The following is a 144,179-nucleotide window of genomic DNA, read 5'->3' on the forward strand; positions in this document are numbered from 1 at the left end:
GCCTTGTGATTGTCTGGACAATGCCAGATATCATTCAAGATTTACCTGGATCAAACCTCTTGGAAGTGAACTGTTGCCATATAGCCCATTGTCTCTCAACATCCCTCATATTACTTGACCATCATGGACCCTCCACACTTCCCTTTTTTAAGATTTACAGAAGCTGTCTCAGTTTCTGATTTAATCCCAGAATGTCCCACTTTTTCTTAGGATGTACCTATTTTCACTGGCGAAATATTGGGGGTATGGAGTTAGGCAACCCCCGAGCCAATTAGATAAGTAACTGTAGAGCCTGTAGAAGATATCTGAAGGTTGCCCTGTATAGGGAAGTTTTTATTCATTTTTTATATATTTTTACATTTTATTCAGGTTTTATATATGTTGGAAGCTACCCAGAGTGGCTGGGGCAACCCAGTCATATGGGCAGCGGATGTATAATGATAGCAGCAGCAGCAGCAACCACAACAAGAAAGACCAACACTAAGAAATAATAATAGAAGATGTCCCTCTTTCATTGGATAGATATTGGAGGGTCTGTAATGAATTCTGCAACTTTGCACAGAATGAGACCCAAAGGCTGATTGTGAATAGCTGCAGTAAGATAGGTACTACAGGAGGTTGAACCAGTTAATCCTCAGTGTCCCTTCCAACTCTACGATTCTATAATACTATGATAGCCAGGCATGGGATAACTTGTGGGTGGATTTTTTATTCTTTAATCTTGTTGAAGCAACTTTCTGTCTTCCATTTGCCCTCTTACTTTCCGCTTAGCTCTTAATAAACTTCATCCAAATAACTGTCTGGATTACCGTGTGTATTGTTGCCAGACCCAAATGGAATTTTTCACTTATGTGCCTACAACATTTTAGAGTCATGCTACATGTGATAAGATTGGAGTCTGCCAAAGAGGAGAAAGCTACATTGGGGTCAGAGAAGATCCAGGAAGGCTAGGTGCTCTCTGTGTCTACCCTTCTCATTACCTGCCTTGGATCCTCTGAAATCACCCATTTTGGGGCAGAGCATGTTAAGGAGGTGGAGCGGGAGGAGATTACTTGCTAGTTCTGGCTTAACTGGCCTACACCCAGACTGACAGCGGTGAAAAGAAAGGGACAAAGATTCTCCCCAATCCTACCACTGTACTTTGTATGCCACATGCTGCCAATTACAACTTTTATTGGTGAAACCAAGCCTAGTCTCAGTCATTCATGAAAATCACCCCTGTAGCCCTTTCAAAGGCCAATGTAGAATATCTTTCTTCTTTCTTTTTTCTTTCTTCCTTTCTCTCTCTCTCTCTCATCTTTCTATCATCTATCATCTATCTGTCTATAATTATCTATCATCAAGCACATCTCATCCTTGGGGGAAAAAATAATTTTAGTGGTCCAGCTTGCTAGTAAAGTCATTTCTAAATTACCTGTTTATTGAGATTTCTTTGTACAGTTTGTGGCAAGGTAAAGCATCATCCACACTTACCTTTTCTCCACACTTTCCAGACATTGTCTGCAATTTAAAGCTTCTTTTCTGAATGCATCCACACCACCACCTCCAGAGCTTTCTCGTAAAAACACACTCTATAAAATTGAATTGGAGCAAATGTCAAACCTCAGAAAACCCAAATTTACATTTGCTCTGATTCTGCCTGGAAGAGTGGGTTTTCATGGAGAAAACTCTGGCATGCTGGGTGGGGGGTGGGGGGGAGAGACCAAGGACACAATCTCGGATTTGTGACTGGAAAATGATGGGGAACTGAGCACGAATTCTTGTTTGTTTGCAGCAGGTTATACAATAGGGTCAAGAAAGTGTTTACCCATTACAGTATATTTGTTGGCATCATTTTGTCTCAGAGAACAATTAAACCACTGAACTGGCAAAAATGAATGGAAGTTCTGGGCTGCCCCCCCCCCCCTTCTCAACCTCACTGATGTGGTTGAGAGTAAAACAGCAATACATTTGGCACCAGCTTAACTGTAGGAGTTGTCCCAGAAGACAGCTTCTGACAGCCACAGGTGACAGCTGATTGGTGGGTGGGGACCAAAGGGGAAGAAACTACCCCAGAAGAATCATGTCTGTACCAACAGAGGTACTACCTCTCCCCAAACACCCCATACAGCCCATGCAGGGGTTGGACTTGATGACCCTTACGTCCCTTCCAACTCTACAATTCTATAATTCTATGTCTGCACAGCCATATGCCCCATAGAACAAAGAATGAAGGGCTTTAAAGTTATTTTAAAAGAAATATCACAATGGATAACTGAACAGCTACATTAATGCATCTGCCTGCTCAGTGAATAATTCATTGTGAGCACAGCTCCCAGAGGGAAGAATCTGGCAGAATAAAACATGGTGAAGAGGCAAATACACTGAAAGTAGTGTATACCTTCTATAACTGTGCCTGAGAAATCTCTAGTGCAACTAGGGTGTCAGGAACAGAGATCTGGCTGTGACCTTCAGGGCTTCAGTAAGTACCAGATTATTTTCTTTTGAAGACTTTGACATGTTTCACTCTGAAGGAACACACTTTGTACATTCCTTCTCATGAATGATACTAAATTATTTCTTGGACAATGATTATTTTTCAGGCTTGATGCCTATTAATAATGTTAGCTAGGAACAATCCTACCAAAGGTTAGCACTTGTTTAATAAAGGTTAGCTATGTTTAATAAAGAAAATGATGATTATATAGATGGAAAGTTCGGCAAAATCTCTTTAATGATTATTAAAACTATACCTCCCCATAAGAACAAGGCACAGAAGCTATAATTTAGGTATAATTTAGAATTTTTATTATAATATCACCTCTAAATCCTATTGATTCCAATGAAGTTAAACACTGCAGTATGTGCCTTTGGATCGTTCCCTTATCAGCCTGGCAGTCCTTGAACAAATAATCCCACATATAATCTATATAAAAAGATTGTGTACAGCCAAGCAATAATATCCTAAATTTATCAGTTCTGAATGTTCTTTTTCCAGGATGCAGAACAGAAAAGAATACATTCTACAAAACACTACAGCACCAGCTAAATTCATCCTCCTGGGTTTTTCTGGTGATCCAAACCTGCAAAGTGCATTATTCTCCACTTTCCTGACACTCTATATCATCACTCTCATAGGAAACCTTCTCATCATTCTTCTGACGTTGGCTGACCCTGCCCTCCACACCCCAATGTATTTCTTCCTAAGAAACCTGTCTTTTCTGGAGATCTGCTACACATCAGTCAATGTCCCTAAGATGCTGTCAAACCTCCTTTCTGGAAATAAATCCATCTCCTTCATCGGATGTGCTGTGCAGACCTACTTTATATTCTTCCTTGGTGGGTCAGAATGTTTCCTTTTGGCCTCAATGGCCTATGATCGATATGTTGCCATTTGTAAGCCCTTACACTACCACGTCCTGATGAGCCAAAAAGTTTATACTACTTTAGCTGTGGTGTGTTGGTTAAGTGGGTTTCTGATGTCCTTTGGTCACACTAGCATGTTATTTACTGTCTCCTACTGTGGCTCCAATGTGATCAACCACTTCTTTTGTGACATCCCTCCTTTGCTGAAATTGGCTTGTGGGGACACTTCTAGGGTTGAAATTGGAGTCTTTGTGGGGGCTATGATTTTTGGGACTTTGCCTTTTATCCTGATCTTGATGTCTTACGCTTTCATTATAACCACTATTTTGAAGATCTCATCCTCTGAAGGTCGGAAGAAGACCTTCTCCACCTGCTCTTCACACCTGATTGTGGTGACCTTGTTCTATGGTTCTGCTTGTATTACTTATTTGAAGCCCAATTCCACTTACTCACCAAACACTGGCAAATATCTCTCCCTTTTCTATACTGTTATAGGTCCCATTTTGAACCCCCTCATATACAGCTTGAGGAATAAAGAGGTAAAACGTGCCTTTAAAAGAATCTGGAATAGAAAGCCTTTTGGGTGATAAAAATGAACTAACACATTATGGGAGATCCAAAATCGGTAGGAACTTGTAACTTCTAACTTCTGAAAACATTAGCTTGGATCCAGAATGATTTAGTTGAACTGTTTTCCCTTTAAAATTAATGGGATTAGATTAATTATGCTTTAATCTAAATCCCATTGATTTAAAAGGGAAACTAATTCATCTAACCTTGCCTGGATCTCACCTAACAACCCAGTCAGAGGAATTTGTACTAATAATAATAATAATAATTAGAGAGTAGAAAAGTTTTTATTGAAAAAAATTGTTTGAGGGAGGATTATGTGAGGTCCTCTACTGCTGTAACCACCAGAAATCCCACAAAGTTCTCTCTGACTTAGAAATCTTCCTACGCAATATGCATTCTGGAATGGATGGAAAACAATGTAAAAGGTCCCATGTTCAGTCCAGGAAAGGCTGGAATAGATTCTTGCCTGAAACCCTGGAGATCTACTGCTAGCCTGCATTCAAAAGTGGGGTTTATTGCATGAGTTTTTGTTGTTTTGTCCCACTTTCTAGCATCCCTTTCATACAGCTATAACTGTTACATTCCAGAACTGTGTCTTTTTGATTACTATCCCACCATGTTGCACTATATTTTAAATGGCCGGGGGGGGGGGGGCAGAATACTGTCCCAGATTTTGTCATATGAAATTGCAATGCAAAGCTGTCATTATTTTCTGAGTCAATGCCAGTGTGGTGTAGTGGTTAAGAGCAGTGGACTCGTAATCTGGTGAACCGGGTTCATGTCCCCGCTCCTCCGCATGCAGCTGCTGGGTAACCTTGGGCTAGTCACACTTCTCTGAAGTCTCTCAGCCTCACTCACCTCACAGAGTGTTTGTTGTGGGGGAGGAAGGGAAAGGAGATTGTTAGCCACTTTGGGACTCCTTAGGGTAGTGATAAAGCTTGATATCAAATCCAAACTACTACTTCTCCTTCTCCTCCCCTCACCTTCTTCTTCTTCTTCTTCTTCTTCTTCTTCTTCTTCTTCTTCTTCGGGGCTACAAGCATTCCCCCCGGAAACAATTAACAAGGAAGTGTGCACTAACATTTCACTAGATTTCCAGAAGTGCTTCTCGTGTTGTGTGAAATATATAACGTGAAAATTAAAAAGTCAGTAAAGGTGCAATAAAGTGGCATCTGAATACAGCTCTTGTACAGCTCTAGACCACACTGAGATAGATGGACCAATATCAGAATCAGTTTCTAGACCCCTGCCCACCATCCTGCATTGTTAAGGACAGCCCCATGACCTTCCAAATAAGGTGTTTAATGTGTCACATGTGGCTACTGCAGTAAGGAAGGAATCAGAAGCATCCCTTCCAAGGACTTTCTTAAGGGAACCTAACTTAAATTCCGAGCTTAAAAAAAAAATAATCTATTGACAACAGAAAATTGACCCAATTGCCTCAACAAGTGTGCCTGTTCTGAATTTTGCAATAATATACTTAATCTCTTCCATAGAGGAAGTTGATGGTTTCACAATATAACAAGAGATGCATTGTGTATGTTTCCTGATATATATTGTTAATACTGCATTTTGTTTAATGGCCCTGGTAACACAAATTGGGTGTTGAAGAATAAATTTTGTAAATAGAAACATGTATTCATAGCATGTTGTTGTTATCAGCTTGAAGCTGATTCTGTACTTTGCATGTTCATCACTGTAGTGTCAGTCTGTATACTACAAAATACTGTGTGCAATCTATTGAGCTTGCATGGCAAATGACACTCTAGAAGGAAGAACCAGATAGTTATCTGGACCGTATGTAACTAGCTTAGCCTAGTTATTGAACATCTGCATTCTGGGTTAACTTGAAAGTGCCAAGCCTTAGAGTCTTGTTCTCTCAGAGATAAGTTGGTCACCTATACCAATGCAAGGCATTATGATGCCTGTGGTTCAAATGGCATCCCCTGGTTCCACACTGTACAAATTCTTTTTGGCTCATTCAAACTGCTGATCCATCTCCATCCATTTCTCTCTCTCTCTCTCTCTCTCTCTCTCTCTCTCTCTCTCTCTCTCTCTTTCTCTCTCCCCCCCCCCCCTGTTTTCACCTGCTCTGTAGTGACCTGAGAGTTGGCAAAATCATATAGTGGTAGGAGTTATATAAATAGGTCAATGTGATGTGGAATAATTTACCAAGTAGGTTAACGTTAGGTCAGCACCCTTAGGCACCTTGGAGTTCTGAGACCTGCTATAGAAACCCTCTCAGGCCAATTACAATATTTCAACCACCCACCCAAAAAAACCATGAAAATGTTTGGGTTAGGGGGGTAGTTTTGTGAAATCCCCCACCTACCAGCTTGATTTGCTGATTCATCAGTGCATTAACATGGGAGTAAGAACCATTAAACTCAGTGTGATTTACTTCTGAGAACAAATCAGAACTGCATTATTAATATCAGATTTGCCCCCTCTTAAAAAAAAAACCAAAAGCAAAATACACCACAGTGGGACACCTTTTAAAGCTTTGGGTCTACTTTCAGATTTGGACTTCCTCTCAGTGTTCCCCTGGAACATTCTTATTTTAAATGTGGGGTTTTTTCCAGTTCAGACTTTCCTAGGATTGAAAACTTCTGCATTTCAAGGGGGAAAGGTCCAGGTCAACTCTGGGATGGGGAAGATGTCATGTGAACACCTGCCCACTAACAGGGGCACAGGCCAGTGTATGTCCAGTTTTTGTTCCACCGTGTACAAGTGGGTCCTGGAGGACCTGTTCCCTATCCTGAAGGCCTTTGTCCACCAGGCCTGGGAGGGCAGGGCCCTGACTGACTCCAACTACAAAAGCTGAGGCTGCTGAACAGAATCTTGGACAGGGGTTTTGTTCAGGGGTGGGGGTGCTGTTACTGATATTAATGTTTTGTATCTTTATATAAGATCTTATTACTATTTATGTGGATATTGTTCAAATTGGTTGTGTATTTTTTGATGTTTTGATTTATTGTCAATGACTACTGTTGTTATGTTGTGATTATGTATTTTTTTTCATGCTGTAAGCCACCTTCAGCATAGTTTAAACTATGGAAAGGCAGCATACAAATAAATTATGTATGTTCTTTATGTATATATATATTATGTATATATTTCCCTGAGTGGGAAAGAAAGCAGCTATTTTTAATGCAACAACCATTTTGCATTCTTCGGATTTCAAAAAAGCGCCTCAGAACAATGTTTTCTGGGTTGGGGGTACATTGCGGTTGCCCCAATTCACTTTCCCTTTGAAAGAATGTTACCTCAATCCCAAAATCCAGACGGGTGCATAGAGAAAGGGGAGCATGAGCACTGCTTAAAATAATGTAATATGGGCCCTGCTGGGACAGACCAAATACTTCCTGCTCTCACAGTGGCCAACAGTGATGGGCAACTATGTCTATTTCAGTTTCTCTGAGTTTCTCATTTTACCTGTCTTAAGTACAGTTCACCATGTTTCCACTTCAGTTTCTGGTGTGTGTGTGTGTGTGTGTGTGTGCGCGCGCGTGTGTATTTATGAAACTTTGTCACCATTTTAGTGCATGTTTATCCTACAATACACATATTCATATGCAATTTTGCCTGATATACACAGCCCAGCAAGCAAAGTCTTAGAATATAATTCCTTTTGTGTGTGTTTTTTTCACTAATATATACCTTTAAAACTTTATATATTTTATTAGATTTATACCCATTTTTCTTTCATCTGGGAAACTAAGGTAACATGCATGTAGCTCTCAACCAGTTAGCCATCCAGAAATTGACCAGACACAGACCTATTCAGGTTCAGCAATGCAATGGCAATGTGGCCCTTTATAGCACAGTTTGAGACTATGGACACCTTCCCCTAATATACATTTTTTTGTATACACTTTTTTTGGGGAGGGAGGAAGTTGGATAAGTGCAGATTTCAAGGATTGGCTGTGTTATGGTTTGCATAATGTTATGAGCAGAGCAAATGAGGACAACTTGCATCAGACTGAAAATCCTCCCCAACCCTTTGGGTACCCCATTTCTTACATTCCTCCATTGTGAGAATTTCACATTTATTTCTATTTTCTCTTTTCTGTTCGTTAACCAATTACACAAGAGGACCTCTTCTCATATCTCAGGACAAACAAACGTATTCAGGAGCTTGTGCTGAAGGACATTGTTGAAAAGTTTTTGAAGTACACATTGTCTCTTCAGTCACTCCAACCCACGGAGTGGGTACCTATGTTCTATGGACAGGCTCAAACAGAGGGCAAGTCTTCTTCAACAAGACATTCTTATACATGTTTAAATCATTTGATCTTTACTTTCCACCACTTCTCCTGGAATAAATGTTCATCAGCCTGTAATTTCCTGGATTCCCCCAGGATACATTTAAAAATGGTGCTACATTAGCCACTTCCTTTGGGTTTCGAGGGGTGGGTTACATAGAGGAAGGTCACATATTGAATTGGAAGAAGGGGTGGGCCGGGTTTAAAACTGTGCCAGAGATCATGGAGAGTAAAAAAATGGGATAATGGAATAGATGGAATTATAGTTAGAACTGCATAATTTAAAGTCACTTTGACATCCACCCTATTTCTAACCTCCCTTTGTCTTTTACTTGACTATTCTCTTCAGCATTCCTTAAAATAAAAATTAAAAAATTATTTTACTTCAGATTCTGGATTAATCAAATATTTGCACTTTTTCACAGTTTAATACCTGAGCATTATGTATGTGACAAATCTTCAAGACTCTGCACTCAATAAGCATGAAATTTCTTCCAGTAGCGCAGGGGTCAGCACCTTTTTCAGCCGTGGGCCGGTCCACCATCCCTCATACCTTGTGGGGGGCCAGACTATATTTTTTTTGGGGGGGGGGGGAATGAACAAATTCCTATGCCCCACAAATAACCCAGAGATGCATTTTAAATAAAAGGACACATTCTATTCATGTAAAAACACGCTGATTCCTGGACCGTCCACGGGCCAGATTGAGAAGACGATTGGGCTGCATCCGGTCCCCAGGCCTTAGGTTGTATACCTCAGTAGTGTATACCTCACAGCAGAGAATAAGATTTGTAACAAATACAAGATCCATCCATCCTAGAGATGTGCAGAGCCTCTACCAGCATCCTTCCCATCCACCTGATTTGTTAATCTCTCTGTTTTTATGCATCAATTTCTTCAGGGCTTGCACCACATCTTTATTTCTCAGACTGTATATGAAGGGGTTGAGTGCAGGGGTGATGACTATGTAAAACACAGATGCTATTTTGACATGCTCCTTGGATGCACTGGATTTTGGTCTCAGGTATATTGAAAGGACGGATCCAAAAAAGAGTGTGACCACAGTCAAGTGTGAGGAGCAAGTGGAGATGGCCTTTCGCATCCCCATACCAAAATGACTACCAAGGATGGTGTAGAGTATGCGAGTATAAGACACAAGTATTAACAAAAGAGGTAATATCAAGGTGAACACACAGGAAATAAACATGCACATCTTGGCTTGGTGTGTCCCCCCATAAGCTATACTGACTAAGGCTGGCATTTCACAGAGAAAATGGTCTATCTTGTTATGGTCTCCAAATGATTGTTTCAAAGTGAATGCAGTGTTGATGGCAGAAAAGAAGAAACCACCCACCCAAGAAGTAGTAGCCATTGCAATACAGGTCCGCTTGGTCATCATGAGGCTATAGTGCAGTGGAAAGCAAATGGCAACATGACGGTCATATGACATGACGGTGAGAAGAAAACATTCTGTAATGCCAAATGAAAGGAAGAAATACAGTTGCACAGCACACTGGATCAGTGGGATGCTCTTTTTCTCAGCCAGAAGGTGAGATAGCATCTGGGGCACCACTGTTGAAGTGTAACAAACCTCCAAGATGGAGAAGTTAGATAAGAAGAAATACATCGGTGTGTGGAGGCGAGAATCTGCTTTGACCAAGACGACTATGAGCAGGTTGCCAATCACAGCTGTTATGTAAATCACATTGAACACAGCAAAAAGTGCAACTTTGATTGTAGCGTTGTCTGTAAGCCCCATTAAGATAAATTCCTTCGGCAAAGTGGTCTGATTGCTTTCTTTCATTATATCTAAAAGAAAGATTATCATGGTCGCAATTAGCTATGGTCCAACACAGGTTTAGAGATACCATGAGGCTGCCATCTCCTGTAGCAGCCTACTTGAGAGTAAGCCCCATTTAACTCAGTGGAACACGCTTCTGAGTAGACCTGCTCCAGTTTGCTCTATAAATGCCCATTATTTTCTGTTGGACTGTGGCCACCATCTTCATACTGACATATAATACCAACAGTATAATGATTTACTATCTCCTGAACAATTTCCACCCCCAGTTCAAAGTGCTATGCATTTAAATATTTATTATTTAAACATTTAAAGCTCTGGATGCTTTGGGAGCTGGATAGCTAAAGGACCCACCTTTATTCACAGGTAATTCTCTGTGTGCTTCAGTCTTCAGAGGACTCTCTGCTCTAAGTTTCACCTCCATATGAGATGCTGCTGTTGACCATGAGGAAGGGGGCCATCTTGTTGATGATGTCCAGGCTTTGGAATGGCCTCTTATCTTTAGATGTCAGCCAAAAATTATATTGCTGAGACATACTTTTCACAGACCCTCCAAGTGTCCCTATTTTCCAGGGACAGTCCTGGATTTACAGTAGCCGTCCCGGTTTCTGCTTTGATCCCGGAATATCCCACTTTTCCTTAGGATGTCCCTATTTGCATTGGAGAAATATTGGAGGGTATGGAGTTATCTGACCTGCAAGCCATCTGAAGGCTAAACTGTATAAGAAAGTTGTTTAATGCTTAATGTTTAATTGTGTGTTTGTATATGTTGGAAGCTACCCAGGGGCAACCCAATCAGTTGGGTGGGGTATAAATAGTTAATAATAATAATAATAAGAAGAAGAAGAAGAAGAAGAAGAAGAAGAAGTATTATTATTATTATTATTATTATTATTATTATTATTATTATTGAATAGGGTGTCCCTATTTTCATCAGAGAAATGTTGAAGGGTATGCGTTCAGTAGGCCACTTTTGGACAATCTGATTTTTGCAATGTTGTTTTAGATGCAGCTTCTTTTACTTCTGTTTTTCATTGTTTTTAAAAATTGATTGTTGTTTTAAATTATTGTTAGGAGCATAGGAAGCTGTGTTACACCAGGCAGACCAAAATCCTACACCAATACGTCCATCCAGTCCTGACTTTTCTGTTGTCCTGCTTTGCCCTCAACATCAACCAGATAAGATGCAGCCATGTCAGTGCACCTTGGGTTACAAAGGAATGATTAACAATGCAATCCTAAGCATGTCTACTCAGAAGTTAACCTCTTTTAGTTCAGTGGGACTTGCTCTCCCATGTAAGTATCCAGGATTTAAGTGTAAACATAGCAATAAAGGGGTGCTGCTGTGGACATAGCCTGGATGTGATTGTTTAGCCAAAGCTGTACTAATCTTTGTATTCCCTCTGACCAATACAAATGCAATTCATTCAAATGCAAAGGAAATACAATGCAAATGTGAGGGTGTCATTAATTGCATATCACTTGAGGATTGAAAACAAGAATAGCAAATACTGAATGTATTCTCTAACCTGATTTCTCTTCCAGTCATCAGATAATTAAATGAACATCAGAAACTTTCAATTATTATTTTTAATCAGAATTTTCCAAAAGCCATAGTTCTCACTGACATTCTGAGACCCAATGATAAGTAATCTATGGCTAATTAGCCATTACTTGCCATTCTTCTCCTTAAAGCATCAAGTGTCTTAGAAATGCAGCAACTGGTACCTGCAACCCATAAACATTCCTGATTCCATACATGGAAATTGGTACACTTTAGACTATGTAGTTCTCAATTTTTAGCACAGTATTTTAACTCTAATATTCATCTAGCCTCAAGTTGTGCGTTTGTTTAAAATGGATTACTATGGGTCTTATTTCTTTCCCTCTTCCCTCCACTTTCCATTGCTGTATTGAATATTAGAGAGTATAAATTACTGTTAATCCATGCTCTTAGAAGATAGTGTCCCTGCCAAACAGCAATGTTTTTTGATGCATGTGAAACAGAGAAAGCAAATGCTTTATATAAAACAATGTCTCTCGCTTGGGATTTGTTTAACACATGAATAATACACACAGGGATAACTTGTAAGGATTTGCTGGGAGGAGATTCACATGAGACATACAACTCTGTCCTGAATTTCTTTGGAAATCACAGTACAATTATTTTGGTGTGTCCTGAGGATTTAAGGTTACTTGTGATTCAAGACGATATCTGCACATCCATCCATTTATGTATGCTGAAGTAGCAATCAATACTGGGTCTCTCCCAATTATTACCTGCATGTTAACAATTTTGCATGGAGTTCTCTTAGGTGTCCTAAGGAACACTTGTAGGTTTCGGTGTTGTCAGGGACTGGGCAGAGGAGGAATGGTGGAGACTGCCTCCCCAGCCTGACCCTTCCAGAGAAGAAGACAGTTCAGAATTACAACCACTTTGAACATTCATAGCTTCCCTCAAAAAATTCCTGGAAACTGTACTTTGTCAAAGATGCTGGAAGTTACTAGGAAACTCCCTTTCTCCCACAGAGCTGTAATCGTTGAGGGATTTATTTTTAAATCATTCTGCCATTCTGCTTCATGGAGCCTTGGAAACAATTTCCAGGCCCTCGTGAAGCACTGGAAGTCACGTCCCAAGGTCTCGTGGGACCTCGGAGGTGGCGTCTGTGGTCTTGCGGGGCCTCCAATGTGACTTTCAGGACCTTATGAACCACTGGAAGTTGCATCTGACATCTTGTGGGGCCTTGGGGGTGGTGCCCAAGGCCTCAGAGGTTGAGTCCAAGACTTTGTGGGGCCTCAGACATGACTTCCGGTGCTCCCAGGCACTGATGTGGCATGCATGCCGTAACATGATGTCATTACATCACATTATGTTGTGCGCGCCGCTGAGCACCCACAACCTAGGGCCCAAGTCGGTGCCCCTGCTCAGTACTCTTAACAAATTATAGTTGCCATAATTCTTTCAGTGAAACCATGCCTACTTAAAGTGCTTTACATGTATAGTGCTGATGGGACCTAAGAGTGCTTTAAATTTATGGTGTGAATGTGATATTAAAATACATGCATTCATATCCACAATTCAATGTGGAGCTAAACTGCAAAAAGCCACCACAATTAACTAGTTGTTTATACTGTAAATCCTAGGAGAATTACACTTAGAATTCCTCTGGTGCAACTGTAGGAGATTTAGGTTGAATCTTTATGGTGGAGCAGAACAAAAGCAGTGTTATGCTTTTAGCTGGTGTTATCTGAGTACTCTAAGGACAGCTTAGAAAGGTAAAGTTATCCTCAAAAAAGCAAAAGTTGGGTTTATTAAAGATGGATCAGAGCCATCTTATGAACCGTGTTCTGCAAGGTAAAACTGTAACGCATTGGTGTATTTTCTTTTAAGAATTCCAGTGGAATAATATTCTTGCACATACTCAGCAGAGTTGAAGCATGGAACAACCACCATTAGGGGCTGTGAGCCTATAGTGAGAAAGGGGTATTATTTTACTCAGAGCAAGCCCTGAAATTCCTTGAAGCGGGGCTTCTAAATTTCATTTTTGTTGTGGAGTTATTGGCACTGGCAACCATTTTAAGAAGACTGCTGAGGAACTAAGGTGAGTGAATAGACAATTTCCCCCTTTGTGGCCAGTAAGACAAAGCTTCCAAAAAGAGGTTTTGGTACTGAGAGTAGCAGCCTAAGATAGAATACTGTTATTGTTAGATGTTTGAGAGTTATAAGCTATGTATCTCTGTATCATTCCTTTCTTTCCAGTCCCTCCAGAGACCCTGGGGGAGGAAGGGACTTGGCAAATCCACACTGTGATCAACTCCCGCCTGGAAACCAATGTCCCCACTGTTGAAGGATGTGTGGGTCCAGAATTGGCCTCCACAGTCACTTACGGACTCATCGTTAAAACCATGTTTATGGAAGACAAACTTACTCGGCTATGAGTGATTGCCAAAGAAAGAAAAAGAGCAGTGGCTTCAGGCAGTGTTACAGACAGGGATCATTCCTGGCCCTTGCTGGAGATGCTGGGAAAAAGAAATAACTGAGGAGCACATCTAAAGAAGTGAGATTTGGTTCTGGAATTTCAAAGCACATTTTAAAGTGTAAGAAAGAAGATAAGGGGGATAGGTTTAGTTATAGAGTGAAGGCATAGGCTGACCTGAAAAACATTTGCACAAGGTAGGAAATGGGAGAGTTGTCAAAGATCAATCTACTTAATTAAAATGTGTTTGTGTGTGCGTCAGAGAGAACGGGAGACAGAGAAGCATCCAGTACCCTTATGATATTTTTTAAAGTGTGCATTTAAAAACAAACTTGTGGTTGTTGTTTCATTTTGACTTAGTACCCACCCCTCACTCCAAGGTCATAGGACCAAATCACAACAGTTAAAGATTAAAAAACAGTCGCTCACTTGAGTTTTCTTTTTTAGTATGTTTTGTATGTGTACTGTGTGCATGCAATTATTTGTGTGCAGAACTGATGGACAAATGGACAAAGAACAAATGGACAAAGGTGGCTGAACAGGCCTACAGACTTAAGCCCCAGTAAAATGTCACTGATGTAATTAATCTTCAATTCCTTCATTTTCTTACTATTGTTTTACATAATGCAGAGCCCCTCCTTACAGGGACAGAAATGTCAAGAATTGTTGTTGTTGTTGTTGTTGTTGTTGTTGTTGTTGTTGTTGTTGTTGTTTTCTCTTCAGATGAGAGCACTCTGGTGATACCGTAAGAATGAATGCAACTTCCACCAGCTATTTCATGTTCCTTGGATTTCCCAGCCATCTGGAGGTGCAGATTCCCATGCTTCTTCTACTTTCTGCTGTCTACGTGGTCACTGTAACTGGGAACTCTTTCATCATTGCCATCACTTGTGCAGACACAAACCTTCATTCCCCAATGTATTTTTTTCTGAGAGTGCTATCGCTCCTGGAGATTTGCTACACCACTGTCACCCTCCCCAAGATGCTGCATGACCTTGTTTCAAGAGACAAGTCCATCTCGTTCAGCGGCTGTGCTCTCCAGATGTATTTTCTTTTATTCCTAGGAACAGTAGAGTGCTTCCTCTTGGCTGTGATGTCTTACGATCGGTACCTTGCAATATGCCTCCCCTTGCACTATATGGTTTTGATGTCCAAAGGTGTTTGTGTCCGCCTAACTTTGGCTTCATGGCTGTGTGGCATTCTCCTTCCACTGGTGAATACAAGCTGGGCATTCAGTTTGCCGTACTGTGGCTCTAATGAGATCAACCATTTCTTCTGTGACTTCCCACCAGTTTTGAAGCTAGCCTGTGCTGATACATCTCTGAATGAAGCAGTGATGCTAGTGAGCAGTTTGATCATCACTCTGATACCTTTCATCTTCATACTCATATCCTATGCCTGCATCCTTGGCACCATATTAAGGGTGCCTTCAGCTACAGGTAGGCAGAAGTTGTTCTCCACCTGTTCTTCACACCTCATCATGGTGACACTTTTCTATGGCACAGCCAGCTTTATGTACTTGCAGCCCAAATCCAGTTACTCTTTAGAACGAGATAAATTCCTCTCCCTTTTTTACACTGTTATAACACCAATGCTAAACCCCATCATTTACACCTTGAGGAACACAGAGGTGAAAAAGGCAATAAAGAGAATGACAAAGAGGAAAATATTGTTCTAATTTTTATTTTTTATTTTTAGTGGCTGCTGTGTACTTATTAATCACCCTAAATTTGGGATCTTCTTAAAGTTGTGAGCTTTGTTGTATATACTACATTGGTATATCATGCAATGAAAATCATAAATGCATAGAATTGTAGTTTTGGAAGGGAACATGGTGGGCATCTAGTCTGACCCCTCCCGCAGTGCAGGAATCTCAACACATAGTCCTCATCCAGCCGGAAACCATACCAGACCCTAGGGAAAGGGGTGGTACACACAGCTACTTTGTATTCAGTGAGCTTAACCAGGGGTGGCAGCACCCTAGATTGTGACTGTGAGCACAAGGATACACCCAAAGAAAGCAAAGCCTTCCTAATAAAATACGGTAATGAGAAACTTCAAAGAACAAAGCTCTACTATTTGTGTTGGCTAAGAGCAATGGATACTGGATTTTATAATGATTGTATTTTTCTTGAACTTATTACCCATCCTTTACCCAAAGGTCTCAGGAGAGAGAGATATTTTTTACTATGGTCTGTCTTACACACCTAAAACGTTGACTGGCTTTAAATTAACTTCAAAGTAAAAATAATTCTGCATTTTTTTCTCCTCAACTCTGTCACTGACAGAAAACTTGATTCTGTGTATGAATATATGGAGCTGCCTTGTACTAAGTCAGGTGATTTGCCCATTTTGTCTAGTGTAGTCTAATACAGGAGTACCTAATGTGGAATCCTCTTAATGATGTTTGACTAAAATTCCCATCATCCTGGACCACTAGCATCATGAGCTGAGGTTGATGAAGCAAAATACCTAGGGGGTTGGTTACCCCTGGTCTTATCTGACTAGCAGTGGGTTTGTGAGTTTTCAGGGAGAAACCCTTTCTATCATCTGCTCCATGATCCTTCTGACTGCAGAAGTGAGGGATTGAACCAGGGACTGTTTTCATGCAACTTACTTAGTTACTTAGCATATTGTTATATAACACCCACAATCTCTACAGCAGTGTGATATTCCAGGGAACTCCCTGTAATCTCACATTGTTGTAGAGATTGGGGATGACTTGTAACACAGGGTCTGTGTTTCTTTTGGAAATGCTGCCTTGAGAAAGGCAAGGAGTGATGCCCAGTGGGTGTGTCAATAACTATTGGCTGAAGTTGTGTCAACTCGTTCAACTTGCTGCTGACAGCAGCAACATTTGAAAAATGTATGAAGGCACGAAGACAGCATTGGAAGAGCTGGACGTCCACAAGATGATCATGTCCTTCCACAAAAATATGTCTGGCACATCCAGTGTGATGCTTTCCCTATAAAGAGTGGTGAAACAGGGCTGTGTTCTTGTCCCAACTCTCTTTGGCATATTCTTCTCCTTGTTGTTCTCATATGCTTTCAGCTTCACTGAAGACAGTCTGTATTTCCATTCCATCCCATTTAAGGAGCGATGGGGTCTGTTCAACCTGGCATGTCTCTGCGCCAAGACCGGCAAACTCTAAAGAAGCTCTACAGAGACTCATTGACCATTTTGCCCAAACCTGCAGGAGTTTGTCCTCTCTATCAACCTGACAAAGAACAACACCCTAGGTCAGGACATCGTCACCAGTACTCCAGGCAGATGGTAGGCGATTTTGTCTACTTGGCCTCCAGAATAACCACCAACTTTTCTATTGATGCTGTGTATTGGCAAGTGTATTGGCAATACAGCAATAGCTCGCCTCTCCAAAAGGGTATGGGAGAATATGATGCTAACGTCCAATACAAAGGTGAAATACAAAGGTGAAATACAAAGGCCTGCATGTTGAGCACACTGCTTTATGGAAGTGAATCATAGGCAACTTCAACCAGCAGTGGCACCTCAATATACATGGTGTCAGTAAGATTTTGGACATCACATGGCAGGAGTGAGTCTTAAACAAAGATATGCTCTCCCCACCCAGCATTCCCAGCATGTTTGCACTTCTGTCTCAGTGACATTTGCACTATTGGTCATGTCCACAGAATGGAAGATGGCATGATCCCCAAGGACATGCTCTACAGGGAGCTTGCTTCAGATACTAGACCTGTTGGAAGACCAATTGTGCATTACAAAGATGTCTGCAAAAATGACATGAATGCTGACAGCATTAATCCTGCCATGTGGGAATCCCTTGCAGATGGTCACAGTGCCTGGAAACAGTCAGGTCATGGATCCACAGAAATGACCAAAGGAGGAATGAAGGCTGGGAGGGGCACAGAAAGAAAAAGTGGCATGGTGCACTTGCAGCAGCAAAACCAGAAGCCTTAATTTGTTCCATCTGCAATAAAACATGTCTCCCTCATATTGGTCAATGATCTCTACAGTCATAGTATGCACTGTAACTCTCCAATGGTTTAACTTTAGTCAACACTGGCTATTTAATGAGCAGTGATTCTGATTTGTTTGCAGAGAGCGTAGCTGATGTTGCATCAAAACGTCTGCTATCTCACACAATTCTCGATCACTTCCATTATTGCAAAAACTCTAATCTTTTATGGGCATTTTTTTTTTTGCACAAAACTTCCAAAACAATTATAATGAGCACTCACACTTCATAATGTCGGTGCCCTTTGCGGGATCGCGCACGGGACTACAGTTCCCAGGGAGCTTAGTGGTAAAAGGGGGCTGGCTTGCTCCTCAATGTTATTATTCAGAGGCTTATGCCCAGCCTCAGTAATCAAGTTTCTTGGTGGGAAGTGGGGCCAACCCCATTTATAAATAGGGGGTGGAGCCGACAATAGGCAGGCAATCGGCTCTCGAGATTCACCCTCTCTACCATATCTTTGTTTAATGTTTCTTGTTTGCAGGTTAACTTTTTCTTCCTGTCTAGCAGGCGCTGCTACGGTCTATGGCTGGTTGCTGTTGAAGGACAGGAATAAATTTTCCTGCATTGGCAGGTTTTGTCTTCCCCGTAGCAATTTGTCACAACTTTGGCAGTTATGGCCTTGGGTGGCATCCTATAGTCTTTTCTTCCCTATATGGGGGTGTGTGAAGTGGTGACTCACCCCCCTGCATCAGTGATTCCAGTGTCCCCCTCTTAAAGGGGTTATATAATGGGTGTCACTGGCCATACACTGAAAGGTCATCAGTGAACTACCTTGCATGTGGGGATATGGGCTGGGCTGCCTGCTACACTTACATCTCGCAGAATACCCCCATATCCCATTTACCCTGATGTGCCCCAGTTCTCCCCAGCTGGGGGGTGGGAGGGATACATGCCCAAGGCCTAAGCCAAGGTCTTCCTACATTTGGAAATTTAATAAAGTTGTGGCCTAACTTCAATGCCATATAAAGTTTTCAGAGTCTTTATTCCTTCCTTATTATCCCTGGGGGCTGGGGCTGTCGCCGCCTGGTCACACAATGATGTCCATTCAATAACTGGCTTTGTTTGCTCCCTTTTATTTTCATCCCATTGTCTCCAATGAGAAGGAGACTTCCTTTAAAATCCTCCACTAAATATCAGGAAAGGTGCTTTCATTTTCATCTTTGCAGCAAGAGTCCAGAAGAATATTGGATAAGGTAGACAGGCTCCACCCTTTCCCTCATACTTGGATTGCAACCTAAGAAAGTCAACATTTTCAGAAGAGTTTGCTGCTAATGTTTTGTTTCATCCCACACAAATCATTGTAGAATGTCAAGCCCGCTAATCGTATTTGGTGAAATGCTCCCCACCCCCTTCGCTACTCACAAATAGTAGGAATAACTTCAAGATACCCTTTTTCCTCAACCCTACTTTGATGATCAGAGATGGAATTTTTGCAGGACCTCAAACACAATACTTTCTAAAGAAGTTATTTTACTGCGAGCCATGGTTTGTTGCATAATGGTGTGTTATCGAGTGATGTGTACAGGTGCACATCTTGCTTTATGTTTGAGAATCATTACGTTAGGGCACGCATCCCAAATATTGTTGTGCTGTCATTGTTCTTTTGGAAGATATTGAAGATCCAGAATTCCTCAGATTTTGTATCTGAATGTAAAGTGTGCATGTGTGTTCAACTTTCAGTCAACCCTTAGGTTGGTTTGCTTAATGTGTGCCAGTTGCTGTGGCTTTCAACAGTGAAGGGAGTGCTTGCAGGTTTCAGCCAAGGGAGCTTCATGTATTTTTTAATGAAAAGACAAAACATTTATTTATTTAGACTGAAATCCTATTTTTAAAAAATAAATGGGAATAAGTCATAGACTCCAAGAACTACAGAGTTGGAAAGGACAATGAGAGTCATCCAGTTCAACCCCTTGCAATGTAGGAATCTTTTGCCTGATGTGGGACTTGAACCTGCCAATCCTGAGATTAAGAGTCTCATGCTCTACCAACATAACTATGCACAGGACTCTAAAGTCTGCTGACTCTAATGAGTTCTACTTCTAAGCAGATATGCTTTGTATGGTAAAATTGCAAAGGATTACAGCTGAAGAATGGCTGCATGGAAAACACTCCATTACTGTTTTACAGTGACACTGAAAGTTTAAGCACATTGAACTTAATACATTATAATTTGACTCATCTTAGAGGTGGGAATCGCTTTCTCTGTCAAGAGTGACATTTCTTCAGGGGTAATCTGTCATAGCCCCCCCCATATGTTGGAGCCCCCACTTGTTTTTGGAATCTTCTCCTTCAATATCTGTAATCTCTCCTTGCCATTGAAATGTATTTGGTGTAAGAAGGCAATGCTACTATTTTGTAGTATCACATTTTTCTACCCAGCAATTTTCTCAGGGACACTTTCACTTCCCTGTTTCTCAGGCTATATATGATTGGGTTACACATAGGAACTAAAATGGTATAGAACAAGGAAAGCAACTTATTAATGTCTTCTGTCTCCTTTGACCCAGGACTCAAATATACAACAGTTGCTGAGCCATAAAAGAGAGATACGACAATAAGGTGTGAGGAGCAAGTGGAGAACACTTTCTTCCGACTGTCTGCTGAAGGCATCTTCAGAATAGCAGAAATTATTTTCACATAAGAAGCAAAGATAAGGGAAAAAGGGATGATCAAGAAAACTACGGCAGCTGCAAACACAATTAACTGGTTAACATTGGTGTCACCGCAGGCCAGATCAAGCAGTGGGGGTACATCACAGAATAAGTTATTAATTTCATGAGAGTGACAAAAGGGCAAGGTGAACACTAGATATATTTCTCCTGCATGTATGGGCATGTTGACAACCAATGATCCAATGATGAGTACCAAGCAGAATTGCTTGTTCATGATGAGCTTATAATACAAGGGGTTACATATGGCTACATATCGGTCATAAGCCATGGCAGTCAATAGGAAGCACTCTGTGCCTCCTAGTATATGTAGGAAGTAGATCTGGGAAGCACAGCCAATGAAAGAAATGTTGCTCTTTTCTGTCACTAAATTGGCCGCCATATTCGGCACAGTGACTGATGTATAGCAGATCTCCAAGAAAGACAGGTTCCTCAAGAAGAAATACATAGGAGTGTGAAGGGCAGGGTCGGATATTGTAACATAAATGATTAGTCCATTTCCAATTAGAATGCCTGAATATGTGATCAGGAACACAGAAAAGAGCAAACCTTGGAGATCTGGGAGATTTGAGTATCCAAGGAGAATGAAGTCAGAAAATGCAGTGTGATTATCTCGTGCCATATTTGGATCCCTTTAGTCTGAAGAGATGATAATGACAGAAAAAAGAATCAGTCAACCCAAACAAAATTGTTTTACAGTTCCCCTTATCAAAACCTCAGCTACTACAAAGTCCATATTTATCAATCATTGTGTCATGTAAGCCCAGAAACAAAATTCATGCCCACACTCAAGTATTTGCTGAAGTGCCCAATCTCTGCATCCTGACATAGGTGCATGGTAAAAATGCTTCTTTCTGTAATCCCCAGTTGTTCATTCCATCTTCCCTATTTTTAGCTCTCATCCCCATGCCACGTGAAAATAATTTTGTTCCTGGTGGCTTTCCATTAAGTTTAGGACATTCGGCTGATTGTGTTTTAGTTACCTGCCATGCTTTTGTGGCTGTTGGTATGGTTGTATGTATTTAACTGCTTTACTGTTGATTGTTTTACTGTGTCTTGAATGTTATTAGTTCATCTGAGGATTGTGTTGTTAAGTAGAAAGTTTAGATCTAAAGCATCTGAATAAATAATCCTGTACTAAAAATTCTGACATATCATGCTTTATCTGATTATTTGATCACAAAACTGGGGATTTTTTTATGCTGAGGTCTTGTAAGCTTCATGGGTTGTGCAGATTCAATCTTTCTATGTGCACATTCTGTACATTGGCTTCCACACAATCCCATTTTATCAGTCTTGGGAATCCATATTCTAACACAGAAAAAAGTTCCATTCTCCAGAACAGAACAAAATTTCACATAGACAGAGCTAAGATAAATTGCTCAATTATGAATTTACAAAATGAACATTATTAATATTGCATTCCTCTTTATATAATTAAATATTTCAAATATTTATTTTAATTGGCATTTGACCTAAGAATAGAATATATGCCTTAGATTATTCATTGCTATTTTGTCACTTGCCATCCAAAACAGTGTCTGGAGGTCTGTAGATGCTGTACAGATTTATTCATTTTTCTGTTGTTCCTACTGTCACTCCTACACTACTTTCCAATTTCTTCTTCTCTTGTGCATGAAAGTATTTCCTGCACCCTTAAAAATAAAAGGGGCAACATGCAACAATAAATGTTACAAGACCAGCCTTAGGTCACAATCCAAACTTCAGATGCTTCTTGGTTGGGCTTTACATGATGGCAGGAATTAATGGAGCCACAGCTGCATCTGCAGCCCTGACAAGAGTTGCTGCAGGAGTTGGATCCAAACTGGGCCTGTGTCAGGGGCTGGTCTGAATCAGAAGATGGGGGAACGCAATCACAGGAAGATCAGCTTCTAACAGAAGAGGAGCGGAAATATTCACTTCCACTGCTTATGCTGTCCACCACATTGGTATGGCATTGTTACATATATTTCCTAAGGAAGTATGGTTTCGAAATATCTAAATAACTGAAGTGGCATCCTAGATGGAGGTAGCTAAAAATTCGAAATTAGAGAAAGTGTAAACAGTTGATGCTTGGTCAAATAGATAAAACAATAGCAAAGAAATTGATTTTTATACTGAAACTAGTCAAAGGAAAATCTAAGCTACTGGACTTTCATGTGGTCTGGCATCCAGTTAGGGCTTGTATCTCAATGTGTGAACAACAGTTGAATATGTCAAAAGCTTTCCTTCAACAATGGAATGAACCATGATGTTTCCTTGCTTGCATTGCTATATAAAAGACTCATTTTTCTATCCATATCCAGATCGGTAAAATAGACAAGTGAAGTATAATTACACTAAGTGATTCATTTAGAATGAGGGAACAGCGGTGGGGTGTTTCTTATCCCTGTTTGTATTATTCTGCTGTTCTTTCTACCCCAATCTGTGTATTTTAGAAATAATTTTTATAATAAAATCAAAATAAATAAACCATCATGACAACTAGTTTTTGAATCAACTGCTTCAATCTGCTGAACTGGCATTGTTACAGGTGCTACAAAACACAAATTGTTTTAACTACTTTTAAAAAGGGAATATCATGCTTTTGGCTATGTTCGGTCTTAATTATAGTTCTGGTTTAATTCTGAACTGGATGTTTCTTTCTTTTAATATTTGCTGGAAGACTGTTTTATTAATTTGTTTCTGATTGTGTGGCATATTGGTGTTCTATGGAAGATGCCTTAAGAGAGTCTTTTCACTTAAGGGCAGCATATAAATGTTTTGAATAGATAGATGATAGATAGATAGATGATAGATAGATGATAGATAGATAGAGATAGAGAGATAGAGAGATAGAGAGATAGAGAGATAGAGATAGATGATAGATAGATGATAGATGATAGATAGATAGATAGATAGATAGATAAATGATAGATATTTAGTTCTGTGAGCTCTATGCCCAGAGAAATGTGCATAGGTTTGGAAACTTGAAGAACACAACAGGAGGAATCTACTTGTCTATAAGGTATGTGAAATGGAAAAGAAAAGAAAAAGACTCAGAGTGATTGAAAACACTTCTGAAATCCTGGTGCAAATATACAGTTAAGCAGAACAAAAGTATCATCTTACCTGTGTTGTGAGTAAAGAGTTTCATTTCAACATTTTATTTCCTTGAGGGTCCATAAGAATGCATCATTTTGCTCAAAGAGAAAAGCAACTCATTCTGAATGTACATGTTACAAACCAACCATTTAGATATTTTAAATACATTTGACAGTTATGTTAATCCAAAGGGATAAGTTTGAGAAAGACACTTAAAAATGATATGCAATTATATATTTGTATACATGCACATATGTAGAAATGCAATTGTGGGTGTTATCTAGGGAAATTGTCTCAACTGTGATGGACTTTCATTAGAAAACATCTAATTAAATTTTGGCAATAGGAAGCGGTTTCTTTAGGCAACTTTTCCTGAAAAATCTAACTCTGATGTGAGAAATCTAGGAGCCTTGATATAGGTTACCCAGAAGTAAGGGTACACATTAGTTTGTAATCATGTCAATTTTCAAAGCAAATTAAATAGCCTTAAAAGAAATGTGCTTCACCTATTCAAACACCCTCCCATCAACTTCCCATGGGAATAATTCCAGGAGAAAGAGAGAGGCAGACAATGACCACCTCAGAGCTTCTTCCAGCTAAACTGCCCTCCCTCAACAACACACAGGACCATGTACCATCAACTGTCCAGTGAGAATTATTCCAGGAGGCAAAAGGCCACCCCAGAGATTGCTTCAGTGGAACTTCCTTCTCCCCCCCCCCACAGTCTATTTCTATAAAATGTTGATTTCCTTGAGTCAAAATGAGAGTACCCCTAAACATTTTTTTAATATACAGTGGTATCTCAGGTTACATACTCTTCAGGTTACAGACTCCGCTAACCCAGAAGTAGTGCTTCAGGTTAAGAACTTTGCTTCAGGATAAGAATAGAAATCGTGCTCTGGCGGCGCAGCGGCAGCAGGAGGCCCCATTAGCTAAAGTGGTGCTTCAGTTTAAGAACAGTTTCAGGTTAAGAACAGACCTCCAGAACGAATTAAGTACTTAACCCGCGGTACCACTGTATAGAAAAAAAGCACTGAGTAAATCCATCCATCAATCTCCCCCAAATGTCTCCATGAAGGAGGTATTTGGTGAACCATCACAGGAGGTGAATGATAAAACTGAAAGGGCCCTTTCGGTCCACATCAAACTCTGTTTTATTGCAATTCCTCTTTATCTTTTAATCAGCAACAATTTTATTTCTTATTGTTCTTTGCTGCCTTAGGAACCCTTGGTGGAAAGACAAGCCATTGAGTTGTGTAGCTTACTGAGAAACAATGGGTATGGAAAGGTCACAAATCATATTGCCAGAAGCAGGGAAGTGGTAGAGGCATTGCAAGGGATAGGGGAGTGAAAAACAGTTGCTAAAGTGCCCAACAAGTTTAATTGTTGGCTGTCACTTTTTGGGGGAAGGGAGGGAAGAAGAAGTATAAATTTCAGGTAGGATTGCCATATTTTGAGGAGCAAAAAAGAGGACACATTTGCCGACTTCAACTTTTAACTATGAATCGCTATGACGACTCTACCCATGAAAAAGAGGATGTGGCCTGGAAAAAAGAGGACATATGGCAAGCCTAATCTTCCTCATTATCATTCTGAAAAAAATATACCATTATGGCTTTCTAAAATTTAGGATGCTATTATACCGCCCCAGATGATGAAAAAATTATTTTCTGAAACTGTTTTGGCGACAACAAAATATTTTTAGTACATTCAAAACATTGTATCACATTTTTTTTCTCAGCAATTTCACCAGGGAAGCCTTCACTTCCCTGTTTCTCAGGCTATATATGATTGGGTTAAACATAGGAACTAAAATGGTATACAACAAGGAAAGCGACTTATTAATGTCTTCTGTCTCCTTTGACCTAGGACTCAAATATACAATAGTTGCTGAGCCATAAAAGAGAGATACCACAATGATGTGTGAGGAACAAGTAGAAAACACTTTCTTCCGACTTTCCGCTGAAGGCATCTTCAGAATAGCAGAGATTATTTTGACATAAGAGGCAAGGATAAGGAAAAAGGGCATGATTATCAAAAGCATGGCAGCTACAAACACACTTGTTTTATTAATGTTGGTATCAGCACAGGCCAACTCAAGCAATGGGGGGATATCGCAGAATAAACTGTTGATTTCACGAGAGTCACAAAAGGGCAGAATGAACACTAGATAGGTCTGTCCTACGTGTATTGGCATATTGACAGCCAATGCTCCAGCAATGAGACCTAAACAGAATTGCTTGCTCATGATGAGTTTATAATGTAAAGGGTTACAGATGGCCACATATCGGTCGTAAGCCATGGCAGCCAGAAGCAAGCACTCAGTGCCTCCTAGTAAAAGCAAGAAATAGATCTGGGCAGCACAGCCATAGAATGAAATGCCCTTGTTTTCCACAATGAAATTGACCAGCATCTTTGGAAGGGTGACTGAGGTGTAGCAGATCTCCAGAAAAGACAGGTTCTTCAAGAAGAAATACATAGGGGTGTGAAGGGCAAGGTCAGTTTCAGTAATGCAGATGATTAGTCCATTTCCTATCAGAATTTCTGTATAGATGAATAGGAACACCAGAAAGAGCAAACCTTGGAGATCTGGGAGATCTGAGTATCCAAGGAGAATGAAGTCAGAAAATGCAGTGTGATTTTCTTGTGCCATATTTGGTTTAAAGAGATAATCATGACAGAGAAGACACATTAACCAGTGCAAGCAAAATTTCTATACTTCCCCTACTCACAAATTGTCTTCTTCAAAGCTGCTAGCATAGGGATGCAGAACCTGTGGCTCTTCAGATGTTGTTGTACTCCAGGTCCTATCAGCATGAACCGCTATGAGCAAATGTCAAGGAAGATGGGAACTGGAGTCCAACAGCATCAAGAGTGTGTGTGTGCAGCTTTCCCATTCCTTTGCTAGAGTGTGCAGACTTATTTATTATTTTATGATGTAGGCCTATATAGAAAATCCATGCCCACATCCTAAAATCTGGTGAAGAGGCTCTTCTCCCCATCCTAATGTAAGTGGGTGCTGGATTGTTTTGGAGCCACGAGAAGAACTTTTCTGTAGCTACTCCCTGGTTTTTCAGCTCTTCCTCGCCGCTGCCCTATCTATATTTTTACCTTCTACTACCCAGCTAAGTGAAGAGAATGCAGTTCAGGTTGGCTTTTCATTAAGTTTGGAATTTTATGCTGATTCTGTTTTAGTTATCTGCTTGGCTGTTTATGTTTTGGGGAATTTAACTGATCCGTTTATAATTGTTTTACTGTATGTCTGAATTTTGTTACCCACCTTGATCACCATGGTGGTAAGGGGCTTTTCTGTAGCCCAATAATGTATGTTGGAAACATTATGCTTTTATCTGTTAGTGGTCATACCTAGGGGTTGGCTAGACTGGCCACTGCCAAGGGTGCAGGCCTGGTGTGTGTGCCAAAATCAAAGTATCACAGAACTATAGAATTATCACAGTCAGGAGTGACCTTGGAAGGTCATTTGTTTCAACCTTCTGCTCAGTGCAGGAGGTACAATGTAGAATGCACAATGAAGGATACAAGTGCAGAATCCCTGAGAGATGGTTGTCCAGCCTCTGCTTAAAATGATGACAAAGCTAGGTGAAAATGAAATACATGAGCAAAGACCCAAGAATGCAGTCTGGGAGATGAGGTGCACCAGGACCCACATCCCAGTTCTTAAACCGGAGAGTCTGGAGAAGCAAAGTCCAATCAAGTATTGGAAATGGAGCAGGGAAGGAAATGTTGTTGTAGATACGAGAACAGCTTTGACCCTTTTAGAAATATTCCAGACCCTCTCCCTGAATGTTTAGCTTTAATTTGTAAAATCATGTCTCTGGCCCTTTTACTTTTGGAGATTTAAGGGAAAGCATGTGGACAGGCAATTACTCGTTAAGAAATTAACTTATTCCTCCCTTCAGGTGTACTGGCCAACGCATGCAAAATGTTCAGGTTGCCACTCACAAAGTTGCTGGCCAGACCTGCCTTGCTTCAGCAAGGTGGTGGACTCATGTGGCTTCACATCATATCCCAAGAGCATAAGCACTTACATATATACTTTGTAAAAAGCTATTTTCCTCCCCCCAAAAGTGATCTAGTGAAATTACTTTAAACGTCTTAAACTACATGGATGTTTTGTTCAAAGCTTACTTGTTCCGTCTCTCTTGAGTCTCCAATCTCCACTGACCCGTCTCACCACAAGCATTTCCTGTTACAGACTACCCAGGAAGGATCAAAAGTAGCTCTGCTCAAATTGAAGGGAGCAGAAAGTTAGTCAGAGTCGGGGCTTTCCTACTCTGGAGTGGAAGGGAGGCAAGAGAGCAAACAGAGAATCAATTTATCTTTGTTCTCATTATATTCATGTTTACTTGATCAAATGGGAGGTGCCAATTAGAAGGAGAAGGGAGTATATCTCTGTTGGTTACGTCACCTCTTTCTGTGCTGTGCAATCACCACATCATGCACCAATGTCTACCTAGTCAAAAACTCAATGACATTCCTTCTAGAATGCTAGTTACCATATGATTCACTCACATAGGAACATATGAAGCTGCATCACACCACGTTGGAACATTGGGCCCTTTAGCTCACTACAGCCTACACAGACTACGCAGGGTCTCAGATAGGAGTCTTTCCCCAGCCCTACCTGGAGATGCTGTGGTTTGAACCTAGGAGCTCTTGCCTGCATAGCATGGGCACTGAGAAACAGTCCTTAACTAGCATAGTCTAATATTGCAGACTAGGTTCTACTGTGGGAACATAGCCAATCCTACTCACTCTCTCACACACATGCGCGCGCACACACATGAGGGAGAGGTAGGGGGCATACATGGACATAGTCTCTGCTTCACAAGATGATCCATGCAAATCAACTGAGAAGGAAGATCTATTGCCTGCACTCTACTAATCAAATTATTTTACTACCACCACCACCACCAAATTGGTGGAGTCTTGTGAGACATTTAACAAAATAATGTTTGAGCACCCCAAATGTGCATTACAACCTCTGGACTATAAAATCATAGTAAAGGAAGTGATCCCCAAGTGTTCTTGTTTACAAAGAATTGTGTGGTATGGCACTCTAAGGTCTTACCTGGTCTTCATTCTCACAATCAACCACTGTATCATTAAGAACAGCTCTGTGAACACCTGAAAGTGGTCATAATGTGCCGTGACCTCCTGGGGATTTGTATGGGGGGCAGTGGCAATGGCTGCTGACATGTACCCAGGCATCTCCCCCCCCCCACATACAATGACACTATATACACAGTGATGCGTCCATCCCAAACTGTAATATCCCATCCCCTCATGTAATCAAAGAAAACGACTCTTTCTTTTTTATTATACATATTTATTCACATTGTAATTTAAAATTATTGCAAGCTGCCCTTGTATAGAAACAAAATGGTTGGGCTAGTAACCTGCATGTAAAACAGGTAAGGCTATCCCATGGCCCATATTTGGCCACCAGGAGGTTTTCATGACCCACAGAGACTAAACTCCCCCCCCCCCCATTCTGCATACTTTACAGCAGCCACTAAAGCAGCAGTGGCGTATTTAGGGAAGTGGGACCAGTTCTACTGCACTGTGCGCCAAGCCTAGGGGGCACCACAGACTGTTGTAACTATGTTGAAGTGAAGTGAGCAGAACAGAAGGCGAGATGTGCAAGAGGGGCGGGACCAAATTTTAACTTCACACAGAGTGCCACTGAATTTGAAAGACCAAAGTCCGCCCTTGACAGCAGCAGGTTCAAGCAGTTTTTGCAAAACAAGCCTTGCCGTTTTTAACTTCCACATTGTTTCCGAGAACCCTTGAGTGTCTTGCTGCTATTTGGGGGTGATTTCCCCCAAGATCCTTTGGGTTATTTCCCTCCAAAATCAGTGTGCATGACCCTTAATGGCACTGTTTATTTTCATGTTCAAAGGCCTCCCATTGCCCTTTGTGAACTGCCATTGTTTGTCTTCAGCCACTAACAAAGCTCCATAGTTAGGTGTGGTGCTTCAGCTGTCAAAGAGAGGTGCACTTAAACATGAGATACCAAATGCATCACTGGGGTGTTCTTGGGACAAAGCAAAATATTGTATCCTGCAGGTGGCGCCAACTGAAACGCACTTAGTAGTGAGCAAAGTGCTCTGTGATATAATTGAGGATCAGTGTTAGAGGAAATGAATGCAGAGGGGAAATGAGAGTTATTAAGGATTTGGAAAGGCAATGTAAATGGACTGAGTTGACTTCCACTGAGTGGGCTTCTGGATTTCTCAGGAATGCTCCTTGCTTTTAAGTAAGAGTAGCTGAAACATAAATTATTGTCTTTTTTTCTCACCCCCCCCCCTTTGAGTGCTTGTCTTTTCTATAGCTGCGTGTCCCTGCATGTCCATTTGTGTGTGAGAGAGGGCTCTTGCTTTTCCTGCACTCCCCCCTTGGAAATTGTTCCAATCTTTGACATTCCTCCATTTCAAGAAAGCCCAGGCCCTATGCAGGTGGAAAGGGCAGGCAAGACAGTGATGGCAAAGAGCAACCCCACTAGACACTTACAGCAAGCAATTAATTCCAGCTAGTCATAGGTTTGAGTTTTGTTTGTGTCTGAATGCAATTTCTGTTCTCCTTAATTGATGGAGAATAGTAAAAGGGTGGATTTTTTTGTTACACCACTGCAAACCCCTCAAAAACACTACTTGCTTACCACAAGATTTGTAGGGCTGACTGTGCTAATCAGAACTGTGCTAATGATTGACAGGCCATTCCCTCTTCCAGAGGACCATGGAGATTTCTAGTTCAGTGAGAAGAAATGAAATTTCTAGTAGAAAAGTTCTCTGTGGCTTTCTCACCAAACTGCAGTTCCTGTGATTCTTTATGGAAGTCATGACAGAAATTACTTTTTTATTTTGTCTAGTCATTCATCCACCTCTTCCACTCAGCCTCAATCAGCATAGCTAATGGTCATGGATGGTGGCAGTTATTCGTCATCTGAAGGGTCGTAGTTTCTTAACCAATGTCTAAGGAAATGATAGAAACCATTAAAACAAATATTGCATTTACAATGTTTAACTGTTAGAAGGAACAAAATTGCAAACCACCTCATCAATGTCCATGCTTGATATGCAATATATGTCTTAGCCTGCCTATTATTGTTTTAAGGGCTCCTTTCACTTCCTTATTTCTCAGGGTATAGATAATAGGGTTTAACACTGGGGTCACCACTGGATAGAAAAGGATGATTAATTTATTATTCCTACTTCCCATTTCTGATGAGGAAGAAGTGTTCCCTAAATACATTGCACCATGTTTATAGTTCAAAGCATTATCATCAAGATCTTTTCCCTCATTCAGAAAAACTCTTTTTTCCCCCACAGCAGGTTGCATCTAATTAAAATAAGAAAAAAATGTAAATATATGGTACCCAAATGCATGTTGATAGTGAATAATGACAGTAAATATTGTGCCTGCAGCAGCACTTGGGAGGGGGCTGAAAAATGAAGCAAAGTTAGGTGTTTGAGGGCACTTTACTCCTCTTCAAATTGAAGTCTGATGCCAATAAAGTCAGATCAGGTCTCCCACAAAGTTTCACATCACTTTGCTTTTTTTTGGTTTTCTTTCTGTTTTATTTTGCTCCTTTTAGCTCTTTCCCCCTATGTCCATGGGCTTTGGCAAAGGCAATATTCTGTGTAAGCTCTCCTTACCACTTCTAATGGAAGAATTTCCTTCACTCCAGACACAGACAAGCACAAGAAAGCTAACCTGGTCATGTGAAGCAGCTAATGTTTTAGAAATGTGCAAGCAAGAATACATACCACTTGGTGCTTCCTAATTATTTTAAGCTAAGAAGAACAAGATACAAACCCCTGCTCCCCATTTAGAAAATATGAAAGTAATGTGATTTTTGGAGTTTCAATTGAATCATCATTATTTACATTCTTAGTTGCTTTTTGCCATGACAACTCAAAGGAATTTACAATATTTTAGGCAACCCCCCCCCAATGCATACTGTCACATGCTACCCCAATCTCTGAAAGGCGCAAGATTCCAGGAGTTTGAGGCACTTACCCAGGGTTCGGTTTCATTGGAATGAGGGACAGCGGAGACAGTGGTGGCTGCATGATATATGGTTTACACATATATAAAACCTGAGCCTAAGCAGCCCAAAAGGTCATGCTTCTCCCATATTCACAGCCTTTTGATCAAACAGGAAACAAACATGGCTCTCACTCTCTGGCTTTTGTCTGCTTCTAGTCCAGCTCATACATACTCAACTGCCCTGGTCTTTGTTTTTCCTCACTACCAGCAAGGTACTTTCTAGCACAAAGCCACTTCGTTTGTTATAGTAATGACCATACTTGTGGCCATTAACTCAACAAGAATATTGCCTGGCTGATTCAACCGTGCAATTCTCCATTGGATTTTTAACACTTGCAGGTCCCAGGACCCCAGAAATTAGAAGGGACTCAGGCACCATGCAGGCTAACCCTCCAAGTTCACAACAATACATACATTTAAACTAGCATGTGTCATGTGTCTCATGTCCATAGCTCTCCCAGGAAGACTCACCTGGCTATTTAAATAATCTATGGCATTTTAAATGGGGGATATTTTTTGTTTGATGCTATGGTATATATTTTGTGTTCTTATATTGTAAATTATATTTCTTAGTGCAACCTAAGAAAGTCAACATTTTCAGAAGAGTTTGCTGCTAATGTTTTGTTTCATCCCACACAAATCATTGTAGAATGTCAAGCCCGCTAATCGTATTTGGTGAAATGCTCCCCACCCCCTTCGCTACTCACAAATAGTAGGAATAACTTCAAGATACCCTTTTTCCTCAACCCTACTTTGATGATCAGAGATGGAATTTTTGCAGGACCTCAAACACAATACTTTCTAAAGAAGTTATTTTACTGCGAGCCATGGTTTGTTGCATAATGGTGTGTTATCGAGTGATGTGTACAGGTGCACATCTTGCTTTATGTTTGAGAATCATTACGTTAGGACACGCATCCCAAATATTGTTGTGCTGTCATTGTTCTTTTGGAAGATATTGAAGATCCAGAATTCCTCAGATTTTGTATCTGAATGTAAAGTGTGCATGTGTGTTCAACTTTCAGTCAACCCTTAGGTTGGTTTGCTTAATGTGTGCCAGTTGCTGTGGCTTTCAACAGTGAAGGGAGTGCTTGCAGGTTCCAGCCAAGGGAGCTTCATGTATTTTTTAATGAAAAGACAAAACATTTATTTATTTAGACTGAAATCCTATTTTTAAAAAATAAATGGGAATAAGTCATAGACTCCAAGAACTACAGAGTTGGAAAGGACCATGAGAGTCATCCAGTTCAACCCCTTGCAATGTAGGAATCTTTTGCCTGATGTGGGACTTGAACCTGCCACAATCCTGAGATTAAGAGTCTCATGCTCTACCAACGTAACTATGCACAGGACTCTAAAGTCTGCTGACTCTAATGAGTTCTACTTCTAAGCAGATATGCTTTGTATGGTAAAATTGCAAAGGATTACAGCTGAAGAATGGCTGCATGGAAAACACAACATTACTGTTTTACAGTGACACTGAAAGTTTAAGCACATTGAACTTAATACATTATAATTTGACTCATCTTAGAGGTGGGAATCGCTTTCTCTGTCAAGAGTGACATTTCTTCAGGGGTAATCTGTCATAGCCCCCCCCCCATATGTTGGAGCCCCCACTTGTTTTTGGAATCTTCTCCTTCAATATCTGTAATCTCTCCTTGCCATTGAAATGTATTTGGTGTAAGAAGGCAATGCTACTATTTTGTAGTATCACATTTTTCTACCCAGCAATTTTCTCAGGGACACTTTCACTTCCCTGTTTCTCAGGCTATATATGATTGGGTTACACATAGGAACTAAAATGGTATAGAACAAGGAAAGCAACTTATTAATGTCTTCTGTCTCCTTTGACCTAGGACTCAAATATACAATAGTTGCTGAGCCATAAAAGAGAGATACGACAATAAGGTGTGAGGAGCAAGTGGAGAACACTTTCTTCCGACCGTCTGTTGAAGGCATCTTCAGAATAGAAGAAATTATTTTTACATAAGAAGCAAAGATAAGGGAAAAAGGGATGATCAAGAAAACTACGGCAGCTGCAAACACAATTAACTGGTTAACATTGGTGTCAGTGCAGGCCAGATCAAGCAGTGGGGGTACATCACAGAATAAGTTATTAATTTCATGAGAGTCACAAAAGGGCAAGGTGAACACTAGATATATTTGCCCTGCATGTATGGACATGTTGACAACCAATGATCCAGTGATGAGTACCAAACAGAATTGCTTGTTCATGATGAGCTTATAATACAAGGGGTTACATATGGCTACATATCGGTCATAAGCCATGGCAGTCAATAGGAAGCACTCTGTGCCTCCTAGTATAAGTAGGAAGTAGATCTGGGCAGCACAGCCAATGAAAGAAATGTTGCTCTTTTCTGTCACTAAATTGGCCGCCATATTCGGCACAGTGACTGATGTATAGCAGATCTCCAAGAAAGACAGGTTCCTCAAAAAGAAATACATAGGAGTGTGAAGGGCAGGGTCGGATATTGTAACATAAATGATTAGTCCATTTCCAATTAGAATGCCTGAATATGTGATCAGGAACACAGAAAAGAGCAAACCTTGGAGATCTGGGAGATTTGAGTATCCAAGGAGAATGAAGTCAGAAAACGCAGTGTGATTATCTCGTGCCATATTTGGATCCCTTTAGTCTGAAGAGATGATAATGACAGAAAAAAGAATCAGTCAACCCAAACAAAATTGTTTTACAGTTCCCCTTATCAAAACCTCAGCTACTACAAAGTCCATATTTATCAATCATTGTGTCATGTAAGCCCAGAAACAAAATTCATGCCCACACTCAAGTATTTGCTGAAGTGCCCAATCTCTGCATCCTGACATAGGTGCATGGTAAAAATGCTTCTTTCTGTAATCCCCAGTTGTTCATTCCATCTTCCCTATTTTTAGCTCTCATCCGCATGCCACATGAAAATAATTTTGTTCCTGGTGGCTTTCCATTAAGTTTAGGACATTCGGCTGATTGTGTTTTAGTTACCTGCCATGCTTTTGTGGCTGTTGGTATGGTTGTATGTATTTAACTGCTTTACTGTTGATTGTTTTACTGTGTCTTGAATGTTATTAGTTCATCTGAGGATTGTGTTGTTAAGTAGAAAGTTTAGATCTAAAGCATCTGAATAAATAATCCTGTACTAAAAATTCTGACATATCATGCTTTATCTGATTATTTGATCACAAAACTGGGGATTTTTTTATGCTGAGGTCTTGTAAGCTTCATGGGTTGTGCAGATTCAATCTTTCTATGTGCACATTCTGTACATTGGCTTCCACACAATCCCATTTTATCAGTCTTGGGAATCCATATTCTAACACAGAAAAAAGTTCCATTCTCCAGAACAGAACAAAATTTCACATAGACAGAGCTAAGATAAATTGCTCAATTATGAATTTACAAAATGAACATTATTAATATTGCATTCCTCTTTATATAATTAAATATTTCAAATATTTATTTTAATTGGCATTTGACCTAAGAATAGAATATATGCCTTAGATTATTCATTGCTATTCTGTCACTTGCCATCCAAAACAGTGTCTGGAGGTCTGTAGATGCTGTACAGATTTATTCATTTTTCTGTTGTTCCCACTGTCACTCCTACACTACTTTCCAATTTCTTCTTCTCTTGTGCATGAAAGTATTTCCTGCACCCTTAAAAATAAAAGGGGCAACATGCAACAATAAATGTTACAAGACCAGCCTTAGGTCACAATCCAAACTTCAGATGCTTCTTGGTTGGGCTTTACATGATGGCAGGAATTAATGGAGCCACAGCTGCATCTGCAGCCCTGACAAGAGTTGCTGCAGGAGTTGGATCCAAACTGGGCCTGTGTCAGGGGCTGGTCTGAATCAGAAGATGGGGGAACGCAATCACAGGAAGATCAGCTTCTAACAGAAGAGGAGCGGAAATATTCACTTCCACTGCTTATGCTGTCCACCACATTGGTATGGCATTGTTACATATATTTCCTAAGGAAGTATGGTTTAGAAATATCTAAATAACTGAAGTGGCATCCTAGATGGAGGTAGCTAAAAATTCGAAATTAGAGAAAGTGTAAACAGTTGATGCTTGGTCAAATAGATAAAACAATAGCAAAGAAATTGTTTTTTACATTGAAACTAGTCAAAGGAAAATCTAAGCTACTGGACTTTCATGTGGTCTGGCGTCCACTTAGGGCTTATATCCCAATGTGTGAACAACAGCTGAATATGTCACAAGCTTTCCTTCAACTATGGAATGAACCATGATGTTTCCTTGCTTGCTTTGACATATAAAAGACTCATTTTTCTACCCATATCCAGATTGGTAAAATAGACAAGTGAAGTATAATTACACTAAGTGATTCATTTAGAATGAGGGAACAGTGGCAGGGTGTTTCTTATCCCTGTTTGTATTATTCTGCTGTTCTTTCTACCCCAATCTATGTATTTTAGAAATATTTTTTATAATAAAGTCAAAATAAATAAACCATCATGACAACTAGCTTTTGAATCAACTGCTTCAATCTGCTGAACTGGCATTGTTACAGGTGTTACAAAATACAAATTGTTTTAACTACTTTTAAAAAGGGAATATCATGCTTTTGGCTATGTTCGGTCTTAGTTATAGTTCTGGTTTAATTCTGAACTGGATGTTTCTTTCTTTTAATATTTGCTGGAAGACTGTATTATTAATTTGTTTCTGATTGTGTGGCATATTGGCATTCTATGGAAGATGCCTTAAGAGAGCCTTTTCACTTAAGGGAAGCATATAAATGTTTTAAATAGATAGATAAATAAATATTTAGTTCTATGAGCTCTATGCCCAGAGAAATGTGCATACGTTTGGAAGCTTGAAGAACACAACAGAAGGAATCTACTTGTCTATAAGGTATGTGAAATGGAAAAGAAAAGAAAAAGACTCAGAGTGATTGAAAACACTTCTGAAAACCCTGATGCAAATATACAGTTAAGCAGAACAAAAGTATCATCTTACCTGTGTTGTGAATAAAGAGTTTCATTTCAACATTTTATTTCCTTGAGAGTCCATACGAATGCATCATTTTGCTCAAAGAGAAAAGCAACTCATTCTGAATGTACATTTTACAAACCAACCATTTAGATATTTTAAATACATTTGACAGTTATGTTAATCCAAAGTTTAAATTTAAGAAAGACACTTAACAATGATATGCAATTATATATTTGTATACATACACATATTTAGAAATGCAATTGTGGGTGTTATCTAGGGAAATTGTCTCAACTGTAATGGACTTTCATTAGAAAATGTCTAATTAAATTTTGGCAATAGGAAGCGGTTTCTATAGGTGACTTTTCCTGAAAAATCTAACTCTGATGTGAGAAATCTAGGAGCATTGATATAGGTTACCCAGAAGTAAGGGTACACATACGTTTGTAATCATGTCAATTTTCAAAGCAAATTAAATAGCCTTAAAAGAAATGTGCTTCACCTATTCAAACACCCTCCCATCAACTTCCCATGGGAATAATTCCTGGAGGAAAAGAGAGGCAGACAATGACCACCTCAGAGCTTCTTCCAGCTAAACTGCCCTACCTCAACAACACACAGGACCATGTACCATCAACTGTCCAGTGAGAATTATTCCAGGAGGCAAAAGGCCACCCTAGAGACTGCTTCAGTGGAACTTCCTTCTTTCCCCCCACAGGTCTATTTCTATAAAATGTTGATTTCCTTGAGTCAAAATGAAAGTAACCCTAAACATTTATATATATATATATATAGAAAAAGAGCACTGAGTAAATCCATCCATTAATCTCCCCCAAATGTCTCCATGAAGGAGGTGTTTGGTGAACCATCACAGGGTGGCGCTTGGGGGGAAACTGTCATTGTGCCACTCCTTAGTGTGTGGAGTGCTGCAGGGTGTGATATTCTCCCCAATGATTTCAACATCTTTATGCGTCCCCTCGCCCAGCTTGTCTGGAGTTTTGGGCTGGGCTGCGATCAGTATGTTGATGGCAACCAACTCTATCTGTTGATGGATGGCCATCCTGGCTCGGCCCCAGACACACTGATCAGATGTTTGGAAGCTGTGGGAGCCGGTTGAACTTAAATCCTTCAAAGACAGAGGTCCTTTGGCTGGGTCGGGACGATATGGGATTGGGGGGGACTCCCATCTCTTGCAGGGGTGCAATTAGTGCCAGCACCATCCGTTAAGAGTTTGGGTGTAATCTTCGACACCTCCCTTTCCAAGGAGGCGCAGATTGCAGCTATAACAAAGGCGGAATTTTTTCATCTCCGCCAAGCTAAACAGTTGGCTCCTTACCTCTCTCGCCCTGACCTAGCCACTGTGATCCACGCAACGGTCACCTCCAGGCCGGATTATTGTAACTCGCTCTATGTGGGGCTGCCCTTGAGACTGACCCAGAAACTCCAGCAGCTGCAGAATGCCGTGGCGAGACTCCTTACGGGGTCCTCGCTGCGGGATCACATTCACCCAGTGCTATACCAGCTGCACTGGCTCCTGGTGGAGTACAGGATCAGGTTTAAGGTGCTGGTTTTAACCTTTAAAGCCCTATATGGCTTAGGACCCTCATACCTACAGGACCGCCTCTCCTGGTATGTCCCACAGAGGACCTTATGGTCTTCAAACAAAAACATCTTGGAGGTCCCAGGCCACAGAGAGGTTAGGCTGGCCTCAACCAGAGCCAGGGCTTTTTCGGCTGTGGCTCCGATCTGGTGGAACGCTCTGTCACAAGAGACTAGGGCTCTGCGGGACTTGATATCTTTCCGCAGGATCTGCAAGACAGAGCTGTTCCACCAGGCCTTTGGCCAGGGCACAGCCTGACCCCCCTCCTTTGGCAATCCTCACAGAACTCTAGCCCAATGGTTGCCATTAATCTGATTTGAACTGATTTTATAATGAAATGATTTTAGAATGTTGTATCATTTTACTGTTGTTAGCCACTCTGAGCCCGGCTTTGGCTGGGGAGGGCGGGATATAAATTAAATTTTATTATTATTTTTATTATGAATTATAAAACTGAAAGGGCCCTTTCTGTCCACATCAAACTCTGTTTTATTGCAATTCCTCTTTATATTTTAATCAGCAACAATTTTATTTGTTATTGTTCTTTGCTGCCTTAGGAACCCTTGGTGGAAAGACAAGCCATTGAGTTGTGTAGCTTACTGAGAAACAATGGGTATGGAAAGGTCACAAATCATATTGCCAGAAGCAGGGAAGTGGTAGAGGCATTGAATGCAAGGGATAGGGGAGTGAAAAACAGTTGCTAAAGTCCCCAACAAGTTTAATTGTTGCCTGCCACTTTTGGGGGGGAGGGGGGAAGCAGAAGTATAAATTTCAGGTAGGGTTGCCATATTTTTAAGAGCAAAAAAGAGGACACATTTGCCGACTTCTACTTTTAACTATGGATCGCTATGAAGACTCTACCCATGAAAAAGAGGATGTGGCCTGGAAAAAAAGAGGACATGGCAACTCTAATCTTCCTAATTATCATTCTGAAAAAAATATACCATTATGGCTTTCTAAAATTTGGGATACTATTATACTGCCCCAGATGATGAAAATTTTATTTTCTGAAACTGTTTTGGTGACAACAAAATATTTTGAGTACATTCAAAACATTGTATCACATTTTTTTGCTCAGCAATTTCACCAGGGAAGCCTTCACTTCCCTGTTTCTCAGGCTATATATGATTGGGTTAAACATAGGAACTAAAATGGCATACAGCAAGGAAAGCAACTTATTAATGTCTTCTGTCTCCTTTGACCTAGGACTCAAATATACAATAGTTGCTGAGCCATAAAAGAGAGATACCACAATGATGTGTGAGGAACAAGTAGAAAACACTTTCTTCCGACTTTCCGCTGAAGGCATCTTCAGAATAGCAGAGATTATTTTGACATAAGAGGCAAGGATAAGGAAAAAGGGCATGATTATCAAAAGCATGGCAGCTACAAACACACTTGTTTTATTAATGTTGGTATCAGCACAGGCCAACTCAAGCAATGGGGGGATATCGCAGAATAAACTGTTGATTTCACGAGAGTCACAAAAGGGCAGAATGAACACTAGATAGGTCTGTCCTACGTGTATTGGCATATTGACAGCCAATGCTCCAGCAATGAGACCTAAACAGAATTGCTTGCTCATGATGAGTTTATAATGTAAAGGGTTACAGATGGCCACATATCGGTCGTAAGCCATGGCAGCCAGAAGCAAGCACTCAGTGCCTCCTAGTAAAAGCAAGAAATAGATCTGGGCAGCACAGCCATGGAATGAAATTCTCTTATTTTCCACAATGAAATTGACCAGCATCTTTGGAAGGGTGACTGAGGTGTAGCAGATCTCCAGAAAAGACAGGTTCTTCAAGAAGAAATACATAGGGGTGTGAAGGGCAAGGTCAGTTTCAGTAATGCAGATGATTAGTCCATTTCCTATCAGAATTTCTGTATAGCTGAATAGGAACACCAGAAAGAGCAAACCTTGGAGATCTGGGAGATCTGAGTATCCAAGGAGAATGAAGTCAGAAAATGCAGTGTGATTTTCTTGTGCCATATTTGGTCTAAAGAGATAGTCATGACAGAGAAGACACATTAACCAGTGCAAGCAAAATTTCTATATACTTCCCCTACTCACAAATTGTCTTCTTCAAAGCTGCTAGCATAGGGATGCAGAACCTGTGGCTCTTCAGATGTTGTTGTACTCCAGGTCCTATCAGCATGAACCGCTATGAGCAAATGTCAAGGAAGATGGGAACTAGAGTCCAACAGCATCAAGAGTGTGTGTGTGCAGCTTTCCCATTCCTTTGCTAGAGTGTGCAGACTTATTTATTATTTTATGATGTAGGCCTATATAGAAAATCCATGCCCACATCCTAAAATCTGGTGAAGAGGCTCTTCTCCCCATCCTAATGTAAGTGGGTGCTGGATTGTTTTGAAGCCACGAGAAGAACTTTTCTGTAGCTACTCCCTGGTTTTTCAGCTCTTCCTCGCCGCTGCCCTATCTATATTTTTACCTTCTACTACCCAGCTAAGTGAAGAGAATGCAGTTCAGGTTGGCTTTTCATTAAGTTTGGTATTTTATGCTGATTCTGTTTTAGTTATCTGCTTGGCTGTTTATGTTTTGGGGAATTTAACTGATCCGTTTATAATTGTTTTACTGTATGTCTGAATTTTGTTACCCACCTTGATCACCATGGTGGTAAGAGGCTTTTCCGTAGCCCAATAATGAATGTTGGAAACATTATGCTTTTATCTGTTAGTGGTCATACCTAGGGGGTGGCTAGACTGGCCACTGCCAAGGGTGCAGGCCTGGTGTGTGTGCCAAAATCAAAGTATCACAGAACTATAGAATTATCACAGTCAGGAGTGACCTTGGAAGGTCATTTGTTTCAACCTTCTACTCAGTGCAGGAGGTACAATGTAGAATGCACAATGAAGGATACAAGTGCAGAATCCCTGAGAGATGGTTGTCCAGCCTCTGCTTAAAATGATGACAAAGCTAGGTGAAAATGAAATACATGAGCAAAGACCCAAGAATGCAGTCTGGGAGATGAGGTGCACCAGGACCCACATCCCAGTTCTTAAACCGGAAAGTCTGGAGAAGCAAAGTCCAATCAAGTATTGGAAATGGAGCAGGGAAGGAAATGTTGTTGTAGATACGAGAACAGCTTTGACCCTTTTAGAAATATTCCAGACCCTCTCCCTGAATGTTTAGCTTTAATTTGTAAAATCACGTCTCTGGCCCTTTTACTTTTGGAGATTTAAGGGAAAGCATGTGGACAGGCAATTACTCGTTAAGAAATTAACTTATTCCTCCCTTCAGGTGTACTGGCCAACGCATGCAAAATGTTCAGGTGGCCACTCACACAGTTGCTGGCCAGACCTGCCTTGCTTCAGCAAGGTGGTGGACTCATGTGGCTTCACATCATATCCCAAGAGCATAAGCACTTACATATATACTTTGTAAAAAGCTATTTTCCTCCCCCCAAAAGTGATCTAGTGAAATTACTTTAAACTTCTTAAACTACATGGATGTTTTGTTCAAAGCTTACTTGTTCCGTCTCTCTTGAGTCTCCAATCTCCACTGACCCGTCTCACCACAAGCATTTCCTGTTACAGACTACCCAGGAAGGATCAAAAGTAGCTCTGCTCAAATTGAAGGGAGCAGAAAGTTAGTCAGAGTAGGGGCTTTCCTACTCTGGAGTGGAAGGGAGGCAAGAGAGCAAACAGAGAATCAATTTATCTTTGTTCTCATTATATTCATGTTTACTTGATCAAATGGGAGGTGCCAATTAGAAGGAGAAGGGAGTATATCTCTGTTGGTTACGTCACCTCTTTCTGTGCTGTGCAATCACCACATCATGCACCAATGTCTACCTAGTCAAAAACTCAATGACATTCCTTCTAGAATGCTAGTTACTATATGATTCACTCACATAGGAACATATGAAGCTGCATCACACCACGTTGGAACATTGGGCCCTTTAGCTCACTACAGCCTACACAGACTACGCAGGGTCTCAGATAGGAGTCTTTCCCCAGCCCTACCTGGAGATGCTGTGGTTTGAACCTAGGAGCTCTTGCCTGCATAGCATGGGCACTGAGAAACAGTCCTTAACTAGCATAGTCTAATATTGCAGACTAGGTTCTACTGTGGGAACATAGCCAATCCTACTCACTCTCTCACACACATGTGCGCACACACACATGAGGGAGAGGTAGGGGGCATACATGGACATAGTCTCTGCTTCACAAGATGATCCATGCAAATCAACTGAGAAGGAAGATCTATTGCCTGCACTCCACTAATCAAATTATTTTACTACCACCACCACCACCAAATTGGTGGAGTCTTGTGAGACATTTAACAAAATAATGTTTGAGCACCCCAAATGTGCATTACAGATGCAAATGTGCATCTGGACTATAAAATCATAGTAAAGGAAGTGATCCCCAAGTGTTGTTGTTTACAAAGAATTGTGTGGTATGGCACTCTAAGGTCTTACCTGGTCTTCATTCTCACAATCAACCACTGTATCATTAAGAACAGCTCTGTGACCACCTGAAAGTGGTCATAATGTGCCGTGACTTCCTCGGGATTTGTATGGGGGGCAGTGGCAATGGCTGCTGACATGTACCCAGGCATCTCCCCCCCCACATACAATGACACTATATACACAGTGATGCGTCCATCCCAAACTGTAATATCCCATCCCCTCATGTAATCAAAGAAAACGACTCTTTCTTTTTTATTATACATATTTATTCACATTGTAATTTAAAATTATTGCAAGCTGCCCTTGTATAGAAACAAAATGGTTGGGCTAGTAATCTGCATGTAAAACAGGTAAGGCTATCCCATGGCCCATATTTGGCCACCAGGAGGTTTTCATGACCCACAGAGACTAAACTCCCCCCCCCCCATTCTGCATACTTTACAGCAGCCACTAAAGCAGCAGTGGCGTATTTAGGGAAGTGGGACCAGTTCTACTGCACTGTGCGCCAAGCCTAGGAGGCACCACAGACTGTTGTAACTATGTTGAAGTGAAGTGAGCAGAACAGAAGGCGAGAGGTGCAAGAGGGGCGGGACCAAATTTTAACTTCACACAGAGTGCCACTGAATTTGAAAGACCAAAGTCCGCCCTTGACAGCAGCAGGTTCAAGCAGTTTTTGCAAAACAAGCCTTGCCGTTTTTAACTTCCACATTGTTTCCGAGAACCCTTGAGTGTCTTGCTGCTATTTGGGGGTGATTTTCCCCAAGATCCTTTGGGTTATTTCCCTCCAAAATCAGTGTGCATGACCCTTAATGGCACTGTTTATTTTCATGTTCAAAGGCCTCCCATTGCCCTTTGTGAACTGTCATTGTTTGTCTTCAGCCACTAACAAAGCTCCATAGTTAGGTGTGGTGCTTCAGCTGTCAAAGAGAGGTGCACTTAAACATGAGATACCAAATGCATCACTGGGGTGTTCTTGGGACAAAGCAAAATATTGTATCCTGCAGGTGACGCCAACTGAAACGCACTTAGTAGTGAGCAAAGTGCTCTGTGATATAATTGAGGATCAGTGTTAGAGGAAATGAATGCAGAGGGGAAATGAGAGTTATTAAGAATTTGGAAAGGCAATGTAAATGGACTGAGTTGACTTCCACTGAGTGGGCTTCTGGATTTCTCAGGAATGCTCCTTGCTTTTAAGTAAGAGTAGCTGAAACATAAATTATTGTCTTTTTTTCCCACCCCCACCCCCTTTGAGTGCTTGTCTTTTCTATAGCTGCGTGTCCCTGCATGTCCATTTGTGTGTGAGAGAGGGCTCTTGCTTTTCCTGCACTCCCCCCTTGGAAATTGTTCCAATCTTTGACATTCCTCCATTTCAAGAAAGCCCAGGCCCTATGCAGGTGGAAAGGGCAGGCAAGACAGTGATGGCAAAGAGCAACCCCACTAGACACTTACAGCAAGCAATTAATTCCAGCTAGTCATAGGTTTGAGTTTTGTTTGTGTCTGAATGCAATTTCTGTTCTCCTTAATTGATGGAGAATGGTAAAAGGGTGGATTTTTTTGTTACACCACTGCAAACCCCTCAAAAACACTACTTGCTTACCACAAGATTTGTAGGGCTGACTGTGCTAATCAGAACTGTGCTAATGATTGACAGGCCATTCCCTCTTCCAGAGGACCATGGGGATTTCTAGTTCAGTGAGAAGAAATGAAATTTCTAGTAGAAAAGTTCTCTGTGGCTTTCTCACCAAACTGCAGTTCCTGTGATTCTTTATGGAAGTCATGACAGAAATTACTTTTTTATTTTGTCTAGTCATTCATCCACCTCTTCCACTCAGCCTCAATCAGCATAGCTAATGGTCATGGATGGTGGCAGTTATTTGTCATCTGAAGGGTCGTAGTTTCTTAACCAATGTCTAAGGAAATGATAGAAACCATTAAAACAAATATTGCATTTACAATGTTTAACTGTTAGAAGGAACAAAATTGCAAACCACCTCATCAATGTCCATGCTTGATATGCAATATATGTCTTAGCCTGCCTATTATTGTTTTAAGGGCTCCTTTCACTTCCTTATTTCTCAGGGTATAGACAATAGGGTTTAACACTGGGGTCACCACTGGATAGAAAAGGATGATTAATTTATTATTCCTACTTCCCATTTCTGATGAGGAAGAAGTGTTCCCTAAATACATTGCACCATGTTTATAGTTCAAAGCATTATCATCAAGATCTTTTCCCTCATTCAGAAAAACTCTTTTTTCCCCCACAGCAGGTTGCATCTAATTAAAATAAGAAAAAAATGTAAATATATGGTACCCAAATGCATGTTGATAGTGAATAATGACAGTAAATATTGTGCCTGCAGCAGCACTTGGGAGGGGGCTGAAAAATGAAGCAAAGTTAGGTGTTTGAGGGCACTTTACTCCTCTTCAAATTGAAGTCTGATGCCAATAAAGTCAGATCAGGTCTCCCACAAAGTTTCACATCACTTTGCTTTTTTTTGGTTTTCTTTCTGTTTTATTTTGCTCCTTTTAGCTCTTTCCCCCTATGTCCATGGGCTTTGGCAAAGGCAATATTCTGTGTAAGCTCTCCTTACCACTTCTAATGGAAGAATTTCCTTCACTCCAGACACAGACAAGCACAAGAAAGCTAACCTGGTCATGTGAAGCAGCTAATGTTTTAGAAATGTGCAAGCAAGAATACATACCACTTGGTGCTTCCTAATTATTTTAAGCTAAGAAGAACAAGATACAAACCCCTGCTCCCCATTTAGAAAATATGAAAGTAATGTGATTTTTGGAGTTTCAATTGAATCATCATTATTTACATTCTTAGTTGCTTTTTGCCATGACAACTCAAAGGAATTTACAATATTTTAGGCAACCCCCCCCCATGCATACTGTCACATGCTACCCCAATCTCTGAAAGGCGCAAGATTCCAGGAGTTTGAGGCACTTACCCAGGGTTCGGTTTCATTGGAATGAGGGACAGCGGAGACAGTGGTGGCTGCATGATATATGGTTTACACATATATAAAACCTGAGCCTAAGCAGCCCAAAAGGTCATGCTTCTCCCATATTCACAGCCTTTTGATCAAACAGGAAACAAACATGGCTCTCACTCTCTGGCTTTTGTCTGCTTCTAGTCCAGCTCATACATACTCAACTGCCCTGGTCTTTGTTTTTCCTCACTACCAGCAAGGTACTTTCTAGCACAAAGCCACTTCGTTTGTTATAGTAATGACCATACTTGTGGCCATTAACTCAACAAGAATATTGCCTGGCTGATTCAACCGTGCAATTCTCCATTGGATTTTTAACACTTGCAGGTCCCAGGACCCCAGAAATTAGAAGGGACTCAGGCACCATGCAGGCTAACCCTCCAAGTTCACAACAATACATACATTTAAACTAGCATGTGTCATGTGTCTCATGTCCATAGCTCTCCCAGGAAGACTCACCTGGCTATTTAAATAATCTATGGCATTTTAAATGGGGGATATTTTTTGTTTGATGCTATGGTATATATTTTGTGTTCTTATATTGTAAATTATATTTCTTAGTGCAACCTAAGAAAGTCAACATTTTCAGAAGAGTTTGCTGCTAATGTTTTGTTTCATCCCACACAAATCATTGTAGAATGTCAAGCCCGCTAATCGTATTTGGTGAAATGCTCCCCACCCCCTTCGCTACTCACAAATAGTAGGAATAACTTCAAGATACCCTTTTTCCTCAACCCTACTTTGATGATCAGAGATGGAATTTTTGCAGGACCTCAAACACAATACTTTCTAAAGAAGTTATTTTACTGCGAGCCATGGTTTGTTGCATAATGGTGTGTTATCGAGTGATGTGTACAGGTGCACATCTTGCTTTATGTTTGAGAATCATTACGTTAGGGCACGCATCCCAAATACTGTTGTGCTGTCATTGTTCTTTCGGAAGATATTGAAGATCCAGAATTCCTCAGATTTTGTATCTGAATGTAAAGTGTGCATGTGTGTTCATCTTTCAGTCAACCCTTAGGTTGGTTTGCTTAATGTGTGCCAGTTGCTGTGGCTTTCAACACTGAAGGGAGTGCTTGCAGGTTTCAGCCAAGGGAGCTTCATGTATTTTTTAATGAAAAGACAAAACATTTATTTATTTAGACTGAAATCCTATTTTTAAAAAATAAATGGGAATAAGTCATAGACTCCAAGAACTACAGAGTTGGAAAGGACCATGAGAGTCATCCAGTTCAACCCCTTGCAATGTAGGAATCTTTTGCCTGATGTGGGACTTGAACCTGCCACAATCCTGAGATTAAGTCTCATGCTCTACCAACATAACTATGCACAGGACTCTAAAGTCTGCTGACTCTAATGAGTTCTACTTCTAAGCAGATATGCTTTGTATGGTAAAATTGCAAAGGATTACAGCTGAAGAATGGCTGCATGGAAAACACAACATTACTGTTTTACAGTGACACTGAAAGTTTAAGCACATTGAACTTAATACATTATAATTTGACTCATCTTAGAGGTGGGAATCGCTTTCTCTGTCAAGAGTGACATTTCTTCAGGGGTAATCTGTCATAGCCCCCCCCCCCATATGTTGGAGCCCCCACTTGTTTTTGGAATCTTCTCCTTCAATATCTGTAATCTCTCCTTGCCATTGAAATGTATTTGGTGTAAGAAGGCAATGCTACTATTTTGTAGTATCACATTTTTCTACCCAGCAATTTTCTCAGGGACACTTTCACTTCCCTGTTTCTCAGGCTATATATGATTGGGTTACACATAGGAACTAAAATGGTATAGAACAAGGAAAGCAACTTATTAATGTCTTCTGTCTCCTTTGACCTAGGACTCAAATATACAATAGTTGCTGAGCCATAAAAGAGAGATACGACAATAAGGTGTGAGGAGCAAGTGGAGAACACTTTCTTCCGACCGTCTGTTGAAGGCATCTTCAGAATAGCAGAAATTATTTTTACATAAGAAGCAAAGATAAGGGAAAAAGGGATGATCAAGAAAACTACGGAAGCTGCAAACACAATTAACTGGTTAACATTGGTGTCACCGCAGGCCAGATCAAGCAGTGGGGGTACATCACAGAATAAGTTATTAATTTCATGAGAGTCACAAAAGGGCAAGGTGAACACTAGATATATTTGCCCTGCATGTATGGACATGTTGACAACCAATGATCCAGTGATGAGTACCAAGCAGAATTGCTTGTTCATGATGAGCTTATAATACAAGGGGTTACATATGGCTACATATCGGTCATAAGCCATGGCAGTCAATAGGAAGCACTCTGTGCCTCCTAGTATAAGTAGGAAGTAGATCTGGGCAGCACAGCCAATGAAAGAAATGTTGCTCTTTTCTGTCACTAAATTGGCCGCCATATTCGGCACAGTGACTGATGTATAGCAGATCTCCAAGAAAGACAGGTTCCTCAAAAAGAAATACATAGGAGTGTGAAGGGCAGGGTCGGATATTGTAACATAAATGATTAGTCCATTTCCAATTAGAATGCCTGAATATGTGATCAGGAACACAGAAAAGAGCAAACCTTGGAGATCTGGGAGATTTGAGTATCCAAGGAGAATGAAGTCAGAAAACGCAGTGTGATTATCTCGTGCCATATTTGGATCCCTTTAGTCTGAAGAGATGATAATGACAGAAAAAAGAATCAGTCAACCCAAACAAAATTGTTTTACAGTTCCCCTTATCAAAACCTCAGCTACTACAAAGTCCATATTTATCAATCATTGTGTCATGTAAGCCCAGAAACAAAATTCATGCCCACACTCAAGTATTTGCTGAAGTGCCCAATCTCTGCATCCTGACATAGGTGCATGGTAAAAATGCTTCTTTCTGTAATCCCCAGTTGTTCATTCCATCTTCCCTATTTTTAGCTCTCATCCGCATGCCACATGAAAATAATTTTGTTCCTGGTGGCTTTCCATTAAGTTTAGGACATTCGGCTGATTGTGTTTTAGTTACCTGCCATGCTTTTGTGGCTGTTGGTATGGTTGTATGTATTTAACTGCTTTACTGTTGATTGTTTTACTGTGTCTTGAATGTTATTAGTTCATCTGAGGATTGTGTTGTTAAGTAGAAAGTTTAGATCTAAAGCATCTGAATAAATAATCCTGTACTAAAAATTCTGACATATCATGCTTTATCTGATTATTTGATCACAAAACTGGGGATTTTTTTATGCTGAGGTCTTGTAAGCTTCATGGGTTGTGCAGATTCAATCTTTCTATGTGCACATTCTGTACATTGGCTTCCACACAATCCCATTTTATCAGTCTTGGGAATCCATATTCTAACACAGAAAAAAGTTCCATTCTCCAGAACAGAACAAAATTTCACATAGACAGAGCTAAGATAAATTGCTCAATTATGAATTTACAAAATGAACATTATTAATATTGCATTCCTCTTTATATAATTAAATATTTCAAATATTTATTTTAATTGGCATTTGACCTAAGAATAGAATATATGCCTTAGATTATTCATTGCTATTTTGTCACTTGCCATCCAAAACAGTGTCTGGAGGTCTGTAGATGCTGTACAGATTTATTCATTTTTCTGTTGTTCCTACTGTCACTCCTACACTACTTTCCAATTTCTTCTTCTCTTGTGCATGAAAGTATTTCCTGCACCCTTAAAAATAAAAGGGGCAACATGCAACAATAAATGTTACAAGACCAGCCTTAGGTCACAATCCAAACTTCAGATGCTTCTTGGTTGGGCTTTACATGATGGCAGGAATTAATGGAGCCACAGCTGCATCTGCAGCCCTGACAAGAGTTGCTGCAGGAGTTGGATCCAAACTGGGCCTGTGTCAGGGGCTGGTCTGAATCAGAAGATGGGGGAACGCAATCACAGGAAGATCAGCTTCTAACAGAAGAGGAGCGGAAATATTCACTTCCACTGCTTATGCTGTCCACCACATTGGTATGGCATTGTTACATATATTTCCTAAGGAAGTATGGTTTCGAAATATCTAAAAAAGTGGCAGCCTAGATGGAGGTAGCTAAAAATTCGAAATTAGAGAAAGTGTAAACAGTTGATGCTTGGTCAAATAGATAAAACAATAGCAAAGAAATTGATTTTTATACTGAAACTAGTCAAAGGAAAATCTAAGCTACTGGACTTTCATGTGGTCTGGCATCCAGTTAGGGCTTGTATCTCAATGTGTGAACAACAGTTGAATATGTCACAAGCTTTCCTTCAACAACGGAATGAACCATGATGTTTCCTTGCTTGCATTGCTATATAAAAGACTCATTTTTCTATCCATATCCAGATCAGTAAAATAGACAAGTGAAGTATAATTACACTAAGTGATTCATTTAGAATGAGGGAACAGCGGTGGGGTGTTTCTTATCCCTGTTTGTATTATTCTGCTGTTCTTTCTACCCCAATCTGTGTATTTTAGAAATAATTTTTATAATAAAATCAAAATAAATAAACCATCATGACAACTAGTTTTTGAATCAACTGCTTCAATCTGCTGAACTGGCATTGTTACAGGTGCTACAAAACACAAATTGTTTTAACTACTTTTAAAAAAGGGAATATCATGCTTTTGGCTATGTTTGGTCTTAATTATAGTTCTGGTTTAATTCTGAACTGGATGTTTCTTTCTTTTAATATTTGCTGGAAGACTGTTTTATTAATTTGTTTCTGATTGTGTGGCATATTGGTGTTCTATGGAAGATGCCTTAAGAGAGTCTTTTCACTTAAGGGCAGCATATAAATGTTTTGAATAGATAGATGATAGATAGATAGATGATAGATAGATGATAGATAGATAGAGAGATAGAGAGATAGAGAGATAGAGAGATAGAGAGATAGAGAGATAGAGATAGATAGATGATAGATAGATGATAGATGATAGATAGATAGATAGATGATAGATATTTAGTTCTGTGAGCTCTATGCCCAGAGAAATGTGCATAGGTTTGGAAACTTGAAGAACACAACAGGAGGAATCTACTTGTCTATAAGGTATGTGAAATGGAAAAGAAAAGAAAAAGACTCAGAGTGATTGAAAACACTTCTGAAATCCTGGTGCAAATATACAGTTAAGCAGAACAAAAGTATCATCTTACCTGTGTTGTGAGTAAAGAGTTTCATTTCAACATTTTATTTCCTTGAGGGTCCATAAGAATGCATCATTTTGCTCAAAGAGAAAATCAACTCATTCTGAATGTACATGTTACAAACCAACCATTTAGATATTTTAAATACATTTGACAGTTATGTTAATCCAAAGGGATAAGTTTGAGAAAGACACTTAAAAATGATATGCAATTATATATTTGTATACATACACATATGTAGAAATGCAATTGTGGGTGTTATCTAGGGAAATTGTCTCAACTGTGATGGACTTTCATTAGAAAACGTCTAATTAAATTTTGGCAATAGGAAGCGGTTTCTTTAGGCAACTTTTCCTGAAAAATCTAACTCTGATGTGAGAAATCTAGGAGCCTTGATATAGGTTACCCAGAAGTAAGGGTACACATTAGTTTGTAATCATGTCAATTTTCAAAGCAAATTAAATAGCCTTAAAAGAAATGTGCTTCACCTATTCAAACACCCTCCCATCAACTTCCCATGGGAATAATTCCAGGAGAAAGAGAGAGGCAGACAATGACCACCTCAGAGCTTCTTCCAGCTAAACTGCCCTCCCTCAACAACACACAGGACCATGTACCATCAACTGTCCAGTGAGAATTATTCCAGGAGGCAAAAGGCCACCCCAGAGATTGCTTCAGTGGAACTTCCTTCTCCCCCCCCCCACAGTCTATTTCTATAAAATGTTGATTTCCTTGAGTCAAAATGAGAGTACACCTAAACATTTTTTTTAATATACAGTGGTATCTCGGGTTACATACGCTTCAGGTTACAGACTCCGCTAACCCAGAAATAGTGTTTCAGGTTAAGAACTTTGCTTCAGGATAAGAATAGAAATCGTGCTCTGGCAGCGCAGCGGCAGCAGGAGGCCCCGTTAGCTAAAGTGGTGCTTCAGTTTAAGAACAGTTTCAGGTTAAGAACAGACCTCCAGAACGAATTAAGTACTTAACCCGCGGTACCAATGTATGGAAAAAAAGCACTGAGTAAATCCATCCATCAATCTCCCCCAAATGTCTCCATGAAGGAGGTATTTGGTGAACCATCACAGGAGATGAATGATAAAACTGAAAGGGCCCTTTCTGTCCACATCAAACTCTGTTTTATTGCAATTCCTCTTTATATTTTAATCAGCAACAATTTTATTTCTTATTGTTCTTTGCTGCCTTAGGAACCCTTGGTGGAAAGACAAGCCATTGAGTTGTGTAGCTTACTGAGAAACAATGGGTATGGAAAGGTCACAAATCATATTGCCAGAAGCAGGGAAGTGGTAGAGGCATTGCAAGGGATAGGGGAGTGAAAAACAGTTGCTAAAGTGCCCAACAAGTTTAATTGTTGGCTGTCACTTTTTGGGGGAAGGGAGGGAAGAAGAAGTATAAATTTCAGGTAGGATTGCCATATTTTGAGGAGCAAAAAAGAGGACACATTTGCCGACTTCAACTTTTAACTATGGATCGCTATGACGACTCTACCCATGAAAAAGAGGATGTGGCCTGGAAAAAAGAGGACATATGGCAACCCTAATCTTCCTTATTATCATTCTGAAAAAAATATACCATTATGGCTTTCTAAAATTTAGGATGCTATTATACCGCCCCGGATGATGAAAAAATTATTTTCTGAAACTGTTTTGGTGACAACAAAATATTTTTAGTACATTCAAAACATTGTATCACATTTTTTTTCTCAGCAATTTCACCAGGGAAGCCTTCACTTCCCTGTTTCTCAGGCTATATATGATTGGGTTAAACATAGGAACTAGAATGGTATACAACAAGGAAAGCGACTTATTAATGTCTTCTGTCTCCTTTGACCTAGGACTCAAATATACAATAGTTGCGGAGCCATAAAAGAGAGATACCACAGTGATGTGTGAGGAACAAGTAGAAAACACTTTCTTCCGACTTTCCGCTGAAGGCATCTTCAGAATAGCAGAGATTATTTTGACATAAGAGGCAAGGATAAGGAAAAAGGGCATGATTACCAAAAGCATGGCAGCTACAAACACACTTGTTTTATTAATGTTGGTATCAGCACAGGCCAACTCAAGCAATGGGGGGATATCGCAGAATAAACTGTTGATTTCACGAGAGTCACAAAAGGGCAGAATGAACACTAGATAGGTCTGTCCTACGTGTATTGGCATATTGACAGCCAATGCTCCAGCAATGAGACCTAAACAGACTTGCTTGCTCATGATGAGTTCATAATGTAAAGGGTTACAGATGGCCACATATCGGTCATAAGCCATGGCAGCCAGAAGCAAGCACTCAGTGCCTCCTAGTAAAAGCAAGAAATAGATCTGGGCAGCACAGCCATAGAATGAAATGCCCTTGTTTTCCACAATGAAATTGACCAGCATCTTTGGAAGGGTGACTGAGGTGTAGCAGATCTCCAGAAAAGACAGGTTCTTCAAGAAGAAATACATAGGCGTGTGAAGGGCAAGGTCAGTTTCAGTAATGCAGATGATTAGTCCATTTCCTATCAGAATTTCTGTATAGATGAATAGGAACACCAGAAAGAGCAAACCTTGGAGATCTGGGAGATCTGAGTATCCAAGGAGAATGAAGTCAGAAAATGCAGTGTGATTTTCTTGTGCCATATTTGGTCTAAAGAGATAATCATGACAGAGAAGATACATTAACCAGTGCAAGCAAAATTTCTATATACTTCCCCTACTCACAAATTGTCTTCCTCAAAGATGCTAGCATAGGGATGCAGAACCTGTGGCTCTTCAGATGTTGTTGTACTCCAGGTCCTATCAGCATGAACCACTATGAGCAAATGTCAAGGAAGATGGGAACTAGAGTCCAACAGCATCAAGAGTGTGTGTGTGTGCAGCTTTCCCATTCCTTTGCTAGAGTGTGCAGACTTATTTATTATTTTATGATGTAGGCCTATATAGAAAATCCATGCCCACATCCTAAAATCTGGTGAAGAGGCTCTTCTCCCCATCCTAATGTAAGTGGGTGCTGGATTGTTTTGGAGCCACGAGAAGAACTTTTCTGTAGCTACTCCCTGGTTTTTCAACTCCTCCTTGCCGCTGCCCTAGATATTTTTTACCTTCTACTACCCGGCTAAGTGAAGAGTTGGCTTTTCGTTAAGTTTGGTATTTTATGCTGATTCTGTTTTAGTTATCTGCTTGGCTGTTTATGTTTTGGGGAATTTAACTGATCCGTTTATAATTGTTTTACTGTATGTCTGAATTTTGTTACCCACCTTGATCACCATGGTGGTAAGAGGCTTTTCTGTAGCCCAATAATGAATGTTGGAAACATTATGCTTTTATCTGTTAGTGGTCATACCTAGGGGTTGGCTAGGCTGGCCACTGCCAAGGGTGCAGGCCTGGTGTGTGTGCCAAAATCAAAGTATCACAGAACTATAGAATTATCACAGTCAGGAGTGACCTTGGAAAGTCATTTGTTTCAACCTTCTGCTCAGTGCAGGAGGTACAATGTAGAATGCACAATGAAGGATACAAGTGCAGAATCCCTGAGAGATGGTTGTCCAGCCTCTGCTTAAGATGATGACAAAGCTAGGTGAAAATGAAATACATGAGCAAAGACCCAAGAATGCAGTCTGGGAGATGAGGTGCACCAGGACCCACATCCCAGTTCTTAAACCGGAGAGTCTGGAGAAGCAAAGTCCAATCAAGTATTGGAAATGGAGCAGGGAAGGAAATGTTGTTGTAGATACGAGAACAGCTTTGACCCTTTTAGAAATATTCCAGACCCTCTCCCTGAATGTTTAGCTTTAATTTGTAAAATCATGTCTCTGGCCCTTTTACTTTTGGAGATTTAAGGGAAAGCATGTGGACAGGCAATTACTCGTTAAGAAATTAACTTATTCCTCCCTTCAGGTGTACTGGCCAACGCATGCAAAATGTTCAGGTTGCCACTCACAAAGTTGCTGGCCAGACCTGCCTTGCTTCAGCAAGGTGGTGGACTCATGTGGCTTCACATCATATCCCAAGAGCATAAGCACTTACATATATACTTTGTAAAAAGCTATTTTCCTCCCCCCAAAAGTGATCTAGTGAAATTACTTTAAACTTCTTAAACTACATGGATGTTTTGTTCAAAGCTTACTTGTTCCGTCTCTCTTGAGTCTCCAATCTCCACTGACCCGTCTCACCACAAGCATTTCCTGTTACAGACTACCCAGGAAGGATCAAAAGTAGCTCTGCTCAAATTGAAGGGAGCAGAAAGTTAGTCAGAGTCGGGGCTTTCCTACTCTGGAGTGGAAGGGAGGCAAGAGAGCAAACAGAGAATCAGTTTATCTTTGTTCTCATTATATTCATGTTTACTTGATCAAATGGGAGGTGCCAATTAGAAGGAGAAGGGAGTATATCTCTGTTGGTTACGTCACCTCTTTCTGTGCTGTGCAATCACCACATCATGCACCAATGTCTACCTAGTCAAAAACTCAATGACATTCCTTCTAGAATGCTAGTTACTATATGATTCACTTACATAGGAACATATGAAGCTGCATCACACCACGTTGGAACATTGGGCCCTTTAGCTCACCACAGCCTACACAGACTACACAGGGTCTCAGATAGGAGTCTTTCCCCAGCCCTACCTGGAGATGCTGTGGTTTGAACCTAGGAGCTCTTGCCTGCATAGCATGGGCACTGAGAAACAGTCCTTAACTAGCATAGTCTAATATTGCAGACTAGGTTCTACTGTGGGAACATAGCCAATCCTACTCACTCTCTCACACACATGTGCGCACACACACATGAGGGAGAGGTAGGGGGCATACATGGACATAGTCTCTGCTTCACAAGATGATCCATGCAAATCAACTGAGAAGGAAGATCTATTGCCTGCACTCCACTAATCAAATTATTTTACTACCACCACCACCACCAAATTGGTGGAGTCTTGTGAGACATTTAACAAAATAATGTTTGAGCACCCCAAATGTGCATTACAACCTCTGGACTATAAAATCATAGTAAAGGAAGTGATCCCCAAGTGTTCTTGTTTACAAAGAATTGTGTGGTATGGCACTCTAAGGTCTTCCCTGGTCTTCATTCTCACAATCAACCACTGTATCATTAAGAACAGCTCTGTGACCACCTGAAAGTGGTCATAATGTGCCGTGACTTCCTGGGGATTTGTATGGGGGGCAGTGGCAATGGCTGCTGACATGTACCCAGGCATCTCCCCCCCCCCACATACAATGACACTATATACACAGTGATGCGTCCATCCCAAACTGTAATATCCCATCCCCTCATGTAATCAAAGAAAACGACTCTTTCTTTTTTATTATACATATTTATTCACATTGTAATTTAAAATTATTGCAAGCTGCCCTTATATAGAAACAAAATGGTTGGGCTAGTAATCTGCATGTAAAACAGGTAAGGCTATCCCATGGCCCATATTTGGCCACCAGGAGGTTTTCATGACCCACAGAGACTAAACACCCCCCCCCATTCTGCATACTTTACAGCAGCCACTAAAGCAGCAGTGGCGTATTTAGGGAAGTGGGACCAGTTCTACTGCACTGTGCGCCAAGCCTAGGGGGCACCACAGACTGTTGTAACTATGTTGAAGTGAAGTGAGCAGAACAGAAGGCGAGAGGTGCAAGAGGGGCGGGACCAAATTTTAACTTCACACAGAGTGCCACTGAATTTGAAAGACCAAAGTCCGCCCTTGACAGCAGCAGGTTCAAGCAGTTTTTGCAAAACAAGCCTTGCCGTTTTTAACTTCCACATTGTTTCCGAGAACCCTTGAGTGTCTTGCTGCTATTTGGGGGTGATTTCCCCCAAGATCCTTTGGGTTATTTCCCTCCAAAATCAGTGTGCATGACCCTTAATGGCACTGTTTATTTTCATGTTCAAAGGCCTCCCATTGCCCTTTGTGAACTGCCATTGTTTGTCTTCAGCCACTAACAAAGCTCCATAGTTAGGTGTGGTGCTTCAGCTGTCAAAGAGAGGTGCACTTAAACATGAGATACCAAATGCATCACTGGGGTGTTCTTGGGACAAAGCAAAATATTGTATCCTGCAGGTGATGCCAACTGAAACGCACTTAGTAGTCAGCAAAGTGCTCTGTGATATAATTGAGGATCAGTGTTAGAGGAAATGAATGCAGAGGGGAAATGAGAGTTATTAAGGATTTGGAAAGGCAATGTAAATGGACTGAGTTGACTTCCACATTGAGTGGGCTTCTGGATTTCTCAGGAATGCTCCTTGCTTTTAAGTAAGAGTAGCTGAAACATAAATTATTGTCTTTTTTTTCTCACCCCCCCCCCTTTGAGTGCTTGTCTTTTCTATAGCTGTGTGTCCCTGCATGTCCATTTGTGTTTGAGAGAGGGCTCTTGCTTTTCCTGCACTCCCCCCTTGGAAATTGTTCCAATCTTTGACATTCCTCCATTTCAAGAAAGCCCAGGCCCTGTGCAGGTGGAAAGGGCAGGCGAGACAGTGATGGCAAAGAGCAACCCCACTAGACACTTACAGCAAGCAATTAATTCCAGCTAGTCATAGGTTTGAGTTTTGTTTGTGTCTGAATGCAATTTCTGTTCTCCTTAATTGATGGAGAATGGTAAAAGGGTGGATTTTTTTGTTACACCACTGCAAACCCCTCAAAAACACTACTTGCTTACCACAAGATTTGTAGGGCTGACACATCAGAACTGTGCTAATGATTGACAGGCCATTCCCTCTTCCAGAGGACCATGGGGATTTCTAGTTCAGTGAGAAGAAATGAAATTTCTAGTAGAAAAGTTCTCTGTAGCTTTCTCACCAAACTGCAGTTCCTGTGATTCTTTATGGAAGTCATGACAGAAATTACTTTTTTATTTTGTCTAGTCATTCATCCACCTCTTCAACTCAGCCTCAATCAGCATAGCTAATGGTCATGGATGGTGGCAGTTATTCATCATCTGAAGGGTCGTAGTTTCTTAACCAATGTCTAAGGAAATGATAGAAACCATTAAAACAAATATTGCATTTACAATGTTTAACTGTTAGAAGGAACAAAATTGCAAACCGCCTCATCAATGTCCATGCTTGATATGCAATATATGTCTTAGCCTGCCTATTATTGTTTTAAGGGCTCCTTTCACTTCCTTATTTCTCAGGGTATAGATAATAGGATTTAACACTGGGGTCACCACTGGATAGAGAAGGATGATTAATTTATTATTCCTACTTCCCATTTCTGATGAGGAAGAAGTGTTCCCTAAATACATTGCACTACATGTTCCATAGAACAGAGAGACCACTATGAGGTGGAACGAGCAAGTGGAGAATGCTTTGCTCCTCCCCTCAGCAGAAGGCATTGCGAGAATAGCAGAAATTATATGAATATATGAAATAAGGATCAGCAAGAAAAGGATCATCACCACAGAAGTAGCAACCACCAAAAGTTCAATCTCATTCACAGAGGTGTCCCCACAGGCCAGCTTGATTAACGGCACAATGTCACAGAAGAAGTGGTCAATTGTGTTGGAATGACAGAAAGTTAACCTGAGCATCAACATGGCCTGTATGAAAGCTACGATGGTCCCACCAAGCCATGAACCAGCTACTAGTCCTATACACACTCTCTGGCTCATTATTAGGAAGTAACGTAAGGGGTAACATATTGCTACATAGCGATAATATGCCATGGCTGTCAAAAGGAAGGACTCAGCAGTTCCTGAAAGAGCAAAGAAGTACATCTGCAGAAGGCATCCAGGGTAGGAGATGCTTCTGGTGTCCAACATAAAGTTAGCCAACATCTTGCGCACAGTGACTGAAGTGTAGCAGACCTCTAGGAAGGACAGGTTTCTGAGAAGAAAATACATAGGGGTGTGTAATGTTGGACAGGCTCCTATTAGAGTAAAGATAAGACCATTTCCCATTATAGATACTAAGTAGAAGGTCAATATTACAGCAATGAGCAAAGTCAGATTCCAATTTTCTCCCCATCTTCAGTCCTTAAGTCATATGAAGATATGAGATTAAGGTGGGAAGAAAAGAAGTATACTGCAAAATGAATATTATTGTTCTATAGCTTCTAGAAGGAAAAAAAATGAAACAAGGTGTGTTTTTGTATCCCTTATCATTTGCTGATATCAAAATCTGCCACTGGAGATTCATTTGTTTAGTTCCAAATTCCTGCACACTTTGTTGTCACATGGGAACTGGATGCAAAAATGCAGAGGTGTGAACAGAGAGAGAGCAGCAAAACAAAAACACCATATTGGGAGGCATAGGTTATTCTGGATACTTCAAAGGTACACATGCATTTGAAGGTTGCTGTTTTTACAATCAAGCAGCATATAAACTTTATGAAATAAATACATGTTTACTTTTTATTTTATTAATTAAATTTGTATACCGCCCTTCATCCAAAGATCTCAGGGTGGTTCACAGCATAAAAATACAGACTAAAACTACAAAGTATATAATAAAAACAAGAGCAAAAACAAAGCAAAATAATGTCCCCTTTCCTAAACATATTTAAAAGGACATACTCTGTTAATCAGCCCAAGACCTGATGGAAGAGAAACATTTTTGCTTGGTGCCTAAAGATGCATAATAAAGGTGCCAGCTGAACCTCCCTGGGGAGAGTGTTCTGCAAATGGGGAGCCACCGCAGACAAGGTTCATTCTCGTGTAGCCATTCCCTGGACCACAAATGGAGCAGGCACATGGAGAAGGGCTTCAGACGATGACTGGGTTGGTTTACATGAGAGACTGTCTGTGAAGTCTTGCAGTTCTGAGCCATTTAAGGCTTTATGGGTCTAAACCAGCACTTTGAATTGGACCCCGAAACTAAATGGCAGCCACTGCAGTTAGGGCAGGATTGGTGTCCTATGCTCAAACCAAGTCGTTCCAGAGAGCAACCTGGTCACTGAATTCTACACCAACTGAAGTTCCCATACCATCCTCAGAAACAGATGAGTGAAGTTGTTGTAGCAAGAGAGTTGTATATTTCATTTAGAGCACACTCCAGGTAAAGCAAATCAAGTTTATGTCTCATTAATTTAAATGACATAACAAAACAAAATAAAAAACCAAGGACCAGTGTAACTCTCTGGCTGAAATCAATTTTTATATTTTAAAAACTTTCTCCACCTGGATTCTGTCATTGTTTTCAGTGTTGTTTTGTTTGTTTGTTTCCTCCTTTCCTTTTACAATGTGTATAATTCTGTATGCATACAGATACTAATGACCTGCAGTACTTAGGTATGACATAGAATAGTAAAGAAAAGGTAGAATTAACTTTACAATCTAGAAAAAATATTTTTTCTGACCATCAGCCTCTTCAGATAATCTTTCACTTCTTTGTTCCTGAGGCTATAGATTAAAGGGTTCATCATAGGGCAAACAACAGTGTAAAAAAATGAGAGCACTCTGCCAGTTTCCACTGAATAATCAGATTTAGGTCTTAAATATGCTAAAACTCCAGCTCCATAGAACAGAGTTACCACTGTGATGTGAGAAGAACAAGTGGAGAAGGCTTTGCTTCTGCTGGTGGCAGAGGACATCTTCATGATAGTAAGGAGGATATGGGTGTAGGAGATGAGAATGAGCATAAAGGGTAGCATTATGAAGACTACAGTGACAGTGAACATTATGATCTCATTCTTAAAAGTGTCTGAACAGGCAAGACTCAGAAGTGGTGGAAGGTCACAGAAGAAGTGGTTGATCCTGTTGGGCCCACAGAAAGGTAGAGTGAATATGAATGTTACTGGTACCAAAACCACCAGCACTCCAGTGAGCCAGCAGGCCACAGAAATCTTCAGACAAATGGTCTTGTTCATAATGACTGTGTAATGCAAAGGGTGACATATTGCCACGTAGCGATCATACGCCATGGCGGCCAACAAGCAACATTCTGCTATTCCGAGGGAACCAAAGAAATACATTTGTGTGGCACAGCCAATGAATGAGATGCTCATGTCTTCCGACAGAAGATTTGAGAGCCATTTGGGGATTATTGTCGAGGTGTAACCAATCTCCAAGACAGATAAATTCCGAAGGAAGAAATACATGGGGGAATGAAGAGCAGAATTGGTTAAAGTAGCAATGATGATGAAAGTGTTTCCCATCAAGATCATAAGGTACAAAGTCAGCACCAGCAGGAATAGGATGATCTTTATAGAATGTACATCAGTTAACGGCTCAAAAATGAATTGAGACACAGACGACTGGTTCCTACCATCCATGTTGATAGTTCAAAGCATTATCATCAAGATCTTTTCCCTCATTCAGAAAAACTCTTTTTTCCCCCACAGCAGGTTGCATCTAATTAAAATAAGAAAAAAATGTAAATATATGGTACCCAAATGCATGTTGATAGTGAATAATGACAGTAAACATTGTGCCTGCAGCAGCACTTGGGAGGGGGCTGAAAAATGAAGCAAAGTTAGGTGTTTGAGGGCACTTTACTCCTCTTCAAATTGAAGTCTGATGCCAATAAAGTCAGATCAGGTCTCCCACAAAGTTTCACATCACTTTGCTTTTTTTTGTTTTGTTTCTGTTTTATTTTGCTCCTTTTAGCTCTTTCCCCCTATGTCCATGGGCTTTGGCAAAGGCAATATTCTGTGTAAGCTCTCCTTATATATATGGTTTACACATATATAAAACCTGAGCCTAAGCACCCCAAAAGGTCATGCTTCTCCCATATTCACAGCCTTTTGATCAAACAGGAAACAAACATGGCTCTCACTCTCTGGCTTTTGTCTGCTTCTAGTCCAGCTCATACATACTCAACTGCCCTGGTCTTTGTTTTTCCTCACTACCAGCAAGGTACTTTCTAGCACAAAGCCACTTCGTTTGTTATAGTAATGACCATACTTGTGGCCATTAACTCAACAAGAATATTGCCTGGCTGATTCAACCGTGCAATTCTCCATTGGATTTTTAACACTTGCAGGTCCCAGGACCCCAGAAATTAGAAGGGACTCAGGCACCATGCAGGCTAACCCTCCAAGTTCACAACAATACATACATTTAAACCAGCATGTGTCATGTGTCTCATGTCCATAACTCTCCCAGGAAGACTCACCTGGCTATTTAAATAATCTATGGCATTTTAAATGGGGGATATTTTTTGTTTGATGCTATGGTATATATTTTGTGTTCTTATATTGTAAATCACCCTGTGAACCTCAGATGAAGGGCAGTATAGAATTTTGATAAATAATAATAAATAAATACATAAAAAACCAATATTAATTATTTCACTACCTGACATCATGATGATTAGAAAATACTTACCACAGTGTAAATCCACCAAGAGTGATTAGGCAGAGGAGTGAAAGACAAAATGCTCACAGTTCAGTCAAATGTGTTCCGAAGCAGAAACCACTATGCATTCTAGTGTCAGAAATGCTGGCTATTTCCAGGAACTATGTAGATGTGCATTCAATCTCAGAAATACATAATCCATATAATTTATATCAAGGCTTGAGGGACTAACTAACACTGAAATCCTATGTTTATCTGTGCTCACAGGTAAGAGGGTATCAGACTACAGCATTAGCCTATGTCCAAGCCATACAGTCTCCTGCAGTACTCCTGCGTTACCATTTCCCACTAGTATGCTAGTGGATGTTCCTAGTGGATGTTCCAAGATGAGCTGTGGGAGAAACACAAATATTAAGATACTTGTGTTTCTTAATATTTAATAGCCAGTGTGGTGTAGTGGTTAGCAGTGGTAGTCTCGTAATCTGGGGAACCGGGTTCGCGTCTCTGCTCCTCCACATGCAGCTGCTGGGCGACCTTGGGCCAGTCACACTTCTTTGAAGTCTCTCAGCCCCACTCACCTCACAGAGTGTTTGTTGTGGGGGAGGAAGGTAAAGGAGAATGTTAGCCGCTTTGAGACTCCTTAAAGGGAGTGAAAGGCGGGATATCAAATCCAAACTCTTCTTCTTCTTCTTCTACTTGACTTAATTATTTTGGGATTAGTGACATAAGAAGAATGAAACAAATGGTGTATTTTTCATTCTAAATAGATAGTTGGGTGGGACACTAAAATAATCTGCCTTTACAGACATTTTCTTAAAAATCTGTGCTACACAACTGAAGTCATTGCAGTAGAATATCCTATGTCATCTACAATCCAAAATTAATACCCCATGTTGTCTACAAAATAACACCTTTATAAATGCACAAAGCTTTCTGTGCTACATCTGTTCCTCACTATTCAAAAATCAATGATATCTGTGGTACAACACCAAGGCAAAAGTGGTCAGGAAACCTATTACTAAAAATCTAGAAGGGTATGGTTATTTAAAATACACCCTAGTGTGAGGATTTCTACCTTTTATTTATCAGAGAAAGCAGGCTGTTTGGAAGAATCACCACCATATCCTTTCCCATAGTCACTTTTCAACCTTTCTTGCATCTGTTGAGATTGGCCCTCTAGAGAGATAACTGATTAATTGTTTAGGATCTCCAAGAAAAATCATACATATATATTCCTTTGATGGGTTGAAAAAAATCATTAATCATCTGCCACATTCAAATCTTCAAATGGCTACAATGGACACTAGAGGCTCCATCCTGTTCTTTTAGTTGCTTACAACTATTCACCATAATTGTTAAACAACTAAGTATTATTAGTATTGTTTACAGCAGATATTACTTAATATTTATTCATGTAGGATCAAACAGTCGTTTGTTCTGTTCATTGATATAGACACTACTGGGGCCTACCACCCTTGCTCGCATTGCTTGCCAACCTGGTCAGCCCCCACCATCATCAAAAACCCTTTCTTTACACCTTGCCAAAATACACCATCCCCTCACTGATCAGGTGGCGCTGTGGTCTAAAACACTGAGCCGCTTGGGCTTGCCAATCAGAAGGTTGGCAGTTCAAATCCCTGCAACGGATTGAGCTCCCATTGCTCTGTCCCAGCTTCTGCCAACCTAGCTGTTCAAAAGCATGCCAGTGCAAGTAGATAAATAGATACTGCTGCAGCAGGAAGGTGAACAGTGTTTCCGTGCCCTCTGGTTTCCATCATAATGTTCTGTTGTGCCAGAAGCGGTTTAGTCATGCTGACCACATGACCTGTAAAGCTGTCTGTGGACAAACACCGGCTCCTTCGCCCTGAAAGCGAGATGAGTGCTGCACCCCATAGTTGCCTTTGACTGGACTTAACCGCCATGGGGTCCTTTACCTTTACTTTTTTTTTTACCTTCAACCACTATCTCCTCACAACTCTGTCAACTCTCCAGTACCCTTGCAGTTCCATCAATCCCCACCTCTTGCACCTCCTTCAGCTCCCCCACCCCCTCACTGTTCTTTCCATGCCCTCAACCTCTCCAGCTCCTTCAACCCCCCTTCCTTTAATCCTCCATCCCCTTCAACCCCCATCCCATAAAAGCTCATTCAACTCCCCACACTAACCTACCTGTCAAACTCAATCTTGTGGCCAAAGTTCGTCACTGTTTTAAAGGGCCTGCAGGTATCTGTTCTTTACATTAAATATGTGTTAGAAAGCAACAGACTGGCTTTCATTAGCCAGAACTCACTGGGACTCAGTTCTGGCACCTCTCAGGTGGGTGTCATTGCCATTCTCAGAGAATGAAGGAGGTGTTCATGGTGAATTCTGGCACTTCTTTTACTAGAAAAATAGCACTGCCTACAATTTAATATGAACCATTCAAAATGAGCCCTCCCGGCCTGTCAGATGGCAACATGTGTACTATATAAGAGCTAAGCAACCTTCAGGTTACCTTCAGGAGCTAAGTGCAAAATGGCAGCTCAAGGGGCAGAACTAATTATTAGCTCAACCACGTAAACTTGTCACTGGGACAAGTACATGCATGTACAAACCTATGTCCGAGTTACTCCACCTCAGGGACTGTAAAGCAAAATTCTAACAGTGACCAGTGAAGCTGCATAAGTGTCAAAGGCAACCAATTAATAAACCTATTTTACAAAATCTTCAGCTCCCAAGGCCGATCAGGTGAGAGTAAAAAAAAAATATCCATCCCTGACAACCAGTCGCCAAACATGTTACCGACAAAAGACCTAACCCCAAGGGAGGGTGAATATGGAATTCTTGATTCGAGTAGGGCTACTGTTGTGAATTGGACCACCTTTTCTAGACCAGGCAGCCCCACATTTCCCAGAAGTCCAATGATACTGTGGAGACTCCTAGGGATTCCTATGAGGCCTTCAACTCTTGGGGCCCATCACACAGGACATCCAAAGCACCTTGACCACAAAAGCTGTCAACATACTGGGATTTCTCATAATAACCCTCTGTGACAGGCTACATCTAGACAGTGACAAAGTCAGGCCAGTGAACTTTATGGCCAATTGAGGATAGGAATCCAGGTTTTTCTGTAGCCAAAGTCCAACGTACAAAGCCACACAATCATTTTCCAGATCACTGTTATGTGTCTGTTAGCTGACCCTAACAAGCTGGACACAATGTGTGATGTACACCTGCTCCATAGGATAGACACAGACACACACACACACACACACACCACAAGCATGTGGATCATCATAGTTGCCTGCATTTTAATTTCCCCTTGGGGATGTGGATGGGGGACTGTTATGTCAAGATTCTGTGCTTCAAATTTATGATTAAACCACTGATAAAATCAACTTCTTTCTTATGGATGGATGGATGGACGGATAGATGACCTGGAAAATAATTTTATCGTTTCTTCCAGTTTCATTCAGAATACATTTATTCATAGCAGTTTAATATGTTTAAATGAAAAAAAACAAACAATTCTGTTCTATGTAAAACTAAGAAGAAATCTACTACCTTTGTGCAGGAGGCACAACCTATGTCCTAATCAGCCAATTAAATAAGAAGAGAGCAATTAAGGATTAATTAAGTCAAAAGGTAACAACTTTATGTTGCCACAAACACACAAGGCCCATAACCTCAGAGAGACCTTGTCAAATAAAGCCCCAAGGCACAAACTTCAACAGGCCACATTGGACTCATAATAAACAGCTGAATTTGAAGAATGGAATACAACTGGGAGAGTTCACAATTAAATGGAGGTTTGCCAATTACTCAGTATGATGAGGATTCGTCCTGTAATTAGAAGGCGCAGCTAATCTTACAAACATTTGTTTCATGTGTAAACTTTTTCCAAATAACTAAATATTGTCCTTTTACTTTATGAAAACATATATTGCTGTAACAGTTCTCCAATGTTTATTTTAATTGTAAAGAAACTGTAATTCCAATTCTCAGTCTTTAATAAACATCTACACCAACTCCCCAATTGGAAACATGATCTAATTAAAGGGACTAATAGCAGATTGCTCAAAGGCATAATTAATGAAGTCCTAGAGTTATACGCCCCCAATACATACACCCATTCTCATATTTTATATCTACAGGGCCAAAGTTTGTGTGTAAGGCGGACAAATATTATTGGGACCCAGATATCCAGGGTGTGGGGCAGTCCAGGTTTCAATCCCATTACTAAGAAAGAAAGAAAAAGAATCAATATTGTATATTATGCTTGATATTTATGGGAACTTATTTATCTATGTATTTCTTGTCTAGTTCTTCAAATATTGCTATAGGATTACTCCATTGGTCTATATTTGTAAAGTGTTAGGTCCAGATGTAGCTGTGCTTAGAACAGACCCACATAAATAATGATTAACTTAAATATCATTAAATTTAGTGGATCTGTTGTAAGCATTACTAAGTTTGGATACAACCCAAAATGTTTCCTGCCATTTTAGACCTTTTGGTGCTCCAGATAGCATTTTATGTAAATGGGCTTGAGGTGGTTGGTTTTTGACCAAGGAGTATACAAGTCTTGTTAAATAAAACCACATTTAAAAAATGAGGAAATCATGTATTAAGACCAACTGAAAATTTGCAAAATATCAAGCTGTGTAGAATTTGAGAAAAGATGGGGGAATCTAATGGAATCATCACCATCATCATCTATCATCCAGTATGGGTTAGGGAAGAAATTTCATGTTCGTTCAGTTTCCCATTTGCCAGTCTTCATTTCTCTCCATTTCTGAATCACTCTATGACTGCTTTATTATTTTCTAAAGTTGTTATAAAGCTTCATTTTGGAAAATAAAAAAAGAAGTGCAGTGGAGTCCTATAGTCTTTGCCAATGTTTCATGTGAACTTTCTTTAATCTCATCACCAGTGAGTGAGAAGTAAAGTTACACCTTTTTGATGTCAACATGGTATTGGGATTAGGTGAGGCAGGGGCAAAGGCTGGGCAACTCTAGATTGGTGACATACCTATAGGATGTCACTGCAAAGCTGAAGTTCCCCTAATTTCTCCACCACACAACTCCATCCCCATCCTGGAGAAATCATTGCCACTGCACTGCCAGAACAGTAGCACCACCACTCTGCCCTGCCCACCCCATGTTATGGATTCATGAGATTGTTTCAGCCACATCTTGAAAAAAGATATGGGAAACATATATTCCTTCCATCATTTATTTATTTTCATGTGTACATTTGAATGCAACCTTCCTTTGATTAAGTCTCTCAGGGCCTCTTTCACCTTTTCATTTCTCAGGGTGTAGATAAAAGGGTTGAGGACAGGGGTTATCACTGCTGTTAAGATGCTCACCACTTTCTTGAGATCCAGGGATGATCCCTTTGATTGCCTCAGATACATGAATATGGCACTTCCATAGTAGATGGAAGCTACAGTGATGTGGGCACCACAAGTGGAAAAGGCCTTCTTCTTCCCAGTAGCTGATGGGATTCTCAGCACCGCAGTGATGATAGAAATGTAGGACACTGTTGTTAATACCAAAGATCCCAGAAGTACAATTATAGCAATTATGAAATCTAGAAACTCAATATGGTGTGTACTGGAGCAAGAGAGAGCAAGGAGTGGTTCAATATCACAAAAGAAATGATTGATGATGTTAGAGCCACAGAATGATAGTTTTGATATAGCAGAAACAGGCCAAATCACAAAAATGAATCCTGCCAACCAACAAAAAACAACAAGCCATGAGCAGAGCCTGAAGCTCATGATTGAAGCATAGCGCAGTGGATCGCATATTGCTACATAGCGATCAAAGGACATGACAGCCAGGAGCACAAACTCTGCCACTCCGAGGAAGAAATAGAGGAAGCACTGAGTTATGCAGCCATAAAATGATATTGTTTTTGTTTTTGAGAGGAGGTTAGAAAGTGTGACTGGGGTGATGGATAATGTAAATGCTATCTCCAGGATGGACAAGTTTAAGAGGAAGAAGTACATTGGCCTATGAAGACGAGAATCAACTAAAACCAGAACCGTAATGGTCATGTTCCCCAACAATGACAATGCAAATGTCAGTAAAAGCAGATAGAAGAAGATTATCACTAAGTGATTGGGAACTGGGATGCCCAGAAGAACAAACTCATCAAATGTGCTGTAATTTTCTGGATGCATTTAGGTGCAAACTGCAAATAAGAAAGGATCAAAATGTCATGAAACAAAGGCAATTGATGAATTAATACTTTAAAAATAGAAAGTCCCACATCTTACCAGCTCTCTCACAGAACTGACCTGCGCCTTCCTGGACAGCTATGAGTCCAAAATAACTCCCAGGCTGAGCACCTGGTCCTTAAGGGCACATTTGCCCCATTCATTATTATTTTTTATAGACATCTTTATTGGCTTTTCAATTAGTTTACAGCCATCCTTTTCATACACATCAATATTCACAATAAAATTGGACACTATGAACATTCCAATGTTTAACATGTAAGCATAAACTAAAGAGAAATTTAATATTATGTTACTTATCTACTTATTTTGTTGCTACTTTGTTTGCACCGGATTCCCTTCCACCTCTTACTTGGGTCCTTGGAATTCTATGTTATATGCCTTTCCAATTGTATCTAAGATTCTATTTAAGCATGAAGAATCAAGCATAAACTTCTAGCACTATTTAAGAATTGTGGCAGCAACTAAATAAAGAAGTTTGAAAATAGTATGTTACAGTATGTTCTTTTAGGAAGAAGGTAAATGCTCATGAACCTAATAATTAGATACTGAGCAATTTTACTGCCTACACATTATTTTAACTGAAGTGAAAGAATTAAGAGTAGTGCATTAAACTTTAGCTTTGACTTTCCCACCCTCATTTAATAGTTTACAAACCAAGACATTTAACTGATTTTCATCCTTCCTACAAGAATCTGGGAATGAAAATTTCCTTAGAAGCATTTTACCCTTCTGAAATTAAAAGCAAAGTTCTGTGTTCTGTCAGTTCATGGCTCAGAAACATCTCCACCTGATGAAACAGAACATGACTTCAGTGACTTTATCTTTTTATGTTTCAAAACTCAAACATCTAAGCCGGTTTCATCCCAGAGAGAGTAATCAGGCAATTTCACCCTAGGCAAAAAGTTGATTCAATTCCAAAGAGAATGCCAACTTTATCTTTTCAAAATTATTATTCTTTTGATTAATCCACTGAGTTGTGACTACAGAAAGACATTGTACTTCTATGGAGCTGTTTCCTGAAACAATCAGATGGGATTCTGGAATTCAAGGGATTCATACTTGTTCAGTGATTCATAAAATAAGTTTATTTGCAGATATGGAAAGGTGTCTGGTTTACAGTTAATTTAGCAAAACCAGATATTTTGCCAGTAAAAACTGAGAGTCAGAATGGACTATTAAAGTCCAATTTGGTTATGGATAGTTAGGGAATAGCAGAAACATCTGGGGGTTATATTTTAGTTAATATAAATACATTAATCAAATTTATACATATTAATGAAATATTACTAAAACAGTATAAAACTATATGAATTAATTGGAAACGTAAGTTTGTCATTAAATTCTACTCATAGTAGTCCTACTGAAATGGATGGACCAGTTGTCATGTCTGTTAATTTCAATGGGCCTACGTATGACTAAGATTAGATGCAATCCTTTAACATTATTTGTACATTATGAGCGAAGAAAACTCTTTGTTCTAGGTCTCAGCAATTCTAAGATACATTTTAAAAAAGAATCCGAGAAATAGGCATCTTCCTCTCACAAATGGACAAGCAGATACACAGCTTAGAGCTACTCCTGGATCTAGTGCTACTCCTGGATCTATGTCGCTTGAGGCTCAGGTGGCCTTGGTGGCGCAGAATGCCTTCCATCAGCTTTGGCTGGTGGCCCAGCTGCACCCCTATCTGTACAGGGATAGCCTAACTTCTATTGCCTATGCTCTGGTAACCAATTAGGTTAGGTTACTGCAATGCATTATACATAGGGCTGCTTCTGAAGATGGTTTGGAAACTTCATCTGGTGCAGAATTTAGTAGCCAGGTAGCTCACCAGGGCAAGACAAAACAAAAAAAATTTTTTTTCCTTCCAGTAGCACCTTAAAGACCAACTAAGTTAGTTCTTGGTATGAGCTTTCGTGTGCATGCACACTTCTTCAGATACACTGAAACAGAAGTTGCCAGATCCTTAGGATCCTTAGGATGGCAGACCAACACGGCTACCTATCTGTAACAGGGCAAGACAGTTTGAGCATAGTACACCAATCTTGACCCAACTGCACTGGTTGCCAATTAGTTTCCAGGCCCAATTCAAAGTGCTGGTTTAGACCTATAAAACCTTAAATGGCTTGGGACTACAATACCTTAAGGACCACCTCTCCTTGTATGAACAAACTTGGACCCTGAGACCATCACCTGACACCTATTTTCATGTGCCTACTGCACAGGAGGTCCAGAGGGTGGCAGCACAGAATAGGTCTTTTCTGCAGTGGCTTCTCTTTTGTGTTATGCTCTCTTCAGGGATGTTTGCCTGCAACCTTCATTACATATCTTCAGGAGCCAGGCAAAAATGTTTCTCTTTAACCAAGCATTTGGCTTTGTCTGATTAACATTCTATGTCCTTTTAAATGTGTTTTTGGGAGGGGGGGTTATTAGTTTGTTGCTGTTTTTGTCCTTTGTTTTGTCTTCTCCTTTTTTATTTTTTATACCATGAACCACCTGTGATCTTCAGATGAAGGGCTAAATAAATAAATATGCATAATTATAAATAACAAATAACAAATAACAATTATAACAAATAATTATAAATAACAAATGGCTAATAAATAAATATGCATAATTATAAGTAAATAAACTACATTTGACAGCTATCCCCCAGAATTAATATTTGCACTTAACATGCTTTTAGGAGATAAAATGAAATTGTTCCCCAGCTTCTGGAAGTTTAATAGATGGCAGACAAGCCAATTTCACAGGCGCTGTCTCATTTCTGTATAAACCTCTGGTTTCATGCCACTGGGATAAGCAATCTTCATAAGTAATTAAATGGACCAAGGAAGTGGAGAAAGCAAGCAATCAGTGATATAGAAAAAGGTCTGGAATTCGCCTTTTCTTTATTAACTTTCCACCAATAACAGGAAAACATTTTTTTTAATGTAAAGACAAAATGGTATCATTCACTGGCAAAATGTATTATATTAACAAGTTAAGCTTCAAAATGTACTGTATTCGCCTCCACACAAAAAGGCTTCCTTCGCACCCATATTCCCGGGGGGAAATGTTGGGCTGAATTCTTTGGTCCTGCTTGATATGTGTGGTTTTTTACATTAAATAACCAGGTATAACAACCAGCTGCAAATGTTCCTATATAGATCAGAACTGGCCCCGTACCGATGGGTGGTCCCCCTCACAATTCTAATGCACCTCATTAGTCTCATAGGAACATGTACAGATCCCATTGATACATACTTTCCAAATCTCACAGCAGAACATTTTATCCCAAGAAACAAAAGCAAAACATTAAATATGAGAGATCATCACAGTCACATCTAATTTATCAACTAAATTGTTGCAGTTTTCCAAACTGGATTCTCAAAGGCATTGGGCAAGGTGGGCATCTTCCAAGGATTTTCCCCAAAGCTTCATTTACATCTTTGTTCCTTAGGCTGTATATGAGGGGGTTGACCATTGGAGTGAGGACAGTGTAAAAGAGAGAAAACACTTTGTCAAGATGCCTTAGGATGCTGACTCTTGGGAGCATATAGACCATTATGAGTGTTCCATAGAACAGGCTGACCACCGACAGGTGAGAGGAGCAGGTGGAAAATGCCTTTTTCCTTCCAGTAGTGGATGAGATTCTTAGGATCGTGGCTATGATATAAATGTATGAGGTCATGGTGAGCAGGAAAGGAGGCAAAGTGAATGTGCAGGCAAAAACAAAATTTGTGAGCTCCATCCAATAGGTGTCACTGCAGGAGAGCTTTAGCATGGGTTTTAAGTCACATATATAATGATCTATTTCATTGGGGCCACAGAAGAACAACCGTGACATTGAAATGGTTGTAATGGTGCTGACCAAAAACCCACATACCCAAGACCCAGCTGAGAGCTGGAAGCACAACTGGCCATTCATGAGGACTGCATAACGCAGTGGTTTACAAATGGCTAAGTACCTGTCATAAGACATTGCAGAAAGGAGATAACATTCAGTTCCTGCTAGGCAAGCAAATACATAATACTGCACAAAACAGCCTGCAAATGAAATCTCTTTCAAGCCGGTCAAGAAACTAGTCAGCATTCTTGGGAGAACAGCTGAACTATAGCAGATCTCCAAGCAAGAGAGATTCCCCAAGAAGAAGTACATTGGAGTGTGAAGGCGTCGGTTAGTCACAATGAGCACGGTGATGAGAAGGTTCCCACACACGGTCACCAAGTAAATAATCAGAAATACCAGGAAAAAAAGACCTTGCAGTTTAGGGAGATCCTCAAATCCTAGCAGGATAAATTCTGTGACAGTTGTTTGATTTCTCCATCCTGCTCTTCCCATAGGTTTCTTTCTGTGGGAGGATGAAATAAACCATCAGATCTCTTTGAGGAGGAGCAACAATTTAGTCAACAAAGCTAAGACAATGGAAGCTCAATTTCATCAGTCTCCTTCAAGTGCTGCAGGAAGTGCAGAGAGAGATTTGCCTCACAGTAGGATATGTCTCTGTCTAACAATGCTTTTGTTTCATTTTGTTTTTAAACACAGTCCTAGTGCCCATATCTGTCCCCTTAACCAGGGACAGTGGGCCTTTCCTGTGTGCTTTATGGTCAACCTTTCAGTGCCCTCATACCATGTGGGACCCAGTCCCTAAAAAAAGAACCAGTTCACTAAAAAGAGAAAAGAGAAGCACTTTACCTTAATTACAAGTGTTTAATAAAAGCTGCTATGCTGTCAAAATCCCTGTACTGCAGTTTTCTGGAAAATTAGTGGTTGACATGCAGCTTGGTTTTCATGTAGGATGTTCTCTTTTAAATCACCCTTAATCTACTCAATCTGCTGCCTGCAGTTCCCATTGAAACCAAGCAACTTAAAGCTGACACTGTCTCTGGATGTGCTGCAATATGCTCTAATGTTGGAAACGAACTACTTAAATAAATGAGCCCATTCCGATCTACAACAAGCAGAATGAAGAAACTCCCTTTACAATACTTCTACAGTGTAATTAGCAGAAGCACTGTAATGATCACTGCTAATTATAGAGATAGAAAAATATTACACCTGTTGTTAAATGGCTTTTCTGTTGCAAATTTATTAAAGAAAGAAAAGCAGCAAAAGCACAGCAAAAGAAAAAAAAATACAAGTAATAAGGGGGGGTGTCAACTTACATTAACAATACAAGAAGCATCAAGTCATCCATTTTAATTTACACATACAGATTGATGCATGACATCCAAATGTCTCAACAGGAATCCAAACAAAGTTGGTGTTTAAACAAAGTACATTCAAATATAGTAAGGGTGTTCAGTTCTTCAGACCATTGCATAATAGAGGGTGAGTATTTATCCTTCTGGGTTCAGAGTAGAAGCCTGAGGTACTAAGGTTACTACAGGAATATAATTTAAAAATTCATGAACATCCACAAATACTGATGATTTCACCAATACAAAACTGATATGGACAACAATCACAAAGGAATTATTATTATTAATTTTTTCTCCAAGGAACATGAAGTGGCATACATCATTTCCCAACTCCACATTTAGTACCCACAAAAACCCTGTGAAATAGGTTACGCTGAGAGACAGGGATTGGCCCAAGGTCACCCAATGAGCTTTATGACTGCGTGGGGATTCAAATCTTGTTTTCCTAGGTCATAAGCCTCAATGAGGTATTTCCAGCATTACAACTCCAGCATCTATCTGAGTTAGACAATACCTTCTTGTAGGGGCATTATGGAGTCCAGTACAGACAACCCGTTTTAGGTTGCCAGAGTAGATGTGGAACAAGGGTGGCATAGAGCAGGATGTTTCAATTGCATGCAATTACACACAAGCACACAATTACCTGGAAAACAATCCCCACACAAAATTGGGAGTTGCCTGTACACCCAAAATATTTTTATTTTTATTTTTTTGCTGAATCAGTCTCAATTTTAGAACTGAAGAAACATTTTATATAGATTCTAAAGTGAATTCCAATTGTTTAGGATGTTCATTGTAAACAAATGCAAAATGGTGCATGTTGGGGCAATTTATTTTCTTAATTTCACATAAACACTTCCTGAAATTCTTTTAAGTGGACATGCCAGGGATAGAACATGGATGTAGTGCTGGATTTATGTATAGGCTAAGTAGGCTGAAGCCTAGGGCCTCTAAATCTAGGGGGCCTCACCAGCCTACCCGCTCCCCAGCGCGCAGTCCTCCCTCTCCCAAAATTGCAAACCCAAGACTTCATGCGAGGGCAGGTCAGCTCGGGCCTCTAAATCTAGGGGGCCTCACCAGCCTGCCCTCTCCCCAGTGCCACAGTCTCCCCTCTCCCAAAATTGCAAACCCAAGACTTCATGCAAGGGCAGGGCAACTCAAGCCCAGCAACTATGAGACTCAGGGCTAGCCAGTGGGGCTCAATTTGAAGCAGTGGGGCACAGCGCAACTTGCTGGAATTAACAAATAAGAAAGTTTTCAGAATTTAAATTCTAGATTAAAATTGATTACTTCATTGAGAAGGGGATTGTAAGAAAAACACTGGGGCCTCCTTTGAATAGTAGCGTGCCTGGTATCTGGTGGGCAATCTCATCCTTTATTTCCACACTGTGGGTGCAGAACAAATCACCTGTCAGGAGAGTTATGGCATTCAGGTGAGGGTCAGATGCCTTGTCAATCCCAGCAGGAATATAAAAGGATGACTGCCCTGGCCAGGCCTTCGCCTGTGGTTTTTTTAAGAATAGCATTACAACTTCATTTTCCGAAAAAATAATGCTTATTCCACAAAAGGTTTACAACGTTCAATTCTTGCAAAAGTTTTTCAGTGTTAATTTTATGCACTTTTAAAAAATCACCATGGTATTTACCAGTAATATCTTATGTTGTTCAGAGGAGAAATTCTGATTTTTTTAATGTTCAAGTTATGATTCCTTTCTTAAATTACTCCCATTGTGTAAAGAATAGTTTTAGGACACATTATTAAAGCTAAGCATTCCTAAGCATTACTAGAATTCCTGCATACATAGTGGTCCCATGAGTGCTACACGTGGGGAAGATTACTTCCACTGTCCCTATTTTGTGGGCACATTTCAATCACATAACAGCAATTTAAAATTGTACAATTAAAGCAAAGTTGGTGTTCCTTTATCTTCCTTCCTTCCTTCCTTCCTTCCTTCCTTCCTTCCTTTATTTATTTGACTTGTTAATTTCTTGTTACCCAAAGGTCTCCAAGTACACATACAAGCATTTTAAATACACACACTGTATCAAATCTGAGGTGGATTTTTAAGTAGAACAAAATGATGGCTTACACATTCAGTTTACCGCTGTTCAAAATGAAGCACATTCATTTGACAACTATTTTCATTTATTCTGATCGTTAAAAGACTGGATCTGTCATGAAGCTGGTGAACTTTCTAAAACCTTTCCACATGGCTTCCTTCACTTCCTTATTTCTCAGGCTGTATATGAGGGGATTGACCATGGGGGTCAGGACTGTATAGAAAAGAGAGAAGATTTTCTTCACATATCTGAGATCCCTGGACCGTGGGAGCATATAGACAAGCATCAGCGTTCCATAAAAGAGAGCCACCACAGTGAGGTGGGATGAGCAAGTGGAGAAGGCCTTTTGCCTCCCAGTAGCGGAAGGGATTCGTAGGATTGTGACGATGATGAAAATGTAAGATGTTAATGTGAGTAGAAATGGAGGCAGTGTGAAGGCACAGGCAAAGATGAATGCGGTCATTTCTACAACATATGTGTCGCTGCATGAAATTTCTTTGATGACTGGGGACAAATCACAGAGGTAATGATCAATTTCATTAGGGCCACAGAAGGACAATGAAGACACTGAAAGGGTTGTACTTGTGCTCACCAAAACTCCACTTGCCCAAGACACGGCTACCAGCTGTAGACATAATCTACCATTCATGAGACTGGCATAGTGCAATGGTTTACATACAGCTAGGTACCTATCGTAAGACATTACAGACAGGAAGTAGCATTCAGCACCTCCGAGGCAAGCAAATATATAAAACTGCACAAAGCAGGCTTTTATGGATATACTTTTTTCCCCAGTCAAGAGACTTGATAATATTCTAGGCAGGATTGCTGAGCTGTAGCAACATTCCAAGAAAGAGAGGTTCCCTAGAAAGAAATACATGGGGGTGTGAAGATGTCGATCAGTCACAACCAACAAAACAATGAGGAGATTCCCAGCCATGGTCACCAAGTAGATCACTAGGAAGAGTAAGAAAAGAAGAAATTCCAATTTATTAAGGTCTCCAAATCCTAAGAGTATGAACTCAGCAATAGTTGTTTGATTTTGCTTCTCTCTTTTTGCCAATGGCATCATCTGGAGAAAATCGAACACAAAATATTTAACATTATTTCATTATACCAGACTCATTCTCATATCCTTAAACTCTGAAGCTATTATCTCTCCAAAGGTTGAACATCAAGACCTTTTCTTTACTCAGTAGTAACATGTTAATGACAAGTCACTGTGAACTTTCAGTATTTCGCAAACTAAAGTTTTGATTGATTGATTGTCTTCTGCTATCTGCTGCCTGCGACATGTCCCGTGAAACCTCACTACAGATGCGAGAAAATCCAACTTTGCTGATATTAGCAGGGATCTTACAGTGGGACGTATGAATATAGAAGTGAACCAGGCTCTTTGTTTTCATTACATCAGTCTTTATCATCAAATAGATTATCTCTTCAAGAGCACAGGGAACTGCTGCCTGGGGATGCTTGACAAATGCAACTTTTGTGAATTCTGATTAAAAAAAACTAAGCAGATCCACACAGCCAGACTAATTTATTTGCTGGGGTTTAGTAATCCACTTGGTTTCATACTTCCTGAATGTTCAACTCATTTGAAAAGTTTGTCAACATCTATTTTAAATATGTATTTATAGAGAAAACACATTTGAAAATACATATTAAATGCAATTTTCATGTGGCTATTAATATAGGAGAGCACATGTAAAACTGACAGAGACCAAATGTAGACTTATTTATCCAGCTATATCCCTGCTGCTGCTAGAGACACAGAAAGCAATGGATATTGCATGTGCAATTCTGCCAACAAATTTCCCTTTGTAGGCTTCCAGTCCAAGAAGCCCGGAATACACCATCAAATCAGTGTTGTGAATGGTCCGTTCAGTTTGGGGAAATATTAGAAATCAAAGTGACTATGAAACAAAATGCTGCAGTGCTGTTTTCATATATAGTTGGATGGTTGGTTGGAATGCTGCACTCCTCCAAGTTATTTCATTTCCATCTCGCTCCCCCATGGTGTCCTATTTCTGGACTACTAACCATCCTTGGGGGTTTTGCTTTTTGGTCTGTTTAAGGTCTTCTCATTCAGGGTCTCCACTCCCTTCCTACAGTGTTGTTTTGTATTTCTGCGAATCTTCAGACTTTTACAAGCCTGCTGATCCCTCCCTCTGCATAAGTGAAACCAGGTTGACTAAATAAGGACCTGAACTCAGAAATCACTATATTGTGGTGTGTAACACCACAACAGCTACAACAGCTAGAATAATAATGTATAAATCTATGATACAGTCATTGTAAGGAAAACTGCAAAGTTCTGGTTTAGTTATCTAATTGGGATTAGTGTGGAGGTATAGAAAAACTGTGAATGGTACAGAGAAATAAAAAGACAGAATATTTCACCACTTTATCTCTAATTTGTTTAAGGATATTTTTTAATTCCATGTTTTTAAGTGAACCAAGCTGATTGGCACTTTTTGGACTAATGAACAGTTTAGAACTCAGTTATTTGTCAGTTTTCACAATTCTCTGAATTTTGTGATCTTGGCTCAAAATGCATACAATCTAAAATTAAAATATGTACAAAATATGTCTTTTAGGATACAGTGTGTTCAGAAATGCATTTTTTATGGGAAATACTTTAAAATGTGAAATTTTATGCAGTTGACAACTGCACATTGATATGGAAACAGGATGGAATGGATGCATGACTGAACACATGCAAAACTAATGCGGAGAGAAAATAGTTTGATTCTTTCATCTATATGTATATAACATTAAAATTCAGGGTCATCTAATTAAACTGATTAGCAGTACATTCATGGCAGACCAAAAAAAAAGCTCCACTGCAGAAAACAAATTATTAATTCATGGAATATGCTGCTACAATGTATGCTGATGGCCACTTACTTAGGCTGCTTTAAAAAGACATCAAGCAAATTCTTATAGAACAAGGAAGGGGAACCTCTTTCAGCCTGGTCACATTTTCTCCACGTGTCACATACAAATGGCAAAAGTAGGAAGGATAGCAGATGTGTCTTTTTTCTTTGTACAACTGGTTTTACTCTAAGCTATGTACAGCCTAGCGAGAAATGGTATGGCTTGAAGCAAGGCTAAGGGCTAGGTGGAAATCTCTGGAAGGCTGCATTTAGCCTCCAGGCTTGAGGTTCTCCTACTGAGATAGTTAGTCAGGGAAAGTGTAAGAGAAGTACCCACATATGAAACTTTTTTTTTTTACCTTAATGTTGAATTTATATCATGACAGAAGGATTTATTCTGTAACTCAAGGCTGCATTGTATTCTTCTGTTCTCTATAGAAACATTCATGACTTGGTTGATCTTGCTCGAAATTAATCTTCATTGATTCAGTGTAACTTACTTCCAGGACTGCAGTCATTATCTCTCATATCACCGCAGTATATGAGCCCAATAATACTGTATATAAATTGATTCTGATATAGTCCTTAACATTCCTTCCCCCTTCTGTCTTCCCACACTATTCTGCAGAGTTTTGCTTTGGTAGCTGTGATGTCTATGTAGTGTCACAATATGTTGGATGTCTCCATTGGGTGGTTATTTATCAACCACACAGAAAAAGAATATCCCTTGACTATTCTGTTAATAGGTATATCAGTCTACAGAGGATAATATTTTCAGAAGGAAATTTTGCATTATCTGACGCAGAGATACATGTGTAATATATGTGATACTCTAAAACACTGTAGAAACAAATGGGGACGGGGACTCAACAGCTGTAAACAAAAGAAAAGAAAAAGAAAAGAAAAACTATAAAGAGCTGTTTAGGAAAAAATGGAATATTTTATCCCCCCCCCCCCCCGTTTCCATTATATAATTATTCTCAGCTGATGTGATCTCCTTCGGTAGTTTTCAGTGGTTTGAGACAGGGCCCTTTGGATGCTTGCTTAATTTAAATAATGCATCTAACTATGAAGAAAGGCTTCAGTTCATTGGTCTGCCCATCTATATTGAGTTAAGAGAACAGCTAATGTGGAATTTAGAGTGAAACTGAGGATTCTGTCCTCATGGATCTGGTGTTACTTTTGGCATCAAAGCTAGCCTGGTGTCTTATTTATCAGTTTTGTTTGATACGTGAGCTAGAATCCTTTTTTTAAAGAGGGGAGCATGCACCTACTTAAGTAACCTCTGGCTCCAAGTGGATGCTGTGGCCCACCTCTTAGGTGGCGTGAAATGTGGGAACATATACAACTAATTGTATGCAGCCACACAGGATACCAAATGATTCTAAGAACAGTTCAAGATGCCCGTTTTTGAACTACAAAATCACCTTTGACCTGCAGTGAAGAGACTATCTCACCCTGGAGCACTCTGTCTATATTAAACTATGAAGATAATGAAGAGAAATATTAACCCTTGGGCCACTTCCCCATAAATAAATCCATCAATAAAAGAGCAAATAAGGTTTTCATTTTAGTCATAAATTTTAATAGATGATTGCAGTTGGGGGAAGACAAGCAGGAAATAAATGTGCCTGCATGTTGCAGAAATCAATTGCAGGGATATCAAATATGAAAAAGTGGAAACATCTATCCAACGGATACAATTTATTCACACCGTAATTGATTCTCCAGTTCCATTACAACTTAAAACATGGTGTTCTAAAAAGTTGAATAGGCTGTGAACTTCCTAATAACTCTTTGTAATGCCTCCTTCACCTCTTTGTTTCTCAAGCTGTATATCAAGGGATTGACCATGGGAGTTAGGACAGTATAGAAGAGAGAAAATATTTTCTTCGTGTATCTGAGTTTCCTTGATCCTGGGAGCATATAAACTAGCATCAGCGTTCCATAAAAGAGGGCCACCACCGTGAGGTGAGATGAGCAGGTGGAGAAGGCCTTTTGTCTTCCAGTGGTAGATGGGATTTTGAGGATTGTAGCAATGATGTAAGCATAGGAGGCCATTGTGAGAACAAAGGGTGGCAGGGTGAAAATGCAAACAAATATGAAGGCAGACAATTCTACTAAGTATGTGTCACTGCAAGAAATCTGTTTTATGTCTGGTATGACATCACAGAAGTAATGATCAATGATGTTGGGGCCACAGAAGGATAACTGTGATACCCTAACAGTTATGCCTGTGCCAACCACGAGTCCACTTACCCAAGATCCAGCTGCCAACTGCAGGCACAGCCTACTGTTCATGAGAGTGGCATAATGTAATGGTCTGCACACTGCTAAGTACCTGTCATAAGACATCACAGACAAGAGGTAGCATTCAGAACCTCCCAAGCAAGAAAATATAAAAAATTGTGTGAAGCAGGCTTTTATAGATATAGTTCTTTCACCGGTCAGAAGTACAGTCAACATCTTGGGCAGAATTGTTGAGCTGTAGCAGGATTCAAGAAAGGAGAGGTTCCCTAGGAAGAAGTACATGGGAGTGTGGAGATGTTGGGCAGCCATAACCAAAAAAACAATGAGGAGATTCCCAGCCATGGTGGCCAAGTAGATTGTTAAGAAGAGCATGAAGAGAACAACCTGCAGGTTGAGGAGATCTCCAAATCCCAAGAGTATGAATTCAGAAACAGTTGTTTGATTTTGTCCCTCTCTGCTTGCCACGGGCTGCATCTGGAGAAAACAGAATGCACCACTTACAACTGCAAGTTGGTGTGTTGTCTTGCAAATCAACATTTTAAACCAGAGGAAACTCTCCACAACACTGTTCACTCATCCTTTTAGTGGAAGTGGTTTTGCATTTCCTTGCCTCATTTTGGGCAAAGGAAGATGGGAACACATGGAGCTAGCCTCCTGACGCTCTGGAAACTTGACCAATAGGGAAGGCCAGGATGAATGCCTTTAAAATGCCTGTCACCACATAGCTTATTTCAGGCCACCACAGCATCCCTCCCAGCTAGCCTTTCATATGCAGCCACCTTTCTTAGGGTTGAGTAGAAAATGTTTGGCTGTTCTCCAACTGGCTTTGAGTTAATCTCTACTTTTCTGCATAATGAGTATGACAAATTTGTGTTTTGACTTATCAATTGTGTTAATTTCTTGTTTGCAACATGGAGATAGTGCGAGGGCTGCATACACTGCATATATTTAAAGTACACGCAGACCCATGGAAACATCTGGAGAGACTTATTGGACTAGATACTTTAATATACATCATGAATTTGTTCTTATTATTTCTGACTTTAAGTCGCTGTTGTACCATTTCCTAAGAAATGACAGGCCAACTGCTATAGTTGCTTACTGCATTTTAAATTATGTTTATTGCATGTGGTGAAAAAATATGATATTTTTGAAGCACAAACACTCAAAGGAATCCTCGGAACACAGCTACAATTCCCAGCACCCTTGACAAGCAGTTTCCAGTTTCTGTGTTTTGAGGGGGTGATGGGCTCTAAATGAATGCAGTCTTAGACTTTAACCGAGGAGCCAAGATAAAGTCTAAAGGTAACAAAAGTGGTTGAAAACAATGATAATTAATTATGCATTCTATTGGTTTTTAATGGAAAGTAGAAAGAAAATTAAGGCCACAATCCACACCCACTTACCTGAGACTAAGGCCCATATACTTTAGAGTTAACATGGTTAGAATATCAGCTTTATTGCATGCAGGTGGCATCTAGCCACAAAAACTTACACAAAATCAACAAACACTTTAGAAAAAAGCAAAGTGATGAGGCGCCTATCAGAACACTGGGAATTACACATCAGTGTCTTTCTAAACAATGCACATTGCAAAGTAATTTATTAATCTATTTACATATACTATGTTCATGTAATCTCCCCCTTTTTTGTTACAGATAACTAAGGCAAAAAGCATTCATAGCAAGAAGAAAATCCACTTAATATCAACTTTTCAGTTGATTCCTCTGACTTACTTAGCTATAAGATCTTACAGGTATATGGCATGATGACCGTCCTAGAAAACAGCTATTGCATTCTGGGATTGCACAAAATTTTGGAATAACTTACTCTATGTCCTGTCTCTAGCCCTCTATTAGAAACCTTCTTACCCTGCTGCTTCTTTCAAATAGTCCTGCCTTGTTGCTTGCAAATTCATCAGTCCATTATGAGATGATCTCTATAGAATTATTATTTATAATTTACCCAGCAAGGTAGAAAAAGTCCCTTGGCAGTTCTGATAACAAGTGATATCAATGCATGGATAAAGCAAAGGAAAAAAAAGGAATCAAGAGTTTCAGAGAAGAGTAAACCCATGTTCCCTCGACAACAGAAACCTCCATGATTCTCGTTAGTGGCACCCAGGGGTGGAGAAAGGGATGCAGTGGAGGCGGGCCGCCCTGGGTGTCACCACTGAGAGGGGTGACAAAATGCCGGGCGGCACTCACTGCGAGGCCAGCAGTGTGCCCAAGCCACGTGTCTCTCCTGGGAGTGACGTGATGGCTTGGGTGCCAGCAGGCTCCGTGCTGCCCCAGACGGTCCACTCAGTGCCTCCCCCCCACCAGCTGTACAGTGGCTGAGTGGGAGGAGGCAGGTAGACTCCTCAGAGGCCCCACAGAGCATCCTGCCCCAGCTCGCCCCACCCTGTGGGTGGCTGGCTCCGCCCCTGGGCACGCATGCTGCCCCAGGTGCCCGATCGGCTTGCTCCACTGCTGGTGGCACCCTTCCCCTTCAGATGTCAAGGAAATAACTACATAACTTTCAAAAGACATACGAGGGCAGCCCTGTATCAGGAAGTTTTTAATGTTTGATGTTTTATACTATGTTATATATATGCTGTAAACCGCCCAGAGTGGCTGGGGAAACCCAGCCAGATGGGTGGGGTATAAATAATGATGATGATGATGATGATGTCACAAAGACAAGTTTGAAAGGGGTGGTTATAATTCAGTTCTTGTTTCTGTGTATTTCAATTAATTCTGCCCATTTATTAATTATACTTATATATCTTTACTCTTTTCAATGAAATCCACTTAAATACCCAAGGTTAATGTTGATAATTTGGTATACTATATATTGGATTAAAAGTACATTTCATTTTCCTTCTGAGCGTGGACAAAAATATCTTATAGCACAGTAGACAATACTATTAAAATACTTGTTCTGCAGCTTTAAAATGCCCTGTCAAAAGAAAGGAGCTTGGTGACATGTTTCTGCCACACATGTTAAAATTGACATATGGGGCGGGGGGGGGGGGCTTTTGCACCCACTGCATTCAATGTAGCTTCTGAGCAAAAGCCCAACAAGTATAATGTGTTTGTGCATTGGTCCATTTGCACAGCTGGGCACTTGTCACACTTATGGAGCCTAAATCTAATGAATGTAGGTTGTTCCAGAAATTATGCTGAATGCATGTGATGGAATAAATGATAATGGGTGATTAACCATTGCATGTAGTCATCATAACATTTGGAAAGGGCCATTAGACGATAGCAAAATAACCATCGTTTCACAAGACTAATTGTTTTTAATCTGGAGCTTGGAGCTGAGTGTTGTTGAACCTTTGCTGTTGAATCTCACGATAAAGAAAGGCTTCAGTTCATTGGCCTGCCCACCTATATAGAGTTAAGAGAAAAGCGAATGTGGAATTAAAAGTGAGAAACTAATGAAAGTTGATACTGCTTCTTAGAGTTGCTAGAAAAAACAGAATACATACAGAAAACACCAGGACTTAGACAGACACCTTTTATTACAGAACACACACACACACACACACAAACAAACCTTTCCTCTTCAAAACCTCAAAGTTGGAAACATGACTATCTCATAGGAAAAGCCTGTGAGATCATGCCAGCGGTCCATCTAGCCCATCTAATCAGATGCCTGTGGGAAACCCACAAGCAGACCCAAGTACAACAGCTCTCGCCCCTCCTGCAGTTTCCAGCAACTGGTGTTCAGAAGCATAATGTCTCCTGCCATGGAGATCGAGCATTGAAAGCCTTGTCCTCCATGAATTTGTTCAGTCCTCTTCTATAGCCATCCAAGCTGATAACCATCGCTGCCTCCTGCAGGAATGAGTTCCATAGTTTAACTAGGGGTTGACTAAAGAAGCACTGTATTTTATCTATCCTAAGTCTTCCAACATTCAGCTTTATTGGAAGGCAATGAGTTCTAGTGTTACGAGTGGGGGCGTAAAAAACAAATTATCTATCCACTTTCTCCATGTTATGCATAATTTTATAAATGTCTATCATGTCACCTCTTACCTTTTATCAAAACTAAACACTCCCAAATGTTTCAACCATTCTTAATAGGGGAGTTGATCCAGCCCCTTGATCATTTTGCTTGCCCATTTTTCTGAACCGTTTCCAACTCTACAATACCTTTTGCAAGGCGAGGCCACCAGAACTATGCATCATATTCCAAATGCAGTCACACTTTTGATTTGTGTAAAGGCATTATGATTCTGGCAGTTTTATTTTAAATCCTTTCTCCTAAGAATCCCTAGCCATTATATATCCATTTCCTAAGCAAAAATCCATTCGATAAAGGAATACGTTATGTGTAAAACATTTGGGAAAGAGCAAGAAATAATTCTCATAATTGTCTCATAATTTAATTTAGTGAGCATATGCGTGAAGTGTGCATGTGTGTGTGTGTCAGTGTCACGCTGTAATGTAGAATAGAACCTTCCTGAAGCCCATTTTCAGGGACTTCTTCACTTCCACGTTTCTCAGGCTGTATATGAGGGGATTGATCATGGGGGTGAAGACTGTGTAGAAGAGAGAGAAGACTTTCTTCATGTGTATTAAATCCTTTGACCGAGGGAGCATATAGACAAGCATCAGACTTCCATAATACAAGGCAACCACTGTGAGGTGAGAGGAACAGGTGGAGAAGGCCTTTGTCCTTCCAGTGGTGGATGGGATTCTGAGGATTGTGGCTATGATGGAAATATAGGAGGTTAGGGTGAGGAGGAAGGGAGGTAGGGTGAAAATACAGGTAAATATGAAACCTGATAGTTCAAATAAATGAGTGTCACTACAAGAAATATGTCGTATGCTAGAGCTAACATCACAAAAATAATCATCAATTTCCTTGGGACCACAAAAGGATAACCATGAGAGTGATAAGGTTAAGCTTGTGCTAACCAAAACTCCACTCGCCCAAGACACAACGGATAACTGGAGGCTCACTCTGCCATTCATTAGAATAGCATAGTGGAGTGGCTTACAAATTGTCAAGTACCTGTCATAAGACATCATAGCAAGAAGGTAGCATTCAGCACCACCCAGGCAAGAAAAGACAAAAAACTGCAAGAAGCAGGCTTGGACAGATATACTTTTCCCCCCAGTCAGCATGCATGACAACATTTTAGGCAGGATGGTTGAGCTGCTGCAAGATTCCAAGAAGGAGAGGTTCCCTAGGAAGAAGTACATGGGGGTGTGAAGATGTCGATCAGTCACAACCAGCGCAACAATGAGGAGGTTCCCAGCCATGGTCACCAAATAACACAATAAGAAGAGCAGGAAGAGAAGAATTTGTAGTTTAAGTTGATCTCCAAATCCCAAGAGTATGAATTCAGAAATAGTTGTTTGATTTTCCCATACTTTCTTTGCCATGTGTGCTGCATCTGGAGAAAATAGCATGGAGAGTAAAGTTAATGGCTTCACTGTTTTAAAGTAAACTTAAAAGAGTCTTACATTTAAGTAACTTGCCTATATAATGAATAGGTTTTTTTATTTGGCCATTTCCTAGTCGGACATTATTATTATTATTATTATTATTATTATTACTATTACTATTATTACTATTATGTCTTATTCACACATCTCATTCACACTTCACACAACTAATGTTGCTTAGAAGGGAAAAATACATAAAACACACTGCAGTCCCATTGCTAAAGAAATAAAGGTTCCTTACTAACAATAACTGCATATTCACAAGGGTGGTTTTGGATTCACAAGGATGGCTTCATATTTTGCTTAGATCTATCTGTAATGGGATCTATTTTGCTTTATCTTATCAAAGTAAAGTTTTCCACTTTTTAAAAAGAACTATTTTATATCAATCTGCAAAAAGCTTTGAAATACATGTTCCTGCTTCATCTCTCCCCCTTCCCCAGCATTTAGAATTTCTTCTAACAGAAATTTTCTTACCTCTCTCTGACCCATTGAAAGAGTTCTGTTTTTGTTTTACTGATGCCAAGGCCTACATTAATCCACAATAAGGTGACTATCTCTATAGAATTGTTTATACTGTATTCCGCATCATGAAGTTGAAAGTGTCCCCAGACATTTATGATAATGAGCCTTTTACATGTGGGTAGAAGAAATGCACTTAAAGAAGCAAGTTTTTCCAAGTGGAGTAGAGCCCTTTTCCCTCAACCACTTCCTTTGGGATATGAGCACATAGGGGAGACACAAGGACAATTATTGTTGTTGTTGTTGAAAAAGATGGTTCCACTTAATTTCAGGTTCCATATCTGATTTCTCTTTATCATGCATATAACTTGCTCTCACAGGAGGCAGGGATGACCACCAGCTTGGATGGCTGAAAAGAGGATTAGACAAATTCAAGTATGAAAAGGCTATTGAGGCTACCAGACATGATGGCTATGCCTCACCGCCACAGCTGGAGACAGCAATGCTCTGAATATCAGTTGCTGGAACCTGCAGGAGGTGAGAGTGTTCTTGCGATTGGGTCCTCATTGCAGGTTTAAGTAGCAAACAAAGCTGTGCACAGCCCCCCCCCCCCAGTCTAACACTGGACCACAGAATGTGTTGACCCAGCAAGGGCCAAACCAGGGACCACCAGCCCAACCCCAGATATGTCCCTGGAGACAACTGTGGTGTGGCTAATGCTTAGTGAGGGTTTGAAAGCCCTAATTACACATACAGTCGAGAGATGCAACATATCCTTCATCTATCCCAGCAGAGATCGCAGGGCCTGGATGCAGGGAAGGCTTTTGCAAAGCAGCACCCACAGCATGAAACACCCCCTGCTCTTGCTCAGGAAAGGAAGTAGCGTTTCCCGTCCCTCCTTCAGTCTTTTCAAGTGTTGCTTTCCAATAGACTTCCTCTGATTTACCTTGAGAAGCAAAACCCTGAAGTCCACAGAATTGAATCCTCCACTCAACAGCTGTGGAGAAGACTGCTGCAGTCTTGATCTGATTCAGCCCTAGTCCAGATTCACACCCCCCCCCAAAAAAAAATTATTGCCCAATTTGGTCAGGATGCAGACTTCAGACAAATGTAGTGCACAGCTGTAGTAATAAGGATTAGGGTTCTTTTTAGGCCTAAAGTGGTTCTTTCCTATTGTTATAGAATACTAAATACAGGAAGAAGGGAGAGGGTCACATGATGGAAATTTAAGAAAGTGTTCCATTGCTGGTGAATTTCCACAGAGCCTCTCCATGCTCTTGGATGTTTTTTTTTTTTTTGTTTTTTTTTGCAGGTTTATTGGCAACATGGCATTGATTCAATATTAGTGTGGTATTTGTGGATTAACAATGGGTTGTACACATCATTTTTCTTTATTAGTCATTCTTCTCCAATGCTAGCGTATTATTGATGTTCTGGAAGGGCACTTTTGAAATATAATTCAACAAAAGTGGGACAAAAATAAATAAACCCTGCCCTGGAACACACATTCTATGAAAAGTTACAGGATTTTTTCAGAAGGCTATGGGACATAAATGGATTCGAAACAAGGCATTTATATTGAGCCCAAACCAGTGTTGAATATAACTGCAGATTTGAGTATTACATATAACTGCCCCAATGTGATCATGAGCAGAAAACAACATGAATGCACAGATAAAAGGATGTCTAAATGCAGAGTAGTCGGTGAAGAGAGATGTATCTCTGAAGTTAGTGTTGTGTACAGAGATGGACAAATACCAAATTACGAAATGGATGTATTGAAATAGAGAAAGAAAGAAGATAGGTTAACGACACCACTTCAGGTTTCAATGGTGAGGTCAGGTTCCACATCAAAGTTCACAGGCTTGCACTTTGATATATTCAATATTAAACTGCAAATAAGTGCATGTCTCTGAAATCATCAGTCAGACAGGGTTAGGGATGTAATTTGTATTATTCTCCAGGTTTGTTAACTTTTTTTCTAGGGAGTCCTAGAAAGAAAGGAAGTCCATCTCACTTCACAGCCATTTCTGTTTCATAAACAAATAGCCCTTGTGCTGTGGCATGCTTCACTTTTGGATGATTTTATAATTGCTTCTGCAGTGTTTTGTTTGTGCAGAATGTCTGCCTGATGAACTCTTTCTCCCCCCCCCCCAAACCTACAGTGTGAGCGTGTGTAAGAGAGAGGGCGGGAGATGGAGGGAAAGAAACTAAGATATCTTCTGCTGTCATAATCGCCATGCTGGTTATGCCACTGACTACTGCTTCACGTATCTACTTCTTGGGAGGGTATGCAGAGAGAAAGCCACTCCCGACCTAAAGAGGGGGTGGGGTTGCGGTCGCACGCCCCCATCTACTTCTCGCGGGGCTGGGGCCAGCCCCACGGGTCGCGGGGATTCCCCTTAGCATTAATATTCATCGTCCACAGCGTCAGCCAATCGGCTGCCGCTGTGGGCGGGACCACCAGGGAGCATTTAAGGTCGGGGCAGCCCTGGCTCGCCCCTTTTCTCTCTTACAGCTGCTGCGGTTTCCCACCCACCCACCCTCTAGGTTTGCTTTCTGACTTTGCTATGGGCTTCGGCTGGTCGCCGCAAGGGGCCTGGTAGGAGTTTTTCCATTTGGCTAATTGGCTGTATTTTGAAGCCACTTGGTTTTTTCGCCTACCTCGTAGCAAAACGTCACAACTTCTTGGTTTTGGCGGTTAGGCATTGGCAGGGGGTATTGTCATGCAAATGAAGTTGGGGGGAAGGAATGCCATCACCTCCCCCAAATCTTGAAGGGTGGTCTGTTAAAGGACTCCGAGGGGCGTCGCCTCGTCCGAAACCTACGGAGGCTAGGGCCTAAAGCGCGCTCCCGAGCGGTAACCCCTTGGGGAGCGCCTACGGATGTGCATCACGGGGGGCTCCCCCTGTGGGTGTTTAACCCTTCCCGGTTAGTCCGGATAGTCTGTTAGGGCCAATGCCTAAAGCCAATACCGCTCTTACCAGTAATCAATAAAGTTGTGGCCATTTTCGCCCATTAACCTAAATTCTTGTGTCCGGTGTCTTTATTTACTCCTTCTGTGGGAGGGGGCGGGTATCGCCACGCAAATAAGCCCAGATGGAACCAGGACTCAAGGTTCTGGGGTCGGGGGTCAGGATAGTCACAGCACAACTCATTCAGAGAATAAACTCAACTGCATTTTTAAAAAACAAAACAGGACAATCAATTGATTCTTAATGGAGTAACTTCTGTTGCAATCCTAAGGCAAGGCTGCTAAAAAGAATACACACACACATACACTGCATATATTTCTTTTCAAATTATTTGGAAAATAAGAGCAGGATATTTAAAAAAAAATGTTGTTGCATTAAGGTGTTTGTAGTACATATGTTACTGCAGAAATGACACAAATGGAAAACTAGGAAATCTAATCCTTACTGCATTATGTGCACTGCTAAAGGTTACGAAGCTGGAAATTAAACTGCTCACAATCCTGTGGAAAAAAATCAATGCATGGAGGGGGACAGTGGTATCATACTTACTCTCACTGCTGCAAACATCACATGTCCCAGATTTTGTTTGTATAGGCGAGTGAAAGAGTGTCAAAAGTCAGATACCAGATACAGATGTACAGAACTGTATTAAAGTGGTACTTTATAGGCATATTATTTTATACAGGTCAAACATCTTAGGCAAGTTAGTAGAATGACATCAGGATTCCTAAGAAGTATACAAGAGTCAGGGACAGACTTTGGTCTTTCAAATTTCAGTGGAACTCTGTGCAAGGCCAAAATCTGGCACCCCACCTCTTACCTTCCATTCTGCTCAATTGACTACATCATAGTCAATGCCTGTCTCACTGTCCTAAATCTTCCTCTGTGAGAGTCCATGTTCTTCTTCCATAAAATGACAAACTTCTAAGCAAAAATATGCTCTAAAAGGGACTCAAAACCCCAGAGACATATAGTAAGGAACAATAAATATTTCAGTATATTTATGAGTACTGTAAATTGTCAAGTCATTTAATCTACTGTGCAGATTTATATTAATATCATGGTGTGATGTAGAATATAAACCCTCTGAAACCCCTTTTCATGGCCTCTTTCACTTCTGTGTTTCTCAGGCTATATATGAGGGGATTGATCATGGGGGTCAAGACAGTATAGAAGAGAGAGAAGACCTTCTTCATGTGTTTTAAGTCTTTTGACCGAGGGAGCATATAGACAAGCATCAGAGTTCCATAATACAAGGCAACCACTGTGAGGTGAGAGGAACAGGTGGAGAAGGCCTTTTGTCTCCCAGTTGTGGATGGGATTCTGAGGATGGTGGCTATGATGAAGCCATAGGATGATATGGTGAGGAGAAAGGGAGGTAATGTGAACATACAAGTAAATACAAAGGCTGATAGTTCAAAGAAAGTTGTGTCACTACAAGAAATATACCTTACATTAGAGCTAACATCACAAAAATAATCATCAATTTCATTGGGGCCGCAGAAAGATAGCCATGATGCTGATGAAGTTAAAATTGTGCCAACAAAAAATCCACTAGCCCAAGACACAACAGATAATTGGAAGCTCACTCTGCCATTCATAAGAACAACATAATCAAGTGGTTTACAAATGGCTAAGTACCTGTCATAAGACATCATGGCTAGGAGGTAGCATTCAGTTCCAGCCAGAGAAGAAAAGATGAAAAATTGCAAAAAACATGCTTTTATAGATATACTTTGCCCCCCAGCCAGGATGCTTGACAACATTTTAGGCAGGATTGTTGAACTATAGCAACATTCCAAGAAGGAAAGGTTTCCCAAGAAGAAGTACATGGGTGTGTGAAGATGTCGATCGGTTACAACCAACACAACAATGAGAAGGTTCCCAGCCATGGTCACCACATAGATCACCAAGAACGGCAGGAAAAGAAGAACTTGTAGTTTAGGTAGATCCCCAAATCCCAAGAGTATGAATTCAAAAACTCTTGTTTGATTTTGCGATACTTTCTTTGCCATGTGCGCTGAATCTGAGGAGGGGTTAGAACAAAATAATACAGTTCATGTCTTCATTGTTTCAAAGAAAAAAGGAAAGAAAGAGACTCACATTCACCTAAACTACCTGCACAATAAGTAGAATTCTTATATGAGCAATACCTAATTTAACCATTTTAATGGTTTCTGTAAATGTTTCTTGCAAAATGTTAAAGAAGTATACTTAAGAAAGTAGGCTTCAGATTTTCAACAAGGTGTTTCACTCAGTGATGGAGAACTGTTGTTTGACTATAATTTTCATTATCCCTAATCCTTGGCCATGATGGCTGGGGCAGAAAGGAGATGCTGTTCCACAACATTCTGGCACCAATAGGATTGTAAACCCAATGGGAGCAATGAGAAATAAGAGAGAAGCATGCTTGGAGAAATCCAGAGGGTTACTTGAGTACAAATAGGTATTAAAAACAAACAAACAAACTCTTGAAGAATTTTCTTCCAAAAACACAAAACAGCTTGCTAGGTACTGAACACAATTTATAGCTATGAAATGTACAGCAGAAGTTTGAGAAGAAAAATGGAACATGGATAGGGGGTGGATAGTGGAATTCCCTGCTTAGAGAGAATGTGTAGATGGAATTGTGATCAGGAGCATTTGTTTTAGGAGGAAGGATAAACCACAACATTTTTTGCAAGTCATATAAGATAATATTTCAAAGTGGTAGATCACATGCTGAGTAATATATAAGTGTTTAAAATTAGGGTGTCCCCTCCCCTGAATCCATCTATAATGGGATCTATCTTTATTTTTTGATCTTATCAAAAACATGTTGCTAGTTTTATCTGGAAATAACTATTTCATTTTCACATTTTGAAGCATGCTCCCATTTTTTTCTCTCCCCCCTCCCCCCGCCTTTAGAGTTTCTTCTAACAAAGATTTACTTACCTCTCTCTTCCTCTTTGAAAGAGTTCTGTTTCATGGATACCAAGGTCTGCATTAGTCCAAAATGAGGTGACTATTTATATAGAATTGTTTATATCCTGCATCATGAAGTTGAAAGTGTCCCCAGATATTTATGATAATGAGCCTTTTATATACGGGAAAAGGAAAGGCACTTAAGGAAGCAAGATTTTCCAAGGGGAGTATGGCACTTCCCCCTCAACTGCAATAACTTCCTTTGGGCTAAAGCAAATAGAATGTCCCTATTTTCATGCAGAATATTGGAGCAGTCTCATTACTACCTGTTTCCCACTCCCAGGATCTCTCTCCCCTCTCAACACCTGTTGACAGAAGAGAGTGATATAACAGCATGAGGGTGGTAAAGAGAATTGCCCCTGCTCCTTGTGGGTCATCACCCCCATGCAAGATCTTCCTCCATTTCTCCCCCATCTATATATTCAATTAGAGTTTTAAACCCTTAATTAAACATGAGCCCCACTCCCAAACTTAATCAGGAATGGATACTGAGGGGGAGGGTCCTCAGGTTGACCCACGATGGATAGGCTTGCCATATTGTTGAGCTTTTTCTATCTATATCTATATCATCTATATCTATATCTATATCTATATCTATATCTATATCTATATCATCTATATCTATATCTATATCTATATCTATATCTATATCTATATCTATATCTATATCTATATCTATATCTATATCTATATCTCTATATCTATATCTATATCTATATCTATATCTATATCTATATCTATATCTATATCTATAAAATTCCCAAAGTGGCTGAGCCACTTTTTTTGGAAAATCCAATCAATTCCACCACTGAAATCACAGTAATTTCAGTAATGGCACCCTAACATTGGGACAACCTGATGACTCCTAGATTGGACCTAAAGGTGCTGTGCACAGTCCTAGTCTTTACATAATAATGCCATCATTGTTTCCTTTCATATTGGCTCTTAAAGCAGATACACTTCATCCCTTGAAGGACTCTGTGGGGTTGGGGTGAAGCCTCCATCTGCCTGAATCTTAACTATGTCCATACCATCAACTGTCCCAGAAAAACCAGAACATACCATTTTTTTGTGCAAAAGCGCAGTGGCCATTTTGCCCACAGAGATCTCACCCCACAAAAGTGTTTTTTTGGGGGTTACGGTTTCACGTGGGTCACTTCACTTGCCCAGGAGCACTGCCCAGAAGACACACAGCCCAGTTTCTGGCCTGGACATGTTGGAGGATATGCATGTCTACTAATGGGGTTTACTCCCAGGTAAGCCTTTGAGCATACTGTGTCACTCTTCAGTACAGTGCATAACTATTGTGTGGGCCTCCTCCCGTTGAGTGGAACCCAGAGCGCCTGCTTCTATTCACTGTATGGGGACAGTGATCTTTTCCCCACTGTCCATGAGCAATTTGGAAATGTGGGCGTAACTCCTCGGAATTCTTGGGCTGCATGTGGCTGGTAGGTCATGAATTCCCTTCCCCTGCCCTAAAGGATGATAAAAGATTTCTCACTTCCTTTAAATTTTGAGATCAATTTGTCAGTCTAGCAGAATTTGAAATAGATGTTAGTTCTGTGTCCTACAAATAGGACCAAGGTTTCAACTGCCCTCATACAAACACAATCACTTGTTGCTCCCAACCCTTCCAAATGAGACTTGGAGAGATGGAGTCAGTGAGTAATATGCATAAACAAAGACTTCTAAGTCCTATATGGCATACAGGACTCAAGGCTCATCCATACCTCCATTTGCTCCACCACTGAACTGGAACAAATGGCAATTTGGGTTTTCTGTGGATTGCTGCTTGTTCCGATTTAGCGCTAAAGAGTAGGTTTTTAGGGGGAAAGTGGCAGGGCAAAGGCAAAACTGATTGGACCAATGTCTAGAAAGGATAGGACAATTGGGAAAGGATAGGAAAGAAAGGATACATATGTGCTGCTTTTTGAAGTCCGGTTCAGCTTGCGGGAATACATAACTGAATCTTCCTGGTAAATACAAAGATTAGTGCTCTGATCTTTTCTGCAACTCTTACGATCAGAATGTTAGTTCCTCTTTCAAGTAATGTATGAGATAGGAGATGTACCAGGCTTACAAACAGTTCATAAGTTACTTATTAAACTTATGTCAGCTACACTAATGCCACGATCCATAGAAATGAACCATGTAAGAAGTCCAGACTAGCAGCCATCATTACAAACCACCACCCTCCACAATACACATGCACCTTTGCATGTCTTGAATATTAAAGAAAAAGATGTTCCATCAGCAGCCCACAACGTGCTGTTTAGCATTCTCTTCTTCCACCAGGGAGGTGAGACTTAACCCATCCACCAAGTATCCTCAAGCAGCTGTTCCTCATGTGTAGAGGGAAAGACAGAAGGGTAAAGGATTATGTATCCATCTTACCCCTGTTGCCACTAGTTCCCTAAATAACACAACTGTGAACAAAAAATGAAAAACCAAACAGTATTCATCTTTCTTGGATTTGGAGACCTCTGGGAATGGCACATCCACCACTCCCTACATTGTCAACATGACCAGAAAATTTTCTGGGGTGGAGAAGTCACTATTCAATGTACATTTGCAGCCATCAGCCTATGCTGCTTGAAGACATGGGGTGACAGAGAGAGATCCATACCATCCTGCAATCCTAGAGAGAACAACCACTTTTGGCTCTGACTCCATCCACCTTCAGCTCTGCCTTCCCATACCATCAGCTGTGTTGTGTCCTCTTGAGTTTCCCCCTACATTAATGACCATTCATAGTGAAAAGGTTTCACACAATGGCCATATCCTCTTTCTTCCTTATTATTTTCCCCACACTCGCTTTCTCCCTTGCACTTGAAATGCTGCTATTGTCAGGAACGTGGCTCACCAGAGCACAGGGGAGGAGTCAGACTCAGAAATTGAGCTAAGTGAGAGGGAGAAAGACTCTGCAGTTGAGAGCTGGCTGACAGAGCCGAGAAGAGGCAGTTTGACCCCCCTTCCCGAAGAAGACACTGTTAGCTGTCATGAAGTGGGAGAGTTGGGAGGTAGCCAGAGCGTGGCTAGGCAATCAGCAGATAAGCAGAGGACTGAGATTGTGTCAGGTGAAAGTTGGGAGGGGCAAGGCCAGCCTCTCAGCCCCCGTTCTAGGAGACTGGATAAGATCAGAGGACAACAGAAGGGCAAGAGGGGAAGGGCAGAAATTTGGCTTCCTTCCTGCTATGGAAGTGGTGGAGTTCAGACTGACCAACTATCATCAATGCGAGCAGGCAAGAAGCTGTGCTCTGGGTGTGTTGTTTTTTGTAAATAAACGTGCATAAAACTGCCAGAGAGTCATTACTTATTATTGGGGCTTGCTTGTCTGCCTGAAATCCTTATAGCTACAGTATGATAGAATTGACAGTTCTAGGTACACTGGAAATAGCAATCCTTGGAAACTAGTTTCTCACCGACTTTCTCTCAGCAGTATTCTACCCACTGCAGTATTAAAAGACCCTTTACTGATCTGCTAAAGGAACAGACTGTTTCTCATGAGAGGACAAGTAATTAATCCAGATGGGAATTAGTGCAACAATAAGTGAAGCAATGAGAAGTTAGCTGAAGATAAGAACAGTATCAGGACAACAGAAGTCCATAACATCATATTTGGTTGAATGAGGTGACATCAGAGATGTGTATGGGAAAGGAAGACAGTTGGCATTGCTTGCTCACTCCCTTTTAGTGGAGGAATAAAAATACATCAGGAGTAGACCTGTTTAAGGTAAAGGTTTTTCCTATTTCAGTAATGTTTATATAATGACCCAGAGCAGAGAAGAAAGGCATGTCTTGCCTGGATAATGGAGCTTCGGATCTTCAAGTCGTAAGGTGCATCGGATATTCAAATAGCTGAGGTCCACCTCCAAGGGTCTTCTGGTGGTTCCTTCACTATGGGAAGTGAAGTTACAGAGAACCAGGCAGAGGGTCTTCTCGGCAGTGGTGCCCTCCCTGTGGAATGCCCTCCTATCAGATGTCAAGGAGATACAGAACTACACAACTTTTAGGAGACATTTGAAGGCAGCCCTGCATTGGGAGGTTTTTAATATTTAATGTTGTATTGTGTTTTTGTGTTTTGCTGGAAGCCACCCAGCTTGGCTGGGGAAACCTAGCCAGATAGGTGGAGTATAAATAAATTATTAGTAGTGCTAATATTAGTATTTTAGTATTATTACGGTTGGATCCAGAGATGTTTCCCCAGACTGATTAAGCTTCTCAGGATTCAACCCATGTTAAAGGGGTCTACCAAGATGGAGGCATCTTATGCATGATGTATAGCTTTAATACAGATGGTATAGTATATAGGAAGGAAAGAGTGAAAGCCAGGCAATAACATCAGCTGCAGAGGCCCATAAACTTCTGGGCAGTGGGAATAATGTGTGTAGGAGAAAAAGGCAGAGAGAGACTAGCCATTAGTTCCTAAACATGTTTAATTTAATTTATGGCATCTTCCACAGACATAAAGGGTTTCATTTGTGTTTGTTTGTTTGTGGGAGAGGAAGAATACAAATGTCACCCTATCAATTCTTTTCTGATCTACAGCATGCATGAGACTGCACAACTAAAGGCTTTTTCAGAGACCTGGCAGAGTACAGTAGATATTTGTCTGTCCGCATTCACCATGATGTCAATCATTTCTATGTCTGCTGTAAGTAAACATTGCAGGAATGATGCAGAAACAGCGGCTTGGGTGAAATATATTCAGAGCACAATCACACTTACTCTAATGAGTCCATCAAATATTAATTATATAAAATTCTTAGACTATCAACAACACTATGATGATGTGGAGCAATACATTTAAACTATCTGAAAATGATAGTTCCTAACTTCTCTCTGTATTTGAAATGAATGAAACGGGGACAAAGAATTGATTGGATCCTGACTTGGTTCAACTAAGGTCCTACTGAAATCATTGGAACAACTTAGACAAGGCTTACCTTTAGTCCCATTTATTTCAGTGGCAACTAAGTGCAACTACTTTAAGCATATAGGTTTGTAATTATTTTTGAATTCTCTTTGCACTTACTGTTTCCCTAGGTAATATTATGAGAGACATGGAAATGAAAAACCAAACAGAGGTCGCAGAATTCATTCTTCTTGGATTCGGAGATCTCCGGGATCTACAGATTCCCCTCTTCCTGTTCTTCCTTTTAATCTACATTGTGACCATGGCTGGAAACATTCTCATCATTGTACTGGTTGTAGCTGATCGACATCTTCACACCCCCATGTATTTCTTCTTAGGGAACTTGTCATGCCTAGAGGTTTGCTATAGTTCAACCATCCTGCCCAGGATGCTGGCCAGTTTCCTTTCTGACAATAAAATCATTCCTTTTAAGGGTTGCATCATACAATATTTCTTCTTTGGTGGCTTGGCTGGCACTGAATGCTATCTTCTCTCTGCAATGTCCTATGACCGTTACTTAGCAATATGCAAACCCTTGCAATATGCAGCACTTATGAATAGCACGGTCTGTCGACATCTGGCTTGTGGATCTTGGTTCAATGGCTTTCTTGCCAGTGCCATAGTAACATTGTTTATGTCACAATTAACTTTCTGTGGCCCCAATATACTCAACCATTTCTTCTGTGACTCTTATACAATTCTAAAACTCTCCTGCAGTAATGCACAACTTATTTTTACACTAATATTCCTTCTGTGTTCTGCGTTCACTCTTCCTCCTTTTCTTCTAACATTGACTTCTTATATCTGCATCATTTCTAAAATTGTGAGAATTTCATCTGTTGCAGGAAGACAAAAGACCTTCTCAACATGTTCTTCTCACCTCACTGTTGTGACCATTTTTTATGGGACACTCATAATTGTGTACATGTTGCCAGAAACCAATGACCTGGTAGACTTGAACAAAGTCTTATCTATGGGTTACACTATTCTTACACCTTTGGTGAACCCTCTCATCTACAGTCTGAGGAACCGAGAGGTCAAGGAGTCAATGAGAAGGGTTCTTCATAAGTGTTGGGTACAGCATGGGTTGAATAAAAACTGATTAAAAAGCAAACAGACATTGGGTATTCTGTCCATTCTTTTTGAAATGTTTTGTATGGATATGTTTAAGATAAATTTATGGTTCAAAATTAACTACCACCAGGAGTTCAGTTAGTGGTCTTTGGGAAACTAAATCTTAGCACTTTTGACTGCCCTCCCCGCTTTAAGATTTGAAACTGGGTTTTGGAACTCTTTTCAAAGAGGGACGAGAAAATAGTTTTGTTAATTCCAACTTATGATTCCAGGTAGGGCTTTTTTCCCCTCCAGCCAGAACTCACTGGGACTCAGTTCCAGCACCTCTCATGTGGGCACCATTGCCATTCTAAGAGAACAAAGGAGGTGTTCATAGTGAGTTCTGGCACCTTTTTTTCTAGAAAAATAGCACTGATTCCAGAAATATGAGGTGATTTGATCCTCTCTCCCTGTTAGCCCCCAAATCCCCTTGCCTTCAGTTGTCATAACAGACAGAATTTCTGATTTTGGGGTGACTTCTAAGGAACTGGTGCAAGGCAGGCTGGTGTAAATTAAGTCAGCATAAAGTTACAGATCCAAACCCAATAGGGCTGTTGCTGCTGCTCTGCTTGACAGAGGGAAAACCATTATTTAAGATTGTTTGCCAGGTAATGTGAATGAGCTAAATGGGCCTAAGATCCAGCCCAAATACCCACTCTCTGGTCTCACCCCACCCCCACCCTTTGGGGGATTTACACCAGCATTGGCTCAGCCAGCTAAGTCCAAATGAGCAAGCAGAGTACCTGTGGCTGAGGCAGGGTTGGGAACTTAACCCCACTGAACTGAACCAGGAATCAGCTGGCTGATCCAGAGATCTGCTATATCCTCAGCTGCTCATCCTGGCATAGGATTCCCCCCATAGAAACTCACCTCAGATAAGTGTTTATATGGCTTTTGAATGTGAAGCTGTTTAAAAATGAAAAATGAGAATGAACTGTCAATTTAGCAAGTACTCTGTAGTACTATTTGCTGTGGAAGGCAGAAACTAAGCCATGGGTGATGATTTTGCTGCCATCCAGTGGTCAATCATGAGATAGTTGCTTATTGAATTGTACCAAAAATCAGGGTTACTTTGCATTGTTTTCGCATCAGCTCAGCAACAGATTGTGTGGATTAAAAACTTTATTTGCATTAGCCACTAGCCATTGCAATCAGATAAAATATACTGGGGATAGAGCTAAATAGTTAGCTATAAAAAATACATTCTTGAGGTTTACATCAATACAAATGGCAGAACTGATACATGATCGTTTAGCCACAGATTGTGTGAGATGGTAAATTACTTGTGTGACTTTCCTCACATACCACTGCTGATGGGAGAAACAGGACAGCAATAGATATTTGCTTATTGAAAGTTGGAGTTTTAAAACTGAAATTGAAAAATTCTGTATTTTGGTATAATCAAACTTCTGTATAAGCTCTGTGGAGTGAGTGAATGCTCACGAAATAGGTCATTTGGAGATTCCAGTTAGGAGACCAACAAAGTGGATTTGGATCAGACTTTGAACCAAAACAGACTTTGACTAGTCTCATCATGAGCACACACAAAATTGCAATGAACAAGAATTGTTCATTCCTTCTGTTTATTATGCATATGGTACACAATTTTGGTTCACCTGGTGCAATATGAAGAAAACATTCAGCAAATTCTTATTACAACTTAAAACAGAAAAAATATACTTAACAGAAAAATACTTCAACAAGATAATATCTACTTTCCTTCCCATAACAACTGAGTGAAAAGTATTAAATTTCATAAAGCAAAATATTACTTTTTAATTTTAAAGTCCATTTTTAAAATCTATTCTCTGTATGCTTTTAAAAACATCAGGAAAGTTTTTGTATATAATATTATAAATGTCTTTTTGTAATTCATGTTCCCTGCATCCTTGATGACCTGTTGCCATCAATTCTGTTGCAAAACTTTTATTTTTAATAATATGTTTTCTACAAAGAAAAGGTTAGGATTAACAAAAGTGGGGGGAAAGAATACTCTTTATAATACAAAGAAGAATGTGTTTTAAAATGTGAAGCAGCTGAGAAGGAAAAGGCAACATGCATGGCAAAATACAGTAGTTATTGGGGGGCAAATTTTTTCTTTAGAAAATATTGTTTTCTAGTGGAGACATTAGAAGCATGCTGCAAAGAATCATGTAGTGCTGAGTAGCTCCCACTTAGAAAAGAGGCGAAAGGAAAATGTTGACCAGAACCTCCAAACTCAAAATTGGAATGAAAAGCTGTTAAGGAGCCTGCATGCTTTTCATCGCCTGCAGGATTCTTCCTCTGTTATTCCTCACATTTGCTTTTGCTGCTTCTAGGAGGTTTTTGACCTCCTGCTCCTTGTAAGAAACTTTGAGGGTGGAATATTGTTCTCTCCATTCAGCTACTTTATCTTTAAAAGAAAGAGGATGTACATAAGCAAGTGCCTTGCTATTCACTTGGAAACACTTTGTATAACACTTAACCACACATGTTCTTCAAAGCACCTGTTACATAAACAGATGGGGCAGGAACATGTCCAGCTTATATTGTATAGGCTGAGCTATTGACTGTGAAGCTAGTGAGAACTCCAACGTCAATCCCAGCTATCTTAAAAACAAAACAAAAAAACTTGTAAAACTTCAGTAGAACTTGAACATGGAATCTGCCCCCCTCAATTTTATAGGAACATAAGATTGCTGCTGCATCAGACCAAAAGGCTTATCTAGTCCAGCATCTTCCTCCCAGGGCGACCAATTATAACAATTATTGGGTGAGCCAATTTCACAAGGTAGCAATTTGTCCAGAGTTGCCAGATTTATCTTCCAGGGATCAATCAGATCCAAGGAGATCATTAGCCCACACTAAACAATGAAATTTGTTTTTAATTGTCTGTAATGATCTTTCTAATGCCGTAACCTGCCCTGGGACCTTAGAGTGAAGGTCGGACAATAAATAAATTATCAAAAACAATAATAAATGCATGCCCCTTTCTAAGCAATCCCCAAACACAATATACCTTTGCAGTTCACTGTATTGAAGAGAGGGAAATGCATGACAGTTGGAGAATCATGTCCTTGGAAAACGTAGCAGTCATAGGGACTGTCTTTACTCTTGTCCAACTCTGAGACATCAATATCAGGAAAAGGAAGATGATTTTCCTTGCAGTACAGGACTGCTTCTTTGACAGTCTATGATGAGAAGAAAATGCAGGAAAGGAATGTGGAAATTGTTGTCTGAGCAGGACACCCCACTGGCGATTGCCCAGGAGAAAAATTGTTAGGTGTGTAAAATTTCAGTACATGGTGCTGCCCCAATACTTCTGTCACTGGGCTCCATTGAAAATGGCTTCTCCATGTGAACCAGGAAGTGACCTCTCCAAACAATGGAACGACTCTTCTTTTCTCTGCTGCTGCAATCTCGTTGGTGATGTGCATGCCAGTAGGCAGTTGGATGCATATGTGTGCTCCATCCATTTCCCTCCCACAACCTCAGATGCTGGCAACCTATGCTACACCACTGGGGCACCATGGATGATATGGCTTTGCAGAGAGATGTTACCTCTACACAGAAAAGACTTCTGATCTTTCCACTTAAAAAGAAGTAGGTATAGCAACCTTGATCAATGCAGGGGCCCAGATGCCTGACCGCAACGCCACCCACCAGAAAAGGTGAGCTACATACCAGCAATATCCAGGCACAGCAATTGTCTGTTGTCTAGACTAAAGTACCCTTACTAAAATTCTGGTGACCCATCAGAGGCTCAGTAGCCTTGAGTCACATGTGTGGCTTATTACACTTTGTTTCTTCTTTCCATGCCCAGAACACCACTATACCTGCTGTACCAGCCAACTAACAGTGATTTAAAGCAGGGACAAAGGCAGCCTTTCAGATTTCTCTATCTGGCATTTGCAAATCCACCCCTTTTGCATGTTCTTTTTTTGTCTGGCAAGAATGCATCCTTAAACTCTGACAATGCTTCTGGCTTGACTAGATGGAGGCTGGAGAAGGATTTTGTGTGTGTGTGTGTGTGTGCATGTACAGGGGGAAAAAAACCCTACCATGCAAAGACAAAATTAATGTTACCAATTTTGCTACTGAATCTGCTCACTTGTCTTTTGGCAAGTGAAGTGTAGTGGTTGTAAAGCATGTGGCCCCTGAAAAGTTTTCTAGAAGGGTATTTATCCCCTGAGCTGTTTAAAAAAAAAAGTTCACCACCTCATTTAAATTGAAGAAGGGAGGAAGAAACAGGGAGCAGCATGGATGGGAGAAAGAGAGGTTAGGGATTGTCTGGGTAAATCAGGAATTATTCTCCCGCTGAGATATAATGTGCAGTATTCACTTTTTTTCTTGGAGGTGAGCATTACAAGCCTTTGCATCTCATCACCAATCCTGAGCCCAGTGAGCTTTGCTGCCAGCACTGATACAGTAATTAAGAAATCAAATCTCATCATGACCCAACACAACAAACCTACTTCAAAAGGATTTCCACTGCTGAAGTCAAAGGAAAGAATGAGTTTCACTTCCCGTTCAGGACGGAGGACAAGCGGATAAGCAGAATTCATGGCTATACCAGCGTCGGCCAAACGGAGTTCTTCCTTGCCTGCGAGATTCTTGTCATTAAGGCTGGCTAAGGGGAGAGAGTCGGGCATTACCTTGATAATTTGTTTTCAGGAATTGTTTCATATGCATTAATTCCCTGCCACCTGAAGAGGTGTCAGGGCAAACTAGACGCAGTGTGTGAAAGCCTGTTGCACAGATTCTGGCCAAGGCTATACAACCCCTCAATGACCTGGCCAGCCCTATTTCCATTTTGTAGTGGCTATTTCTTTATTTTTGGCTGCTAAGCAGACAGGCTAATACTTGCTGAGTCCCCCCCCCCCCCCGCTACTCCATTTCTTTCTATTCTGTCCTCCAAGAAATTCAATGGGCGGTTCTGGTTCTTCCCCTCCAAATGTATTTTTGTAAGTTGCTTTGAGACATATTTGTAGAAAGTGATGAACAAATAAATACTAACACCACCATCATTACAATAATTAATAGTGTGTGTGGTTTTCCTTACAGTATTTGTAAATATAGTTGGAGATGGTCCCCCATTTCCATTTGAAGAGGCAATAAACAGTTTTTGACAGTATTCTCAATGTATCCCAAATACCTGCAAAATAAAAACTAGATTAGAAATGTCTGAGAATTCTATTATTATTATTATTACTTTTAAAACACATTGAATGCATGTCCCCCCCTTCAAGGAATTTGTAATTTACCCCTTAGAGAATTTAAATTCCCATAAACCCTTCACAAACTACAGTGCTCAGAATTCTTTTGAAAAAGTGCTTCAAATGTGCTTTAAAGGCATAGCATATAGGCAACCTATATGGTGGCTGCTTCACACAGCATGTGGTACAGCTCATCCCTGTTAGATTATCCCAGTTGTATAGAAGGCTACCAGTTGTATAGAAGGTGGTAACTGAAGCTTAACTACATATTAAATGCATATCAGTGTCTTAGGGATGGGTCCTTGCTTCCTTTTTCAGCCTTATTGCTTAGGACTACACACACATTGGTCATCATGTTACTTTCCCTGAACTCTACCAGAAGGGGTGGGGATCTCAGTGTATCGTCAGCTACGTTCCTTCACTGACAGGAAATGAAAATGCAGGCATAGAGAGAGAACAGATAAGAGTAGAAGGCAAAGGGGAGGGAGAAGAAGCAGGGAGCAGCCGTAACTTAATCCCTGGACACAGGAAAAACGAAAGAGAGAGCCAGAGTGAAAGAATGCAACGTATAGGCTCAGACAGTGAGACAGACACAAAAATACAGGAATCGCCACCTCCAAAATCTCATAGGATCACAAGACTGGCCGAGAAGCACTAAAAGGACAGGAAGTGAAGGTGGGGGTTTTCCTGTTGGGGGGAAAGGGGGGCAACTGTACTATCTGAGGATGATGGAGATTAGCGGAGCTCCAATCAGGGCTTTTTAAATTGCCTAATAAATCTGAATAATTAACTGCCGGAGTCATCTTGCGTGTGTGGGAGAGACACAAGCCTTACATGTATCATGATTCATTCACCTAATGGTCCTAAAACACTACACCAATTGTAGGAGGTTGTGGGACTGCTGATCCCTGTGGTAAGTGTATCATGTAGCCCAGCTTTATATGATTGGCAAAGGTGAAAAATGGGAAGGGTGACACCTAGTCCTATTATGAAGCCAATATGGTGTATAATAGGTAAAGGTAAAGGGACCCCTGACTATTAGGTCCAGTCGTGACCGACTCTGGGGTTGCGGCACTCATATCGCTTTATTGGCCGAGGGAGCCAGTGTACAGTCATGTGGCCAGCATGACTAAGCCGCTTCTGGCAAACCAGAGCAGCACACGGAAACGCTGTTTACCTTCCTGCCGGAGTGGTACCTATTTATCTACTTGCACTTTGACGTGCTTTCAAACTGCTAGGTTGGCAGGAGCAGGGACTGAGCAACGGGAGCTCACCCCATCACGGGGATTTGAACTGCCGATCTTCTGATCGGCAAGTCCCAGGCTCTGTGGTTTAACCCACAGCGCCACCCGCGCCCCATGTTGTATAATACATACTGATAAATGTGTAATCATTCAATGATATTTTGATTATTTTTATTGTACATGGCATTAATAATTTAATGAGTAGGTGGTTTATAAACGCCCTTATAAATAAATATTAATAAAATTAAAAGTGAATGGATATAAAACCGTCTGTAAACCTTATAATCTCATTTTCATATCTGCAGATTCTCATCACAAACCTTTGTGATATACAAATAATTTGCAAAATGTTGGTTTGAAAATGATGTATAAAATGTGTGAATTACTTACTTCTCTTTGTTTCTTCATGATGCGTGAATGGAGATGTCCTAGCTGTCAAAAGGAAAGCATCATAGCATTGAGACTAAGGGATAAAATGCAATAAAACAGGTGCACTATAAGACATCTAAACTGTAAGATGGTTACAATATGCTTCTTGTAAATGGAGCAGAAGTTGATTAGGGTTCCAGTCCTTCACATTTATGTAGGATCAAACTCCATTGAACACAGTGGGGCTTATTTTTGAATAATAATGTGCATATCTAAGATTGCTCTATAAGAGAGTTCTTTGGAAGTTTTGAAATTCATAGCCACACTTACCTGCAAATTCTTGAGTAAACATGTCAGCCAGGGACAAAAACTGTGCCACTCTTCCAGGCTTGTCCAGAGTGTTGTGTTTGTCCTTCAATAAACTGAGGAAGTTGTAGGTGTTGCTGCCTACTTGATCTATCAAAGAACGTAAGAAGAGACTGGAATAATGAAAAAGCATATCCATCTGGTCTAACCATATTAAAATTAAGTTTCACGAAACTAAAACCTTTGTAACACTTGTATTTCACATTTTTGAGATTTCAGCCTTCATTCTCAAATACTCCTCCTCCAATTATATTTGGAGGAATTCCAATATAGGGAAGAATTGCACTGCCACCTGAAGTGAAGGCACAAGACAGTTGTATGGTATCAGGGGTACCAACCTGAATAAAATAGTGAGGGGGCCCAAGTAAGCCCCACCCCACATAACTGATCACATGAATGGCAATTGATCATTTGAATGGCAATGTCCATCAAATTTGGGGAGGGTAGCCCCCTCAAATATTTTCTTGAGGGGTGAAGCCCCCTTGGTCCCTAGAAATTGGCTCCAATGTATAGTACAAATATGTCTCAACTTTATCAATTAACCTATAAAGGAGGGGTAGGGAGTCAGCAGCCTTCCAAATATTGTTGGAATCTTACTCCTATGATCCCTGACCAGTCTGCCTGAGGCTTTGAGGAGCTAGGGCCCAACAACATCTGGAGGACCATAGTTTCACCACTTTGGTAATACAGTGATCAAAGGTACTAAAGACTCAGCTACCTGCAGGCAACTCCTCCCTCTGTGTTCTCACATGGGCAATGCCACCCAGCAATGGGCCTGATGTGGGTTTTCTATTGGCAACTTACCATGAAGATGAACGGAGGGGACTCCTCTAAATCCCTGCCTCACACGCACATACATAGATGGCAGCACTTGGCAGAACAATGGTCCCAGGTCCCAAGAGCACCTGTCAACACATACCCTCTTGAGCTGGGTGGCAATGCAATGTTGGCTGCTCAAGAACCCCCTACTTAATTGGTGCCTACAGCAAACCTTGCAGGGAAGCATTTTCTTTGCCTGCATGGTTTGAAATTAAATTACACAGACCGAGGAAAATGCTTCACCTGACATTGTGGCATTGCCAAGTGATTGTCAGGTGGTTGCCCCTGCCCACCTGCCAAAGTGTCCCTTGAGTGTCAAAGGAGATCTGAATCTAGCTGGTTGGTAAGATTAAATTCTCCATCATTGATTTAAGTCATGGGTACAATTTGCTGCCATAATCATAGTCCTAATCACACACACTATACACTTTGAAGGGGTTGCTGGGAGCATGAAGATCTGTGTAGGAAAAATAAACACTAGTCATTCCTCAGCTTCCTCTTACCTTTAAGAAGTTCCATGATGTTTGTGATGTTTTCGTCCTGATGTTCATGTGTCGTCTCTTCCATGGCATGAATCAGGAGTTTTATTGCATGTGAAGCAGCCTGACAATATATACAGTGACAACTGGAAGCTTCAAAAAGAGCCCCAAAATGCAAGCAACAAGAAAGGAATAAAGCTGGTTGGATTATTCCAAAAGTTAGGATGCAACATATTGCAGGGAATGTGACTGCTGATAAAAATGGGCAGGGCAGGCCAGGCTTCAAAATACAGCGAGAATAACATGCTTAATGAGATATGCCTGATTTATTGGATCATCCCTGAAATCCCGCCCCCCACATGCTGGCTCTAGTCAAGAAGCCCCAGCTCCTAGATGTCCCATCCTTATGTCACTGCTGGAATAAATGTATTGCCTATAAGATAGGTGAGCCATGACATCATTGACAGATTTCTCCCTTGGGAAGGAAACGTAGCAGTAAAAACACCTCAATTCAAAAAGTTCTGCAAATGCACCTTAAATCCATTTCTTTCTGCAGCCTTTTCTAACTACTCTCCTCTAAACCTTTGATAGCTATGGGAAATGCAGAACTTGTCAGGGTTTCTATAGTATTGGATAACCCTTGCTGAAACACAGCCATAAGTCAAATGCAAACCTGCTTTTGCATAATACTTCAGGAGACAGCGATACTTATCTTCCAGCCCAACAAATCTTTCCTGATAACAGAATGTTTTCCTAACTTAAATAGTGGCTAAGGCTGCTTCCTCACAGGCTGACCTTCCTACCTTTGACCCTTTCTTCTGAAACTACTTTCCATTTTGTGTAGAGCAAACATGTGCATATAGGTTTGCAAAGTTCCTGAATAAGGAAGGCATCAACAGATGTATCCTTTTGAGACGGACTGATGGCAAAAAATTCAAGCAATGTCAAGGACTTACCTGAAGCTTGTTCTCCCAGGTGTTTGATATAATCTGAAAATGTGAGAAGTACATTATATTTCCATAGCTATAGGAATATTTTATTAGATGGGGAATCTGTTGAGCTGCATTTTCCATTAAGCATGTTCTCCAATAAATGAGAGCACGTGTTGCGGTGTGGGCCACTGGGCCAGGCCTCTGGTTGCCAGGCAGGTTAATAGTTGTTGCCTGGCATTGCGATTGGATAACCGGGTTGCTGGGGCAAATTGTATGTTGCAAATTGGGTGGGTGGGACCATAGTCTTTAAATATCAGTGCACTCTGGTTTCTCTTTCTCTTTGCAGAGTGCATCGGATCACCCGCCCGCCCGCCCTCTTTTCCGGTTGACCTTGCTTTGCCTGTCATGGGGTCGTCTGCCTTGGTGCAGGGGCCCAGTAGGAATTTTGCCATTTGGTGATTGGCTGTGCCATTTGGTTTTTGCCTACTACTCAGCAATTCGTCACAACTTGTAAGGTTGTGGTTAGGCATTGGTTATAATATGCTGGTGGTGGAGGGGTCAGGTTAGGCCGTGCCTGCCCCTCCCGTTGCGCTGAAGGGAATTCCGTTAAAGGAATCCTGGGGCTTGCCATGATTTCGTCCAATCCCTGTCATGGGACCAGGGCCGGCCAATCCCTGTCATGGGAATCCTTGTCATAGGACCGGGCCGGCAAGCTTTCGGGGAGCTGCTGGGGTGAGCGGCGTGGGTCCGACGCTTAGCTCAAATGATCCCCAAGTTAGACTTTCCCTTCTACTGGCTACCGGTCGGACCTCGGGATGTCAGTTCTGTCCCAGGCGGGGGGACAGATAGTCATAACCAATGTCTAAACAACCACTCACTGATTTTGTATTTTAATAAAGTTGTGGCCAAAATAGTGCCCAAAAACCAAAACTAAATTACGTGTTATGTGTGAAGTTATTTGAGGGGTGGCCTGGGGACCTACACACGCAATTCATAATCATTGGCTATGCTAGCTGGGGCCCACAGGATTCCCATCCCTGTGGCAGAGAGAAGAATTGTGGTCAGGGTGAAGTGGCCCAGAGGAGCAGGGGACCATGGACCCAACCACTCCCCGCAAAAAAAGTGTTGCTGTGTACTAGTACAAGTTGTCAAGTGTTGGCAAATTAAGTGAGGGCAGTCTGGCCGCAGTAGCATGTTAGTGTTGTAAGGACATAGAAGGCCAGAGGATTTTCTTCAGAGCTCCACATAAGCTACGCAATTACTTCCAAGTGTGCACACATGGGCTGTGCCTTTGGAGTCCATACCAGGAAGGAACTTTCCCTAGCTGGGTCCAATAGGCTAAACATACAAAACCTTCTATTTCCTTGACGTCTTCTTTGCGATCTGCAAATGAACTTCCCCATAAGCCTGAAAGAGAAGGAAGGAAATGGAAATGACATTTTCTAGGAAATTTACTGGATAGCACTATGTTTAGTGGCATACATTAATCCTAATTGTATGCCACTAAACATAGCAGAGGGAACATGCTCGGTTCAGTGCGGGAAGGTGGGGAATCACTGAGCATGTAAACTAGTCTGATGTTTGGATACTGCATGAATCTGTCATGTTGCTGCCTCTTCCCCCTGTCAAGTCAGCAGTACCTCTCAAGTAAGAAATGTTTTTTTCATTCTTCAGTATTCTCAGCACACCATTCTCAAATGTGCTGCCCAACAGCCTCATGTCAACAAATGTACCAGGGTGAAAGAATCCAGCATCATGGGGTGTGAATTCAAACCAGATACCTTAAAAAAAAATGAAAATCAGTGTCAGAAAGTGTGGGAAATAATTGCTTACACACATAAACTTCTTTTGCAGTATCAGCTTCTGTATTTGTCATGTTTCTTTTTGACGTCTTACAAACTATTGTTTATAGAATTTTCTATTTAGTTAATTGGCTGGCTATGTTCTGTCTCCATTCTGTCTTAAGCATATGCGGCGCCGGGGTGCAAAGATCCACCCAGTACCCCCCCTCCCAGCTTGCCCAGTCCCAGGCGTGCAGGAGGGTAGAGCCAGCCGGCCGCCTCAGTGTCTCACTGGCTTGGTCGCCCCCCGAACTCGTGGCGCAGAGCTGCCCGCAGCAGAAGAGCCCACCGCAGTACTCCGACCGATGGGCGGGCTCTTCCCAGACTCAACTCTCGGGCCCTGGACTCTCGGCCTGGAGCCTCTGAGAGCCTGGTACCCGGGTACCCCAAACCCCTAGCACCTATGGGTAAGACGGCCCTGCTTGGAGGCGTCTGTTCAGCCTCTGTGAGAACAGGATGCTGTTCCAGGTAGTCCTTTGGTCTGTTGCAGAAGGACTCATCTAATGTTCTTATGTTAATTCAGCCCACTGTCTGTCAATTGCATTGATCCAAGGGCAGTCTCCAATAACAGTTGCACAAGCTCCTTGGATAAGTTTAGCACACATAGAGATTATTGTTGGAAGAGTATAACAGTTGGGTTATAGGCTATGTTAATCAGGCTCCAAGGAGACCCAATGGACAGTGATTTCAAGCACAGAGAAGACCCATGAACATATGGATAAGATCCAAGCCCTTTTAAGTAGTATTGATTTCAAAGGGAACATTAGGCATCATGAGAAATGGCCATATATAGTTGCTGATTTGTTTTGTTTCTTACCTGGATGGGTTTTACTGGTGTCATCTAATTTGTTTGAATCCACCGCTGCATAGATGGGGTAAGGAACTGCCCCATTAAAAGAGACCATCCTTTCTTTGGACAAATGACCATAATCTAGCTGTAGAGAAAGCGACTCATTAGTGAGGGAGAATATTGTCCCAATGCAAATAACAGATTCAGAGAAAGGATTTTTCCCAGTTCCAAGCATGGAAGGCAAGTGTTAAGTTCCTCCTCTGTACCTGCTGCAATTTTGGTAAGTTATATGCCCTGCCAGCTGATGCTTTTTGCATTTAACAATAAACAAATGACATTTTGAAAGCAAACACATTTTTGATCTCATGTGTAGCTTGACGCGCACAGTTGGTGAGAGCTAGCAGGATTATAGCCTGAGATAAGTTGCTATTCCTACTGAGTATGTCACATTTAGAACAGCAAAACTGATCACTTGGGTACTTCTGCTATGTACCAAGATGAATCAAAAGGCTCTGGGCTACCATAGTTTTTATACTGTATTTTATGCTGCTTCTATGTTGTATTACAATTAAGTGTTTTAAATTTGTTGTTAGCCACCCTGAGCCCGGTTTTTTGAACCGGTAAGGGCAGGGTATAAATAAAAATTTATTATTATTATTATTAGAGTAAAAATATACGTTTCCATTTTTGGTGGAATGATGGAAAATCTCTACAAGGCTTCCTGCAGGCAGTGCCTTGCTGACAAGCTGCACCATAAACTGCATCTGGATCTTCCTGCAGCCTCTAAATCAGTTTACTATGTGATCTGGAAGTGGTTGTGTTGTAATTGTGGTTTCTCAGTGGGGAAGAAGGAACATGGGATGTACAAAAAGAGTTGGACTGTGGAATAGGTGTGGAAAAGCAATATACAATGCTTTTCAAGTCTCCCCCCCCCCCAAAAAAAAAAACCAACAACAATTCTGTGCAACAACAAAGTATCTGTGGAAAGGAGGTAGTATACTTGCCTCATGCAACATTGCATAGAGAATGACACAGCCCCAGAAATCGGTCAAGGAGTATGTCTTCTCTTTACTTGGTTCTACAAGGGCATTGAGGGATTTGCTGGGATCCCACGATTGATTTACAAGATTGTCACACATCTTTGCTTCCAAAATAGGAAGCTTTCCCAGCCATTCCTCATGTTCATAGATGAATGACATACACCTTGGAGAAAAGACAAAGCATCATGAACAAAGCTTTGAAGAAAGACTTTTCCTGGAGGAACATTGCCAATCACTGTAGATAATGCTGAGATGGATATACCAAAGGCCTGAATCAATATAATACAATTTAGCATGTTTCTATGTTGGACAGAGCTTTCTTTATCAAATCCTTTAGCCATTAGAGACAACCTAGGTTCTTACTTCTTCAAATGGTTATGCCAGTCATCATTGAATATAGTTTATGTCCACTTACCAGGTAGAACCTGATACTCCACAGAGATACATCACAGCACCCAACAAATCCTCTTTCTGAAGTTCTCCCAGAACCCCTTGAAGTGCAATCATGGCCCGCAACCCTCCACCAGATCCCAACAGGGCAACATTAGGAACAGAACTCTAGGGAAACAGGGAAAGACAAATAACTGTCATATTTTGAAATATGTGATCACAAATACTTCTTACAACGTAACACCAAGCGGTGAAACTAAAAACAGATGGTGTATGGTAGCAGAAGACATGGTGCTATATTGGGGCTTTCCTAACCTGCTGTTTAACAGGAGGTAGAGTGGGAGGGGCAAGCTGGCTGCAAGATCCACCGCTCTCTAGCTACCTGTAAGCAAAAGCAATTTGATCAACAGGGAGTCAGGAGACTGCTGCCATCCCAACCTGCTGTCTGCGACTGGTGAAGTTAAGTTCTGTAGGGAACAGTATAATCTCTTCCTTCATGAAATATTGATTGATTGTGTAGCTTTCGGAAGAACAATGGGAAATCAATTGCTGTTAGTTATTGCAATTTAAGCTTCCGTAACTCAACTCTACTGTATCCCTAATTTCCTCTCCAAATTCTGCTTCCCGCCATCTTCTCTCCCAGCCTCCCATATTTTAGCCACCCACCCACTCACTTTGCCTTTTGTCTATTCATTTTTTCAAGCCCCTTTGCCTTGGTCATTTGCCTGCTTTGTCCATTTAGAGCACCTGAGCAGCTCAGCCAATGACAGGCTGCCCCTTTTCCCAAAAATATCAGGGCTTTATGTACATCATTGCCAGAGATTGTGTCGCTATTACCCAAAGTGTGAGCACCGCCGCATCCCTAAAGCATATTGCAATATAGACCATGAAACTTTACCATGGCGGTGTTGACCCCAAGCTTCAGAAATGAATTGTGCACTTTGATTTTTCTTCTGCCAACAGCTGTTTTTTCTTCATCAGATACATCTCTGGAAATCCGGATCACATCACTAGTTTAAGAATAAAAGTCAACCATTTCAAAGTTGCTCATTCAAGTGGGAGTCTCTACCCCAGTCATCTGTGGAGCACATACAGACAACCCACCATTTTGTGCTTCAAGTTTCATAGAAACATAAAGTCCACACACCCCTTCAAGGTGACATGAAGATTGTGGCCCCGTGCCAACCTCCATCCTCATTTCCACGGCTTGGTCTCTGGCTGCAGCAGGAGGTGCTACAGCCTCTCCCCCCAGCCGCAAAATTCAAATTTGCTTGTCTGCAATTTTGGACGAATCATGGGTTGGCTTGACAGTGTGGCCATAGAAGGTTACACTCATGGAGTCTTCACTCAGGTCCACTCCCCAGGGATAAAAACCTTTGCCCAGGACTGCAGTCGGCATCAAAGTAGGAGAAGTAGTCACACTACCAGTGAATTTGTTGGTCCTGCCCAGCTTCTAGCCCCCTACAGCACCACTGAGTAACCATGTGGGGGAGAAAGCCACTGCTTTGGTGCTGGTATCAGGGTGTTTTTGGGGGGGAGCATGGGTGGGATAGCACAGTGCCAGTGATGCCACCACCACCCAAATGAGGGTACTGTAGGGTAGATGGGAACTGAACTTGGCTCACATTCAAAAGTGGCACCACCATCTGCTTCTGAAAGCATTTGAGGACCTGAATGGTGGTGTGGCTAGGTCAGCCTGGGGAGCGACCTCTATGACCTTTTGGGCAGTGCACAGCCTGGCTGGCTGCTGACAGGCATGCACCCCCATCCTTCATGATTACTTCTGAGTGGGCTTACCTGGCACGATCTCCACTATAACCAGATAAGCCAGCAAGTGTGTGAGGGCAAGATTGCAGGTGCATCAGCACTGCTGTTGCAGGGGTGGTGGTAACTGGTAGCAAGTATTGAGGAGGCTGCTGAACACTGGTGGGGAAGCTGAGAGCAATCTTCCCAGGGGCCCTGCAAAATCTGGAGCTGTGCCTGTTTAAAAGCATGCTCCTTGGACACTAGCAAGAACATGTTTCAAGCTACTTTCTGAGACAGCTGTATATTTTTCATGTCTCCCAGTATTTACAAGAGTGTCAGGCAAAGTTAGTGGACCCTTCTGCTACATCTCATGCTAGAGAACAGTTCTGAAGTTAGGAAACATTTCTGCAATCCTACAGGGTTTCCCCTTTGTTTTTCACAAAGGCAGCCCTCAGTTTCTTCACACAACCATCGGTTTTGCAAGAACAGTTCTGGTAATCGTTAGTTAGCAAACAACATCTGGATAAATATTACCTTTGGTTTGACCCAGGCATACATAACCTGTGACCTTTCGAGCTGAGTGAAGTTCAATAGACATGCTTGACAGTTCAGAAAGGCTATATTGGCTGCCTGTGTGGGGCTGCAGAAAGGGGATTTAAGCACTCAGAAGTCCACATTACTTGAGGAAGCACCATAGCTCAGTAACAGAGCATCTGCACCTCCTGCATATGTAGCATCTCCTGAAAGGGCTGGGAAAGAGAACCCTCTCTAAAAAGTCTGGAGAATCACAAGTTGGTCAGTGCAGATTAAATGTGGAGGCTCCTCAGCTGTTGAAATCTTGGGGGGGGGGCTTGCAAATTATCTCCTAATGCATTTTTTGTTTTACCAAGCAACAATTTTAATAAACCAATTTCAATATCAAATTAATATTATTTTGATCTGTTGTCATGGGGGCCCCTAAATGCTCTGCCTATCTGGCACTGCACTAAGCTAGATGGACAAATGGTTTGATTCAGTAGGAAGCAACTTGCTATGTTCCTATCACTGACTGGTGAGCAGTGTTTTGCTTGATGGGACCCACATTGTATTAGCCATGCACCATCCACTGTTACACAGTTTCCCGCTTCAAACATTAGTGCATGCATAATGAAAGCAGGGGGCTCCAAACCAAATATATGCAGGTCCACCTCAGAGCCAGAAAAAATCCCCACATACACAAACCATGCATACAGCTGAATGCGCAGAGGGAGTACTCTCTGACTGATGACATGCATGAGTAGAGCCAGTTTAGAGGAGCATTCATGCCATCTGATCGTGCCCCTGACATCCTGTGGGCTCCCCAGTATCAGCACACATCCTCAGTGGGATCACCAGGAGTGGTGGCAGCCAAGCAGATATGCTACAAGCTTCAAGGGAGGGAGGCTATGATCCACCCAATTTTCTCTGCTTCCCAAGCAGACCTTTTCTTGCAGCTCTTCACTGCAAGGTAAACTGCAACCGGTGGGCCCAAACCAGACAATATGTCAACACTGGCTGACCTTCAGCACCTGCAATGAATTTGAACTGTTTTGCCTTACCTTTGTTTAAGAGACAAGCTTTCTCCATTAATAGCCTCATTTTCCTTTAATAAAGGAAGAAACAGAAAGAAAATGTGAGTCTATAATGTTTCAAAATCGGGGTGTGGGACATTAGGTCCTGAGGCCTCAATGTGCCTCCCCAGGCCTCTCCCTTGACACCAAGCTACACCCCACTCCTTAGCCACCCTTGGTCATCAAACACACCCCTCACTGTCCTCCTTCAGGTGGTTATTGCCTTGCTGGACTGTGTCATTAACTCTGATAAGGCCTCTCGCTTGCCTGGAGGACGGAGAGGGGTTGTGTGCAGAAACGAGCCACTGTACAAAGGCACAAATTGAAATGTGTTGATATTTTGTCTCTGGCCCTACCTACCACTGTCTTGTGGCCCCCAGAAAGTTACCTCAGAAGAAATGTGGCTTCAGGTCCCGGCCCCCCCAATATACTTAGTTTCACCAATCCTTCTTGTGCATTGACCGTGCCATGTTGATTTCTTCAGGATTGACATCCTGCTAATGAATTTGCTGTTGTAATATAGGATTGGTTGTTGCTTTTCTCTCTCCTTTCTTGGTCCGCTACCCAGGTTTTGCTCACTTGCTTTGTATTTCATTGTTTCACATAAAATATGATTTCATGTTTTTTAAGGTCTCTAACAATTCAACTGATTTGGAAAACAAGAGGGAGAGGAGAATGTTCCATAATGGATAGATTTCTTACCATTTCTCTTCCTGCTTTGTTTATTGGGTAACCCACAGATCTCAGTGTTTTCTGTGACAAAGAAACAATTTCACAAAGTCTTCAGCATTTGTCTTACAGGATGTTTTCATTTGTTTTCATGGAAGTTAGACCATGGATTTGCACTGGCTTGTTTCTTCATTAATTTAGAGGAGTCCACACGACATCTTCCTCCTCCCATTGTTGTCCCATACCTTTCCCCCTTTAACTGCAGACATTTGCTCCATGGAAACTTCCAAAATGGCTAGGTAATGCACACTTATCATTAGGACAGGGGTGGTGGTTTTGCCCTGATTTTCTTTTGGCAGCTCTTACTTCCCTTTATTTTACCTTAGTCAGTCATCATGTAAATTTCGAGCAAGGGGCTGCTTCAGAAGGCTTTTGCTCTGATCTTCTGATTTACGCTAAACTAATCAAGAGTTGAAATGACTATTGCACACAAATAATTGTTTATATAAAAGGAAAATGGAAGATAGAGAAGGGGATTCAAGTCAGCTGCTTTTTAGCCATTGCCAAAGCTTGGAAAGTGAAAAGGGAGATAAATGTCCTTCTGGGCTCTGCAACCAATAAAGAACTGTTAATTTAAAGCTTCTCTCCTCCTCCTGCCTAAAAAAAAAAAGTGAACTAATTTGTGCACAACTGGGTTGAGTTGAGTATGTGAATGGGTCTTTCTTTCATATATTAGCAAGCTGAAAAATTGTTGCAAGAAAACATGGGGACTAGAAGCAGGAGGACGGGTGTATGGGTTAGCTGGTAGTTGGAGATAAAAATATGATGGAAATAAACTGTTAAAATGTCTCTTGCTGGTGACCCATCTTCCACTTCTACTCAAATGGCTGAGAAGCAGCTGGTCACAAGAAGTGGGAGGGAGGGAAAAGGACATGAGGCTGGAAATGGGGAAGGGTATGGATCTGGAAAAAGGAGCAGCAGTAGTCACCCACCCATATCACCCCAGCCCTAAAACCTTTGGGATGATTGTGTAGAAATAAAATGATGTTGCAGCTACGAAAGCAACCGCATTTCTCAGCCTCAGTATTTTATTAGGAGAATCTTGCAAAAATGTACACTTTAGTCAAAACAGCAGACAAAAATGTGCTTATTAGAATAAATTCACACTTAAATGCTGAAGCATTTTCATGAGGTTTTTTTTTAAAAAAATCATCATAATTTTCTGTGGAAATGTGGTGAACTAAATTTAATGTTGGAAAAACTGGAAACTGAAAGAACTTAATTTGACAAAGAGCGTGAGAAAGACCTCTTGTATCAAGTCAATCCTTCTTCCCACAGTTGTCATCCAGGTGTGTCTTGGAAGCTCACAAGCAAAGCATGAAGGTGATGATGACCATGGGATTAGCTCTCTGCCTTAACAACCTTACAGATTGGTGGTGGGATATAATAACAAACACACAAGCATGCAGGATGAATTTGTGTGTGAGTCTAACAGCACACTTGCCATCTCTGTGGTGGTGGCTGCTCTCTTATTATAAGAGAATTTTAAAAAACCCTCCCATTGCATATCATTGTGTATAATCCTCTATTTGCTTGAATCTATTCACGAGGAAAGACAGCAATTAGAAAGAGCTGTACTTACATTTCTGTCCTTTGAGAGTTGCATGGACCACGGTTTTCACCTGGGGTTCAGTGCAATGATTCTCCACTTGGCCTGGATAGGTGTTGTGGAACAAGGAAGATAAGTGATTGCACAGAGGACCTGAGTCATTTCATGTCTCCAGTGGCAGTCGTTTCTTTACATATAAGGTAAGAAGTTTTGCAATAGTTTCTGAAGAGTGACGAGCTATGTGCGTATTCATGCATCTCTTCCATCAGCACTTATTTACAAGGGGCAGCCCTTTTTTTCCTGGTACCTGTCTTTTTGGGTAGCTGCAGTTTCTTATTTGTCCTTTTTTATCTCTGGGAATTAGTTGGGGATTATAGAGTTTGACCTTGAAGTTATATCTTTAAGGTGTGTGTATATCAGGGTTGCATCTTGTTCTTTGTGCATTGCATGTATACATATAAACTAGCAGCCATTTCTACCCAGAGGCCCATCAGAATGATGCTACAGCATGCTATTCTAGTGTTGATGTCATGTTATCCCAATGGCTGGGGGGGGGGGGAGTATGACAGCCGCAAATGGGCAACTGCCAGGAGAAAACACCACCGCTACCAACAGTAAACTCTCCATCTTTTTAAAAAATATTACTCTCCACTCTATCGGCTCCCTCAGCCTAAAAGCGGAGATGAGCACCACACCCCATAGTTGAATTCGACTGGATTTAACCATCCAGGGGTCCTTTACATTTTTACCTTTACTCTCCCCTCCAATCAATTAAAGGTACTCAGTGTTTGCAACCTGAGAATTGCATTGTAAATTAGGTAGAGGACTTGTTTCAACACTTTTACAGTATATGTGTGCATTATCTAAAAGAAATAAATCATTTTTCTTTCAAACGATTGATTTTCTTTCATTCAGACTGAAAAAGTTAACTGAAGTATTAATAAACAAAAACTCATACGGATAATGAGTTAACTATAAAACTCTGTGCAAATTTATTTGAAAAGTAAATCACAGCTATTTCAATAGGACTTACTTCCTAGTAAGTATACACAGTGTTGTGAGTTGGGGGGGGGGAGGTGGGGAGGCTGTATGCCTGGGTACCTTCAAATTCCTGGAACCAACAAAGATTCAATTGCTGGAATTGGTAATGGCCCCTAAGTATGGTTTGTTAAGGTAACAAAGGAAGTGACTCTGTGCCATAGGCCAAATGGGTATACCCTCTCCCTCGATTCTCTGGTAGTTAGAAAGACAAAACGCCAGAGTTGAGGTGTGAGAGCTAGAAGCTATAAATTAGAAGCAGCCTGGGCAGATGAGAGATGGAGCCATGTCTGATTTCTGCTGGAATCCAAAACTGTGGCTATGGGAAAAGCAAGAACTTCTTGGGGTGCTAATGCTGGCAGCCCCTCCATCATAGGCTCAGGTTGTATATATGGATATATCATATCCTATATCATATACCATATATCATAAAAACACCACAGTCTTCACTGTTCCTCATTACAAAAGGAAGCACTGATCCTGGGTAAGTTCCTGCAACCCCTGGAATCTCGTATTGCTCAGAGATAGGGGTAGTGTGTAACAATAGGATTGTAACAGTAATCAGATGGCTATTTTTCCATCTATATCATCTATATCATATTGAGGACACATTGGAGGGTGCATCTAACTGAACAACAGCTGATAAAGATAAGTGGGTTTCCTTATCCGAAAGCATGGCAAGGGAAAGTGGGATGAAATATCTACTATCAACTGTGCAGTGGGAATGATTCCAGGAGAGGGGATGTCAAATGAAGACCACCTCAGGACCTGTTCCACCTGTCCCCACCCCTGTTCTACCCTGGATTCTGGGTAGATTCCATGGGAGATTCTGGATTCCATGGGAGAGTGAAAGGCCTGGTAGGAGGGGGTAGTATCTGGAGAAAGCCCTAGCTTTCTCATAGTCTATTTCTGTAGGAAGGATCCTGATAACTTTTAAATGTGTTAATATTGTTTACTGCTTGGTTTGTTTGGTTGGTTTGTTTTAAAAATGAAGTTTTAGGTTACTTTGTTCACTGGCTTGGAAGTATCTGTATCCTGAACAGCAGGTCATATATTAAATTGCAACAAAGTAATAATGGACTTGCCGATCGAAAGGTCGCGGTTCGAATCCCCGCGGCGGGTGCGCTCCCGTCGCTCGGTCCCAGCGCCTGCCAACCTAGCAGTTCGAAAGCACCCCCGGGTGCAAGTAGATAAATAGGGACCGCTTACCAGCGGGAAGGTAAACGGCGTTCCGTGTGCTGCGCTGGCTCGCCAGATGCAGCTTGTCACGCTGGCCACGTGACCCGGAAGTGTCTGCGGACAGCGCTGGCTCCCGGCCTCTAGAGTGAGATGAGCGCACAACCCTAGAGTCTGGCAAGACTGGCCCGTTCGGGCAGGGGTACCTTTACCTTTACCTTTAATAATGGATAATATAATATTATATTTGTAAGGGGGTCAAGGAAAGTGAATGGGAAGGAAGCAATCTGCAATTATGTCAAAGGCAAGCATAGTATGGATCTTGATGGGGGGAAATGGAATTGGAGGGGAGTGAATATGAAAGTAAATAATGTTTATTGTGAAAAAAATCTACCTGGCATTTTATCTATAACAATCAGGAGGCAATATCTGATACATCAGGCAAAGAAGCAACAACATACAAGTTCAGTAATAAACCATCACATTTTTATAGGCACACAATCTGAGCACTTTCCATCCTTCCTACTGAAAACTTTGCCACAAAAGGTACAGTATTAGAGGGGCTCAGGATTTAGTGCCTGGGGGCAATAAGCCATGAAAGAGTGGTGCTTTCCTGCTACAATCTTGACTTCAAGAGTGAATGTATGTATGTATGTATGTATGTATGTATGTATGTAAATGCAGGATTGCAACTCCTTTACTTCTGGTGCAATAGTTCACATGTTGGTTACTTCATATGTAGTACCCTGCACTAACCACAACAGTGGTGTACTTGACGGTGTATAGGATGTGGTTCATTGCATTACTGTCAGTGACGCCACAGCCTGGCCACTTCCACATTGTTGAAACAATCAACAATAACATCCGTACACTTGACTGCTTCTGTTGAAATTCATTGCTAATGTGCAGTAAATTGAATTGAACCTACAATTATGCAAACAACAGTACCATTGTTCGGGCTCTCTGGTGTCCAATGGTAGCCAGGTAAGTGATTTATTTGCCTGTGTCATCTCCAAAAGTATGAAAAGTTACTGTACCCTGACTCACGTAATGCACCAGGGTAGAAACTTCTCTTACTTTTGGAGATGACGGAGGCACAGGCAAATAAACTACTTATCTGTCTACCACAGGACATGAGAAGGCCTGAACAATGGGACTGTTTCTGTCACTTCTTATTAATTAGCATTCAAAATGGTAGATTATCTGTTGTCTATTGTGCGTTTGACTTTGTTCTACCTGTGTAGCTCACACCCATGTGAAATATGTTGCTACTGACAATTTAAAATGCTTGTGCTTATTCCCAAAGGATGTAACAAAAATCCTTACCAAAAGAATGCTAGGGATGAGGATGTGGAATTTTCTCTAGTACAGCACATTTGGGGGTTGGGGACTACAATTAAACTGAATGCTGTCAGCTATAATATATACAACCCAGATGCTGTCTACTGCACTTAGACTCCTCAAATTCTTCTCATAGGTACAAGTTTGCTGAAGAATTTTCTAAAAATGCCTTTAAACACTCTGTTCCTCAGGCTGTAGATATAGGGATTGAACATGGGAGTCAGGATAGTGTAGAAAACAGAGCCATATGAAGAAGTTTACAAAATGAGGACAGACCACAAATTAGTCAATGGTTGCTATTTTTTTAAAAAAAGGAAAGTGTCTATGAGGAAATGCATATGGAGACAGAGACAGAGATTTGTCAAATATGAACATACCTGGTAGCATTTGCTTATGTAAATACATGCATGTAAGGCAGTGGAGATAAACCTTTTTTCGCAAGAGCTATGCATCAAATCCAAAGTGCACACTATAAATATAGTTCCTAGTGCTTGGCAGAAAGTTTTGACCATCGGAGCTGCAACATAAGATTTGTACAATTCTGATGTATTTACAAACTCTGACTCCTGAAAAATGAAATAAAAGTTTGACAGATTAAACTTCTTGGTATCATCTCTGACTGTTGGTATCTTTCCAAGACTTTACCTCCCATTGCTTGCACAAATCAGTGGGAGTTCATTCAGGTATGCTGTATAGGGATTTCAGACCAAGTGGCATATTACACAGTAGAAATATGCTATAATGTGTAAACAACAAAGTAAGGCTTAGATAAACATCAGGAAACATCAGCTGCTGCTGCCACAAGTTTTATGAGACTAGTTCAAGCACAAAACCAAATAAAAAAGGAGAGAAAATGTTTATGCATTACAGAACACAGCCTTGAACACCTAAAACAGAATACATCATGGGAACACTAATATCACATTACTTCAGACTACTGAACAGTCCAGTCCAGTCTAATTGTCAGTAGCTCTTGAGCACCTCAAGTGGGTTGGGGGTGGGGACTGTCTCTGCTCTGTCACTTGAAAATTTTCACCTGTAGACTGAATCTTGGAAAATCTACAATCCTGAGTTATATCCAATGATACAGGGGTGCCAACTTGAATAAAATGTTTGGGGGGGCAGGTAATCAATCAATCACATGATGCAGTGCATGCACACCATTTGAATAGCAACACCCATCAACACTAGGGGGCCCAGCCCTCTTAAATATTCTCTTGGGGGGTAAAGACCCCCTTTGTACCTAGGAGTTGGCTCCCATGTGATGATAGTTCTACTCAGAGTTGACACATTGAAAATAATAGCCACGACTATGGTTAAGCAATTTAGGTACTTAATTAAAATGGGTATACTCTGAGTAAAACTAAGTTGAACACAACCCTTTGTCCCTTGCCTCATAATGAACGAGTACCCATATTATGCAATTTGTAACCAGTACCATAAAGGGTCTCCTAACCCCTGTGCTATAAAATAGCAGAATATTTGCAGCAGCTACTGATAGAGGTCAACACTCCATCACATAGTAGAATTGGAAGGGGCCCTGAATGTCGTCTAGTCCAACCCCCTGCAATGCAGGAATCTCAACTAAAGCATCCATGATACATGGTCATCTAATCTCTGCTTAAAAACCTCCAATGAAGGAGAGTCTACCACCTTCTGAGGGAATCCGCTCCACCGTCAAACAGCTTTTGTAATATCCCTAGAAATCTCCCTCTCTTTCAACCTCTCACACACAAACCTTTGTACCTTCAAAGATGTGCTCCCCATCAGTGCTTTGACCTCTTCTTTCAAAGTATCAGGGCAACTGGATATAGATCCTTTGGTACTTTTCCATTTCTTTCCTCAAACAAAATATGTGACTGCAATAAAGGTCTGTACACAGTATTCCAACCTACTTTCTCTGACTACATTTTGCAGTTCTTTATTTTTACCCTGTGAAGATGTAACTTCTCTGAGCAGTTCTGCCAAGGTTTCTAGTGAAAGTTCCTTTCAGAAAATAAAAGGACAAAGGGGACCTTTCAATGGAATGTATTAATTTCTCACACTTCCCTCCCTCCCTCCATTCTATAGAACGGAAATAAGCATTATGGGGAAGAAGAAAAAATATGCCCAATTATGTGTGACACATGAGGCACTGCATCTACCAGGGAAATTGCAGGCCTACTGCAGGCCTGGCAGAGTTGGCTGGGAAAAAACAACATGAAGAAAGAGACAATGCATGTGCTTTTGTAAACGAGGAAAATTTTTAATAAAAATTATTTATACATTTTTTAAAAGACAACATGTGGAAGATGCCTGTGACCTCCCTAGCTTGCATCTTTCCTGCAAGGTGCATAAGTTTACCCTTGATAGCAACTTTGTGGATGCTTTCACTCTTCTAAGGTTCCGGCTTCAGGGTGGGGGGGGGGCATGGTGTTACGAGACAAGGGCAAGTTCTCTTGGCGACATAGCCTCAAGAAGCATGTCAGGAGATCCTCTGATAACTGGGTGCAGGGTTATCAGGTGTTCCAGAGCGTTTTCCAGGTGGCCTACTCCAAACGTGACTACTGGCACCTCAACAACCACATGGGTGTTTTTCTCAAGGCTCAGGTACTGGCTGGGGGTGCTGTAGCTATTGCCTTTGATGAGGCATTTGCCAGCAGGCACAGCACAATCAGAATTCATAATGGGACCTCCATAATAACAAGCTCTGACTTGTTCAATCCAAAATATACTCAGAGTCCTTTCTTTCTCAACTCTATTTCTGCCAGCTCAGCATATTTCTTAGTGTCTCCACCCATGGTTTCCTTCCCCTTCTCCAACATCATAACTCCACCATTGGGTTGTTTCACTCCTCCAGGAAACATTGTGGAGGTCCTCTCGATTTCATTATCTATTGCTTTACCATTCCATTCTCCAGTTCTGGAAATCCTCCATCAGTATTTTTTCCCAGGTACTCTGTAACTTCTACAGCCTCAGCTTGTCCAGTACATTTTTATTCACCATTTTTTGCATCTCTGCAGTCAGTGGGATATTTTTCAGTATTCTCACCATACTGAGTGCTTTCTTTGAGATCCACACAGTCCTTTCTTATTAAAAGTACATTCCTAGCATTCTTCTCCCACAGCAGCATGGCCATGTAGTTTCACATTACAATCAGCAGATTCACCAGTGAGGTGGAGGATCAAAAATAAAGTGGCATAAAATCAAAACAACTCAGAGCTCCTCTTAGCTGTTTAGAAACTTTCGTAGGTATGTATATTTAAATAATGCTTTTTGTTCTATTTTCTTTTCAGCCCTCTGGTGTCATCTCCTCTTAAGTCCAGCAGTCAGGACTTATTTCAGATGAGCCGTTTAACCAGCAGACAGAAAACCTCAGTCATAATTTATAGCAGTTTCAGAAGTAGTTGAAGAAAGGGAGGTTTAGTCAATCTTTGCCCAAGGACTGACCCTCCTAGGGCTATTAAGTGGGGTTTGGACAAGATTGCAGTACTTCCTCTTCCCAGTCACTCACCCAAACAGCTTCCTTGAAGGTTTCTCAGTCCCAAAGTGAGAGAGCAGCCCTTCCACAGCACTGGAAGTTAATCCCTGTTATCTCTGTTCCTCAGAGATAATATGATAGCTAATGGTTATCATTAATCACCACCTAATTATGTTTGTCAATGGAGTCTCAGGAGGAGATTTCTAATGAGCCGTGATTCCTCCTCAGAAATCTGACTTGATTTCCACCCAACACTGGTGCCTGTCTAAATTATTTCTGCTGCACTCACAAGCCACAAAATGCACCTTTCAGAATCCTTTCAGAATCCAATACTGATTATGTCTAAATCCTAAAGAGAAGTTGTTCTGCAAGGGAGTGCGGAATGGAGCTGGGAGTCTATCTGTTGTATGAGTTCTTTGATGCCCTTACATGGAATCACACACTCCCCCCCCAAGAGCTGTACCCTCCTTTGGACAACAACAATCACAATAGTGATATATGTGTTTCCTGAAACAGCCCATAATTTTGTAGCTCTGAATTTCCTTCACTGAGCCATCACTTGGACTGGCAGGCCCAAAGGTCTCATACAACTCTCTCATTCCATGACCCCCCGCATCTCAGAGTATCTCTCTTTTTTTTATCCAACACTAATTACAGTACATGTAAATCTTAATGGGAAAACTAGTGTGCCATCTATTATCTACTGGCGAGAGCCAGTGTGGTGTAGTGGTTAAGAGTGGTAGACTCATAATCTGGTGAACCGGGTTTGTGTCTCCGCTCCTCCACATGCAGCTGCTGGGTGACCTTGGGCTAGTCACACTTCTTTGAAGTCTCTCAGCCCCACTCACCTCACAGAGTGTTTGTTGTGGGGGAGGAAGAGAAAGGAGAATGTTAGCTGCTTTGAGACTCCTTAAAGGGAGTGATAAAGCAGGATATCAAATCCAAACTCCTCTTCTTCTTCTTGAGAAGGCACTCTGCTAGGGATGGGGAATGAAGCTGGGTGGGTGAGTTTATCTATTGTATGAGCTCTCAGATATCAGGTTGACACCTGGAATTCCTCTGAGGCTAAGGGTGCACATATTAAGGCTCCAACCCCATGAATTCCCCTCAACCCCCCCCCCATTTGCTGCAAGTCTAAGGTTGTGCCAAATAGTAGCATCTCCTCTGTTGGGTGCTTTATCTCAAACATAGGAGCCAACTCCAAGGGGCTGAGGGGCTGAGGGGCTTTCACCTCCCCAATAAAATATATGGCGGCAGCCCCTCCCAAGTTGATGGCCATTGCCATTCAAATGGTGAGCGTGTGCTGTATCATGTGATTGATTATGCAGGGCAGGGCATACCTGCCCCCCCCCCATTTTTTTTCATCAAGTTGGCATTCCTGATCTAAAATAATAAAAAATGTTTGAAACAGAAGACCCTGAAGAGTGGGATTATATGCTGCAATAATTTAGGCAAATGAATTTTCATGCCAATCTTCCCATAGAGATGGGCGAATAAATTGTGGTGGTGTCACAGGACTGCATTTGCCAGCTATGTCCTCATTGGCTCCACCCCAGTCTTCATTCATTGAGGCAAAAGATCTGAAAGAGAGCATTCACTGCAACTGGGAACCCTGTAAAGTCAGTGCCCTTTGCTGTAGAGAGGATTCTTTTCCTTCTATCTTTTAAAATACTTTATTGATCTGTGAACAAAAAAATTGCAAACACAACAACAAGTAAGAAGATAAAGAATAAGAAATTTAAACCATAAAGCATCAGAGCCTGGAACGACAAAAGTACAAAGGTGTGTTGTGGTTCCAAAGAGATAATTAAGTATTAATTCATACAAGGATCCCCTTTACAAATAATAAAGGTTTATAAAAAATAAAAATATACTTCACCTGTTAGTTCCATCATTATTAATAATAAATATTTTATGTAGTCTTAATAGAGCCAGACATTTGCATACAATGATGGCACTGAGTGACCATGTTCCTCATTATTTTTATAAGAAATAAAATCAAGACACAAAATAGGGGTGGGGAGTCCTTCAAGCTCTGCCTTTTAGATATTTTAGTTTGCGTGTTCAGACCCAGATACCTCCCCCCTAAATAAATTTACACTTTACTCAAATGTTGGTTTGGGTTTTTGGCAGAATGTAGGCCACAACTTTATTGATTACAGAAAGTGACTGGTTGCATAGGCTCTAGTTCAACTAGCTCCCTGCCATACAGGTAGCGCTGACCCAGGGTTCCAGCATAGGTCAGCCAAGAGGGAACACCTGGATAAGAGGAAAGCTGGGAACGGCCAACTCCGCCTCCCAAATGCCCCCCTGGACTCAGGCATGGGCACAACCCCCTCTCAGGGTTTGACCAAACCATCGAGTCCTTGGATTCCTTTAACGGAATATCCTTCACATAGGGATAGCGAGAGCATTCTCCCATCCCTATCACCTGAACCAGAGCCTATCCACAACCTTACAAGTTGTGATGATTTGCTACGCGGCAGGCAAAACCCAAATGGCAACAGCCAATCAGCCAAGTGGGGGAAATTCCTGCCATGCCCCCGTCCCAAAGACAGACAACACATGACGGCATAGCAAGGTCAAGTGCAAAGCCCTAAAAGTAGGGAGAGGTGGGTGGGTGTTCTGAATGCACACGCCAAAAGAGGAAGCTCTGGGTCATGTGCATGGGTATAAATAGGTCCCTCGAACTGTTTGGACTGCATCCCATTGGCCAGATTGCACCCAGCTATGAGGGACCTACCAATCGGGTGTTGTGGCTGACCAATCGTACCCACCCACAACACAGGGTGTCGGTTTTCCAGGTCTCACCGCGATACGTGCCCTCTTCGAGGGAGGACCCAATTTCTGAGCTATTTTTTCAAGAACGGCAATTTGACAAATTCTTGAGTGCCAGCAATAAATAGTATATGGATTTGAAAACAAGCAAATAAATGGTGGCATGCTGGATCAGATTTATGAATGAGCACATGCAAAACTGACACAGGATGAAAACAGACTGATACATCTCTAGTTAGGGCACCCTTTAATGGCGCATTTCTCCCCCAATGCAACAATATGATGGGTCATTGTAAGATAATTCAATGCCAGTTCATGGCAGGGTGGGGAGGTAGCCCCAGCCCCAGACAATCAAAAGTTGTGGGACCTGTCTGGCATGAGGAATTCAACAGTTGTCAGAAGATGACATGTGTTAATGGTGCCTTGCCATTGTTAGGTATGCAGGCTTCCAGAATCACAACAAAATCTAAACCCTGCATTTCAGGCGGAACCTTAAACCCAAGGAGGTTAAATTTCTGTCACAGTTGTTGGATTAACCCCATTCCTCCTTCCTATGGTTCATTTTATTCAGTTCTGTAGTCCCAACAGACTACAAAGGGTGGAATACTAGGTTTTGGAAATGTCTCCACTCTTCTGAGTGACATTATACATGTATATGCTCTGCATCTTTTAAAAAAGCAATCAGTGTTGTTAGTTTCACTAATTTCACTGGTGGATTTTTGAAATTACAAGTTACAAATCACTTACTCCAAAGTGCTTCTATTGTTTTCAGTTTGTCTCCTCAGTTACAGAAGCATTTAGTTTTGCTGCATTTGGTTTCCTTCCATTGTTCTCTCAGACACAAATTACATACTCAAAAGTGTTTCTAGAAGCATTTCATTCTACTGCATTTAGATTCCTTGAATTCTTCTCATAGGTACAAATTTTCTGAAGGCTTTTGTAAGCGCTTGCTTGAAGTCTCTGTTCCTCAGGCTGTAGATGAAGGGATTGAACATGGGAGTCAGGATGGTGTAGCAAAGAGAAAAGATTTTGTTCAGATCCCTCAGTGTGTCGGTGTTTGGTAACATATACACTATGAGAAGGCTACCATAGAAAATGGTGACCACAATAAGATGAGAGGAGCAGGTAGAAAAAGCTTTCTTCCTGCCACTGTTTGAAGGGATTTTCAAAATGGTGTTGATAATGCAAGTGTAGGAGGTCAAGGTCAGTATCAATGGTGGCATGATGCCTGCGAATCCCACCACTGTCATCAACATTTCTGCCTGCTTGGTTTCACCACAGGAGAGCATTAACAATGGAGTGTAATCACAAAAGAAATGGTCAATTTCATTGGGGCCACAGAAATTCAGATGTGATGCACAGAATGCCGTAATTGCAGTAAGTACAGCCCCAATAATCCAAGGAGCAACTGATAACTGAACACATAGTCTTCTGTTCATGAGGGTTACATAATGTAATGGTTTACATATAGCTACATACCTGTCATATGACATCACAGATAAGAGGTAACACTCAGTGCAAGCAAAACAGCCAAAGAAATAGAACTGGAGGAAACACTCACTAAAAGAAATCCCATGATAGTCACTCAACAAGCTAGCCAAAAGTTTTGGAAGGGTTGTTGAGGTGTAGCAGATCTCTAAAATAGACAGGTTCCCCAGGAAGAAGTACATGGGTTTGTGAAGATGATGATTAGCGAGGACTGCTGTGGCTATAAGAATGTTTCCAGCAACTGTCACCATGTAGATTGCTAAAAATATAACAAAGAGTGGAGTCTGCAGCTCAGGAAGCGTCTTGAATCCTAGAAGGATAAATTCTGTGACCACTGTTTCATTATCCCTTTCTTTTTTTGTCACAAATTGTTCCATTCTGAGACTAAATAAGTACTGGAACAGAAAGCACAGATATAAACATTTTGTGAGTGCCATCTGCTTAACTCCATGAATAGAATATATCTATCTATCAACCAACACCCTCTAGATAAGTCACATGGTGTATAACTTCTTAGTGATGTAGCTATGAAAACTAATCAAATTATTATAAATATTCTATCTCTGTAGCCTGGATTAATAATTCCTTTAAAAAAATATGGAGACTAAGATAATGTAAAATGAATGACGATGTTGAACAAAATCAAAGCTTATGTCAGAAGAGATGGGAAACATAAACTGCCACTGGCAGAAAATATATTCTATCACTCAGAATATATTTTGTGTTGCTGAGTTCACTTCTTTCTAGCACTTACATCTGATGACATTAGAAGGCCAACACCCTATATAATCTCCATTTTATTTTAGCCAAAGGACTGTGAAGAGCTCCTGAAATCATCATTTTGGTTGATATTACTAATTCATATCATCTTACTGGAAATAGTTCCTCCTCCCCTCCCCCTGTCTATTCCCAGATATAAATGATCTGAACCTAAAATCTTAAGAGCCATAGAGAACCACACATACGTATGAGAGAGATGGAGAGAGAGACTGGTTATGTTGATACACAAACATAAGGCCATGAGTAAGTCAGATCCTTAATTACAATGAGCATACTCTGAGTAGAACGCAGTTGGATGCAGCCCTATATCCCTTGCCTCATAGTGAATGAGGACCCACAGAACATATTTATCTAACCAGTTCCATAAAATATCTCCTCACCATCACTCCTGCTAGACCCATCACTGTGCTACGAAATCAATACAAAATGTGCAGCAGGTCCTGAGAGAGGTCAACACTCCATCTGATTATGACACACACACACCTGAAACTACTCCCATCTTTTGCATTCATTTGCAGAGGCCTTTTTACCTTGAAACATGCTCTCCCAATCACTGCTTTGACCTCTTCTTTCAAAATATCAGAATAGCTGGATATAAATTCTATGGTACTTCTCCATTTCCTCAAACAAAACATCTGACTACAATACAGGTTTGTGCACAGCATTCCGGTCTATTTAGTTTGATTACATCATGCGATGTTTTATATTTTCTCTAACACAATGTAAGTTCTCTGGGCAATTCAGCCACAGGGAGTTCCAAGCTGATGCTGATTTCGCATAACAAAAGGGCAAAGGGGACCTTTCAGTGGGATGCATTTATGTCCTCCACCTCCCTCCCTCCTCCCCTCTATAGAACGGAAATAAGCATTATGGTAAACACACATGAAATTCCCCAAAGATAAAATGTCAATTTGAAAGATTGCAGCATCTGCAGGGAATGCTGGAGATGTGAATTATTTAACTGAGCAGGTGCTCGGATTGGTCAGCCTCTTTGATTCTATGACCTACTCCATATCTGAATATCTTTTGTTTATCCAACATTAATTGCATGCAAACCTGAATGAGAAAGATAGTGTACCATTTATTGGGAAGGGATAGCTCAGTCAGTAGGGCCTAAAACTCTTAATCTCAGAGCCATGGGTTCAAGCCCCACATTGGGTGAAAGATTCTTGCATTGCAGGCAGTTAGACATCAAATTACAAAAATGAACACCTCCTCCACAAAAAAATACAGGAAATGTGGCAGAAAAAACCCTTAAAATAATATAGCTAACACAAAGGAAGAGATAGAAAGCAGGGCCAGTCCCATCAGCTCTCTTGAGAGACTACCTTCATTGAGCACCTCCTTTCTTGGAATTATTGTAATATCATCTGGCCACCATACTAACTACTATAGCAATGTGCAACCCCCAAAAGAACACAGAGTGCCCTGTTCCAACAAGTTTAAATATCAGTTCTTGAACATTCATTGGAGCAATTCCATGCAACAAGGTCAACCACAGGCTGTGATTCAAATCACCTGTCCGGAAGAAGCTGAGTCCAAAAAAAAGTATCTAGGTGAAGCCAAGGTCAAAGCACAATAAAGCTGTCCAAAATTAAGGTTGTTTTTTTTCTGGCAAACAGAGCTTATGGCAAACAGGAGATCGGCCAAGAGATAGGGAAGATTAGGCTACCAGCTTCTGGAAACTAAAATACCTACACTTTTCTAGCAGCTATGACATCTGAATTGAGGGCTTATATAAACTGATTTCTCAGACCACACTCAGTAGTAGCTGCAAGCACTTAATTCTGCTATTGATTCTTTGACTTGCAAGGAGGTCCTCAAGTCATGGAGATTATTTGGGCTTTGGGGTATGCACTTGTTACAAAGCGGCCACATGAGCCTGAATTTCCTTTTTTTTTTATAAAATTTTTATTAGATTTTAAACACATAATAAAAGACAATACAAGACAATACATAAACAAACAAACATATAAACACGTATACTTTCTTAACATTTTTTCCTTGGCCTTCTTTCGGCGACTTCCCCATACCTCCCCTTTCTGCATCCCTGTTATCAATCTTTTCAGCATCCCCTAATTTCCATATAAGACTTTCTTTAGATCTTGTTTCTCATATCCAATTGCTAGTCGCTGCAATTCTGTTTTGCATTACCCAAAACATTTTAGCATTCATTAATTTTACAACAGTTCTTAAGATAGATTTTAAACTTCTTCCAATCTTCTTCCACCGTCTCTTTCCCTTGGTCACGGATTCTGCCGGTCATCTCAGCCAGTCCCATATAATCTATTACCTTAGTCTGCCATTCTTCCAGTGTGGGTAGTTCTTGTGTCTTCCAATACTTTGCTAATAATACTCTTGCTGCTGTTGTAGCGTACATAAAAAACGTCCTGTCTTTCCTTGACACCAATTGGCCTACCATACCCAGGAGGAAGGCTTCTGGTTTCTTCACGAACGTGCATTTAAGCACCTTTTTCATTTCATTATAAATCATTTCCCAGAAAACCTTGATCCTTGGGCACGTCCACCAAAGGTGGTAGAAAGTACCTTCAGTTTCCTTACATTTCCAACATTTATTATCGGGCATGTGATAAATTTTTGCAAGCTTGACTGGGGTCATGTACCACCTATAGATCATTTTCATGATGTTCTCTCTTAAGGCATTACATGCCGTAAACTTTATACCGGTAGTCCATAACTGTTCCCAGTCAGCAAGCATAATGTCATGGCCAATGTCTTGTGCCCATTTAATCATAGCTGATTTAACCATCTCATCCTGTGTATTCCATTTCAACAGCAAGTTATACATTCTTGACAAATTCTTAGTATTGGGTTCCAAAAGCTCTGTTTCTAATTTTGACCTCTCCACCTGGAAGCCAATTTTCCTGTCCTGTTTGAAAACTTCATTTATCTGGTGGTAATGTAGCCAGTCTCTTACTTTAGACTTCAATTTCTCATAACTCTGCAATTTCACTTTCCCCTCCTCATGTTCTATAATTTCCCAATACTTTGGCCATTTGGATTCCATATTAAGTTTTTTCACTTCCTTAGCTTCCATTGGTGACAACCACCTGGGGGTTTTGTTTTCCAGCAAATCTTTGTATCGAGTCCAAACCTTATACAATGCTTTCCTAACAATATGGTTCTTAAAACCTTGATGGATTTTTACCTTGTCATACCATATGTATGCATGCCAGCCAAATCTGTTGTTAAACCCTTCCAAATCCAAAATGTCTGTGTTTTCAAGAAGCAGCCAACTTTTCAGCCTGAATTTCCAGGCATTTCTGCTCTCTGGGGTTGGGTCAGTTCAGCCTTCTACTCTAACTTAGATGGGGAATCTTCTAGCATTGGTGATATGGGACGCCTTAGAAGCATCCTTCCAAGGCAGTCACTGGAATCTAGTGAAGTATGTCTTCAGGTACTTGGGATCTCATTTGCCCCCGGGTTCTCTGGGCTCTGAGAAGCTTGTGGTGTTCAGGCAAGCAAACTGGGATCTGATCTTGGCCTGGAATATGGGGGAATAAACTGTAGTAGAGTCACAGGACTGTGCATGCCAGCAATGTCCCCAATGATTCCACCACAATCTCCATGCATTGAGTTGAAGGGGGATTTGACATCTTTCCACAGGGCCTGCAAGACGGAGCTGTTCCACCAGGCCTTTGGTCCGGGCCCAGTCTAACCCCCTTCTTTCCATGAAACCCTGTATGTAAGTGGCCCTCTTGGCCCTTTCTATTGGCCCATATGGGACCACCCCGGTTTACCGGGCCTGGCAAATATTTAATATTCCGACCTTCATGGCTGTGATTTGTGGGATGGCCACTTAATTTTATTCTGATTTTACTGTGATTTTGAGCTGTGTTTTAATCAATTGTTTGATTTTGTGTTTTTAATGTATTATATATTTGGTGTTAGCTGCCCTGAGCCTGGCCTTGGCTGGGGAGGGCAGGGTATAAATAAAATTCATTAGTAGTAGTAGTAGTAGTAGTAGTAGTAGTAGTATTCATACAATCCTCTGAAGAGAATCCTGTGCAGACAGTGCTCTTTGCTGCTCTTGGTGTGTTCACCCAAATGCTTGAAGAATCTCCCTTCAGAATTTCCTGTTCAACATGGGATGGCCAAGGTAGAATCAGCAGGAATGGGGATGTTGACAATGTGCCTGAGGTACATAGTTTCATGCCCCTTCCACACCTTATTCCCTCACACATACTTTGAGGGTCATCAGTTAATTACTTGAACTGCTTGTAACAAGATGGAGATGATGACGGCATAATAATAATAATAATAATAATAATAATAATAATAATAATAATTTATTATTTATACCCCGCCCATCTGGCTGGATTACCTCAGCCACTCTGGGCGGCTTCCAACAAAATATTAAAATGCAGTAGTCCATCAAACATTAAAAGCTTCCCTAAACAGGGCTGCCTTCAGATATCTTCTAAAAGTCTGGTAGTTGTTGTTCTCTTTGACATCTGGTGGGAGGGCATTCCACAGGGTGGGTGGCAGAGAAGGCCCTCTGCCTGGTTCCCTGTAACTTGGCTTCTCGCAGTGAGGGAACCGCCAGAAGGCCCTCGGCGCTGGACCTCAGTGTCCGGGTAGAATGATGGAGGTGGAGATGCTCCTTCAGGTATACTGGACCAAGGCCATTTAGGGCTTTAAAGGTCAGCACCAAGACTTTGAATTAATTAATCAAACCCTCCAGCTTTTAGTTAAGATTTATTGTTTTAAATGATGGGGACACTGGAAGCTGCCCAAGGATTCCACATGCTAATGGTTTCTAGGCTCTGTAGCCAGCCATGCAGGCTTCCAAAACATAACAAAATTGAGAGTCTGCCTTTCAGACAGAGCCTGAAACCCCAGGGGGTTAAATTTCTGTGACACTGGCTTTATTAACCCTCTTCTTCTTCCTACAGTTCATTCTCTTCTGTTTTACTGTCCCAGAAGCCAACTGAATCAATATCTAAGAAATATATGCAGGGAACTTGATAATTCAAATGCAATACTCGAAGCTGATTTCAGCTATTGCATGCAAAGAGCCATCTGAAAGTGAAACTGTGTCCATCAACATCTCTCTACAAAACTTCTAAATATGTGAATATCTCTGCAATGGAGTCGAATGAGCAAATGCAGCCATTCTGCATAGAATTTTATGGGACACTGAGTGGTTTTTTGCATCTGTTTTATAAGGGTACAATGCTACTACTTTTTAAAAATCCTTCCACCCTTCTAAGTGTCATATAGCTCAGCTGGTACGGCATGAAACTCTCAATCTCAGGTCATGAGTTCAAGCCCCAGGCTGGGCATAAGATTTCTGCATTGCAAGGGATTGGAGTATCTGACTCTTGTGGTCCCTTCCAACTCTATGATTCTATGCTAATATACGGACATTCTTTTTAAAAAAAAAATCAATTCCATTTGTTTCTGTAATTATATTGCCACCTTCATTTAAATTACAAGTCACAAATTACATACTCAAAAGTGTTTCTAGAAGCATTTCGTTCTACTGCATTTAGATTCCTTGAATTCTTCTCATAGGTACAAGTTTTCTGAAGACTTCTCTAACAGTGTCCTTAAATTCTCTGTTCCTCAGGCTGTAGATGAAGGGATTGAACATGGGAATCAGGATGGTATAGAAAACAGCAAAGATTTTATTCAGATCCCTCAGTGCGTCAGTGTTTGGTAACATGTACACCATCGTTAGGGTCCCATAGAAAATGGTGACTACAATAAGATGAGAGGAGCAGGTAGAAAATGCTTTCTTCTTGCCACTGTTTGAAGGGATTTTCAAAATGGTACAGATTATGCAAATGTAGGAAGTAAAGGTCAGGATCAATGGTGGCATGATGCATGCTGATCCCAAGACTGACATCAGTGCTTCTGCCTGTTGAGTTTCACTACAGGAGAGCATTAACAATGGTGTGTAATCACAAAAGAAATGGTCCAATTACATTGGGGCCACAAAATTTCAGCTGAGATGCAAGGAACGTTGTACATGCAGTAAGCACAGCACCAAGTATCCAAGGAGCAAAGGATAGTTGAACACATAACTTACTCTTCATGATAGCCACATAATGCAGTGGTTTACATATTGCTACATATCTGTCATAAGACATCACTGATAAGAGATAACACTCAGTGCAAGCAAAAGAACCAAAGAAATAGAACTGGAGGAAACACCCGCTAAAAGAAATCCCATGATAGCCACTCATAAAACTTACCAAGATTCTAGGGAGGATTGTTGAGGTGTAGCAAATCTCTAAAATAGACAAATTTCCCAGGAAAAAGTACATAGGCTTGTGAAGATGATTATTGGTTAGGACCATTGCAGTTATAAGGATATTTCCAAACATTGTCACTATGTAGATTGCTAAAAATATAACAAGGAGGAGAGCCTGCCATTCAGGAAGCGCCTTGAATCCTAAGAGGATAAATTCTGTCACGACGGTTTTATTTACTATTTCTTCTTTTGCCATGAATTATTCCATCCACCAACTAAATAATTATTGAAACAGAAACCACAATTGCCAATGTTATATGAGTGCCACCTATTTATAAATATATAATCTTCCTATCTGCAAAATACTTTGTTAAAATGCTTAAGTGGTCCAAAATTTTAATTTACATTCATTTGACTGTAAAGAGTTCTGTTCAGTTTATTTTCAGAAACAGATGAGCTGAATTTTAACATAAAACCTTGACACAGAAAAATACAGAGGGAGGGAGGGAGGAAGGAAGAGAGAGAGAGAGAGAGAGAATTGTCAGAATTGTTGTAGACTATTCTCTGATTGCATATAGTTGTTTTATCTTTGTTTTTTAAAAAAATGGGGGAAGAATTAGCATATATGGAAATACATGATAGCATTTGGTTATGTTAATACACACATGAAAGGCAGTTGTGGTGAAGCTTTTTGCAAGAGTGTCACAAATCAAGTCAAAGTTCATAGTACAGATGTAGTTCCTAGCAGCTTGGGGAATATTTGACTATCAGCTCCCCAACCTACAAATCCTACAGTCCTGCCATGTTCACATTGAAAACTGAAAACTGAAATGAATATTCGGCAGATTACAGATCTTGGCAACATCTTTGACCATTAATATATAGAAATGTTTACCTTTATTTCAGGGAGGTGAGAACTGAGCCTCCTGACAATATGTCTTTGTTCATTTGCTTCCAGAAGTTTACAACTTTATTGAGGTATACTATCTGGTGGAATATTGAGCTATGGAAAGAAGCTCTACTATGTAAGGTTCAAATAAACCCCAAAAAATATCAGCAACTACCACAAGTTTCATGAGACTAGTTCATGTGCAAAACCAAACAAGCATAAGGTGAGAAAGCTTTGACATATTCCAGATCACAGCCTTGGACACCTAAAACATATTACATCACAAGAAAACTAATAACAAGTTGCTTTAGACCACTGATCAGCCCAGTCCATTCTGATTGAGGACTTGAGCTCTTGAGGACCTCAGGAATAAAACCTTTCTCTGCTGTATCACTTGAAGTCCTATTACTTGGGGACTGAATATTGGAAAGTCTGCATACATGATTTATAGCTAATGCTAGTTCTAATTAATTGACATGACTGACAGAGGACTATCATAGGTCCTTTATTTCAACTGGTTTACCCAATGTCCCATTCCCTTAGAACATATTTTCAATTATTTTAGTTCCATAAAGGATCTCCTCCTTATCATTCCTGCTAAAATATCGCCAGAGCTCCATCACCGTGCTATAAAATCAGTAGAATATTTGCAGCAGGTCCTGACAGACATCATCACTCCATCTGATGATTTTGTAATCTCCCTAGAACTGCCCCCTTGTTTCACTCTAACACACACAGACCTTTGTAACTCCAAACATGCTCTCCCCAACAGTGCTTTGACCTCTTCTTTCAAAGTAGCAGGACACCGAGATATAGATACTATGGTACTTTTCCATTTCTTTCCTCAAACAAAACATGACTATAATAAAGGTCTGTCCAAGACATTCTAGCCTATTTTCTCTAACTACGGTACATCTTGCAGTTCTTTATTTTTTTCCTCTGAGATGATGCAAATTCTCTGGGCAAAACTGCAACAGGGAGTTCCAGGTTAAGTCTTTAGCAAACACTTGTTTCAGATAATGAGCTTTGCTGGTGAGTGAAGTTTGCAGCCCGATGCGGCACTTCCAATGTGGACACACCGCACAGTGGACACTGTGCACATTCTGCTCGGCCACCACAAAGGCTCCCACCAAACCTGGTTTTCAAATTGGGCCAATCTGCGGTGGCCTGGGGGAGACATGGTTTGGTGAGCGGACCTGAGTTGGGCAGGCTTCACGCAGGTCTGCCCCACAGATATATATCCCAGCTGACACTGTGCTCTTCATCCAGTCGGTCAGGCATGTCACCCACCCTTTCCCTCCTCACATTAATTCTTGCTGCTTTAACCATTTTCCCTTACAGCTAGGACGGCTTTGCTTTGATCTTATGACGGTTGCTATATTTGGGGCCAGCAAGGAATTTTCCCTGCGCTGTAAGTTTCGCCTTTCCTTCAGCACTAGTCACAAGTTGGTGTTTTAGGCCTTGGGCAGAATCCTATAGTTTTCATCCAATTGTGGGGTGGTGGAGTGGTGATTCACCCCCCCTCCCCGGTCTCTGTGGGGGCGATAACAGGGTAACTGGTTAGAGGGGTTTGGAGGGAAGTCTCTGTCCAAAGAGCCAGTTGCTTAGGGCCAGTGGGCCATAGAGTTTCCCGCAGCGTTTGGGGGGCCATCTGCATAAACCTGCGTTTTGCAATTGACCCACACTCAAATAGACCCTGTCATCCCTCAGTTCCCCAACAGGTGGCTGAGTGGGATATATGCCCAATGCCTGTGCCAAGGCTTCTTACATCTGAAATCAATAAAGTTGTGGCCATTTTAAATCCTAGACAGTTGTTGTGTCCATTCATTTACCTCCCTAGGAGTTAGGTGTGCCAGGTGGGGGGTGAGGACTATGCAGCTGGGCATGCAATATAAGGACAAAGGGGACCTTGTGATGGAATGAACATCTTTCTTCTAAAATTGGTAGCAAAGCTTCCTTGCCTCTTCCCCTCTATAAATTGGAATGAAGTATTACAGATAAGACCCATGAAATTCTCCAATGAAAACATGTCAGTGGGTAAAAAGAATAAAAGTTGGAAGTCTAAATGAGAGCTAAAATAAACCCCAACCTAGTTCATGAGGTCACAAAGTAGAACTGATGGCAATAGACTCAGCACACAAGTATAATTGTTTAAACTCTTGACATTTTTATATTGTTGTAACTAGGCTTGGGACCTTATGGTGTGGGGCTGGTTAAGAAATCTAATTACTGCTACTGCAACAAGGAAAACAACAACATTTCACACAGTGTAGAATTAGGATTCAAGAGGCAGTAGTGATGGACACTGGCTTGGATGTTTTTAAAGGGGGATATGGCAATTCCTCAGGGGAGCACACTCTATCAGTCAGAATGTCTGGTTTTAATAATTATTTTAACTGTATAATGTTTTTTATTTTGTTTTTATTCTATTTAATGTATTTTACCTTTGGAAAGACTTCAGCTAGACTGACTGACTGAATGAATGAATGAGTGAGTGAGTGAATGAATGAATGAATGAATGAATGCGTTTATAGCTCTCCAATGAATTCAGCACAACATCCTATGCCACCCCATTTTCCCCCCTTAAAACAATACTGGTAAGAAGCTGCTCCACCAGAAGGGATACACAATGTGTGATATGTATGTGTGATATGAGATTCTGTGTATGTTTCTGAACCAGCCCAGACTTGTTTTATTATCTCTTATTTCATTACCACATGAAAATTCTCTTCCTTCCCATAGTAGATTGAAAATATTTGGTCTCTGCTGCCTACCAGAGGATAGGACAGTACAACAATGAAAAGAACTGCCACGGGAGAGGGAGGGCTCTCAAGCACTAGGGATCTTCTAATAGTCTGTACAGCAATTTGCTGGTGATACTCTAGCTCTGGATTCCCTTCATTGAGAAGGTGGTTCGATCAGATGGACTACAACTCCAGGCTACCCATCTCATCTATGTCTTTTGTTTATCCATTAAACCTTAATGAGAAAGATATAAATTGAGAAGTTCCTCTGCATGGTGCTGAGGAATGGAGGTCAGTGGGAGAGTCTATCTGCTGCATGAGTTCTCTCATACAATTCCATGGGCTAAATCCTGAAATTCCCCTGAGGTCATAGATACACATCTGAGCCCATTGCCATTTGTTCCAGACTACATTTGCTGGAAGGGGATTGCTACAAAGCTAAGGTTGTGCCAAATAACAGCATTCACTCCATCAGATTCATGATCTGAAGCAAAACAAAAGGAAAAAGGAAGTAGGAGATCTAGAAGGGTGGGATGGTATAATCCAATAACTTGGACAAATAAACTCTGATGTCATCTTGTCCAGGAAACTGCAAAGGACACCCTCTCAGAATAACAATATATTGTTTATTTCACTTATGTAGATGAGAAAGAGAGCAATGAGTAGAGAAATATTGTCTGTTGAGGTGTTTCTCCAAGGTGGTTCTGTTAATCCCAGTGCATCTTCTCTGGAGCAAATGATGCTTGTAGCTTGCAGCTTAAGAGTATCCATGAGGCCTAATCTAAGCATGCAGTAGAATTTGGAAGCAGACTTATTCCCCAGTCCTTCGAAGAACACAATTTGCAAAGACCAGCATGGCCCCAATTATGGGCCAGTGAATGAGCAACTGTAAGGAGTTTGCTTTCCTCCTCTCTTCCTAAAAGAATACCTAGAAGTCAAGTGTCCTTTGTCGAAGTGAGGGGAGGGAAATTCTTGTCTCTGCCACTGGCCACAGGAACAAGGTCTACTGAATATATATATCTCCCTATATTTATAAAAAAAGGTAAGGCTTCTGTCACGTTGCAGTTCATGCAGCCGCCAAAGAGTAAACTGTTCAGTGAAACACTTCCCTCACCTCAAACATGGCTGCATCAAGGTTTAACCTGGGGGGGGGGGGAAGGCACTTAAAAGAGAGTTTTAGAAAACTGCTCTGTGAAGGCTTTCCCTTTTTATTAATCATGGTTAATCAGTGAGATTTAATGGAGAGGAGAGACTCTTCAGAAAACTGCTGTCTGAAGTTCCTCCTCCCTTCTTTAAAAGTGGGAGATTGTTGTAATGAGCTGTGAAGGGCAGAGAAAAGGATTGGAGAGGGGATAGGGATAGAGATTGGTGAGGTGTAAAGGGAAGGTGTTTTGCCAGGTGTAAATTGGGGGAGGGGGTTCACTAGGTTAGCAGGGAGGAGGATTGGCAAAGGGATTGGCTGGTAGAGTGATCATGGGCAGCAGCCCCTAGTATTTCTCTCTCTGTGTGTGTAATGCTCTTTTAATTATTCTGCATTTTTTTAAAAAATTAAAGGGAGCCTATGAATCTGCAAATAAAATAATAATAATAATAATAATAATAATAATAATAATAATAATAAAATATGGAAGACTGAGATGGTACAGTAGGCTTTACCATTTCAGCCTGCAGATTGGGGATGTGAAGCGTTACTGAATGTTCCTCAACGAACAAACAACAACCCTGCAAGTTAGAAGAAAGGTGAATATGGGTCCACTACCTTCAACACCCTGCTGCTGTTTTCTGTCTCTACCTGTAGATGGGGGAGAGATGCATGCAGTGGAACATTAAAATCTGATATCCTGCCTACAGTCTAGAGTGGCACAGTGTCCCCCTGTTTATTCCCATTCATTAGGCTGCATGCATATATTTTGGCTGATTTCATTGGTCTTTTTAATAGAAAAAAGATAAGCAAGCTGCAGATCACTACTGAACAGTTCTACTGTTTTCTACTGGGGCTGAATTCCTTGAGTTCTGCTCAATGGCACTAAATGGTTGATGGTTGTCCTAAGGGCTTCCTTGAACTCTCTGTTCCTCAAGCTGTAGATGAAGGGATTGAACATGGGAGTCAGGATTGTGTAGAAAACAGAGAAGACTTTGTTCAGGTCCCTCAGTGTGTCAGTCTTAGGTAAAATGTACACTATGATTAGGGTCCCATAGAAAATGGTGACCACAATAAGATGAGAGGAGCAGGTAGAAAATGCTTTACTCCTGCCACTGTTTGAAGGGATTTGCAAAATGGTGCTGATGATGCAAACATATGAAGCGAAGGTCAGCATCATTGGTGGCATGGTGCATGCCGATCCCAAGACTGACATCACAATTTCTGTATGCTGAGTTTCACTACAGGAGAGCATTAACAATGGTTCATAATCACAAAAGAAATGGTCAATTTCATTGGGGCCACAAAACGTCAGCTGCGAAGCAAAAAATGTTGTAAATGCACTAGCCACAATGCCAGTCATCCAAGAAGCTAGAGACAACTGAACACACAACCTGTTGTTCATGAGAGTCACATAATGTAGTGGTTTGCATATGGCTAAATACCTGTCATAAGACATTGCAGATAAAAGATAGCTTTCTGCTCCAGCCAAGAAAGCAAAGAAATAGAACTGGAGGAAACACCCACTAAAGGAAATTCTATGGTAGTCATTTATAATACTAGCCAAGATTCTAGGGAGGATTGTTGAGGTGTAGCAGGTATCTAAAACAGACAGGTTCCCCAGGAAAAAGTACATGGGCTTGTGGAGATTATGATTGGCTAGGACTACTGTAGCTATAAGGAGGTTTCCAACCATTGTCACCACGTAGATTGCTAAAAATATAATAAAGAGCAGAGTCTGCAGTTCAGGAAGCGACTTGAACCCTAGGATGATAAATTCTGTCACTGTTGTTTGATTATCCTTTTCTCTTTTTTCCATGAGTTGCTTCATCCAATAACTAAAAAAGATAAAAAACGAAAAAAGCCAATAGTTGGAAAAAATTGAATGAATGACAGTTTCACAACTCCCCTCGCCCCCCCTCTCTTTCTCTCTGTGTGTGTTTACATTTGGTTACCACTCCAAACTGATGCCCACAATGGCCAGGTAAGTTGTGTTGTGTATGTGTTCCTTTTGGTGCACTTATGGAAGCTCATTAGATCCTTTATTAACACCCCTGGATACTTAGCATGTGGAGAATGACAAATTCTGTTTCTCATTATTATAAAAGTATGTTATGTGATGAAGAGATGGGAAAGTTAAACAGCCATTGGCCACATGCTGTTAGAGATCATGTCTTTCTAGAGCTTATGTCTAATGCAAAATAGGAAGAAGAATGGCCCAGATAATCTTCCTATGTGATTCCTGTGGTCATACAATTGACACAGTTCCATTAGCATCATAGGAGAGATGCATTGCAATTAATTCTAAAGCTTAGCTACAATGTGCATCATCAATATACAAATATTTCATGAAAGAAAGGGCATTTCATTTTTTATGATACAGATACCAAATTTTAGTAGATACATATCATGGTAAAGATGTTCCAGCTCAGCACCTCCACTTCTGGAACCAATGTAGCTTTTAGACATTTTATTGAAAAGCACTATTGTTCAGTCTAATTCCAGGAACAGAGGCAGTAAATTGCAGTTTATGAGATTTATGTAAGAACATATGAAAATATCAGCTGATCAGTGGCCCATCTAGGCCAGCATCCCATTTCCCTCCGTGACCAAACAAATGCCTCTAGGAAGTCCACAAGCAGGAACAAGATAGTTATAAATTAACATATCTGGTGAGATATCATCATGTCACTCCATTCATGTGAACAAGAGGTTGTCACCCTTTTCTGGCAACTATGGAAGGACTGAATTTGGAAATATACAAATATAATCCACAATACCTTGGATCAGTGGTGGCTCAAAATGTTCAAAATGCTATTCATACAGTGCTGTTCTTTTCAAACGTAATCATGACCAAATTGAACACTTCACAAATCAAACTTATTGGCAGCATAATTGTCTCCCCCCCCCCATGCCAGTAGACTTTACCTTCACTTTGAGGAGACGTGGATTGAACTTTCTGACAATATGTCATCCATATTTTGTTTCCAGAAGTCAGTGAGACCCCATTATAGCATGCTGCCTTGGGATTGCTGGCTAACTACCATATTAAGCTGGAGGAGGGAGCAATGCACTGCAAGGCACAAAGAAATAAGGCATAGCAACTGTCTTGAGATCTTATAAGAATCTAGTTCCTGTGCAAAGCAATTATAAGATACAGCAGTGATGAATGAGAGAGAATTGAATTCAGTTTACATTTAAAGGCAAATTTATGTGATTGACAGATTCCAAAATAATACACAATCTGAAACACATTCATCCTTCAAAATTTGTAGTGAATTTTGCCGTGCAGTTTACCAGCCAAGTAATGTGCACAAAAATACATGTTATTAGGTAAAATATGTGTTTAAATGCATATATAAGTGAAAACGGCATACCAAAATGCATTACATATGGGGAAATTGCTTTCCGAAAATGAACATGAGACAAAATTGCATTTTAAAAT

The 144,179-nt window shown here is 40.8% G+C and overlaps 17 protein-coding genes and 2 pseudogenes across 19 annotated transcripts; 3 read left to right on the top strand and 16 right to left on the bottom strand.

Annotated features, from left to right (window-relative positions):
- Positions 1–2,978: 2,978 nt before the first annotated feature.
- Positions 2,979–3,932, top strand: LOC310746661 (olfactory receptor 10A2-like; the record flags this gene model as incomplete). The annotated part of the gene is made up of 1 exon (XM_083580642.1): positions 2,979–3,932. One exon carries the CDS (start codon positions 2,979–2,981, stop codon positions 3,930–3,932), a length of 954 nt encoding a protein of 317 aa, XP_083436768.1.
- Positions 3,933–14,712: 10,780 nt separating this feature from the next.
- Positions 14,713–15,639, top strand: LOC310748654 (olfactory receptor 10A7-like; the record flags this gene model as incomplete). The annotated part of the gene is made up of 1 exon (XM_083584503.1): positions 14,713–15,639. One exon carries the CDS (start codon positions 14,713–14,715, stop codon positions 15,637–15,639), a length of 927 nt encoding a protein of 308 aa, XP_083440629.1.
- A 4,681-nt stretch (positions 15,640–20,320) lies between these two features.
- LOC310746699 (olfactory receptor 10AG1-like) lies at positions 20,321–21,250 on the bottom strand (the record flags this gene model as incomplete). Its single annotated transcript, XM_083580680.1, has 1 exon — positions 20,321–21,250. The coding sequence occupies one exon, from the start codon at positions 21,248–21,250 to the stop codon at positions 20,321–20,323; it is 930 nt and encodes a 309-aa protein (XP_083436806.1).
- A 4,185-nt stretch (positions 21,251–25,435) lies between these two features.
- On the bottom strand, positions 25,436–26,365 carry LOC310746697 (olfactory receptor 10AG1-like; the record flags this gene model as incomplete). The annotated part of the gene is made up of 1 exon (XM_083580678.1): positions 25,436–26,365. The coding sequence occupies one exon, from the start codon at positions 26,363–26,365 to the stop codon at positions 25,436–25,438; it is 930 nt and encodes a 309-aa protein (XP_083436804.1).
- Positions 26,366–33,495: 7,130 nt separating this feature from the next.
- On the bottom strand, positions 33,496–61,104 carry LOC310748655 (uncharacterized protein; the record flags this gene model as incomplete). The annotated part of the gene is made up of 2 exons (XM_083584504.1): positions 33,496–34,435; positions 60,164–61,104. The coding sequence occupies 2 exons, from the start codon at positions 61,102–61,104 to the stop codon at positions 33,496–33,498; spliced, it is 1,881 nt and encodes a 626-aa protein (XP_083440630.1).
- On the bottom strand, positions 39,419–40,348 carry LOC310746701 (olfactory receptor 10AG1-like; the record flags this gene model as incomplete). The annotated part of the gene is made up of 1 exon (XM_083580682.1): positions 39,419–40,348. One exon carries the CDS (start codon positions 40,346–40,348, stop codon positions 39,419–39,421), a length of 930 nt encoding a protein of 309 aa, XP_083436808.1.
- Positions 47,488–48,417, bottom strand: LOC310746698 (olfactory receptor 10AG1-like; the record flags this gene model as incomplete). Its single annotated transcript, XM_083580679.1, has 1 exon — positions 47,488–48,417. The coding sequence occupies one exon, from the start codon at positions 48,415–48,417 to the stop codon at positions 47,488–47,490; it is 930 nt and encodes a 309-aa protein (XP_083436805.1).
- LOC310746700 (olfactory receptor 10AG1-like) lies at positions 52,602–53,531 on the bottom strand (the record flags this gene model as incomplete). Its single annotated transcript, XM_083580681.1, has 1 exon — positions 52,602–53,531. One exon carries the CDS (start codon positions 53,529–53,531, stop codon positions 52,602–52,604), a length of 930 nt encoding a protein of 309 aa, XP_083436807.1.
- A 6,232-nt stretch (positions 61,105–67,336) lies between the features above and the next one.
- On the bottom strand, positions 67,337–68,170 carry LOC310748656 (olfactory receptor 6M1-like; the record flags this gene model as incomplete). Its single annotated transcript, XM_083584505.1, has 1 exon — positions 67,337–68,170. One exon carries the CDS (start codon positions 68,168–68,170, stop codon positions 67,337–67,339), a length of 834 nt encoding a protein of 277 aa, XP_083440631.1.
- Positions 68,171–71,688: 3,518 nt separating this feature from the next.
- LOC310748657 (olfactory receptor 5A1-like) lies at positions 71,689–72,678 on the bottom strand (the record flags this gene model as incomplete). Its single annotated transcript, XM_083584506.1, has 1 exon — positions 71,689–72,678. One exon carries the CDS (start codon positions 72,676–72,678, stop codon positions 71,689–71,691), a length of 990 nt encoding a protein of 329 aa, XP_083440632.1.
- Positions 72,679–75,696: 3,018 nt separating this feature from the next.
- Positions 75,697–76,668, bottom strand: LOC310748658 (olfactory receptor 10A6-like; the record flags this gene model as incomplete). Its single annotated transcript, XM_083584507.1, has 1 exon — positions 75,697–76,668. One exon carries the CDS (start codon positions 76,666–76,668, stop codon positions 75,697–75,699), a length of 972 nt encoding a protein of 323 aa, XP_083440633.1.
- A 3,568-nt stretch (positions 76,669–80,236) lies between these two features.
- Positions 80,237–81,085, bottom strand: LOC310748659 (olfactory receptor 10A7-like; the record flags this gene model as incomplete). Its single annotated transcript, XM_083584508.1, has 1 exon — positions 80,237–81,085. The coding sequence occupies exon 1, from the start codon at positions 81,068–81,070 to the stop codon at positions 80,237–80,239; it is 834 nt and encodes a 277-aa protein (XP_083440634.1). The 5' UTR covers positions 81,071–81,085.
- Positions 81,086–85,152: 4,067 nt separating this feature from the next.
- Positions 85,153–88,875, bottom strand: LOC310748660 (olfactory receptor 10A7-like; annotated as a pseudogene). The gene is made up of 2 exons: positions 88,798–88,875; positions 85,153–86,120 (listed from the first exon to the last, which is right to left on the bottom strand). The product of its transcript is annotated as an olfactory receptor 10A7-like (transcript).
- A 1,792-nt stretch (positions 88,876–90,667) lies between these two features.
- On the bottom strand, positions 90,668–91,624 carry LOC310748661 (olfactory receptor 10A7-like; the record flags this gene model as incomplete). Its single annotated transcript, XM_083584509.1, has 1 exon — positions 90,668–91,624. The coding sequence occupies one exon, from the start codon at positions 91,622–91,624 to the stop codon at positions 90,668–90,670; it is 957 nt and encodes a 318-aa protein (XP_083440635.1).
- A 6,003-nt stretch (positions 91,625–97,627) lies between these two features.
- On the top strand, positions 97,628–98,590 carry LOC310746650 (olfactory receptor 5B21-like; the record flags this gene model as incomplete). The annotated part of the gene is made up of 1 exon (XM_083580630.1): positions 97,628–98,590. One exon carries the CDS (start codon positions 97,628–97,630, stop codon positions 98,588–98,590), a length of 963 nt encoding a protein of 320 aa, XP_083436756.1.
- Positions 98,591–100,173: 1,583 nt separating this feature from the next.
- On the bottom strand, positions 100,174–115,433 carry LOC310746626 (cytosolic phospholipase A2 gamma-like). The gene is made up of 16 exons (XM_083580591.1): positions 115,390–115,433; positions 114,347–114,561; positions 112,965–113,076; positions 112,092–112,234; positions 111,641–111,839; positions 110,664–110,781; positions 109,646–109,786; positions 109,359–109,412; positions 108,030–108,062; positions 107,098–107,226; positions 105,740–105,865; positions 105,431–105,472; positions 103,643–103,735; positions 103,056–103,210; positions 101,600–101,771; positions 100,174–100,993 (listed from the first exon to the last, which is right to left on the bottom strand). The coding sequence occupies exons 2-16, from the start codon at positions 114,364–114,366 to the stop codon at positions 100,842–100,844; spliced, it is 1,689 nt and encodes a 562-aa protein (XP_083436717.1). The 5' UTR covers positions 114,367–114,561; positions 115,390–115,433; the 3' UTR covers positions 100,174–100,841.
- A 12,836-nt stretch (positions 115,434–128,269) lies between these two features.
- Positions 128,270–129,337, bottom strand: LOC310746648 (olfactory receptor 6B1-like; the record flags this gene model as incomplete). The annotated part of the gene is made up of 2 exons (XM_083580629.1): positions 128,270–128,314; positions 128,393–129,337. The coding sequence occupies 2 exons, from the start codon at positions 129,335–129,337 to the stop codon at positions 128,270–128,272; spliced, it is 990 nt and encodes a 329-aa protein (XP_083436755.1).
- Positions 129,338–135,252: 5,915 nt separating this feature from the next.
- On the bottom strand, positions 135,253–136,216 carry LOC310747443 (olfactory receptor 2AP1-like; annotated as a pseudogene). Its single transcript has one exon. The product of its transcript is annotated as an olfactory receptor 2AP1-like (transcript).
- A 5,365-nt stretch (positions 136,217–141,581) lies between these two features.
- Positions 141,582–143,710, bottom strand: LOC310747444 (olfactory receptor 11L1-like; the record flags this gene model as incomplete). The annotated part of the gene is made up of 2 exons (XM_083581812.1): positions 143,663–143,710; positions 141,582–142,572 (listed from the first exon to the last, which is right to left on the bottom strand). The coding sequence occupies exon 2, from the start codon at positions 142,563–142,565 to the stop codon at positions 141,582–141,584; it is 984 nt and encodes a 327-aa protein (XP_083437938.1). The 5' UTR covers positions 142,566–142,572; positions 143,663–143,710.
- Between the last annotated feature and the right edge of the window lie 469 nt (positions 143,711–144,179).

This window comes from Podarcis filfolensis, assembly GCF_964270895.1.
Source record: "Podarcis filfolensis genome assembly, chromosome: 13".
Lineage (NCBI taxonomy): Eukaryota > Metazoa > Chordata > Lepidosauria > Squamata > Lacertidae > Podarcis > Podarcis filfolensis.

Bases quoted from the DNA above. Each gene is read 5' to 3' on its own strand.
- LOC310746626 (XM_083580591.1), bottom strand. From the start codon at position 114,366: ATGCCTGGGTCAAACCAAAG. The intron at 103,211-103,642 runs GTAAGGAAAACC...CTCTCCCCTTAG, and splicing joins CAACTATATTTACAAATACT to CCAGCCTTAATGACAAGAAT. The intron at 101,772-103,055 runs GTAGGTTTGTTG...TTCTCATCATAG, and splicing joins GCAGTGGAAATCCTTTTGAA to ACTGTCAAAGAAGCAGTCCT.